The 119709-nt window shown below is 39.0% G+C and overlaps 4 protein-coding genes and 1 long non-coding RNA gene across 11 annotated transcripts; 3 read left to right on the top strand and 2 right to left on the bottom strand.

The window, feature by feature from the left end:
- Window positions 1-11528: 11528 nt before the first annotated feature.
- LOC103702231 (putative LRR receptor-like serine/threonine-protein kinase At1g56130) lies at window positions 11529-26292 on the top strand. The gene is made up of 24 exons (XM_088717261.1): window positions 11529-11789; window positions 12352-12535; window positions 14582-14653; window positions 15140-15211; window positions 15313-15384; window positions 15802-15873; window positions 15974-16045; window positions 16125-16190; window positions 16654-16725; window positions 16953-17024; window positions 17119-17190; window positions 17330-17401; window positions 17543-17608; window positions 17882-17947; window positions 19667-19711; window positions 19808-19872; window positions 19953-20332; window positions 21513-21714; window positions 21797-21955; window positions 22050-22168; window positions 24410-24620; window positions 24765-24996; window positions 25165-25315; window positions 25823-26292. The coding sequence occupies exons 1-24, from the start codon at window positions 11669-11671 to the stop codon at window positions 26138-26140; spliced, it is 3033 nt and encodes a 1010-aa protein (XP_088573387.1). The 5' UTR covers window positions 11529-11668; the 3' UTR covers window positions 26141-26292.
- An 11197-nt stretch (window positions 26293-37489) lies between these two features.
- On the bottom strand, window positions 37490-41479 carry LOC148715002 (uncharacterized). 2 transcript variants are annotated; one of them, XR_016399674.1, is made up of 3 exons: window positions 41202-41479; window positions 40580-40833; window positions 37490-37772 (listed from the first exon to the last, which is right to left on the bottom strand). It is a non-coding gene; the product is annotated as an uncharacterized LOC148715002 (long non-coding RNA). The 2 variants fall into 2 exon arrangements; XR_016399672.1 differs by lacking the exons at window positions 40580-40833; window positions 41202-41479 and adding an exon at window positions 37875-38084.
- Window positions 41480-44733: 3254 nt separating this feature from the next.
- On the top strand, window positions 44734-58028 carry LOC103722528 (putative LRR receptor-like serine/threonine-protein kinase At1g56130). 2 transcript variants are annotated; one of them, XM_039114475.2, is made up of 24 exons: window positions 44734-45066; window positions 45602-45785; window positions 47697-47768; window positions 48254-48325; window positions 48423-48494; window positions 48935-49006; window positions 49107-49178; window positions 49258-49323; window positions 49953-50024; window positions 50252-50323; window positions 50418-50489; window positions 50629-50700; window positions 50842-50907; window positions 51188-51253; window positions 52384-52428; window positions 52521-52585; window positions 52660-53039; window positions 53697-53898; window positions 53981-54148; window positions 54243-54361; window positions 56118-56328; window positions 56471-56702; window positions 56871-57021; window positions 57394-58028. In XM_039114475.2, exons 1-24 carry the CDS (start codon window positions 44943-44945, stop codon window positions 57790-57792), a joined length of 3126 nt encoding a protein of 1041 aa, XP_038970403.2. In that variant the 5' UTR covers window positions 44734-44942; the 3' UTR covers window positions 57793-58028. The 2 variants fall into 2 exon arrangements, with proteins under 2 accessions (XP_038970403.2, XP_088573386.1); XM_088717260.1 differs by lacking the exon at window positions 48935-49006 and having other exon boundaries at window positions 44824-45066.
- Window positions 58029-61943: 3915 nt separating this feature from the next.
- LOC148715001 (uncharacterized) lies at window positions 61944-65131 on the top strand. The gene is made up of 2 exons (XM_088717259.2): window positions 61944-63817; window positions 64194-65131. Exons 1-2 carry the CDS (start codon window positions 63581-63583, stop codon window positions 64710-64712), a joined length of 756 nt encoding a protein of 251 aa, XP_088573385.1. The 5' UTR covers window positions 61944-63580; the 3' UTR covers window positions 64713-65131.
- Window positions 65132-73513: 8382 nt separating this feature from the next.
- Window positions 73514-116128, bottom strand: LOC103702229 (anaphase-promoting complex subunit). Of its 5 annotated transcripts, XR_015975962.1 has the most exons (22): window positions 115795-116121; window positions 114491-114650; window positions 114259-114380; window positions 110682-110928; window positions 106998-107169; window positions 106840-106918; window positions 106610-106695; window positions 99556-99688; window positions 99405-99437; window positions 95865-96119; window positions 94687-94764; window positions 94305-94579; window positions 90599-90658; window positions 90412-90479; window positions 84872-84977; window positions 84618-84759; window positions 82055-82142; window positions 81527-81625; window positions 81184-81448; window positions 74836-74903; window positions 73959-74622; window positions 73514-73850 (listed from the first exon to the last, which is right to left on the bottom strand). XR_015975962.1 is itself a non-coding variant. In XM_088717257.1 (20 exons), the coding sequence occupies exons 1-20, from the start codon at window positions 115984-115986 to the stop codon at window positions 74461-74463; spliced, it is 2802 nt and encodes a 933-aa protein (XP_088573383.1). In that variant the 5' UTR covers window positions 115987-116128; the 3' UTR covers window positions 73514-74460. The 5 variants fall into 5 exon arrangements, 1 of the variants encoding a protein (XP_088573383.1); XR_015975956.1 differs by lacking the exon at window positions 82055-82142 and having other exon boundaries at window positions 115795-116128; XR_015975958.1 differs by lacking the exon at window positions 82055-82142 and having other exon boundaries at window positions 74101-74622; window positions 115795-116128.
- Between the last annotated feature and the right edge of the window lie 3581 nt (window positions 116129-119709).

The raw sequence follows: 119709 nt of genomic DNA, 5'->3' as shown, positions 1-119709 counted from the left end.
AAAATAAAAGAAATATCTTAGAAAAACCGCACATCACGCAGGTGTCATATAATTTTTTATATTTAGTCCCATGCCATTCACACTTACGCATTATTGTGTGGAAAATAGATATATATAAACGTTGCCAACTATTCAATGGATGAACATTCGGTAAGACACCAAGACTAGACATAAAATGCTAGTTATGTAACGTTTATATATATCTATTTTCCATAGGGGTGGGGGGCGTGTTGGGGGGTAAAAGTTCACAACTTGTGAAACTCCGACGCACATTATCGGAACCATATGAACAAGATCATTACCCCACAGATTTATTCAGTAGCACGAGAAGTTAGTTGATAGCCTATTCTATATGCTAAACAAGGATAACAACTAGAGGAAAACTACTAGAGAATGTCCATCAAATCACCATTCAAATCACCGCTCTTATATTTGGGACAGTAATTGGTGGAGCGATACATGGAATTAACTGGCACAACATATCCCACATACTACACAATCCTAGAACGCCACATGAGGGCAAGTATACTAACATATATATGACAAGTGATCCAATATGATACTAAGCGATGCAACGGGCATGTTCGGATTAGGAATCATCCATGGCTTGGATCCATCCAAATTTATTTTAAGTCACAATGTTAAACCATGATTCAATCCATCAACCAATTGGATAGTGTTGGAAAAGTTATGAGTGTCAGGATTCAATCTGAATAGAGTGGGGAAGAGTGTCATAAGAGGTATCTCACAAAGTCAATTGTCCTTCCAAAACATATTTCATATCCGTTCTAATTTCACAATGAGTCCTGTTCCAAAAGGGATGGAGGGAATCGATCACATCACGCTAGAATTTTGAACATCTTCTCCCAGGATTCTACCATGGAGATAGCATGATTTACTTGTAATAATCCCTATGCACTTCTTTTCTCCATGGATAGGGTCACTCTTGAGGTATCTTCATCCCCATTTGGTTAGAAGGGATTGGATTATAAGAGATAAATCTTTGCCCGAGACCTCCTTCTTTTTCAATAGAGTTGGGCAACGGGCCGTGCCGGGCCGGCCCGGCCCAGGCCCACCGGGCTTAAGGACTAAACGGGCCGTGCCTGGCACGGCCCGTCCAGCACGGAACACCAGCCCGGCCTGGCCCCAGGCCCCTCTATTGGTGGGCCGGGCCGGGCACGGCACGCCACGGGCCGTGCCAGGCACGGCCCGTAATGGGCGATAACGGGCCGTGCCAGGCACGGCCCGCAACGGCTTCAAACGGGCCGTGCCTGGCACGGCCCGTCTGGAGAGGGGGAGGAAAATAGCCGTTTTCAACGGCTATTTTCGTGAAAATGACCCTTTTACCCCTCCCAACAGTCCAATAACGGCTGAATTGAGGGGTATTTTGGGAAAAAAAATTTTTGGGCTTCTATAAATAGCCCATTCCTCCCTCATTCTCACCACACCAAACCTCTCATTCTTTCCTTCTCTACTGCTATTATTTCTCTCTTCTAAAGTGCTCTTCTAGCAATTTAATTTTTAGTTTGTTCAAGTGCTACACAAGAGGAGGTTCCTGTTGAGAAGAGAAGGTCGCTTCTGTTGAGAGCACAAGAGGAAGCTCGGAATCTCGGCTCTGCCTCTGCCCTCCGACCCTCTACTCAATTCCTCCTTGCGGTTAGTTTTTATTTTTTGAATTAATCATAGATATGTCATCTTTTGAGGAAAGTCAGTTTGGCATTCCTCCTGTTTCTGAGGGAGAAGAAACTAATCCCCAACCCTATGTTCCTAGTTCCTCTAGAACTGGTGAACCGAGTGAAGGTCAAACCTCTTCTCGTAAGAGGACTAGTGCTGTATGGAATGAATTTGATAGAGTTATGGTTGAGGAAGTCTGGAAAGCTAAATGTAAAAAATGTGCCAAACTTTATAGTTGTAGTAGTAGTGGGGGAACAGGGCATTTAAAAAGACATCAAGAGAGTCATAGGATGCATGATTCTCATGCTCAAACTCAAAGTACCCTTATTATACAAGGGGGATTACTTGTAGGTAATTTTGCATATAATCATGAAAATCAAAGAAAAGCACTTGTAAAATGGATAGTTAAGGATGAATTACCTTTTAGTTTATGTGAATCTTTTAATTTTGAAGAATATGTTCAATTAAACCTACAACCTGCTTACAAAAGAACTAGTAGGCGTACATTTAGAAGAGTAGCTATAACCAACTTTTTAGCAATGAAACAAAATTTAATTGAAACACTTTCTACTTTAAATGTAAAAATTTCATTAACTTCTGATATTTGGTCGGCATCTGTAGGTAGTAATTGTTTTATTGCCATTACTGCTCATTATATTGATAATGATTGGCAATTAAATAAACGTATTCTTGCTTTTCGTGCTTTTGATTTTCCACATTCTGGGCAACAAATTTCAAATATAATTTATCAAACTGCATGTTCATATAATATTAATGATAAAATTATGTCTATTACTTTTGATAATGCATCTAATAATAATTCTGCTGTTGCATTATTAAAAGACTCATTGCATCCCATATTAGATGAAAATTTACTGCATATTAGATGTGCATGTCATATCTTAAATCTTTCTGTTCAAGCTGGCATGGGCATGATTCAAGATGTGATTTCAAAAATTAGAAATGCAGTTTCTTTTATTCATGCTTCAAGATCAAGACTTCAAGAATTTAAGGAATTATGCGTAAATCATGGTAAACGTTTTAAAAAATTTAAACTTGATGTAATTACTCGTTGGAACTCCACATATAGCATGATACATGATGCATACCCATATAAGAACTTATTAAGTGCATATATTAATGATCGTGGATTAGGCTTTACATTGTCTGAAACTGATTGGAATAAAGGAAAAATTTTGGAAGATTTTTTGCTTAGTTTTTATAATGCTACCAATGTTCTTTCTGGTATTTATTACCCTACTTCATGTTCATTTTTACAACAAGCATATATAATTAGTCAAAAATTTGCAGAACATAGATATGATGATGTTTTAATGCCTATTATTGACCTAATGGAATCTAAATGGAATGAGTATTGGGACAAGATATGTCCTATGCATAACTTAGCTGCTGTATTTGATCCTAGAGTTAAATTAAATGGCGTGCTAATTTTACTTGATGCATACTCTGAAAATATGAATCAAGATTCTGAATCTGCTAAAAATGAGGTAAAACAACTTCTTTATGATATTTATGCTATATATGATGAAAAAATTCGTGGATCTAGAACACAAATACAAACCTCTATTTCTCCTTCTAGTAGTTCTCGTTCGTCATCTATTTTTTCATTTATTGCACAGAGAAGACACACACATGCTTCAAGTTCCTCTTCATCTTCTTCATCTTTAAGTAGTGAACTAGAATTTTATTTACGAAATGATCTTCAGTCTGCATATGATGAAAATCAAATAGAGAATCTAGATGTATTATCTTGGTGGAAGAGTGTTAGAAATCAATATCCTGTTATGTCTGCAATTGCACGTGATATTTTAGCTGTGCCGATGTCCACGGTAGCATCGGAATCCGCTTTTAGTGCAGGTCGGCGTGTTCTTGACGAAAAGAGAAGTAGGATGACGGGCGAAACGCTGGAGATGCTTCTCTGCTTCAAGGATTGGCTGGATGCTGAGGCAAGACTTCAAGATAAAGGTGGACATAATACAACATCCTCTGATGATGATGATACAAACACTACTGAAGACTGAAGACTGAAGAGTGAAGACTGAAGAGTGAATACTGATTCACTGAATCACTGATGATTAGTAAGATTTCTTAATTTTTTATAATTGTACATTTTTATTGTATTCTGGAGGTCAGACCAAGGTCCAAACCTCGGCCCTTTCTTATTGTATTCTGGAGGTCAGACCAAGGTCCAAACCTCCCTTCATGTACCATTTTGATTTAAATTAATAAACTGGTAGGGGTCTATGCCAAACCCCCCACCATTAAGGTGGCTTTATATTCATAAATCCTTAGTGTTCAATATTTATTAATTTATTAAAAAAATTTATGAAGCATTAATTTTTATCGGGCCAAGCCGGGCCCAGGCCCGGACCGTGCCAGGCCCGCGTGCCAGCCCGGCCCAGGCCCTTATGGGCCGTGCCGTGCTTGGCCCGCGGGCCTAGACCGGGCCGTGCCGGCCCAGGCCCGAAGCGGGCCGTGCCAGGCACGGCCCACGGGCCAGTACCCTGTGACCCAGCACGGCCCTATCAAATGGGCCGTGCCAGGCACGGCACGGCACGGCACTGTAGCTGGCGGGCCGTGCCAGGCACGGCCCGCTTCGTGCCGTGCCGTGCCGGGCCGTGGGCGGCCCGGCCCAGTGCCCATCTCTATTTTTCAAGACAAACAATACTCCAATTAAACTTGGATGGAAAGACATCTTCAATCGAGATGGTGAAGAGGACGGGATTTAGTAGTAGTGGTGGTAATTTCTTGGGCAATCTAGTTGGAGAGAAACAAGAGATTAAAAAGGAAAGCTTATTCCAACTATCAGGTTATAACTAATGGAAATTGGAGCTTCTTATTGACTAGTTGGACTAAGGGTGCTAGTGAAATGAAGGTGCAATGTATTGGTCTAGCATTCGCTAAAGTTTTGTAACGCTGTTTCAAAGCCTGCCTTGGTAGGCTCATTGTTTGTTAGTGTATTCGTTTTCTGAATGAATTTGATTGGATGGACTTCAATCTTTTACTCTAAAAGAAAGTTAACACAAAATGTCTTATTTGATAAATTTCAATTTGTTTTTCTACTCCCACACTCGTACCACTTTTCTTTCTCTCTCTAATTACTCAGACGACTTCTTTATTATTTAGTATTCAAATTTTTATCAACAGGGAAACAAAAATTTTTTATAACTACATTTTTAGAATGGTGGTTATTTGTAATAGTGGCTGCAATGAGGGATGCTAACATCCTAACCTATATAACAAAAAATCAGTTCCTTCAATTTCTCTTGACAAGAATACTTTGCCCATGTGCTTTTCATATGTCAATGTTGATTTGACCAGTCTATTGTTTTGGCATGGATTTCCCATCAAATTCTAAAACTAGTCTTTTCACGTGCTTTTCATATGTTGTTGATGCCAACTTCTCATATTATCTTTTGGCCTAAAAGAAAGTTAATACAAAATGTATTATCTGGTAAATTTCAAATAAGTTTACTACTCCTACACTAATGCTACCTCTCTCTCTCTCTAATTACTTAGACAACTTCTTTATTGATCAGTATACAAATTTTCATCAGAGGGGAAACAAAAATTTCTTGTAACTACGTTATTAGAATGGTGGTCATCTATAATATTGGTAGCAATTAAGGATGCTAACATCCTAACCTATGCGACAAAAAATCAATTCCTTCAAATTTCTCTTGGCAAGAATATTCCCTTCATATTGATTGGTTTGTTCATGTGCTTTTCATATGTCACTGTTGGCTTCATCGGTCTATTCTTTTGGTAGGGATGTTCTCTTCGTATTTTAATGCTAAGCATTTTATGTGTTTTCATATGTCGTTATTGATTGGCATACTTTCTCATGAGTTTGCTAAAAAAATAATAATAATTTGTCATGACTAATATATACTTAACAACAAGAATAAATAAGCCGTGGATGCATCAAGGTCTAGTACCCAAAAAGAAAAAGAAAAAAGATTGGCATCAGCTGGAAAATGTAACACTCTTCTCAGAAAAAGGTGGAAATTATACTTAGCACACTAATAGGAACGTTTGAATTGATTTAGATAATAAAGATAATTCAATGATTTATTCCGTAATGCCCACGTTTGGTTGGGGGCGATGCACTAATCTTTTAAGAAGGGAAGGCATTACCTTCCTACCTCTAGTACTTTTCTAGATGGATGTCCGACTACTTGTTCCTTTTGGAAGTTGGAATATTTATTTTAAAGCTTTGGCTGAAGAAAAAACGTTACCTGATATGACATGTCCACCCTCTATTTGGCCCGCGTCCCCCGCACTAAATAATAATGAGTTGAAAAAAATTATCACATGAATAGTAATGAAAAGGGAAAATTTATCAGCCAAATAACCTTCCACATGATATATTTTCATAAATTATTTAATCACATCAAAACATATCTCACAAGTCAGTCACTACCTCTAGTTCCACATGCGAATAATCCGAAAAAATCCATCACCAAAAAAATTGTTGGAAAAACCATGCGCCAAGCAAAAATAGATATATGCCGCACAACTAATAAATTTTAGTTCGGATAATACACCTAGTTGTCACTTAGGACAAGAGATAGGTCCTGCTTCTAGAGTTTTCTCATGACTCATCGGCATCAAAAGCTGCAACTATCTTCGATGCCATAAATCCCTTAGCCAATGCCGCTTAATCTTTCATCAAGCCACTTGAAAATGAAGTATCCTCAAAAACACGGCTTGAGATCATTATCGGAGAAAAGTATAGGAAAAACAAAGGCATATGATAAGGCATTTCAAAGTGGTGATATTTATTTAGATAATTAAATTTCTTAAAAATTGTACATTGATATTGAGAGGATTAACTAATAAAGTAGCAAAGTTGGAAATAGTTTATGAAATTTTTGAAAATAAGATATATGTCATTTGGCATTTTCTCAGGGTGATGAAAAGATTATCAAGATATATATTCTAGAATGAACACATTCAGGAATGCCCACGTAGCATGTCGATAATGGCAACTTTGGGATTATTCCGTTGTAACTTCATCTGCCTGAAAATTTGTGCACAAATTCTACTTGTGATCCATATTTGTAATAGTCAGCAAGGAAAAATGGGAGAGCTAAATTGGCGGGCCATGCACACTCCTTTTCCCTATAATTGATGAATTGTTCCAAAATGGTTGGAGGGAATTTCACAATGAGTCCTGTTCCAAAAGGGATGAAGGGAATCGATTACATCACGCCAGAGTTTTGAACATCTTCTCCCATGGTTCTACCATGGAGATAGCATAATTTACTTGTAATAATTCCTATGCACTTCTTTTCTCCATGGACAGGGTCGCTCTTGAGGTATCTCCATCCCCATTTGGTTAGAAGGGATTGGATTATAAGAGATAAATCTTTGCCCGAGACCGCCTTCTTTTCCAAGACAAACAATACTCCAATTAAACTTGGATGGAAAGAAATCTTCCATCAAGATGGTGAAGAGGACGGGATTTAGTAGTAGTGGTGGTAATTTCTTGGACAATCTAGCTGGAGAGAAACAAAAGATTAAAAAGGAAAAGCTTGTTCCAACTATCAGGTTATAGCTAATGGAAATTGGAGCTTCTTATTGACTAGTTGGGCTAAGGGTGCTAGTGAAATGAAGGTGCAATGTATTGGTCTGGCATTCGCTAAAGTTTTGTAATGTTGTTTCAAAGCCTACCTTGGTAGGCTCATTGTTTGTTGGTGTATTCGTTTTTTGATTGAATTTGATTGGACGGACTTCAATTTTGTACTCTAAAAGAAAGTTAATACAAAATGTCTTATTTGATAAATTTCAATTTGTTTTTCTACTCCTACACTCGTACCACTTTTTTCTCTCTCTCTAATTACTCTGACGACTTCTTTATTGTTTAGTATTCAAATTTTTATCAAAAGGGAAACAAAAATTTTTTATAACTACATTTTTAGAATGGTGGTTATTTGTAATAGTGGCTGCAATTAGGGATGCTAACATCCTAACCTATATAACAAAAAATCAGTTCCTTCAATTTCTCTTGACAAGAATACTTTGTTCATGTGCTTTTCATATGTCAATGTTGATTTGACCAGTCTATTGTTTTGGCATGGATTTTCCCATCAAATTCTAAAACTAGTCTTTTCACGTGCTTTTCATATGTCACTGTTGATTCCAACTTCTCATGCTTATGGAGCTTGACTAATTCAAAGTGATGATATTTACTTACAAAATTAAATTTTATAAAAATTGTACATTGATATTGAGAGGAATAACTATAAAAAAGCAAAGTTGAAAATAATTTATGAAATTTTTAAAAATGAGATATATGTAATTAGGCATTTTTTTGGGGTGATAAAAAAATTATCAGGATATATATTCTAGAATCAACATATTCAGGAATGTCCCTCTAAGCAAGTGTATGAAGGCAACTTTGGAATTATTCCATTGCAACTTCACCTGCCTGAAAATCTGTGCACTAACTCTACTTATGATCCATGTTTGAAATAGTCACCAAGGGAAAATGGGAGAGCTAAATTGGTGGGCCATTGGCCCTCCTTTTCCCTCAAAAAAAAAAAAAAAGAAAATAGGCAAAGTTTCACAATATTATAGATATTTTTGAGATTGGATTGGTTGTTCATATATAATTGCAGGAAGAGTTGCATATATATTGTAATCCACTTTATCTTTTGGGATAACAATCATTCGGAGATTTGAGCCAAATTTTACAACTCCATGCTCGTAGCTCTTATCAGCCTTGGAACTATTTGCATCAGCATGCAAGCTCTCACCATGCAATGGGAAAGTAGTTTCTGTCTCTCATGGCCATGCAGTACATCTGGAGCCCAAACAAGATCATACCTCCTTAGATTTTATTCTGTAGCATGAGAAGTTAGTTGATAGTCCATTTAGTATGCCGAACAAGGATAACAAGTAGACAAAAAAATACTAGAGATTGTCCGCCAAACACCGTTCAGATAACTGCTCTTGTATTTAGGATAGCAATTGGTAGAGTGATACATGGAGTTAACTGGCATAACATATACCACATGCTACACAATCCTAGAACGCCAGATGAGGGCAAGTATCCTAACCTATATATGACAGGCGAACTCATATGATACTAGGTGATGACAATGGGCATGTTTAGATTAGGAATCATCCATGGCTTGGATCCATTCAAATTTATTTTCAGTCACAATGTTAGACCATGAGCCAGTCCATCAACCAATTGGACAGTGTTGGGAATGTTACAACTATTAGGATTCAATCTGAGTAGAGTAGGGAAGAGTGTCTTAAGAGGTATCTCACAAAGTCAATTGTCCTTCCAAATCCATGTTTGTTCCCAATCTCATAATGAATCTTGTTCCAAAAGGGTTGGACGGAATTGATCACATCGCGCCAGAGTTTTGAACATCTTCTTTTAGGCTTCTAGCATGGAGATAGCATGATTTACTTGTAATAATTCCTATACACTTCTTTTCTCCATGGACAAGGTCATTCTTGAGGTATCTCCATCCCCATTTGGCTAGAAGGGTTTGGTTTATTAGAGATAAATCTTTGACTCTGAGACCTCCTTCTTTTCCAAGACAAACAGTACTCCAATTAACCTTGGAGGGAAAGCAATCTTCAACCGAGATGGTGAAGAGGACGGAATTTAGCAGTAATGGTAATTTCTTGGATAGTCTGGTTGGAGAGAAACAAGAGATTAGTTAAAGGAAAAGCTTATTCCAACTATCAGGTGATAGCTAATGGAAATTGGAACTTCTTATTGAGTAGTTGGACTAAGGATGTTAGTGAAATGAAGGTGTAATGTATTGGTCTGGTATTCGCTAAAGTTTTGTATTGCTGTTTCAGAGCCTATCTTGATGGGCTCATTGTTTGTTGGTGTATTCATTTCCAAAATAAATTTGAATGGACGAACTTCAATCTTTTGGTTTAAAAGAAAGTTAATACAAAATGTATTATCTGGTAAATTTCAAATAATTTTACTACTCCTAGACTAATGCTACCTCTCTCTCTCTCTAATTACTTAGACAACTTCTTTATTGACCAGTATACAAATTTTCATCAGAGGAGAAAAAAAAAATTTCTTGTAACTACATTATTAGAATGGTGGTCATCTATAATATTGGCAGCAATTAAAAAAAAACTAACCTATGCGACAAAAAATCAATTCCTTCAAATTTCTCTTGGCAAGAATACTCCCTTCATATTGATTGGTTTGTTCATGTGCTTTTCATATGTCATTGTTGACTTCATCGGTCTATTCTTTTGGTAGGGATGTTCTCTTCGTATTTTAATGCTAGGCATTTCATGTGTTTTCATATGACGTTATTGATTGGCATACTTTCTCATGAGTTTGCTCAAAAAAAAAATCATAATTTGTCATGACCAATATATACTTAACAACTAGAATAAATAAGCCGTGGATGCATCAAGGTCTAGTACCCAAAAAGAAAAAGAAAAAAGATTGGCATCAGCTGGAAAATGTAACACTCTTCTCAGAAAAAGGTGGAAATTATACTTAGCACACTAATAGGAATGTTTGAATTGATTTAGATAATAAAGATAATTCAATGATTTATTCCGTAATGCCCACGTTTGGTTGGGGGCGATGCACTAATCTTTTAAGAAGGGAAGGCATTACCTTCCTACCTCTAGTACTTTTCTAGATGGATGTCCGACTACTTGTTCATTTTGGAAGTTGGAATATTTATTTTAAAGCTTTGGCCGAAGAAAAAACGTTACCTGACATGACATGTCCACCCTCTATTTGGCCCGCATCCCCAACACTAAATAATAATGAGTTGAAAAAAATTATCACATGAATAGTAATGAAAAGGAAAAATTTATCAGCCAAATAACCTTCCACATGATATATTTTCATAAATTATTTAATCACATCAAAACATATCTCACAAGTCAGTCACTACCTCAAGTTGCACACGCGAATAATCCGAAAAATCCATCACCAAAAAAATTGTTGGAAAAACCATGCGTCAAGCAAAAATAGAAATATGCCGCACAACTAATAAATTTTAGTCCGGATAATACACCTAGTTGTCACTTAGGACAAGAGATAGGTCCTGCTTCTTGAGTTTTCTCATGACTCATCGGTATCAGAAGCTGCAGCTATCTTCGATGCTATAAATCTCTCAGTCAATACTACTTAATCTTTCATCAAGCCACTTGAAAATGAAGTATCCTCAAAAACACGGCTTGAGATCATTATCGGAGAAAAGTATAGGGAAAACAAAGGCATATGATAAGGCATTTCAAAGTATCTCATGAAGAGTGTCCTAAGAAGTATCTCACGAAGTCAATTATGCTTCCAAAACATGTTTCATGTCTGTTCCTATTTCATGATGAATCCTGTTCCAAAATGGTTGGAGGGAATTGATCACCTCGTGCCAGAGTTTTGAACATCTTCTCTTAGGCTTCTACCATGCAGATAGCATGATTTTCTTGTAATAATTCCTATGCACTTTTTTTCTCCTTGGACCGGGTCGTTCTTGAGATATCCTCATCCCCATTTGGTTAGAACGGATTGGTTTATAAGCATTTGGTTCGAAGGGATTGGTTTCTAAGATATAAAATCTTTGACTCCGAGTCTAGTAGATTGAGATGGCAGCCAAGTTGGTTGATTGATAAGCACTTGTCCATTGACTCACATATCTGCTGAGAATCTTGCCCGTAGCACAAGGGAACTCAGATGTAACTGAAGAAGGGAACTAAAAAGAAAGGGACGTCGTTACACAAATGCGAACATCAAGACTTTATCTTGCCCGTAGCAAACTCCACGTAAATTGAAGCAGACGCTGCGATGATGTAAGCAAGCAATAACCCCCTCTTCTCTCCCCACCGCTTCTCCCCCCTCTCTCTCTCGCTCTCTCAACCTTTATAAATTGAAGAGGATGCTACCAAGACAAATTAAGGAGCCAAGAATCCTCCAAGCATTTTAATTTTGCCACTCCTCTGGGAAACCCCGAGAGAGAGAGAGATGGTAATGGTGCCAAAGAAAGCTTCAGTCTTTTATTTACCAGCTTTTGTTCTTAGCATTCTTTATCTCTTCCTCCTTGTTGAGAGATCCAGAGCTAAAGCTACAACCGTCCCATCCGAAGGTATGCATGCCAACTCAAAGAAATTAAACTGCAAGAACCATCGAACACTTCTCTTTTTTTTTAGATCAAAAACGATCTAACACTTCTCAAGTAGAAAAAAAGGATTTCTTGTCTTTATTCTCCATTGTTAGTAGAGAAAAAAATTCTTTGAGTAGAGAAAAAAATTCTTTGAGTAGAGAAAAAAAAACGCTTGAGATTGCAAGAGAATTTCTTATTATTCTTTTTTTTGGTACACGAATATCTTGTTATTCTTTGGTAGATAATTTCATATTCTTATTTATATATATTGTTCCGTGTCAAGATTTTCATTGGTAAAATATTTGCCTTTCTAAACCGACGTGGCGTTTCGCGAATCTCCGACCGCAGTGAACTTAACCAATTACTTTGTGCCAAATTCGATCGTTAAAAAAACGCGTGCAAAGGGAAATCTAAAGTAGAGAAGCAAATAGTTTTGCTCGACCTATTTCGCTGGTTCATGGGAAAAACGGTGTTCCGAAGATCAGATGGTGTACGTGCGTCGTTGCTGATGTGGATTTTGTTTTTTTTTTTTGTGGCGTTGCAGTCGAGGCGTTGAACACGATACTGGGAAGGTGGGGGCAGAAGGCGTCGGGGAAATGGAACATCAGCGGTGAGCCATGCAGCGGCGCTGCCATCGACTCCACCGATTTGTACGCCTCTGACTTCAAACCGGCGGTCAAATGTAACTGCAGCTACAACAATAAGACCACCTGCCACATCACCAAGCTGTATGCCCAAACATCTCTCTCTTTAGGAACCTAAGTTAGTTCAGCAAATTTGTCTAAACAAGTGTGTTGGATGTGTGTGTGTGTGTATATATATATATAATGTATTATGTTTTAGACTTTTATCAAATGTGTGCCCTATTTACTTATTTAGTGTATCATCCAAGACTAAAATTTTCTGGATATCCTAAAATATGTGTCATTTTTAAGGAAATTAATCTGGTTTTTTTCTTGCAAAATCAATAATTAGGATTTTTATACAAAATATCCTTGAAGAATTTTCTTTTGAATAAGATAAAATAGTCCTTGCAATTATTCTGTGGTTGCTTATGCTGTCTTCATAATTTCAATGAGTGGTCTATTCCATGCATTCGAAAGAAAAAAAAAACTACCAGCTTTTGGAAGAATTTGGAACAAAATCAAGAATATTCCTTACTCTCTTCTTATTGTTTGATTTTTATTGGGGTGCTTATTATTTATCCTTTATCTTTTTCTAACTGATCTTGTTCTCTATTCCAAGATGTAAATTCTTTTATCTTTATTAATAAAAGCTGGGTGGCTTCTTCTAGCCTCCCTTTATCATCAAAAAAAAGGTTCTTTATAAAAAAAAAAACTCATTCTCATAAATAAAGATAATAATACAGCAATATGCTTTAGGATTATAACTTAAGCTATGATCAGCCCAAGATATTTGAATAAAAGAATTCATGATATTAGTTGAGAGTTGGATGAGAGGGACTATTCTAGGACTTCTATCCCATTAGTAACAAATAAGATTCTATTTTACTTTTTTATTAGAAAAAATGAATTATGTTGGAAAGATCAAAATGCCTCGGGTCATCTTCATCGGCAACATGATGAGTGGGGTTTGAGTTGGGTTATATTGGAGTAAAGTGTGGGCAAGTGTATACTAGTGTTGGTTAAAGTCAAGCTGAATTGAGAGCACTTCTGATCCTTCAAGCCTGACACTTCATACATAAGGGCTTGCTGTTTGCTAGGTAAATATTCTCATCTTTTTTTTAGGTGGGTAAGTTATTTTTCATTGACCAATTAACCTATATTCTCATCTTTTTTTTAGGTGGGTAAGTTATTTTTTCATAGGTCGTAATTGCTCAATGAAATAGGAGGACAGTCTTAACCACTTAGGAGGTGAGTCAATCATTTTTCCATTAGCCGGTAAAATAATTTTTTTGTTTTATTCCTAAAATACCCCAAACCCTATAATATATTATAAATAATATATATAATATAATATAATATTATTGAATATAATAATATTTATATAATAAAGAATATTACGAAAAATATGGATAGATCTTAGCAACTTATCTAGAAAAGTAGTAACGCAAAAAAATATGAGTAACAGACTTTGAATCTACTTTCCAATGCATAAAATAATATAGGTAAATTATTTTCTTATCTAAATGTTGCCTGAGAAATGCTTATCCAGAAAAATATAGATTTCTAAGTTCAGTCTTTTACCCTTTAAAGAAGAATGGGCCTGAAATGTTACTGTTTGTCAACCAATATTCAACAATGGACCTCTTCTATGTAGAGGAGGATATGAAGGTTTGGACAAAAGAGTGTAGTGTGGTATGCCATACCGTACCAAACTGAACGGTTCGTGGCATATAGTATAGTACCGGTATACGTTACAGGAGGTGTACTGATACTTGGAAGTTGGTACACTAAACCGGCTTCCATACTAAGCATACCGACACAGTGATAGAGTGGCACCGGTATGGGGCCTGGTACCGAGATGACGTACCTTGGTATGACTATTGAACTATTGCCCAATTAACATCTTATCTTCTTCCCATAAAGATAGCTGATAGTGAATCAATAAGTAATCTAATTGACTTCTGTAGAGCTGCTACATTTAACTAGTTTGCCTAAAAAAATCTGGAAAATTAGCATCTAGATTTGTCAAGGACTCTTGTTTAAGATGTACTAGGGAGCAAAACTGCTTCATTCTCCAAATTAACAGTTTGCTTTGTTTTTGCTATAACACTCTTTTATGCTTATTTTTGTTAACATGTTTGTATGCAGGCAAGTAGATACCATCGATGTGGTAGGCACAATCCCGGAGGAGCTGCAAAACTTGACGTACCTTAACTATTTGTATGGCCACTCACTATCTCAAACTTCCAATCAAATTAAAGGGATGATTTTTTTAAGAAATGCTAGATCCACAAGTTGGTGTGGGTAAAAGTTGTAACATGAACATCTAATTATTTCTCGAATAGCATGTACATTAGTTGTGCTAGTTACATTCAGAAGGTCTATGACATCATCAATTTGGTGGGGACCTTACAGAAAAATCAGGGACATGCTAGGTGTGCATCTTATGTATATGACTTGACTTGCGTCTATGAAAGTGTTTAGATCTGGCATTCCTCAAGTGCCCTTACATGTTAAATGAATCTGACACTATATGCTAGTGTCAAATCAAATTTTAAGTGAGAAAATGTTAAGACTCTATTCAGATGATCTACTGCTACACCACAGTGAGAACAAGAAAATGAAATACCTGAGGAACCATAAGAAAATATTTAGTTGGCATTTGTGTCATTTCTAGCGATTTTGATAAGATGACAATTTTTGCAGGAATTTGTATCGGAACTACTTGACTGGTACGTTACCAGCATTTATTGGGAATTTGACCGAGTTGCAATACTTGTACGATCAGTGACAAGCTCATTTGAAGTAGTGATTTCTTAAAGCATCTATGCTTTCTATGTTGTCCTCACCATACCTAGTTTCCATTTCTTCACCACCAGGATTGTCGATACAAATGCATTATCAGGGACTATTCCAAAGGAGCTTGGAAAGCTTCAAAAGCTCATCCATTTGTAAGAAACAAGCAACAAATTATTCATGCTTTTATCGTTCAATTTATACCGGTCAGATATATAGCAAGTTACTAATATAACACTCAGTCTTAATAATTTTGTTCCATGTAGATCTTTTCTTTGTTGGTTGAGATGTCTGAACATTGTGTTTCCAGCTACTCCTAGACGATGAGATAGAACAACATGTTTCATGTAATATCTGTAAGAAGAATATCAATAGGCAAAACAGGTTATGGACAATTTTTGAAGAGATATTCTTCTTCTTCTTGAGAAATATGGTACTGCAGTAAACCATATTTCATGATATGAAAAGCAGGGAAGCCAATGGTGTACTGCAGTGTTTCATGATATTAAATTGTTTTGGCATGAAAATGATGACAAAGAACAAGGCATTTGATTTTGCGTAAACTTCTGCAGGGCCATAGGTACCAACAACTTCAGTGGTTCGGTCCCCTCTGAGCTCGGGAACTTGAACAATCTCCAGGGATTGTTAGCTTCTGATTACCTTTAAGCACCATGTTTTATGTTTGTAAATGGAAAACTATTAACATGGGCCTTATGATTTATGGCTTTATGCTTTCTTGAACAGGTTCATAGAGAGTTGTGGACTAGGTGGTGAGTTCCCATCGACTGTATCAAGTCTCAAGAACTTGCAGACTTTGTAAGTCCCATATACTATGTGTGCAAAAATTGGCTATACAAATTCAAATTGGCCTCCGCTAATTTTGTTGCAATTTCAGGTGGGCATCGGACAATAATTTCACAGGCAAAATACCGGACTTCAGCAAGACAAGCTTAACCACTTTGTAAGATTAAGAAATGATATTTCGTTGGATGCCCTTGGAATCTGATATCAATTTGTTTCATTTGATGTCTATATCATATTTCTTGTGATGTTGCCTATGACAGTATCGATAAATTCATCAATATATATGTACTTCAACTAGGTTATTGTTGAGAGCAAGGTTCACCTATGCTTGTATGCAAAGGTGAGCCGAAAATGAGCTGAAAGATTCTATTAAATAACAAATGGCATATTACATATTTAGATGTATTGTTAAATTGCAAAAGGGGTCATGTGAAAGACTTCTTATGATTCATTGGTGAAAAAAAGCAACAAAATATTGTCACATATTACACTTCGCATTTGTAGTTAAGTTTTTGATTTTTTGGAAGCTGCAGGAAGTAACATTGCCTATGAAACATATCATTATCTGGATATGCAATGAATTTTCCTTTTAGCCACTAATTCTTGAATCTTCATTATAGGAGGATGCAAGGCAACTCTTTTGACGGCCCGATCCCTTCAAGTTTTTCTAGTCTCACGAATTTGACAGACTTGTAAGTTTTTTCATCTATTTCTAGTTCTGTTTGCTCTCAGCAATATATTAGATTAATTTGCGAGCCATAGTATAAGCTGATGTGATGTCTTAGTAGCATCACTGTGAAAATGCTTTCGAATGATGCCAACAACATATAGTCATTAGACATTGACCGACTTGATATGCATCCACACCTTTGTTGAAACATGCTCACTTCATTCATGATCTATATATGTGGCAATGCAGACGGCTAGGTGACATATCAAATGGAAGCTCAACTTTAGCATTTATCAGTAATTTAACATCCTTAACCACCTTGTAAGTTCATGCATCTCAACTGCACAATTTGCTATCATGTTTCATTTCGTTCTACGCCATTCTGTCAGTTAACATCATCATATAATGTTTACAGAGTCTTGAGGAATAGCAGGATATCTGATTCTATTTCACTGGACTTTTCCCGCTACACTAGTCTAGAGAAATTGTAAGTCAGCTACAGTCACTTGTTATTCATATTGATGACTCGTGTTAAATTGACGGTATCTTCTATATATGAGTTCATATAATTCAGTCTGTGTGCTAATAACAAATCTATTTGTTCTTTTCTAAATTTACTTCTATAGGGATCTGAGCTTTAACAATTTAACAGGCCAACTTCCTCAATCTCTCTTCAATTTGAGTTCGCTCAGCTACTTGTAAGAAAAATAGATGTCTTCATTTAAAAATTATATACATACACTTTTTCCTTTAAAAATGCCTACCCTATGGAGTTTTTTCCTTGTTCATTACTTAACAAAAAAAGTGCTGTTTTATTCTTTTAATGTCTTCTCTTGCAGATTTCTTGGGAACAATAGCCTCTCTGGTAGCTTGCCTGCCAGCAAAAGCACCTCACTTCTTAATGTGTATGTTCATCTAATTCTTCTTAATTTACATACAAATCTGCTTATAACAAAATCTTTCAATCCTTCTTGTCCTATTTCAGATCCTTTTCTTCCATTTAAATTGTTTATGATATTATGTACACAAGAATGTTCATCTAATTGAATTCTTTAAGCATATTATTTTATGATTCCTTCAATAATTTGGACTAATGTCACTTGATGACTTTACAATAAGCTTTCTTTTCTTTTTGCTGTTTGCATGCTGTTGATGACAAATTGTGTCTTTCCTTGCAGAGACCTATCATATAATCAACTATCAGGAAGCTTTCCTTCTTGGGTTATCGAAGCAAGTTTGAAACTGTATGTTGGAAAAGCAGAAAACCTCTCTATTTTACTATCTAGTCATAATACAACGTTTAGAAGTATCAATTACAGCTTAATCCTTCTTGAAGGACCAGGATACTTTCTATTTCTATACATGGTATCTGATATGGCTAAATGGCAGAGTAATACTTTATGTATTTGCTTGCAAAATAAACTTAGAACTATATTTATGAAAGATGGATGATTTGTTCATGCATGATTTGTTTTATGACCTATTTTAATATGCTATACTATGAAATGCTTTATTTTATAATATCTGTTATTTTCTAAAATGATGTATTGATATGGAAAAACTTATGGCTGATTTGTTAAGGTAATGTAAGCTTTACTTGCTGAGCCATGTCGCTCATAAATCTCTATTTTTATTTTTTTCTCTCCAGATGAATAGGATCAGTAGGGACAAAGGATGGTCCAGGCTTAGAGTTCGCGCTAGCAAGCTTGACAATTTTGTAGAAGAATTTTAGTATTTTAAATTGACTATAAATTTGTAGTTAATGATTTTCTAAATATTGAGGATTATGGATTTGGTATTTATGTTTGGAATTAGAAGCATTGAACCAGTATTGGTTGCATTTAATGGATAATAAAATTAGATTCCTATTTATTCTATTATATTTGAGATAGAATTGAAAGCTAAATATAGTGTTGGCTTCGTGTTATCATGGGCTATAACTCTCGGTAGCATGTCATGCTCCGGATCTGGGGCGTGATAAAGTGTAGATCTAAATTTAGCTCCATATGGGTGACCTCACAATAAACAATTCAATTGTAGAACGATAACTTCAGATCATCAAGATCATTCTTCTATAATTAGAAACAGCTTTATTCTAATCTAGACCACATAGGATGCCAAAATACCCCATCTAGGTGATACCTACCACACTGGTGCGAGTTGTAGTTTGGAGAGGCAATAGAAAGGAGAAGTTGGAGGGTAAGGATGTCTGTCAACCCCCTAAATTCTTCTAAATTTGGAACATCCAAATCCATTTAAAATAGTGATTTCTGTTGGTCCAAAAATCTCGCAATTGTGAGCACCATGATCTCAAAAAATTCCTTCAATATTTCTTTCTTGGTTCAAACTATACATACATAGCTAGACTTAGCTATACTCAAGTGGATCTCCACTAAGATCCAATCATGTCTAATTTGACATCAATGATCAGAGCCATTGAATGTGATCACAACCATATTACATAATTTTTGGATTTAAAGTAGTTTCGAGGTAGTAGGTCACAACCAACTGTTCAGATTATCAATGTTGAATCCCCATATTCAATATGGACCTGCCCAAATCTGAATGGAGATCTATTCAAGTAAAACCAAGTTCAGCTGAAAATATACACGTACATATATATATACATACGTATATATGCACACATAGATACACATGTATGTATGTATGTATGTATATGCATATGTGTGTGTATGTATCTGTGAGTGCGCGTGTGCGCGCGCGCACATGTCTGGGTGTGTGTGCATGTGTACATACATACATACTCTTGCTTCAGCAGCGGGGACAAGGCATTTAACTAAAATTATTTCATGATCACTTAGGTAGTAGCGGAGACATGATTTCATTTTTAGAAATCATACTCTTGCGTGTGTGCACTACCTCCTTTCCTGTTTTTTAGAATATGATTTCTTCCACATGTCGTAGTACCACTGATTGTGAACTCCCTTTGTTGTATCGTACAGGAACTTGGTGGCCAACAACTTTGTGGTTGATAGTTCTAATAGCAGGTACCTACCACTGATAAAATAACCATGCATTAGAACTTCTGCAGCACTATATCTTTTGTCTTCTGAAGTGTTGCCATTGCATTGTTATGTCTACAGTGTTTTGCCTTCAGGATTGAATTGTCTTCAGCGAGATATACCTTGCAATCGTGGATCACCAATTTGTAAGTTGCTCTTATTATATTGCTATTTTATCATTAGTTGCTTCCTAAAAATAATTATTTTTTCATCCACTGGTTTGCAGATTCTTCCTTTGCTATAACGTGTGGTGGTTATAATACCATAACATCCTCTGATGGAACTGTGTATGAAAGAGACAGAAACCCTCTCACAGCGGCATCTTATTACGTAACAGACTCAAACAAATGGGCAGTTAGCAGTGTTGGAGCTTTTATGGACGCCTCAAATGATAATGATATACTGGACGGTGCATTTCAGTTCTCAAGCACTCTAGAACCAGAGCTGTACCAGACTGCTAGGCTATCTCCATCATCATTAAGATACTATGGTCTTGGGCTTGAGAATGGAAATTACACTATAAAGTTGAATTTTGCCGAGACTCAAATCCTCAATCCACCTACTTGGAAAAGTGTTGGGAAGAGAGTTTTTGATATCTATATACAGGTAAGTGTGCTCAAATCTTTTGTGTTTCAAATATACACTAATAAAGAGATCATATCAGCATGATTTAAATAATGAAAGAAACAATAATAATAGACTTCTTAGGCGCAACTGTTTAACATTGTAGTATGGTGTCCTGGAACTCATCAAAACTTAGGAATAGTGATCTTTCTAAACATTTGTCTTCATAGATGGATGATTCATCTGTTCAGCAACCCCAGGGTAAAAAACAGAAGTAATGTATGTGTCATTAATTTAGGAAGCATGGGTATTTCTACAAATATCATTTCAATATATTAGATTAAACTTTTTGATTGTTAAATTACTTACCTTTTATTAGTTGTAATCAAGGTCCACCGTAGCAGTACCGGTAGAAGTAATGGTCGCCTACCGGACCGGTACGGTTCCGGTTCGTACCAAAATCGGGCGGTACGAACTGGCCAGCTCTTCCCCATTGGAGCCGGAAAAGAAGAAGAGAACGAGAGAGAGCATGGGGAAGAGAGGGAGGGAGGAAACCTGTGGCCACCATCGGAGAGCCGCGGACGGGTGAAGGAGGCTGGGTGGGGCGGCGGAGCCCGCGGAGGGGGGACCTGCAGGGGCGCGTCAGAGGCCGAGGCCGCGTCCCCTGAAACGCGGCCTCGGCGGAGGCTGAGGCCATCCCTCCGCAGGTCCCCCCACCCCCCGGCCTCCGCCGTCCCTCCGCGGCTCTCCTGATGGTGGCCACAGGTCTTCTTTCTCCCTCTCTTCCCCGTGCTCTGATCTCTCCTTCTCTTCGTCTTCTTCATCTCCGGCATGGAACCGGCCCAGACCGGTTTCCACGGCGCTGCCGTACCGGTAGCTGACCGGACCGGTTCGTACTGGCCGGTTTGGCATACCATGGCTATAATGGTTTGCTTGAGATCAAACAAAGGCTCCTTGAAGCATGGCTTATAAGTCAAATTCAAGTACATGAATGATCGAAAAAAGTATTAGCTAAACTGGTAGATTGGTTAAGCAAAGTTGGAGTTTTCTCCATCATCAGTGCAGCATTTTATAGCATTACTTAGTTCCCAGTGACCTACGAAGTAGACATACTTAAACTATCATAAAAATCAATGTTTATCATCTCGATATTTGCCTTCTCTGTCTTGCGAATGGTTACCGGAATTAATATCTGAGTTTGTGAAATTTTCTTTTATTTCAGGGTATTCTAAAAGAGAAGGACTTTGATATTAGAAAGGAAGCTGGGGAGAGATCCCTTAGAGCCGTCGTGAAAGAGTTCACCGCACCAGTGACAAATAACTTTCTAGAAATCCATTTCTTTTGGTCCGGAAAGGGTACATGCTGTGTGCCAACTCAAGGCTACTATGGCTCATCCATATCGGCTATTAGCGTATATCCTTTCGGTATTACAAACACTCAAATTTAACAATTAATTATTAGTAAAAATGTGCATGTCAGCTTCTTAATTCTGAATTTACTGTCCAGACTTCACCCCTACTGTTAGTAATAAACCACCATCTACAAATAAGAGGACAGGTCTGGTCGTTGGCATTGCAGCTGGTGCTATGGCTTTAGTCCTATTTACTCTTCTTGCCATGCTAATATATAGACACAGCAGAACATTAGGCATGGATGATGATGAAGGTGCAACTTCTTTTAATAGTCTTCAGAGATATATTGACTAATACTAGAAGTGAACTGAAGATGGTTATAACTTGTTTTTGCCTTTATAATGCAGATCTGCTAGAAATTATTGCCAGACCAGACACTTTCACCTATATGGAACTGAAAACTGCTACAGAAAATTTCAGTCCCACTAGTAAGCTAGGAGAGGGAGGATTTGGTCCTGTGTTTATGGTGAGTAATATTTCATGACATCTTTCTGTTTTCATCTTTTTTTCCTTTTTTTTTCCTTTTAAAGAATATTGATGATAGTGCCACAACTCATATCAAAAAAATAATGCAAGAATTACCTATCAGACACTAAGAGACACTTTCTGATGTTTGAACAAAAGAAGGGTACAACCTATAACGAACCAGGACATTATCCAAGTGGACATTGAAAAAAGCTAGCCGGAAGTTATTATTTGAGATTTTTTGTCCTACTTATGTACCCAAGATCTCACTAAGACACGACTAATACAGAACTAAATTCAAGCCAACATGGAACCTCATATACTCTTCCTATTTAAACCTTGATATTTAAGACTTGATATCTTCACCAAGGGAGGGCCCAAGGTGTTAGCAATCCAGACCTAAGACAAGAACGGGATAATTAAATAAATGATTACCACGGAGGATATTCGAACTCGTGACCTCTAACCAACCTGAGCTTTGATATCATGTTGAGTTAACTAATTGACCCTAAATGCTTACTCTGATGGTAGGATGGGCTCATGTGTATTTAGGGCCACCTAAAGTCATTTGCCTACCCAATGTTGGACTATCCCATTCTCCAACATTTGGGCCTGCAATGCAATAACCTCTAGTCGCTCAGGGGCCACAGGCTTAGTCGGCTTTGATACCATTTGTAAAGACCGACGATTTCACCCAAAAAAACTAACTAGGAATTGTCAATTAAAATCTTTGGCCCTATTTAAGTATCCTAAATCTTCCCAATATATAAAGGATGTAGGACTAAACACTTTACAAACCAATATGTGTCCATGACTCCATGTCAATGTACATATAATGCATGTCAAATAGCATTTTTTGTTTTGCCTGGTAGAAATATGTGTAGTGATAGGGTCATGGCCGTCCACTTTCAAACTCAAAGAGATGATATCTAGTTATCTACATAATCAACTATCCATGTATCCAAGGTATTCCGAACCACTACAAAATCAACTATCCACTATCCAAGGTATTTCGAACTAGTACCGGTAGGTGTACCGGTGGCCTACCGGACCGGTTCATCATTCTCGGTACCGTTTCAGTACCGGGCCCGTACCGAGAGCCCCAGTCGATGCCGGAGAAGACGAGATGAAAGAGAGAGGGAGCGGGGGAGGAAGGGAGAAGGAGAGGCCTCCGCCGGTGGGACGGCGGAGCTTGCGGGGTGGGGGGTGGCGTAGGCCGTGGCTGCATCCCCTGTTTCTCGCCCGCAACGTCCGCCGCCCCCCTGCAGGCTCCACTGGCCCCCTGAGGCCCTCCGCGCGCGGCGGAGGCCTCTCTTTCTCCCTCCCTCTCCTGCTCGCTCTCTCCTTCTCTTCTTCTTCTCCGACTCCGGCTGGGTTCTCTCGGTACAGGCCCTATACTGCTTTTCACTGTGGAACCGGACCGATCCGGTATGGGTTGAACTGGCCGGTACGGGCCAATTCAGCATACCATACATGTATCCATAATTTGGAATATGATGAGTAAAAATCCATAAACTAGAAAATAAGTCTGGAAAAAAGGTCTAGTGCCAAGTTGCCAATAGCTGTAATCTCGGCTGGTAGGCATGCCAACTTTCCATAGGGGAAGTACCATATTCAATCTTCGATGGTGGCAGACAACCACCAAATTGCTCAATATTTATATACTAAGCCTAACATAAGTATGCATGTAAATGAGCATCAGAATTTTACATGTATACCTTGGCAAGATCCATGTCTCCTAATCAATAGATTATCATGCGAAGCACCTAGCATCAATGAGATTTTTAAGTTAGTAACTTCATGAATCCTTCTATATTGAAGCAGATATCATTCCTTAATGAAATGAACTTATCAAGCTTATTCCTTATTGGAATGAACTTATTAGGCTTTTTGTATCTTTTAGTTTCCAAAAAGCTTCTCAAAATTGTATTGCTGCACCTTTGAAGTAATAAATGGGTTTGTTTGAGACCTCTTGTTTCTAAAACAGTGATGTCATTGACCGGTACATTAATACTAAATTGACGAAACATTACCATGACCATTGAGCAGAGATAAGTTAGTTGAAGCACAATACAGTTGCAACATTATACCTTATATTTTTCGTCAAAAAATTATCATGGCCTGAAACTGGGCGGCATGAAGGAAAAGAATTCATATAGCCGACCACAACTAGTGGGAGGTTAAGGCTTAGTTGAGTTGAGTGGAGGAATTTTTCCTCAAAAAATTATATAATATTTTGCAGGGTAAACTTTCCGATGGAAGAATTGTGGCGGTGAAGCAATTATTGGTAGCATCTCACCACGGAAAGCGCCAATTCATGACGGAAATTGCAACTATATCTGTAGTGCAGCACCGAAACCTTGTGAAGTTGTATGGTTGCTGCATCGAGAGAGGCAAGCGGCTCCTGGTCTATGAATACTTAGAAAACAAGAGCCTGGATCAGGCACTCTTTGGTACAATTTAGTAGACACACTCAAAATTCGTCTATCTTTCAGATATAGAGTTCTTAAACTATTCAGGCAATAAGGTGCACAATCTTTATTAACAAGGCACTGCAGACCCATTAAGTCAAGCATTTGATTGTTGATGCATTACAGGTGACAACAACTTGCACCTTGATTGGCCCACTCGCTTCGAAGTATGTTTGGGTACAGCAAGAGGTCTAGCATATCTTCATGAGGAGTCAAGCGTTCGAATTGTACATAGAGATGTCAAAGCCAGCAATATTCTGCTTGATGCCGATCTCAACCCAAAAATATCAGATTTTGGTCTCGCAAAGCTTTATGATGATAAGATGACTCATATTAGCACAAGAGTTGCTGGTACAATGTAAGGATGCCCGCGTCAGTAATGCTTAAATTGCTGGATTTCATCCGCATTCACTTGCTATCTATTGATCGCTATCTACTTAAATTAAGTCTACTGACAGAACATTCTATTTCGATATCATTTGTAACATGATTCGTTACTAAGGAGACTATTTTTACTCTTTTTAAGTGGTTATCTTGCACCGGAGTATGCAATGAGAGGGCATCTCACAGAAAAAGCCGATGTCTTTGGATTTGGAGTCGTAGCTTTGGAGGTTCTCGCTGGAAGGCCTAATTCAGATCAGAGTCTTGAAGCAGAGAAAGTTTATCTCCTTGAATGGGTAGGTTGACAATTTTAAGTTACTTGCAAATCATATCAACTGCAGTCATGTTACTTTCAGGGTGATCTGTAGGTCTGTTCTTCTACCCTGTAGTTCCCATATCACTCCAATGATCATATATAGTCAGGTTGCAGTCTAAATTAAATAATTCTCAGTTACTTGCAAATCATATCAACTGCAGTCATGTTACTTTCAGGGTGATCTGTAGGTCTGTTCTTCTACCCTGTCATTCCCATATCGCTCCATCAATGATCATATATAGTTAGTTTGCAATCTAAATTAAATAATTCTCAGTTTGCTTAGCACTAATGACTTGGTATTGCTCCATGTAATTCTTGACATCAATCTGTTTTTAGCCGAAGTACCATTACAATCTAAATTTTTACTTGGTATTGTTTAACTTTGTGCATGGTGATAAATCATTCTCATCTGTACATGTAAAAGATCAAATGACACCATGCATGAATCGATATCGTCATATAATTCTTATCAATCTCTTTTCCATAGGCTTGGAATTTACGGTCGAACAGGCGCGAGCTGGAGATGGTGGATCCATGGTTATCATCATTCAATGAAGAAGAGGCCATCCGCATGATCAATGTAGCTCTTCTGTGCACTCAAGCATCGCCGATGCTACGCCCGCCCATGTCAAGGGTGGTGGCCATGCTGGCAGGTGATATTGAGGTCTGTGAAGTCACAACAAGGCCTGGTTATTTGACAGACTGGCAGTTCGACGATATCCGCAACAATTTTGCAAGCAGTGGCTTTTCAAGGCACTCAAACATAACAATTTTGTCGGATGAGATCATAAGTGAAGGAAGGTAGCAGCCGTTTGGAAATAAATTCCACTAGCCCACTTTTCATACTGCAATCATACATTACTATTATATCTTGTAAATACAGAAATCTAAAATACCACTGAATCCCTGTAGTTGAGGTTTTCTGATCTCTATTGCATTATTTCTTTCCTTTTTTTCCTTTTCTTTTTCTGTTTGCATTATAAGAGAGATATTTTTGTGAATTATTCTCATCCTGATATATGATGATCTTGTTGGGCCTGGTCCACTTGACCGGCCTGGTCTCTTGGCCCAAATAAAATGCAAAAGAAATAAATAAAGAGACTGGCACATGCCGCGCATGTGCCTGGAGAGGAAGAGGACTCTCCATGAGAGTCTTCTCCCTTCCGATCTCGCCAGATGGAATCCGACTCCCAGTTAGATTTTTATCGCGGCCGAGTCTATTTAGAGGCATCTCTCTCACCCTATTGGAGTTGCAGCCATGATCGGAGCTCACCATCGGCAAGATCCATTCTGGTTGTTTTGATTTTCCATTGAGATCTCTAGGTGAGTTGCCGTCAATTTCCTCACTGGAGTTGAGGTAACTTCTTCATTTCTTTTCCGACCCCATGACCACCATTGACAACCCAATGAGAGCCTTCGGCCACCGGATTTAGCCATGAGAGGTTCCTCTGTTTTGATTTTTTCTTGCCATGTTTCAGTGTTCTTTTGTCGTGATTCCGCCTCCGCTGGCCACTGGTATGGCCAGGGTTGTGGCCGCCGTTGAGTGGGGGCCGGGCCACCATGGCTTCCACCCCTTCGACCTGTGAGGGAGAAGGGAGAAGAAGATGGTGGATCGTGAAGAGAGGAGAGTTTCTCTCTCTTCTTCCCTCTTCTCTCTTTCTCTCTCCTCTCTCTAATTCTCTCTAGTTTCTCTCTCTTCCTTCTTCTTCTTCTTCTTTTTCTTGGTGTCTCTCTCTAGTTGACTCGGATAGGTGGTAGAAGGGACTCGGGAGACCTAGTGATGGACCCCTGATAGACGCCGGTTGGCGGTCTAGGTTACTAGTACACTATTTTATTTTCTTTTGATAATTGAGTTTGATTCTCTAGAGTGAGAGTGATCTTCATAAGAAGGTTCTAATTGGGATACTCTAGACCTAGCAGGAGAGTCCCAAATGTTTTCACTGTAGACCTGGGTTGACCCTAGTAGAAGGTTCTGGACTAGTGTTGCTGCAATCACCTATCACGCTAGTCTTATCCCGACCATTGTCGAGTATCATTAGACCCTATCGTCATAAATCTCTATTGTATTATCTGAACCATGGTATGATTCTCGTTTCATGATTTGACTGGCTTGGTTGGCTAGAGCGGATCGACCTGAATCATCGGATACTGCTACCTAGTCGATCCTATCCTTTTCGCACTCCGATTGTTGTCAGCTATTATTGGACCCATAGCGGATAATTTCTAATCAATTACTTTTTTCTTGATTAGATATATATTTCTTGATCAGATGAATTAAGTTATACTGCACTGACTGTTTCAAACAATTGGGTGTTGTCATCTAGCTAACGTCGTATGTCTTCTATATGAATCTATTTTCATGGCCAGCCCTAATTTTGTGTAGGGCTATAATCATCTGGGCAGGAAGAAGTCCAACGAGATCTTATACTCTTGTTTCTCTCTTTTTTATTTTTTTCTCTTGGTATTTTCTCTCTCTATCTTGATCCGAGAAAATTTTGGTTAAAGGGACTCAGAGGGTAGTCCTAGATTACTGCATGATGGTGGACCCTTTAGTAGACCAATAGAGGATTTTGGGTTGTCGGATACCTCGAATAATTTTGATGTTAATTTGGTTCTATAGAAGAACAATCTTTTGGGCAAGAGGATGTTAGGCCGAGTTCTACGCACCCCAGTCCATAGATCGCGATGTGGGTAGATGATTAGTCTATCTTGGATGTCAGCAAAAATGTAAGAATCCTTATACACCGACCTGCGTGATATAGATATTTTTGTACCTATATATGTATGATATGCTAATGATCAAAATAAGTAAGAAACAAGAATAGTTGTATTATGGTTTCAGTATTAAATCATATTTTGATCATGTATGCTTGTGATTGATAGTATGATAGATGCATATATGAGCATAACTTATACTTGCATAATCAGACTAATGGATGTGGTGCTGTGGACTAACCATGTTATATTGGTTGCTCCGTCACGAGCGAAAAACGTGACCGTGGTTAGTCTAAAGCTGATAATAAAAAGGAATTGATGTGTGAATGTGAACTTGATTGAATGAACAAGGACTTTGGGCTTATTTCATTATCATTAGTTGTCCCATCATAGACTGGAAATGTGATTCTATAGCAGGCTCGTCATAGGTTAGAAATGTGATACCTTGGTAGGCCCGTCATAGGTTGGAAATGTGATACCTTGGTAGGTCCCATCACAAGCTGGAAATGTGATACCTTGGCAGGTCCCGTCACATGCTGGAAATGTGATACCTTGGCAAGTCCCGTCACAGGCTGGAAATGTAATACCTTGGCAGATCCCGTCACAGGCTGGAAATGTGATACCTTAGCAGGTCTCGTCACATGCTAGAAATGTGATACCTTGGCAAGTCCTGTCATAGGCTGGAAATGTGAAACTATTGGTTGCCCCATTACGGGCTAGAAACGTGACCGAAATTTGGCCCAAAATCGAAAAAATAATTGATCCAGATCAAGTTAAAAAGGAATGGAATGAAAAGCATTGAAAATACTATTGAAGATTTATGAGATATCGTATGATATATCACTCTTAAGTAGCTAAATTTCTATTGATATTTAATGTATATATTTATACTGATTATTCAAATATTTTTGATAGTCGGTTTGTGATTTTATGATGTGTGCAACGATTTCTTGCGGTTTTCAAACTTATATTATTATTGTGTTTGCATGAATTGTAGAGATTCTTATTGGGTTATAAAGCTCACACCACCTCATCTTTTTTCAAAGTCGCAGGATGCATAGTTTCGGATGGGTTGGGCACGAAATTCGGGTATCAGAGTTATCAGTTAGTTTATTTTTCTTTGATACCGATGAACATTTGAAAATCTTGTAGCTGAACCAGTTTGATTATTTGGATATGATGGATTCATTTATTTAGATTAATTGATTAATTGTGGAGTTATTAGATTTTTGTTCATCTTAGGCCTTGCATGATCTTTAGGGCATTGCTCTAGGGCTCATACAGTCGTGTCACGTAATCGACTCAAATGATGGGTTTGGGGCGCGACACTTGTTTTGTCAGTACATACATTAGCCTAGCTTTTCCTTTTACTAGGGTGGATCCTATTTAGTGGATTTCAATACGATTTTGAGAAAAGAAGTTATATGGCGAATTCTTGTGATTAAACATGCTCATAAAAAAGTGAAAAACCTTCAGATGGATTTGTTAACAAAGGTGAAATTTTAGGCCTCTTGGCTGCCTGGTTTGTTCACCAGGTGCTACATGGACCAATGCTCGTACGCACTGCGAACGTGGCACGTAGCATGAGGTGGGAGTCCAGGAGGATTATATGATTTATGTTTTGAGAAAAGGGAGGACTAAGCCCACCCAGATGATTTCATTTGTTGCAAGAAATCCAGAACAAGTGCAGTGGAGGCAAGAAAAAGAAAAGAAAAATAAAAGTACTAGAGGCATGCATGATCTAGGAAAATTGCAGCTTGGCTAAGATGGTGATACTGTGCTTGCCTGTTTGTCAGTAAGCACACCACTCCAGTTACTGAAGAGTGCAATGGTTCTGTTGATAGTGCTGAAAGTATTTTTGCAAGAGTGATCGAAAGATTCGTTCGTTATGCACCTTTTGTAATATTCACAATGCTGTGAATGCTAGTGATGTCAATTTCAAAGCTAGGTTGGGTTAGTCGCATTAGAATAATATTAGAATAATGGATAGATGGATCACTAATAATTTAGATGTAACAATATCGCACAATAAGAATTTTTTTCTTATTAGAATATTTTTTTTAGAAAACTGATGCCTAGATATATAATACCTAAGAAAGTAGTATTTGCATGTTTGGTTAACCATGAAAAAATGGCATATTCTAGAGTGGCTTATGTTTAGTTGTGCATCTATTTTTCTAAAAAAATTATATAAAATACCAGTTATAGCCTTGATAAAGGAAAAAATCTTATCTCACTCTATCTAAGAGCATTTTTGAAAAAAAAATACCTCAATTCTCGGTCGGTGCTATTGGATTTTTTCATATGCTCTTAGATATAATATAAGAATCTTATTTCTATAAAAAAATTATTTTTAAAAAAAATCTAATCAAATATAAGATATTTCTCCCTGCACTTTTCCCTCTTCCCTAAGAGAGGAGTCCTAAGTACTGGCTTAGGACTAATTAATATCAAGTGGAGAAAGGTGATGACCATATATATCGGCTGCACCTAGGCATTCTCACTAATACATTCGAACGTTGGGTAACGGTCATCTGGAAAGCAGAAAGCAGAGGATCCCTTGTCTATTTCTTCGGCTTAAAGGGTCATATTGTGGATGGCTTGGAGGGAAACAAGGATTAAGGATGCCCCAAGGATGTTAGATCCTCTGGGATCAATTAGGTTCTTATTGCACTTGATGTTCTTATTTTCTTTTTTTTCTTTGTATTCTTCTCTTTTAGCTACCAAGAGCTCTGCTTTCCTTCTTAGAAGGTCCCTGAAATGACATGTTGGGGACTAAGTCAATGTGATTATAGTTATTTCTGCTGCCTTTGACAATGGCTCACCCTTGAATTTTTCAAGAGATTTCTGAAAGTAGGAAGATAGACACCAAAATAAAATTTTAATCAATATTCCTAATAGAAGTTGCATATGATGCTAATTCTAATTTCATGCATTTTAACAAAAAAAAGAAGTTGATCCGATGATCTTAGCCTTGAACCATCTAGTATATCCTGGAGGTATAACCTTCAAAATATTCTTCTGATTTGCTACTCATACATTATAAAATAAAATAAAATAAAAAAGTGTGGATGTAGATCTCGAATGATATTATTGAGAAAGGCTATTGTATGTTGTCAAACATGTACCTCTTTTTTTTTTCTTACCTTTTTGAGATGTATAGATGGGACCTCAGTTAAAAAGTTTGAGTGTTTTTTTTTTTTTTGAATTCTATTAATTCCATCTTGAAGGTAAACTAGGGTTAGGTAACCCTTAATAAAGATAGAGGTCCCTTGTTGGTAAAAACCATCCTAGGTTTATTATAGCAATGAACAACCAATGCTTAATTAATTCTATTTTTCTCCTAATAATTTTTAATTATTCCCTTTACGTGGACTGTAAGGTTGTTCATGAGAAAGAACATAGCGGCATTTTCTCTAATATCCAATTTTGTTGAAATGGGTAATCTTGGAAGTACAATCCCAGCTTTTGGGTAGTTGCTTGTGGTCTTGTCTTTTAATTATTTATTTTTCATTTGTAAATTTTTAGATGATAACAGTAGAATTAGCTCTTTCAAGGAAATATAATGTAATACTAGTGATATTCTTTAGAAATGGTTCAACAAGAAGGCTGTTTAGCCTTAAATTTTCTTTTTCTTTTACTTGTGTTTTGTTTTTGCTTTCTTAGGGAATCAAATTGGTGGGAATCCACAATCTTCAATGCAATTCAATATGATGAGTGAGTTAGCTGCCTATTAAAATGGTTGCTAATGACATCACCACCCTTCATCACAAAAATCTACCGGTTTAAGTACTTAGTCTCTATTGTCGGAGACCCCACCATCTTCGCTTGCATGGCTACCATAACAATCCAACCAACCTTAGCTCAACTGGCTGGCATCCCCCTTCACTTCGGAGAGGTATATGGTTCAAGTCAAGGTGGTGGCATCCATCTTTATTTCTCCCAATATATATACATATATATATATATATATATATATATGAGAGAAATAAAGATTTAGTTAGTTTTATTGGTTAAATTAATAAAATAGGTTAGGAGGATTACATGTTCCTTATATACAAAAATAAAGATTGATATACTTGCAGCTATGGGTGAAGAAGAAATGACCCACTAGTGAATGTCAAACCAAGCTCCTCATCTTATTAGGCAAACAATGCTACTCTGGCTAGCAAACAAGGTATATCCCAGTTTCTCATGGGCTCCATGTGGGGGACACGGGCTCCCCTATCAGATATTGTCCGGTTCCGGAGCTTCACGCAAGCGTCCTTCATCCCTCTCCGGTTTTGTTTTCCACCCAAAACGCGTCTGCAGGATTTGGAGACACCCGCCTTATATGCCCAGGCTTTGGAACGAGTCTTTCCGATGTGGGACTATTGAGCCTCACACCCTTTCCACCATCGGACAAGAGCCGTCCTCGGCTCTGTTAAGCTAACAGTAGTAAGCCAAATTATTAGATTTTTGACAGAAAACACAGTAATCAAAACTAAAACTCCAGAACAACTCGCAGAAACTATGTCTATGTAGTAGTTTCTGCCGAAAAACTCAGTAATCAAGGTATATGGTAGTGTAGTAGTTCATGTGTCAGCTGTGTTACGATCATCTGTTACAAAATTGAAGGGTTATGAGGGCATTGAGCTAAAGAGCTTGCATAAAATGACCTGGATTGGCTTGATTGAATTTTTATTAATTCAATCTAAGAAGGCGAATCAAAAACTAGAATTCTTCCAGTATTCGACGTTCTGGCTTGAGGTTATCCTCAGCACAAAGGGGGGCATGAGCAGCGAACATGGTGAGTTACAACTGTTCTTGCAGAACATCATTTATTTTTTTTTTTTTTTTTTGAGAAACATCATTTAGTTAGGTTCTTATATAAAACAATGGTTATTTTCAAGTGAACTTAATTTAATATTTAAAAATAACGTGAGGTATAACTATTTAATATTTGTGCTGTTAACCTAAATAAAATCATGATCTTCTAGCCAGTTATTCCGTCTAAAGACCAAAAAAGAGGGCGAGGAATTGCTTGTGCTCTGTCCATGGAGAGGGATGGAATTGCCATTCCGCCAGTTTTGGGGGTGGTTCTATATACACCCCCCCTATTGCTCAGGACACCCCCCAAAAATTAAAAAAAAATTAAATACTCTCTACACCCCCCCATTTGCTAAGGACACCCCTAAAAAATTAAAAATTCCTAAATTACCCCCCACCCTCCCCACCCCCTCATCTAAATTGCTCTCTACACCCCCCAAACCCCCCCCCCACCCCGCTCTTCCCCTCCAAAACACCCGCCGGCTTCTCCCTTCCGCCCAAAAAACCTCGCCTCAAGCACCTCGCCGGCGGCCAAACCCCCTCCGTCTCCCTTTGAACTGTTCCGCCCAAAGCACCTCGGCAACGCCCAAAACCCCCCCGTTCCCCCTTCTCCCTCTCGTCGCCGGCATTCTCCCGATCTCCGACCACCTCGCCGGCTTCTCCCGGAACCACCTCGCCGGCTTCTCCCGGAACCACCTCCCCGGCCATCTCCCGAGCAACGAGCACCTCGCCGGCGCCTCCACGACCACCTCGAGGTAGCTCCCCCCCCCCCCCCCCCCCCCCCCGCCGGCATTTTTTTTTTTTTTCACGGTTCGTGCTCCGTTCGGCACTGGATCGCCGAACAAAAGGCTTCTGTTCGGCTGAACAGTGCCGAACAGAAGCCTTCTGTCCGGCACTGTGCAGCCGAACAGAAGGGTTCTGTCCGGCTCTGTGCAGCCGAACAGAAGCCTTCTGTTCGGCACTATGCAGCCGAACAGAAGGCTTCTGGTGCCAAATCGCGTGCCGTGCTGAATTTTGTGCCGAACAGATCCTCTCATTTATGTATGCAATTGAATTATTTTCTTTGATATAGCCTAACATTGAATTTCTATATTTTCAGACATGGATTCCGGTCCCTTCAGAGTTAGACCTACGGCGTCAGCTAGGAGACGTCGTGCTAGGATTGCTTCTCCCGAGCCTGCTCATATGCCATCGCCCTCTCCTGAGTCAGAGCATGATGATATGCCCGCTAGGGGCGAAGACGATGAGTCCGTTGGACCATGTCCAGGAGGTCCAGAGGATGAGTCCGTCCTGATCAGTTTCAGGACGCATATAGCAGCTTCCATCTGGAGGCAACAGGTATTATTTATTTGTTATAGCATTATATTTTGTTTATTGATGTTTTATAAAGTAGTAGTAATTATACATTTATATTACAGGAACGGGCTCCACTAAAGTGCATGAACCATACTGCCAAGGTTGGTGAATGGAAGTGGTGGTCTTCAAACCAACCAAATACCAGGTTCAAAGCACTATTGAGGCAGTCGGGCCTCATAGAGTTAGTACAGTGCTCTTATCGATTCACCGATAAGATTCTGATTTCGGGCTTCGTAGAGAGATGGCAGCCCGAGACGAACACCTTCCATATACCATTTGGCGAGATCACTATCACGTTGGATGATGTATCCGCCATTTTAGGGATTCCTGTCGCAGGTGCCTCAGTAGCAGTTGCTCCTGAGAGGATGAGTGATCGGGATGCTGAGGAGCTACTTGTGGAGTTGTTGGGGGTGTCAGCTGGAGACGCGTGTCAGGAGGTACTGTCATCGCACGGTCAGTCTGTGAGGATGGAGTGGCTGAGGACTCAGTTTCACTCTGTATCTGATAGAGACGGCCAGCAGAGGATAGAGTGTGCAGCACGAGCCTATTTGTTATTTTTGTTAGGCTGCACACTCTTTGCTGATAAGAGTGGGACCAGGGTGCCTATAGCGTATCTGTGTTTACTGCGGGATCTGGATAGGGTGAGCACATATGCCTGGGGTACAGCTGCCTTAGCATATTTGTATCGGCAGTTGGGGATTGCGTCGAGGTCATCAGTGAGACAGATCAATGGTTATATGACGCTTCTGCAGGCATGGATTTATGAGCATTTTCCAGCACTCAGTCCTCACCCGTCGCTTGAGTATACTGATGGCAGTCCCCGCGTGCACCGCTGGATGCCCGGTACTCCATCCCGTACCACGATGGACCATTTAGTGGTTCTACGTGAGTCATTGGACCTTTTGAGCATCGATGAGGTACGTATCATATTACCATTTGCTTGTGTTTGTCAGTACTTTTAATATGCGATATAGTATAAAACTGAAATGGACCTTTTGTTTTGCAGGTTATTTGGGATCCCCATCATCGGCTTCGGGGAGATCGCCCATATGTTGATATCGCATTTTTTAGTGGCTCCATCAAGTGCCTTGATATCGTAGAACCCTATCATCCAGAAAGGGTTCTTAGACAATTTGGTCGTATTCAGACCATCCCTCGAGCGCCACTAGCCCCTACGCGAGCCAACAGAGGTTCCACAGCAGGCTCGTACCGGATACATTACTCCTATATGGATCAGCTTTGGGAGCGGTGGGAGGACCACGTGCTGAGCCAGGCGAGCAGGAGCCACCCAGTTACCCGGCCATCAGACAGCTGTTGACCCCCTAATGGATTTTGATGAATACAAAACACTAGAGTATAATTCCATTTATCTTAACAATTTAATTGAGAAATTCATGTGTTTTATTAAGAATATTGTTAAGAAATGTCTAGGCAAGTTCCCATAATTTTTATGAATTTATTGAAGAATTTTTTTTTGAGATGAAAGAAAAAGTTCAGGGACAGCCGAGACGTCTCCTGATAGTCTCAGAGACGTCTCTGGCACAAACAAGAAGAACTGGCACACTTGGAGACGTCCCCGGCACCTGCCGAGTCGTCCCCACGACAGCGGAGTCGACTCTCTCAGTGGCGGCAGAAAGGCAGTTTTCAAGAGATATGCGCGAGACGTCCCCACAGCAAGCAGAGTCGTCCCCACAAATAAAAAGGAGACTTCCCGAGTCGTCCCCAAGATAGCGGAGACGGCTCTCTCAGGGTTTTCCAGAGAATGATTTTTTCGGTGATAAGGCAGCGGAGACGTCCCCTGAAAGAGCGGAGTCGGCTCTCTCAGGGAATTCCAGAGGACATGTTTTTCGGAGATAAAGAAGCGGAGTCGACCCCGAGACAGCGGAGTCGTCCCCATTCAAAAAGTGCAAACAAGCAGAGTCATCCCCGTAAAGTGCCGAGTCGACCCCAGACAACGTAAAAAGTAAAATCTTGTAGCCGAGACGTCTCTCGTTGAAGCGGAGACGTCCCCGGAACGCCTGGGACGCGACTGACAACTTTTACAGGTTTGGTTTGAATTTCAAATCTCTTTTACTTTATCTCTAACGGCTATATTTGCTTTTTGGGCTATAAAAGGGAGCTCTTAAGTGCTTCAAAACAACTTTTCACCAACCCAAAAGCTAGATCATTTAAGAGAGAAGCAAGAGAGAGAAGTTCAAGGGAGTGAGTGCATTCAAGTGAAGAAATCAAGTGCTTTCAAGCTTCCCAAGTGATTTCAAGCTCAACCACTCTCTTCCGCTCGTGCATTCAAAGCTCACACTCAAATCTACGCGATCCACATCGGAAGAATCACCATTTCCCACGCTTCCAACGGCAAAAGGATTCTTCCGGGTTCTATTGTTCATCATTGCCATATTTGCTTTTCTAGAGCTTTTCTTTTCTGTGTAAACTCTTTCATTGTGGTGCTTGTTCCAGTCAAGGGACGTGGAACAAGGGAAAGGCGTCCCAAGCCTAAGTGAAATTGGGGGTGTTAGGGTTTGTTGTGAGCCCGGTGTAAAACAACGAGTTAGGTAGTGAACTCGCAAAACTACCGTACTGTAATCTTGGATTATAGTGAAAATTCCCAAAGGTGATTTGGGGAGTGGATGTAGGAGCAGTGGAAGCTCCGAACCACTATAAAACCTTGTGTTTGCGATTGACCTTTCTCATTCCTCCTTCTTTACTTTAGTGCATATATTTGTGTGTTTTATTTTTAATTAGGCGAAAAGTTTTAAAACACCCAATTCACCCCCTTCTTGGGTGACCATCTCTGGGCAACAACAGCGTACCGGGATACATGGAGTGGTATCTCCGTATCACGCACGTTGCAGTTCAGCCTCCTCATCTGCGCTCGAGTACTCATTCTGGAGATAGGGGAGGTCATGATGATGCTGACATGCACCGGCGGCGTATTGCAGATGCACTCGGTATCAGTACCGACATTGTACGGATGGGTCCCTCAGAGGCTACGTCACTAGGTGCCGGGCACCTATTTCATGCTATTTGTCAGATGCATCAGTTACTTCTGGGTGATGAGCCTAGCCCGAGTACAGCACCCTCTCATTCGGATCCAGCACCCTCTCATTCGGACGTACAGCAGTACACGCGTCGACGACGGCGTCATAGGGATTGATGATGGAGCCTTTATTTTGATATTAATGAAAAATATATATTTTTGGTACATTTACGTGTAATCTTTGTAAAGCCTGGCCCGTTCTATTTTACACAAATATAATAGTGCACATAACAATCAATCTAACAATGCGAAGACAGATATTTTTTGATTTATATTGATGATGGAGTTTCACAGTACATGACTCTAAGAGCCCAAAAAAATTTACAACTTTCAAAAATTGTACATATATAAACAATCAATCTAACTCTACTGTCTCGCTAATTATAACATTAGGTGAGATGCTCTCTTTGAACTGTTGAATCCGGGCTTCATATGAATTTTCCCATCCGGTAGCACAAGGAAGATGATATTTTCGCCAGTTGGTCGCTACTGGCGGAACGGGATGTCCCGGCAACAAGAACACCTTCAAAATTAGAAATAAGAAAATATTAATAGCTACAAAATTATAAATAAGCAAAATTAAATAAGCAAAATTAAATATTCGCAAGTGTTGTGAACGTAGTACCTCAACAAAATGATTTCCATTTACGAATCCGATAGCGATATCTTTGCGGGATAGAAGAGGTACTGGCACAGAACGGAGAGGTAGGAAGGTCAGACATTGTTGCAACGAGAGATGGTATAGGACAACATTATAGCAGGATGCTATAAGATGACCCATGTCCGGCATAGTCATCCATCTGTCATATGGTGGACAATCATCATAATATGATAATGCATGAGTGATCTCAGCAATCGTCCCTTCCACACCATAAAATGTGCGATAGTGGTCCGAATGACATTGCAACTCTTGCAATAAATCCTTCCTAACACGCACCCAGTCATCTTCTCCAAATCCCAGTAAGTCAGCTATTGCCCTAAATCCGCAATTCCCATCAGCTTTTACATCCTTGATATGCTGGATGTATGGTCTCAAGGCAGAAGGAATAGCATCAATATAGATAATGGGCGTATGTGACTGGGCTCTAGTACGAAAAACCTGCAAATAATATCAAATGATAGAAAATATGTAACAATGGCAGAAATATCCAAATAGTTATCCGTCTCAGCACATTCCGTACCGGCACGGCACGGCACGTCCCGACATGTCCCGTATCGGCACATCTCGGCACGGCACGTACCGACATGTCCCGTATCGGCACATCTCGGCACGGCACATCCCGTATCGGCACATCTCGGCACGGCACGTCCCGAAATGTCCCGTATCGGCACATCTCGGCACGGCACGTCCCGACATGTCCCATATCGGCACATCACATACCGGCATGGCACGGACCGTCCCGTAGACGTTGTGATACCTATTGTAAGGAAATAAATATTTGGTACTTACCTTTTGCTTGGGCCGCCTCTTTTGAATCTGAGTAGATGGATTGCGGATGGTAACTTTCTCAACACCAGGTGAATAACTATCCTGTCCAGATAGAACCAACTCAAACGCAGACGGGTCACGTCGAGTAGACGTATCAACCTTCATTGAAGCGCGCCCACGTGAACCGGTCTTCCGTTTTGCAGGCTCTAAAAGAGGTGTACTATCTGGACTTGCAATCTCTCGTAACTTCTTGATCATCTGCAATTGAGAAGCCCCATCTAACTTCTTGAATCGTAGCGCAATCAAATCTAACTCTGCATCACAACTCAACTGAATTGGCTGCACGGGGGGGGTAGGCAGAATATCAAGTTTCCTCCAATGAGGATCTATGCAGTCGAGAGGAATGGGCCGACCTTCCACCCTGTACCGCGCAATCTGGTGAGCACATGGTATACCATGTGTGCGTTGAATAGCGCACCCACAATTTGAATCATCAAACCCAACTGAATTGGCTCGTTTCGATTGGGCGAGGACATGATTTAACGCACTTATAGATATGAAACCTCGCAACTCTTTGAATTCAGCTGGCTTGAAGTTGTGCTGCACTACCAATAAACTCTTCTCCAATGAGGCTTTAACGGAGCTGTGCTGCAACTCAATCAATCCATGTATTCTAGTCCAAGATGACTCGAAACTTCCTTGGCTTGATCCAAGCTGCTTTTTGAGCTTTGCATGTGCACTCTCGACCCTAGTAAACAAATGAAAGTTAGATATAACAATTGAGGCAAATTAAAATTAAATGAGTCTTTATTTGTGATACCTATTTGTCGTCACATTTCCGTAGTGCCTGCATGTATCCGTCCACGCCGCAACAAATCTTTCCTTATATTTGCTCAGCCAAGTATCTGACACATACTGTAGTGCATCTGGATAGGTACCGAACTCTCTCTGCAGTGCACTCCAGCGATCATTATACTCGTCTTCCGTGGAGGACAGCACTAGTACATTCCAACTCATAATTAAATTATCCCATTTCTCCTTCAATTCGAAAAATTTTTTGCACTTGGCCAAAACATTCCTACTAATATGCCATCTACATAATAAATGTCTAGCAGTAGGAAATACTCTATGAATTGCATTCATCAAAGCCAAGTCTCTATCTGTAACAATCAACTCAGGCAAAACATCATCAGCTATGACACTGCGCAATCTCTCTAATGCCCAAGTATAGCTTTCTTCCCGCTCAGAATTTAAGTATACAAAAGCAATTGAAAATGTCATGTCAGTAGATGTCACCCCCACAATGTCTAAGAGCGGAAGACGATACCTATTCGTCTTGTACGTGCAATCCATTATCAACACACGGGAAAATGCACGGAACAAATCAATGCTGCCAGGGTGTGCCCAAAATAAGTCATGCACAACATCCGTATTAGTACAATTCCTATGCCACTCAATATATTTAGCCTCTGATAATTTACCTAATAGATGTTGCATTTCAGACCTCCCGGCTTTCTCTACAACCTTAAACCGTTGACGTACATTGTAGATAGTCTTGATAGTCGTAACATTGAGGGCATCTCTTTCCTTCAATGTGGATAATATGTCCTTTGGACGAACCAAACTCTTCGATATATCCACTAACAATTCCGTCTCCTGCTCAGATAATCTCCCTGCATATGAGTGTCCCTCCAGATTCTCTGCAGCGGGATGATTGTGCACTCCACATACGACCAGTAATATCCAATCATCCGCAGTATCCAATTTCTTTCCTCTTAATGCAAAAGGGCATCCACACTTCTTTGTCCCACAGGCAGTCTTTATTCGCTTTTCTTTTTTGGTTCGGTACGTCCCACCCCTCTCACAACCTAACGTAATTCTGGGTTTCTTAGAAATTGTACCTGCATCGGATGATTTGATTACAACAACAAAACCATTTCGCCTCCCAGCTTCACGACACCAATTACACAAGTCCTCTCTACTCTTGAAGATCTATACATTAAACAATTTATGTAAGTACACAGTTGTAAAAATAGCTCGCTAAACTAATACAAAATTGCACAATACATTATAATACCTCATAAGTTGTAAATTCGCTTGTGTAATCCAGTACAAATTCTGATCCAATTATACTCGATTCGGTTGTAGCATAGCCCTACATATAAAATAATTTATCACCAAGAATTAATGAATCAGAGGATCTGTTCGGCACAAAATTCAGCACGGCACGCGATTTGGCACCAGAAGCCTTCTGTTCGGCTGCACAGTGCCGAACAGAAGGCTTCTGTTCGGCTGCACAGAGCCGGACAGAAGCCTTCTGTTCGGCTGCACAGTGCCGGACAGAAGCCTTCTGTTCGGCACTGTGCAGCCGAACAGAAGGCTTCTGTTCGGTTGAGGGTTGCCGAACAGAAGGCTTCTGTTCGGCACTGTTCAGCCGAACAGAAGCCTTTTGTTCGGCGATCCAGTGCCGAACGGAGCACGAACCGTGAAAAAAAAAATTTCGAAACAAGGTGGAACACGTACCTTTGCGGCCGATTCTTCGTCCCAAATCACTAGTTGCTTGTCCATGCTTCGAATGGGGCTTAAATCTCCTTCAAAGATCGCCTAAACGATGTAAATGGATCGAGGGGTTTAAGGGGGGGTTTGAGGGGTGTTTTTTTTTTTCTTTTCAAAACGAAACGGAGGAGGAGGAAGGGGGGTGTACTAAGAAAATTTCAAGGGCAATATGGTAATTACACTAAAGGTTAGTTTGGGTTTTTTTTTTTTGGTTTTTGGGGGGTGTCCTTAGCAATAGGGGGGGTGTATATAGAACCACCCCAGTTTTGGGCCTCCATAGCCTTCCTAGTTACCATTTTGCCCCTAACTCTCCTTCAATCCCACTCTCCTTATTTTTTTTTAAAATATTTAAATAATAAATAAAGAATATATAAGTAATAAATATTATTATTATTTAATATTATAAGTTAATAATATTGATGTTGTTAATTATTGATAAAATTAAATTACCAATATTATTTCTTATAATTTAATAAAATAATATTACTAATGCAATATTATTTTATATTAATATAAAATATTTAAAATATTTATATATTTAAATGTTAATATTATAATAATATTAATAATTACTAAAAATTGTCAAGGTGCAATTTTTTACAAATGGTGGAAATGTAGTTTTATCTAGATAAAAATAAACACTACTTATCTCCTCAATTTATTTTCCCAAACTTGTCTATCCAACCAAACACAAAAAAATTTATTCCATAAAATAGTCTTATTCCTCAGGTAACTTTTCCTTATTCCTCCAAAATTTATTCTAAAACCAAATGCAGCCCTAGATTTATACCTTTTCCTAGTTCTTTACTAGGTGATCACTGGTTTGATAAGTAATTCAGTCAGAGCCTTCAATATTTAATTGCAAATATTTATTTAGTCTAGGTTGGCACCCATCTGGCTTGACTTTTTGCCAATCATGGAGTGGGGCCGCACCTGCATTAGGAAAAGGAGGCCTTCTCAGGTCGCTAAAATTAAAGGCCTAGGGGCTCCATAGAAGTTAATGGGCGAAAGTAGCTTGAAAAATTCATTCCTCATGGCTCCATATTGATAGACAACTTGGGTGGTTGCTTTGGGGGCCTAGGTCTCCTACTGTACGTGGGTTTAAAGTTGCATTTGTCTTGATATTTCTATGGTTAGCAAAGCCTCCGCTATTTTATCAAATAAGAGGAATTTCTAAAGTTTGGTTACATGCATTGATTGGCACATCACACTAGGGGCTTATTGCCTTTCAACTGATCAAGGCTTCAAATATTGAATACTTCTTTAGAAAAAAGGAGTTATATGATGGATTTTGGTAAGTCAACACAATTAGGATCATATTATCCTTCAATTTAGGAGAATCACAAATGTGCTCAACACTATTATGAAGCAAAATCTAAACTATTGTTATTTGGAAATAAGGATATCAATCTAGTTTAACCTTTCTCTTATTTTTTTTGTTGGTAGTCTACTTGGTTTCTAATATAAAAATTATATGTGATTCACTTCTTTCAAGACAACCGAATGATTGATGATGCCGTATGTAAGAAAAGTCTCCATATTTTATGTTTTGAAAATCTTTAAAGGTTATATATCTCATTCTCATTTTATGCTTGATTTCTAATGATTGAAAATTTTATATCCATCCCTATTTTTTAATGACCTTTTCTTCTTTGTTGAACAGAGATTTTGATGACCATCTATCTATCTATTAAACAGAAATGGAAGAGAAAACTTGACCCCTTTTTAAAATTCAAAAAAAATAAAAAAAAATCTTAGAAAAACTGCACATCATGCAGGTATCATACTTGTTTTATATTTAGTCTCATGCCATGTACACTTACGCATTATTGTGTGGAAAATAGATATATATATATAAACATTACCGACTATTCAATGGTTGAACATTCGGTAAGACACCAAGACTAGACATAAAATGCTAATTATGTAAAAGTTGAATGTGAAATAATAGTCAAATAGAGAACAAGATGTTTAAGCTTCATTCAAAGGCTACATGGTCTGTACATATCTTTTAGTGGACATAAATTCAGTGTGATAGGGGTGGGATCCCAATGATAGTTGGAGCCAATTTAGATCTCAACTAGTTGAAGATATCATCAATGAACGAACTGATCTTATGAACCTACATCCTTCTAAATGGTGTGGGAGCCGGCCACAAGGGTGTAGGTTCCTAGATTGCCCGCCAAATCACCATTCAAACCACTGCTCCTGCATTTAGGATGGTAATTGGTGGAGAGATACATGGAGTTAACTGGCACAACATATCCTACATACTACACAATCTTAGAACGCCACATGAGGGCAAGTAGCCTAATACATATATGACAGGTGATCTAATATGATACTAGGCGATGCAATGGGCATGTTCGGATTGGGAATTATGCATGGCTCGGATCCGTTCAAATTTATTTTAAGTCACAGTGTTAGACCATGATCAAGTCCATCAACCAATTGGACAGTGTTGGGAAAGATATTAGTGAGAGGATTCTATCTGAATAGAGTGGGGAAGAGTGTCCTAAGAGGTATCTCACAAAGTCCATTGAGCTTCCAAAACTTGTTTCATGTATATTCCCAATTTCATGATGAATCCTGTTCCAAAATGGTTGGAGGGAATTTATCTCCTTGTGCCAGAGTTTTGAACATCTTCTCTTAAGCTTCTATCAGGTTAATAGCATGATTTTTTTGTAATAATTCCTATGCACTTTTTTTCTCCTTGGGCCGGGTCATTCTTGAGGGACCCTCATCCCCATTTGGTTAGAAGGGATTAGTTTATAAACATTTGGTTAGAAGGGATTCGTTTATAAGCATTTGGTTAGAAGGGATTGGTTTATAAGAGATAAATCCTTGACTCCGAGTCTAGTAGATTGAGATGGCAGACAAGGTGGTTGATTGATAAGGACTTGTCCATTGACACACCTATCAGCTGAGAATCTTCGCAGGGATTTTTCAAAAGACGTCATTTCACAAATGAGAACATCGAGACTTATCCTGCCCATAATGCACCACCACCCCAAGTCTTTGCCTTCATGATCATTGACTGCTGAGAATTGAACTTGCAACAATAAAAAGAAAGTTCTTCCATTTAGGTTTATTGGGTCAGGATAATCTTATCCGTACCCTATTCAATTTCTAAACTAGCTAACCTTAATGCAATGCAATAATTTTGTCCGTAACACAAGGGAACTCGAGCAAACTCCACGTAATCTAATATCGAATTCGATCGAGTTAGCTTGACCTACATCAACTTGCTTCAAGTGAGGGCTAGGTTGAGTTGAGAAAAATGCCGGTCAAATATCAATCATATGATGTCATGAGGAAAACAAGCCAAAATTGAAATAGGTAGCTTGATATTTTGAAACTAAATCCAACGACCCCCAAGGCAACATCAAGGGTTCGGCTGCGTTGGTTTTCCTTTACTCGGTCCAAGTTTCATTGCTCCGTATCACGACCGTACCATAAGGTAACGTAATCATGAGAGAGAGAGAGAGAGGGGAGTACAGGGTAGAGTTTTAAAAGCTGACGCTACGAGGATGTAAGCAACCAACAACCCACTCTTCTCTCCCCACCGCTTCTCCCCCCTCTCTCTCTCGCTCTCTCAACCTTTATAAATTGAAGAGGATGCTACCAAGACAAATTAAGGGGCCAAGAATCCTCCAAGCATTTTAATTTTGCCACTCCTCTGGGAAACTCCGAGAGAGAGAGAGAGAGATGGTGATGGTGCCAAAGAAAGCTTCAGACGTCTTTTCTTTACCAGCTTTTCTTCTTAGCATTCTTTATCTCTTCCTCCTTGTTGAGAGATCCAGAGCTAAAGCTACAACCGTCCCATCCGAAGGTATGCATGCCAACTCAAAGAAATAAAACTGCAAGAACCATCGAATACTTCTCTTTTTTTTAGATCAAAAACGATCTAACACCTCTCAAGTAGAAAAAAAGGATTTCTTGTCTATTTATTCTCCATTGTTAGTAGAGAAAAAATTTCTGTGAGGAGAGAAAAAAACACTTGAGATTGCAAGAGAATTTCTTATTATTCTTTTTTTTGGTACATGAATATCTTATTATTCTTGGGTAGATATTGTTTCGTGTCAAGATTTTCATTGGTAAAATGTTTGCCTTTCTAAACCGACGTGGCGCTTCGCGAATCTCCGACCGCAGTGAACTTAACCAATTACTTTGTGCCAAATTCGACCGGTGAATTGTTTAGGCCGTGTGAAAAAAACGCGTGCAAAAGGAAATCTAAAGTAGATAAACAAATAGTTTTGCTCGACCTACCACGCTGGTTCATGGGAAAAACGTGTTCCGAAGATCAGATAGTGTACGTGCGTTGTTGCTGATGTGGATTTTGTCTCTTTTTTTTTGTGGCGTTGCAGTCGAGGCGTTGAACGCGATACTGGGAAGGTGGGGGCTGAAGGAGTCGGCGAAATGGAACATCAGCGGCGAGCCATGCAGCGGCGCCGCCATCGACTCCACCGATTTTGACGGCTCCGACTTCAACCCGGCGGTCAAATGTGACTGCAGCTACAACAATAAGACCACCTGCCACATCACCAAGCTGTATGCCCAAACATCTCTCTCTTTAGGAACCTAAGTTAGTTCAGCAAATTTGTCTAAACAAGTGTGTTGGAGTAAAAATTTTTGGATATCCTAAAATATGGGTAATTTTTAAGGAAATTAATCTGATTTTTTTTTGCAAAATCAATAATCAAATGGATTTTTATACAAAATATCCTTGAAGATTTTTTTTTGGAATAAGATAAAATAGTCCCTGCAATTATTCTGTGGTTGCTTATGCTGGTCTTCATAATTTCAATGAGTGGTCTATTCCATGCATTCAAAAAAAAAAAAAACTACCAGCTTTTGGAAGAATTTGGAACAAAATCAAGAATATTCCTTACTCTCTTCTTATTGTTTGATTTTTATTGAGGTTCTTATTATTTATCCTTTATCTTTTTTTAACTGAACTTGTTCTCTTTTCCAAGATGTAAATTCTTTTATCTTTATTAATAAAAGCTGGGTGGCTTCTTTTAGCCTCCCATTATCATCAAAAAAAAAAAACTTGTTCTCATAAATAAAGATAAGAATACAGCAATATGCTTTAGGATTATAACTTAAGCTATGATCAGCCCAAGATATTTGAATAAAAGAATTCATGATATTAGTTGATAGTTGGATGAGAGGGACTATTCTAGGACTTCTATCCCATTAGAAACAAGTAAGATTCTATTTTACTTTTTTATAAGAAAAAATGAATTATGTTGGAAAGATCAAAATGCCTCGGGTCATCTTCATCGACAAAGAACATGATGAGTGGGGAAGTTATATTGGAGTTAAGCGTGGGCAAGTGTATACTAGTGTTGGTTAAAGTCAGGCTGAACTGAGAGCACTTCTGATTCTTCAAGCCTGACACTCCATACATGAGGGCTTGTTGTTTGCTAGGTAAATATCATAGAAAAGTTGGTCAACTTTTCATTGACCAATTTACCCATGTTCTCATCTTTTTTTAGGTGGGTAAGTTATTTTTTCATAGGTAGCATTTGCTCATAAAATAGGAGGACAGTCTTAACCACTTAGGAGGTGAGCCAATCATTTCTCCATCAGCCGGTAAAATATATTTTTTTAATTTTATTCCTAGAATACCCTAAACCCTATAATATATTATAAATAATATATATAATATAATATAATATTATTGAATATAATAATATTTATATAATAAATGATATTATGAAAAAAATGGATAGATCTTAGCAACTTATCTAGGAAAGTAGTAACGCAAAGAAATATGAGTAACAGACTTTGAATCTACTTTCCAATGCATAAAATAATATAGGTAAATTATTTTCTTATCTAAATGTTGCTTGAGAAATACTTATCCAGAAAAATATAGATTTCTAAGTTTAGTTTTTTACCCTTTAAAGAAGAACGGGCCCGAAATGTTACTGTTTGTCAACCAACATTCAACAATGGACCTCTTCCATTTAGAGGAAGATATGAGGGTTTGGACAAAAGAGTGTAGTGTGGTATGCCATACCGTACCAAACTGAACAGTTCGGGGCATATAGTATAGTACCAGTACGTGGTACATGAGGCGTACTGATACTTGGTACACCAAATCGGCTTCCATACTAAGCGTACCAACACAGTGACAAAGTGGCACCGGTATGGGGCCTGATATCGAGACGACATACCTTGGTGTGACTACTGAACTATTGCCCAATTAACAACTTATCTTCTTCCCATAAAGATAGCTGATAGCGAATCAAGTAATCTAATTGATTTATGTAGAGCTACTACATTTAACTAGTTTGCATAAAAAAATCTGGAAAATTAGCATCTAGATTTGTCGAGGACTCTTGTTTAAGATGTATTAGGGAGCAAACTGCTTCATTCTCCAAATTAACAGTTTGCTTTGTTTTTGCTATAACACTCTTTTATGCTTATTTTTGTTAACATGTTTGTATGCAGGAAAGTATATGCCATCGATGTGGTAGGCACAATCCCGGAGGAGCTGCAAAACTTGACGTACCTTAACAATTTGTATGGCCACTCACTATCTCAAACTTCCAATTAAATTAAAGGGATGATTTTTTTAAGAAATGCTAGATCCACAAGTTGGTGTGGGTAAAAGTTGTAACATGAACATCTAATATTTCTCGAATAGCATGTGCATTAGTTGTGCTAGTTACATTCAGAAGGTCTATGACATCATCAATTTGGTGTGGACCTTACAGAAAAATCAGGGACATGCTAGGTGTGCATCGTATGTATATGACTTGACTTGCATCTAAGAAAGTGTTTAGATCTGGCATTCCTCAAGTGCCCTTACATGTTAAATGAATCTGACACTATATGCTAGTGTTAAATCAAATTTTAAGTGAGAAAATGTTAATACTCTATTCAGATGATCTACTGCTACACCACAGTGAGAATAAGAAAATGAAATACCTAAGGAACCATAAGAAAGTATTTAGCTGGCATTTGTGTCATTTCTAGCGATTTTGATAGGATGACAATTTTTGCAGGATTTTGTCTCAGAACTACTTGACTGGTACGTTACCAGCATTTATTGGGAATTTGACCGAGTTGCAATACTTGTAAGATCAGTGACAAGCTTATTTGAAGTAGTGATTTCTTAAAGCATCTATGCTTTCCCTGTTGTCCTCACCATAGTTTCCATTTCTTCATCACCAGGACTGTTGGTACAAATGCATTATCAGGGACTATTCCAAAGGAGCTTGGAAAGCTTCAAAAGCTCATCTCATTGTAAGAAACAAGCAACAAATTATTAATGCTTTTATTGTTCAATTTATACTGGTCAGATAGCAAGTTACTAATATAACACTTAGTCTTAATAATTTTGTTGCATGTAGATCTTTTCTTTGTTGGTTGAGATGTCTGAACTTTGTGTTTCTAACTACTCCTAGACGATGACATAGAACAACATGTTTCATGTAATATCTGTAAGAAGAATATCAATAAGCAAAACAGGTTATGGACAAATTTTGAAGAGATATTCTCTTCTTCTTGTTGAGAAATATGGTACCACCTCCAGGGTTCAAACCCTGGAGCTCTCCAAGTAGAGAGGGGTGCCATGACAAGGAGGGAAGCCAATGGTATACTGCACTGTTTCATGATATTAAATTGTTTTGGCATGAAAATGGTGACAAAGAATAAGGCATTTGATTTTGCGTAAACTTCTGCAGGAGCATAGGTACCAATAACTTCAGTGGTTCGCTCCCCTCTGAGCTCGGGAACTTGACCAATCTCCAGCAATTGTTAGCTTCTGATTACCTTTAAGCACCATGTTTTATGTTTGTAAATGGAAAACTATTAACATGGGCCTTATGATTTATGGCTTTATGCTTTCTTGAACAGGTACATAAATAGTTGTGGACTAGGTGGTGAGTTCCCATCGACTGTATCAAGTCTCAAGAACTTGCAGACTTTGTAAGTCTCATATACTATGTGTGCAAAAATTGGCTATACAAATTCAAATTGGCCTCCGCTAATTTTGTTGTAATTTCAGGTGGGCATCAGACAATAATTTCACGGGCAAAATACCAGACTTCAGCGAGACAAACTTAACCACTTTGTAAGATTAAGAAATGATATTTCATTGGATGCCCTTGAAATCTGATATCAATTTGTTTCATTTGATGTCTATATCATATTTCTTGTGATGTTGCAAGTCCATGTTTTCTTTTTCTTCTTTTTTTTGTTTTCTCTGCCTCACAAGAGAGAGGGGGGGCAATGAGAGGAAGGGAGGGCGGAACCTACCCAAATTTTTTGAAAAAAAACAAGAAAAAGTAATAGCAAGCCTCAAGGAGGCAAAAGGAAGACTCATTTTATATTTATTGTGCTATACCAGTATCTATAAATTCATCAACATATATGTTCTTCAACTAGGTTGTTGTTGAGAGCAAGGTTCACCTATACTTATGTGCAAAGGGGAGCCGAAAATGAGCTGAAAGATTTCATCAAATGACATATTACATATTTAGATGTATTGTTAAATTGCAAACGGGGTCATGTGAAAGACTTCTTATGCTTCATTGGTGAAAAAAAGCAACAAAAAATTGTCACATATTACATTTCGCATTTGTAGTTAATTTTTTGATTTTTTGGAAGCCGCAGGAAGTAACATTGCCTATGAAACATATTGTTGTCCTGATATACAATAAATTTTCCTTTTAGCCACTAATTCTTGAATCTTCATTATAGGAGGATGCAAGGCAACTCTTTTGAAGGCCCGATCCCTTCAAGTTTTTCTAGTCTCACGAGTTTGACAGATTTGTAAGTTATTTCATCTACTTCTAGTTCTGTTAGCTCTCAGCAATATATTAGATTAATTTGTGATCCATAGTATAAGCTGATGTGATGTCTTAGTAGCATCACTGTGAAAATGCTTTCAAATGATGCCAACAACATATAGTCATTATACATTGATCGACTTGATATGCATCCACACCTTTGTTGAAACATGCTTACTTCATTCATGATCTATATATGTGGCAATGCAGACGGCTAGGTGACATATCAAATGGAAGCTCAACTTTAGCATTTATCAGTAATTTAACATCCTTAACCAACTTGTAAGTTCATGCATCTCAACTGCACAATTTGCTATCATGTTTCATTTCGTTCTATGCCATTCTGTCGGTAAACATCATTATATAATGTTTACAGAGTCTTGAGGAATAGCAGGATATCTGATTCTATTCCATCGGACTTTTCCCGCTACACTAGTTTGCTAATATTGTAAGTCGGCTACAATCATGTGTTATTCATATTGATGACTTGTGTTAAATTGACGATATCTTCTATATATGAGTTCATATAATTCAGTCTGTGTACTAATAACAAATCTATTTGTTCTTTTCTAAATTTACTTCAATAGGGATCTGAGCTTTAACAATTTGACAGGCCAACTTCCTCAAGCTCTCTTCAATTTGAGTTTGCTCAGCTACTTGTAAGGAAAATAGATGTCTTCATTTAAAAATTATATACATACACTTGTTCCTAAAAAAATGCCTACCCTATGGAGTTTTTTTCCTTGTTCATTTCTTAACAAAAAAGTCCTGTTTTATTCTTTTAATGTCTTCTCTTGCAGATTTCTTGGGAACAATAGCCTCTCTGGTAGCTTGCCTGCCAGCAAAAGCACCTCACTTCTTAATGTGTATGTTCATCTAATTCTTCTTAATTTACATACAAATCTGATTATAACAAAATCTTTCAATCCTTCTTATCCTATTTCAGATCCTTATCTTCCATTTAAATTGTTTAGTGTTTACGATATTATGCACAGAAGAATGTTCATCTGATTGAATTCTTTAAGCATATTATTTTATGATTCCTTCAATAATTTAGACTAATGTTACTTGATGACTTTACAATACGCTTTCTTTTCTTTTTGCTGTTTTCATGCTGTTGATGACAAATTGTGTCTTTCCTTGCAGAGACCTATCATATAATCAACTGTCAGGAAGCTTTCCTTCTTGGGTTAGCCAACAAAATTTGAATCTGTATGTTGGAAAAGCAGAAAACTTCTCTCTTTTACTATATAGTCATAATACAATGTTTAAAAGTATCAATTGCAGCTTAATCATTCTTGAAGGACCAGGATACTTTCTCTTTCTGTACATGGTATCGGATATTCTCGAGTATATTGTGAAGAAGCAGGACTGAGATGATATGAACAATCTGACCAAACATCGAGAGTAGAGTCTAGATCTAAATTTGGCTCCATATGCGTGACCTCACAATAAACAATTCAATCGTAGAACGATAACTTCATATCATCAAGATCGTTCTTCTATAATTAGAAACAGCTTTATTCTAATCTAGACCACTTAGGATGCCAAAATACCCCATCTAGGTGATACCTGCCACACTGATGTGAGTTGTAGTTTGGAGAGGCAACAGAAAGGAGAAGTTGGAGGGTAAGGATGCCTGTCAACCCCCTCAATCCTTCTGAATTTGGAACAGCCAAATCCATTTAAAATAGTGATTTCTGTTAGTCCAAAAATCTTGCAATTGTGAGCACCATGATCTCAAAAAGTTCCTTCAATATTTCTTTCTTGGTTCAAACTATACATACATACACACATGCACACACACACACACATATATATATAGCTAGACTTAGCTATACTCACTCAGATCTAATCATATGTCTAGTTTGACATCAATGATCCAAGCCATTGAATGTGATCACAACCAAATTACATAATTTTTGGATTTTAAGTAGTTTCGAGGTAGTTGATCACAACCAACTATTCGAATCATCAATGTTGAATCCTCGTATCCAATGCGGACCTTACCAAATCTGAATGGAGATCTATTCAAGTAAAACCAAGTTCAGCTGAAAATATACACATACATATATATGCACACATAGATACACATGTATGTATGTATGTATGTATATACGTATGTGTGTGCATATATCTGTGTGTGTGCACGCACGCACATGTGTGTGCATGTGTATATACAGACATACTCTTGCCTCAGCAGCGGGGACAAGGCATTTAACTAATATTATTTGTGATCACTTAGGTAGTAGTTGCGACACTACCTCCTTGTTTTTAGAATATGATTTCTTCCACATGTCGTAGTACCACTGATTGTGAACTCCCTTTGTTGTATCATACAGGAACTTGGTGGCCAACAACTTTGTGGTTGATAGTTCTAATAGCAGGTACCTACCACTGATAAAATAACCATTAGAACTTCTGCAGCACTAAATCTTTTGTCTTCTGAAGTGTTGCCATTGCATTGTTATGTCTACAGTGTTTTACCTTCAGGATTGAATTGTCTTCAGCAAGATATACCTTGCAATCGTGGATCACCAATTTGTAAGTTGCTCTTATTGCTTTTTTATCATTAGTTGCTGCCTAAAAATAATTATTTTTCATCCACTGGTTTGCAGATTCTTCCTTTGCTATAACGTGTGGTGGTAATAAAACCATAACATCCTCTGATGGAACTGTGTATGAAATAGACCGCAAATCTCTCACATCGGCATCTTATTACGTAACTGACGCAAATAATTGGGCAGTTAGCAATGTTGGAACTTTTATGGACGCCTCGACTGCTGATTATATACTGGACAGTGCATCTCAGTTCTCAAACACTCTAGAATCAGAGCTGTACCAGTCTGCAAGGCTATCTCCATCATCATTAAGATACTATGGTCTTGGGCTTGAGAATGGAAATTACACTATAAAGTTGAATTTTGCCGAGACACAAATCCTCAATCCACCTACTTGGAAAAGTGTTGGGAGGAGAGTTTTTGATATCTATATACAGGTAAGTGTGCTCAAATCTTTTGTGTTTCAAATATTGTTTCAAATATACACTAATAATGAGATCATATCAGCATGATTTAAATAATGAAAGCAACAATAATAATAGACTTCTTATGCGCAACTGCTTAACATTGTAGTATGGTGTCCTGGAACTCATGAAAACTTTATAGGAATAGTTATCTTTCTAATGATGTCTTCATAGATGGATGATTCAGCTGTTCAGTAGCTCCAGGGTAAAAAACAAAAGTAATGTATGTGTCACTAATTTAGGAAGCATGGGTCTTTCTACAAATATCACTTTAATATATTAGATTAAACTTTTGATTATGAAATTACCTACTTTTTATCAGCTGTATATTCTCCTTGAAGCATGGCTCATATTATGGCTGTTAGTCAATTCTAGCACATGAATGATCGAAAAATGTATTAGCTAAACTGATAGATTGGATAAGCAAAGATGGAGTTTTCTCAATCATCAGTGCAGCATTTTATAGCATTACTTAGTTCCCACTAACCTACCAAGTAGACATACTTAAAGTATCATAAAAATCAATGCTTATCAACATAAGCGATTACAAATCTCGATATATGCCATCTCTGTCTTGTGAATGGTTACACGAATTAATATCTGAGTGTGTGAATTTTTCTTTTATTTCAGGGTAATCTAAAAGAGAAGGACTTTGATATTAGAAAGGAAGCTGGGGAGAGATCCGTTAAAGCCGTCGTGAAAGAGTTCACTGCACCAGTGACAAATAACTTTCTAGAAATCCATTTCTTTTGGTCTGGAAAGGGTACATGCTGTGTGCCAACTCAAGGCTACTATGGCTCATCCATATCAGCTATTAGCGTATCTCCTTCCGGTAATTACAAACACTCAAATTTAATAATTAATTATTAGTAAAATGTCCATATCAGCTTCTTATTTCTGAATTTACTGTCCAGACTTCACCCCTACTGTTAGTAATAAACCACCATCTACTCATTCAACAAATAAGAGGACAGGTCTGATCGTTGGCATTGCAGCTGGTGCTGTGGCTTTAGTCCTATTTACTCTTCTTGTCATGTTTATATATAGACAGAGGAGAAGATTAGGCATGGATGATGATGAAGGTGCAACTTCTTTCAATAGTCTTCAGAGATATATTGACTAATACTAGAAGTGAACTGAAGATGGTTATAACTTGTTTCTTCCTTTATAATGCAGATCTGCTAGAAATTAGTGCCAGACCAGACACTTTCACCTATATGGAACTGAAAACTGCTACAGAAAATTTCAGTCCTGCTAATAAGCTAGGAGAGGGAGGATTTGGTCCTGTGTTTAAGGTGAGTAACAGTCCACGACATCTTTCTTTTTTCTTTTTTTTCCCTTTTTCTTTCCTTTTAAAGAACATTGATGATAGTGCCACAACTCATATCAAAGAAATAATGCAAGAATTACCTATCAGAGACACTAGGAGACACTTTCTGATATTTGAACATGGAACCTCCTCCAAACAAAAGAAGGGTGCGCAACCTATAACGAACCAGGAAATCATCCAGGTGGACATTGAAAAATGTTAGCCGGAAGTTATTATTTGGGATTCTTTGTCCTACTTACATACCCAAGATTTCACTAGGACACGACTAATACGGAACTAAATTCAAGCCAACATGGAACCTCACATGCTCTCCCTGTTTAAGTCTTGATGTTTAAGACTTGATATCTTCACCAAGGGAGGGCCCAAGGTGTTAGCAATCCAGCCCTAAGACAAGAACGGGATAATTAAATAAATGATTACCACTGAGGAGATTCGAACTCGTGACCTCAAGCAAACCTGAGCTTTGATACCATGTTAACTAATTGACCCTAAAAGCTTACTCTGATAGTAGGATGGGCCCATGTGTATTTAGGGCCACCTAAAGTCATTTGCCTACCTGATGTTGGACTATCCCATTCTCCAACATATGGGCCTGTATTGCAATGTCCTCTAGTCGTGCATGGGCCACAGGCTTAGTCAGCTTTGATACCATTTGTAAAGACTCAGGATTTCACCCAAAAAAAACTAGCTAGGAATTGTCAATTGGGATCTTTGGCCTATTTAAGTACCCTAAATCTTCCCAATATATTAAGGATGTAGGACTAAACACTTTATAAACCAATTTGTGTCTATAAACCAATTTATTTCCATGACTCCATGTCAGTGTACATATAATGCATGTCAAATAGCATTTTTTGTTTTGCACAGCAGAAATATGTATAGTGATATGGTCATGGCCAACAACTTTCAAACTCAGAGAGATGATATCTAGTTATGTACAAAATCAACTATCCATGTATCCATAATTTGGAATATGATGATTAAAGATCCATAAACTAGAAAATAAGTCTGTGAAAAAGGTCTAGTGCCAAGTTGCCAATAGTTGTAATCTCAGCTGGTAGGCATGCCAACTTTCCATTGGAGAAGTACCAGATTCAATCTTGGATGGTGGCTGACAACCACCGAATTGCTCAATATTTATATACGGAGCCTAACATAAGCATGCATGTAAACGAGCATCAGAATTTAACATGCATACCTTGGCAAGATCCATGTCTCCTGATCAATAGATTATCATGGGAAGCACTTAGCATCCATGAGATTTTTAATTTAGTAACTTCATGAATCCTTCTATATTAAAGAAGATATCATTCCTTAATGGAATGTACATATCAGGCTTATTCTTATTGGAATGAACTTATCAGACTTTTTGTATCTTTTAATTTCCAAAAAGCTTCTCGAAATTTTATTGCTGCACCTTTGCAGGAATATATGGGTTTGTTTGAAACCTCTTGTTTCTAAAATAGTGACGTCATTGACTGATACATTAATACTAAATTGACGGAACATTACCATGACCATTGAGCAGGGATAAGTTAGTTCAAGCACAATACAGTTGCAACATTATACCTTATATTTTTCATCAAAAAATTATCATGGCCCGAAACTGGGCGGCATGGAGGAAAAGGATTCATGTAGCCGGCCCCTACTAGTGTGGGGTTAAGGCTTAGTTGAATTGAGTTGAGGAATTTTTCCTCAAAAAATTATATAATATTTTGCAGGGTATACTTTCTGATGGAAGAATTGTTGCGGTGAAGCAATTATCGGTAGCATCTCGCCAAGGAAAGCGCCAATTCATGACAGAAATTGCAACTATATCTGCAGTGCAGCACCGAAACCTTGTGAAGTTGTATGGTTGCTGTATCGAGGGAGGCAAGCGGCTCCTGGTCTATGAATACTTAGAAAACAGGAGCCTGGATCAGGCACTCTTTGGTACAATTTAGTAGACACTCAAAATTCGTCTATTTTTCAGATGTAGAGTTCTTACACTATTCAGGAAATAAGGTGCACAATCTTTATTAACAAGGCACTGCAGACCCATTAAGTCATGCATTTGATTGTTGCTGCATTACAGGTGACAACAACTTGCACCTTGATTGGACCACTCGCTTCGAAATATGTTTGGGTGCAGCAAGAGGTCTAGCATATCTTCATGAGGAGTCAAGCGTGCGAATTGTACATAGAGATGTCAAAGCCAGCAATATTCTGCTTGATTCTGATCTCAACCCAAAAATATCAGATTTTGGTCTCGCAAAGCTTTATGATGATAAGATGACTCATATTAGCACAAGAGTTGCTGGTACAATGTAAGGATGCCTGCATCAGTACTGCTTAAATTGCTGGATTTCATCCGCATTCACTTGCTATCTATTGATCGCTATCTACTTAAATTAAGTGCACCGACAGAACATTCTGTTTCGATATCATTTCTAACATGAGTTATTACTATGGCGACTATTTTTTCTCTTTTTTAGTGGTTATCTTGCACCGGAGTATGCAATGAGAGGGCATCTCACAGAAAAAGCCGATGTCTTTGGATTTGGAGTCGTAGTTTTGGAGGTTCTCTCTGGAAGGCCTAATTCAGATCAGAGTCTTGAAGCAGAGAAAGTTTATCTCCTTGAATGGGTAGGTTGACAATTTTAAGCTACTTGCAAATCATATCAACTGCTGTCATGTTACTTTCAGGGTGACCTGTAGGTCTGTTTTTCTACCCTGTAGTTCCCATGTTGCTCCATCAATGATCATATATAGTCAGTTTGCAATCTAAATTAAATAATTCTCAGTTTGGTTAGCATTAATGACTTGGTATTGCTCCATGTAATTCTTTACATCAATCTGTTTTAGCCGAATTACCATTACAATCTAACTTTTTACTTGGTATTGTTTAACTTTGTGCATGGTGATAAATCATTTCCCAATCTGTGCATGTAAAAGATCAAAGGACACCATGCATGCATAGATATCGTCATATAATTCTTATCAATCTCTTTTCCATAGGCTTGGAATTTACGGGAGAACAGGCGCGAGCTGGAGATGGTGGACCCATGGTTATCATCATTCAATGAAGAAGAGGCCATCCGCATTATCAATGTAGCTCTTCTGTGCACTCAAGCATCGCCGATGCTACGCCCACCCATGTCAAGGGTGGTGGCCATGCTGGCAGGTGATGTTGAGGTCTGTGAAGTCACAACAAGGCCTGGTTATTTGACAGACTGGCAGTTCGATGATATCAGTAAAAATTTTGCAAGCAGGGGCTTTTCAAAGCACTCGATAATAAAATCTGAAAATATCCAGACCAACATACATTCAAACATAACCATGGTATCTGATACAGAGCACTTGCCTTCACCCTCGGACCCCCCTTTGTTGGATGAGATCATAAGCGAAGGAAGGTAGCAGCCGTTTGCAAGTAAATTCCACTACGCCACTTTTCATACTGCAATTATACATTACAATTATATCTTGTAAATACAGAAATCTAAAATGCCACTGAACCTCTGTGGACGAGGTTTTCTGATCTCTATTGCATTATGTCTTTCCTTTTTTTCCTTTCCTTTTTCTTTTTGCACTATAAGACAGATATTTTGTGAATTATTCTCATCCTGATATATGATGATCTTGTTTTGTCGATACATACATTAGGCTGGCTTTTCCTTTTACTAGGGTGGATCCTATTTAGTGGATTTCAATACGTTTTTGAGAAAAGAAGTTATATGGTGAATTCTTGTGATTAAACATGCTCATACAAAAGTGAAAATCCTTCAGATGAATTTATTAACAAAGGTGAAATTTTAGGCCTCTCAGCTGCCTGGCTTGTTCACCAGGTGATGCTGCATGGACCGATGCTGCCACGTAGCCTGAGGTCGGAGTCCAGGAGGATTATATGATTTATGTTTTGACAAAGGAGGGGGGGGGGGGGGGGGGGGGGGGGGGGCAGCCCACCCAGATGATCTCACTTGTTACATGAAATCCAGAACGAGTACAGTGGAGGGAAGAAAAAGAAAAGAAAAATAAGAGTACTAGAGGCACGCATGATCTCGGAGAATTGCAGCTTGGCTAAGATGGTGATACTGTGCTTGCCTGTTTGTCAGTAAGCACGCTACTCCAGTTACTGGAGTGCAATGGTTCTGTTTGATGGTGCTGAAAGTATTTTTGCAAGAGTGATCGAAGGATTTGGTTGTTATGCTCCTTCTGTATATCCACAATGTTGTGAATGCCAGTGATGTCTATTTCAAAGCTAGGTTGGGTTGGTCGCATTCGAATATTGGATAGGTGGATCCAGTAATAATCACTAATAATTTAGATACAAAAATATTTCACAGAAAGTTTTTTTTATTAGAATATTTTTTTTTGAAAAGTTGATGCTTAGATATACAATATCTAGAAAAGTAGGTTTTGCATATTTGGTTAACCATAGAAATTGATATATTCTAGAGTAACTTATATTTTGTTGTGCATCTACTTTCTTGATTAAATTATGTAAAATACCAATTACGTCCTTAATAAAGGAAAAGATCTTAGTTCATTTTATCTAAAGATATTTTTAAAATAAAAAATATCTCAATGCTCAGTCGGTGCAATAGAAATTTACTAATATCCTCTATATAGATTTTTTTCTTAAAATATAAAAAATCTTATTTTAATAGCTATTTTTAAAAAAAAATCAAATCAAATATAAAACATTTTCTGTACATTTTTCCCTCTTCCCCTAAGAGAGGAGTCCTAAGTTCTGGTTTGAAACTATTTAATAGTTAATATCAAGTGGAGAAAGGTGACGACCATATATATCGGCTGCACCTAGGCATTCTCACTAATACTGCCAAACTACAATCACATTCGAACGTTGGGTAACGGTCACATGGTAGCGTTGTGCTGCCGTCCGGCCATGAGAGATGCCACTTCTCTATCCATGCATCTGGAAAGCAGAAAGCAGAGGCTCCCTTGTCTATTTATTCAGCTTTTAGCTTTGGAAGCAGCGCTTCACACCCCAACCTTGTCTGGATCCTCTCTCTCCTTCCTGCTGTGTCTAGAGAGACTCATCAACACCTTTTCTGGTTCCATCGTCTCTCTACCAGCTTCCTCACTTCCATCAAGCCTTAATCCCTTTATATAGCCTCTCTACCTTGAACTCTTGAGTCCCATTGGAAGAAGGAGCAGAGATGGGCTTTGTTATAGTCATCTCCCTCCCTCTTATTATCTTCGCCATCTTGCTCGGGTTCGGCTGCTTCTTTCTTGGGAAGGCGAAGGCGAGGAAGGAAGCGCGCGCCGGCGTGGACGCGCAAGTTTACGGCATTCCCCAGCCCCCTCCGGGCGCCGTCGAGTCTTCATCTCCTGCCCATGAGAAGAAAAAAGGGCCAGATAATGTCTGAGAGCTTGCAAAGAAGAGGGAGGGCTGCGTCTCTGCTTAACCACCGTTACATCGTCGTCACCATGTTGGTTTCCCATGGTTTTGTGTTCTCATTTCTGTGTAAACCTAGTTGAGCCATTTCCTTCTTTATTCTTGTTTAAATTCGTTGGTTAGTGTGGACGATGTATTTAATCAGAGGAAATAATAAAAGGTTATATGATTTTATTGTATGCCTTCTCATTTATTTTGAACCAAAGCTGACTCCTTTGGACATTTCGGAAGTAATCCATTGCAGATGCTTGCTTAGCTTGCAATTTACTCTTTATTTGGAAGGGAGGGGGAGGTCCCTTTGATGATTTAGAAAGAGCTGCAATCCTCCTTCTAAGAAAAGGATGCTATTGACTCTTGGACTCCTTTAACAAGCCAGAGGAGTTGAACAATCTCTACAAGCAACTAGATCCTTGTGATTGTAGAAAGAACCAAAAGCATGAAATTGTGCTCTCCAAAATTAGAAAGAATTAGCTTTATCCTCCCAAATTAGGCACTTGTTTCAACCCCATATCAAGGTAAATCTGGTTTCAAATTAGTACTGCAGGGTTAAAGAATCATTGAAGTGGTCCAAAACTAAAGAATAAAAACTAGTCATCTTAATTATTGATTGGGGACCGCTTGTTATATTGTAATCCAGCCATCATAAAAGTCCCTAGAACTCTTGAATTGTACTGTTCAGATGCATCTACACCATCTTATGTCGACTTAGAAAGAAATTGCAAAACGGACACAAGAAAATGGTTCAAGAAGAAAATATAATTCGAAAGAAATTGCTGTGCAATGATTGTTGTTACATAATTCCCTCAACCGATTTGAAAACATTAACCAAAGTAGCAGAACAGAGCATTCTGCGTCTCTTCCATTCACATTACGCTATAGACTACAAAAAAAAACAGAAGAAAGAAGACCAATTCATTTCAGAATAAAGATTCTCAACCACCAAAGACCACCACAATAGCCCAAGAATTCAAAAGGTTTGACTGGGGGGAGGGAGTGAGGGACTTTAAGAAGAGAAAAAAACAAGTAATGGGGAGGATTTTGGGGAAGGGGAGATGCCAATGGTGAAATTTCTTTTTGGAATTATTTTTAACGGTCGAATATTGGGAAACTTAAAAGATATTTGAAAGATGGCCCCTGGATTTGTAGAAATACACGATGATGCCACTGAGGCCGTAACGGTCATTTCTGCGGGCTGGAGATTTGCGTTCTTTCTCGACGGGGTGGTTCTATATACACCCCCCTATTGCTAAGGACACCCCCCAAAAACCAAAAAGAAAATACCCAAACTAACCTTTAGTGTAATTACCATATTGCCCTTGAAATTTTCTCAGTACACCCCCCCTCCTCCTCCTCCGTTTCGTTTTGAAAAGAAAAAAAACCTTGCCCCCCTCAAACCCCCCTTAAACCCCTCGATCCATTTACATCGTTTAGGCGATCTTTGAAGGAGATTTAAGCCCCATTCGAAGCATGGACAAGCAACTAGTGATTTGGGACGAAGATTCGGCCGCAAAGGTACGTGTTCCACCTTGTTTCGAAATTTTTTTTTTTTCACGGTTCGTGCTCCGTTCGGCACTGGATCGCCGAACAAAAGGCTTCTGTTCGGCTGCACAGTGCCGAACAGAAGCCTTCTGTTCGGCAACCCTCAACCGAACAGAAGCCTTCTGTTCGGCTGCACAGTGCCGAACAGAAGGCTTCTGTCCGGCACTGTGCAGCCGAACAGAAGGGTTCTGTCCGGCTCTGTGCAGCCGAACAGAAGCCTTCTGTTCGGCACTGTGCAGCCGAACAGAAGCCTTCTGGTGCCAAATCACGTGCCGTGCTGAATTTTGTGCCGAACAGATCCTCTGATTCATTAATTCTTGGTGATAAATTATTTTATATGTAGGGCTATGCTACAACCGAATCGAGTATAATTGGATCAGAATTTGTACTGGATTACACAAGCGAATTTACAACTTACCAGGTATTATAATGTATTGTGCAATTTTGTATTAGTTTAGCGAGCTATTTTTACAACTGTGTACTTACATAAATTGTTTAATGTATAGATCTTCAAGAGTAGAGAGGACTTGTGTAATTGGTGTCGTGAAGCTGAGAGGCGAAATGGTTTTGTTGTTGTAATCAAATCATCCGATGCAGGTACCATTTCTAAGAAACCCAGAATTACGTTAGGTTGTGAGAGGGGTGGGACGTACTGAACCAAAAAAGAAAAGCGAATAAAGACTGCCTGTGGGACAAAGAAGTGTGGATGCCCTTTTGCATTAAGAGGAAAGAAATTGGATACTGCGGATGATTGGATATTACTGGTCGTATGTGGAGTGCACAATCATCCCGCTGCAGAGAATCTGGAGGGGCACTCATATGCAGGGAGATTATCTGAGCAGGAGACGGAATTGTTAGTGGATATGTCGAAGAGTTTGGTTCGTCCAAAGGACATATTATCCACATTGAAGGAAAGAGATGCCCTCAATGTTACGACTATCAAGACTATCTACAATGTACGTCAACGGTTTAAGGTTGCAGAGAAAGCCGGGAGGTCTGAAATGCAACATCTATTAGGTAAATTATCAGAGGCTAAATATATTGAGTGGCATAGGAATTGTACTAATACGGATGTTGTGCATGACTTATTTTGGGCACACCCTGGCAGCATTGATTTGTTCCGTGCATTTCCCCGTGTGTTGATAATGGATTGCACGTACAAGACGAATAGGTATCGTCTTCCGCTCTTAGAGATTGTGGGGGTGACATCTACTGACATGACATTTTCAATTGCTTTTGTATACTTAAATTCTGAGTGGGAAGAAAGCTATACTTGGGCATTAGAGAGATTGCGCAGTGTCATAGCTGATGATGTTTTGCCTGAGTTGATTGTTACAGATAGAGACTTGGCTTTGATGAATGCAATTCATAGAGTATTTCCTACTGCTAGACATTTATTATGTAGATGGCATATTAGTAGGAATGTTTTGGCCAAGTGCAAAAAATTATTCGAATTGAAGGAGAAATGGGATAAATTTATTATGAGTTGGAATGTACTAGTGCTGTCCTCCACGGAAGACGAGTATAATGATCACTGGAGTGCACTGCAGAGAGAGTTCGGTACCTATCCAGATGCACTACAGTATGTGTCAGATACTTGGCTGAGCAAATACAAGGAAAGATTTGTTGCGGCGTGGACGGATACATGCAGGCACTACGGAAATGTGACGACAAATAGGTATCACAAATAAAGACTCATTTAATTTTAATTTGCCTCAATTGTTATATCTAACTTTCATTTGTTTACTAGGGTCGAGAGTGCACATGCAAAGCTCAAAAAGCAGCTTGGATCAAGCCAAGGAAGTTTCGAGTCATCTTGGACTAGAATACATGGATTGATTGAGTTGCAGCACAGCTCCGTTAAAGCCTCATTGGAGAAGAGTTTATTGGTAGTGCAGCACAACTTCAAGCCAGCTGAATTCAAAGAGTTGCGAGGTTTCATATCTATAAGTGCGTTAAATCATGTCCTCGCCCAATCGAAACGAGCCAATTCAGTTGGGTTTGATGATTCAAATTGTGGGTGCGCTATTCGACGCACACATGGTATACCATGTGCTCACCAGATTGCGCGGTACAGGGTGGAAGGTCGGCCCATTCCTCTCGACTGCATAGATCCTCATTGGAGGAAACTTGATATTCTGCCTACCCCCCCCCCCCCCCGTGCAGCCAATTCAGTTGAGTTGTGATGCAGAGTTAGATTTGATTGCGCTACGATTCAAGAAGTTAGATGGGGCTTCTCAATTGCAGATGATCAAGAAGTTACGAGAGATTGCAAGTCCAGATAGTACACCTCTTTTAGAGCCTGCAAAACGGAAGACCGGTTCACGTGGGCGCGCTTCAATGAAGGTTGATACGTCTACTCGACGTGACCCGTCTGCGTTTGAGTTGGTTCTATCTGGACAGGATAGTTATTCACCTGGTGTTGAGAAAGTTACCATCCGCAATCCATCTACTCAGATTCAAAAGAGGCGGCCCAAGCAAAAGGTAAGTACCAAATATTTATTTCCTTACAATAGGTATCACAACGTCTACGGGACGGTCCGTGCCGTGCCGGTATGTGATGTGCCGATACGGGACATGTCGGGACGTGCCGTGCCGAGATGTGCCGATACGGGACATGTCGGGACGTGCCGTGCCGAGATGTGCCGATACGGGACATGTCGGGACGTGCCGTGCCGAGATGTGCCGATACGGGATGTGCCGTGCCGAGATGTGCCGATACGGGACATGTCGGTACGTGCCGTGCCGATACGGGATATGTCGGGACGTGCCGTGCCGGTACGGGATGTGCTGAGACGGATAACTATTTGGATATTTCTGCCATTGTTACATATTTTCTATCATTTGATATTATTTGCAGGTTTTTCGTACTAGAGCCCAGTCACATACGCCCATTATCTATATTGATGCTATTCCTTCTGCCTTGAGACCATACATCCAGCATATCAAGGATGTAAAAGCTGATGGGAATTGCGGATTTAGGGCAATAGCTGACTTACTGGGATTTGGAGAAGATGACTGGGTGCGTGTTAGGAAGGATTTATTGCAAGAGTTGCAATGTCATTCGGACCACTATCGCACATTATATGGTGTGGAAGGGACGTTTGCTGAGATCACTCATGCATTATCATATTATGATGATTGTCCACCATATGACAGATGGATGACTATGCCGGACATGGGTCATCTTATAGCATCCTGCTATAATGTTGTCCTATACCATCTCTCGTTGCAACAATGTCTGACCTTCCTACCTCTCCGTTCTGTGCCAGTACCTCTTCTATCCCGCAAAGATATCGCTATCGGATTCGTAAATGGAAATCATTTTGTTGAGGTACTACGTTCACAACACTTGCGAATATTTAATTTTGCTTATTAAATTTTGCTTATTTATAATTTTGTAGCTATTAATATTTTCTTATTTCTAATTTTGAAGGTGTTCTTGTTGCCGGGACATCCCGTTCAGCCAGTAGCGACCAACTGGCGAAAATATCATCTTCCTTGTGCTACCGGATGGGAAAATTCATATGAAGCCCGGATTCAACAGTTCAAAGAGAGCATCTCACCTAATGTTATAATTAGCGAGACAGTAGAGTTAGATTGATTGTTTATATATGTATAATTTTTGAAAGTTGTAAACAGATGTAAACATATGAAGACTGTTGTTTCCGTTGAGATTTCAGATGTAAACAGAAACATACTTAAGAGCTGGTGGGAGCAAACAAATCAAACAGGGGAACTAATAGACCTTTCTGATGTACAAGAACTTAACGGTGACAAGCTTGAGCAGATGATTAACACATTTGGTGGGTTTGATCTGGTTATTGGTGGAAGTCCATGTAATAATCTTTCAGGTAGCAACCGCTATAGTCGTGATGGACTGGAGGGTAAACATTCATCTCTTTTTTATGATTATTTTCGCATCTTAGACCTTGTGAAGTGTATCATGGGGAAGAACTTCTGATTGCACCATCTCACTTTCTTGTTTTTGAGCAGGCATTATCATTTCTTTTGTTGGAAAAGAGGGCTCTGTGATGTTCTTGGTCAGGTGAGCGAAGCGCAAATAGGCTGCGCGCTTTATTTGGGGGAGTGAGAAATTAAGGGGGTGGTAGAGCATCTTTTAAATGTTTGCCTTTGATGATTGAGGCGGATTTTCTGATAAGCAACAGTTATGTTAGCTATGTATTTAAAATGTTGAAAGATCATGAGGATGTTCTCTTTGAACCTTAACTTGCATTGCAGAGTTAGATTGATTGTTTATATATGTACAATTTTTGAAAGTTGTAAATTTTTTTGGGCTCTTAGAGTCATGTACTGTGAAACTCCATCATCAATATAAATCAAAAAATATCTGTCTTCGCATTGTTAGATTGATTGTTATGTGCACTGTTATATTTGTGTAAAATAGAACGAGCCAGGCTTTACAAATATTACACGTAAATGTACCAAAAATATATATTTTTCATTAATATCAAAGGCTTTACAAAGATTACAAAGGCTCCATCATCAATCCCTATGACGCCGTCGTCGACGCGTGTACTGCTGTACGTCCGAATGAGAGGGTGCTGGATCCGAATGAGAGGGTGCTGTACTCGGGCCAGGCTCATCACCCAGAAGTAACTGATGCATCTGACAAATAGCATGAAATAGGTGCCCGGCACCTAGTGACGTAGCCTCTGAGGGACCCATCCGTACAATGTCGGTACTGATACCGAGTGCATCTGCATTACGCCGCCGGTGCATGTCAGCATCATCATGACCTCCCCTAGCTCCAGAATGAGTACTCGAGCGCAGATGAGGAGGCTGAACTGCAACGTGCGTGATACGGAGATACCACTCCATGTATCCCGGTACGCTGTCTGATAGCCGGGTAACTGGGTGGCTCCTGCTCGCCTGGCTCAGCACGTGGTCCTCCCACCGCTCCCAAAGCTGATCCATATAGGAGTAATGTATCCGGTACGAGCCTGCTGTGGAACCTCTGTTGGCTCGCGTAGGGGCTAGTGGCGCTCGAGGGATGGTCTGAATACGACCAAACTGTCTAAGAACCCTTTCTGGATGATAGGGTTCTATGATATCAAGGCACTTGATGGAGCCACTAAAAAATGCGATATCAATATATGGGCGATCTCCCCGAAGCCGATGATGGGGATCCCAAATAACCTGCAAAACAAAAGGTCCATTTCAGTTTTATACTATATCGCATATTAAAAGTACTGACAAACACAAGCAAATGGTAATATGATACGTACCTCATCGATGCTCAAAAGGTCCAATGACTCACGTAGAACCACTAAATGGTCCATCGTGGTACGGGATGGAGTACCGGGCATCCAGCGGTGCACGCGGGGACTGGCATCAGTATACTCGAGCGACGGGTGAGGACTGAGTGCTGGAAAATGCTCATAAATCCATGCCTGCAGAAGCGTCATATAACCACTGATCTGTCTCACTGATGACCTCGACGCAATCCCCAACTGCCGATACAAATATGCTAAGGCAGCTGTACCCCAAGCATATGTGCTCACCCTATCCAGATCCCGCAGTAAACACAGATACGCTATAGGCACCCTGGTCCCACTCTTATCAGCAAAGAGTGTGCAGCCTAACAAAAATAACAAATAGGCTCGTGCTGCACACTCTATCCTCTGCTGGCTGTCTCTATCAGATACAGAGTGAAACTGAGTCCTCAGCCACTCCATCCTCACAGACTGACCGCGCGATGACAGTACCTCCTGACGCGCGTCTCCAGCTGACACCCCCAACAACTCCACAAGTAGCTCCTCAGCATCCCGATCACTCATCCTCTCAGGAGAAACTGCTACTGAGGCACCTGCGACAGGAATCCCTAAAATGGCGGATACATCATCCAACGTGATAGTGATCTCGCCAAATGGTATATGGAAGGTGTTCGTCTCGGGCTGCCATCTCTCTACGAAGCCCGAAATCAGAATCTTATCGATGAATCGATAAGAGCACTGTACTAACTCTATGAGGCCCGACTGCCTCAATAGTGCTTTGAACCTGGTATTTGGTTGGTTTGAAGACCACCACTTCCATTCACCAACCTTAGCAGTATGGTTCATGCACTTTAGTGGAGCCCGTTCCTGTAATATAAATGTATAATTACTACTACTTTATAAAACATCAATAAACAAAATATAATGCTATAACAAATAAACAATACCTGTTGCCTCCAGATGGAAGCTGCTATATGCGTCCTGAAACTGATCAGGACGGACTCATCCTCTGGACCTCCTGGACATGGTCCAACGGACTCATCGTCTTCGCCCCTAGCGGGCATATCATCATGCTCTGACTCAGGAGAGGGCGATGGCATATGAGCAGGCTCGGGAGAAGCAATCCTAGCACGACGTCTCCTAGCTGACGCCGTAGGTCTAACTCTGGCGGGACCGGGATCCATGTCTGAAAATATAGAAATTCAATGTTAGGCTATATCAAAGAAAATAATTCAGCACGGCACGCGATTTGGCACCAGAAGCCTTCTGTTCGGCTGCACAGTGCCGAACAGAAGGCTTCTGTTCGGCTGCACAGAGCCGGACAGAACCCTTCTGTTCAGCTGCACAGTGCCGGACAGAAGCCTTCTGTTCGGCACTGTGCAGCCGAACAGAAGGCTTCTGTTCGGCACTGTTCAGCCGAACAGAAGCCTTTTGTTCGGCGATCCAGTGCCGAACAAAAGGGGAGGCGGGGGGGGGAGCTACCTCGAGGTGGTCGTGGAGGCGCCGGCGAGGTGCTCGTTGCTCGGGAGATGGCCGGGGAGGTGGTTCCGGAAGAAGCCGGCGAGGTGGTCGGAGATCGGGAGAATGCCGGCGACGAGAGGGAGAAGGGGGAACGGGGGGGTTTTTGGCGTTGGCGAGGTGCACTGCACCGACCGGCGACGAGAGGGAGAAGGGGGAGACGGAGGGGGTTTGGCCGCCGGCGAGGTGCTTGAGGCGAGGTTTTTTGGGCGGAAGGGAGAAGCCGGCGGGTGTTTTGGAGGGGAAGAGCGGGGTGGGGGGGGTTTGGGGGGTGTAGAGAGCAATTTAGGTGAGGGGGTGGAGAGGGTGGGGGGTAATTTAGGAATTTTTAATTTTTTAGGGGTGTCCTTAGCAAATGGGGGGGTGTAGAGAGTATTTAATTTTTTTTTAATTTTTGGGGGGTGTCCTGAGCAATAGGGGGGGTGTATATAGAACCACCCTTCTCGACGCCAGCATTCTCATGGCTATAAATTTTTTACATTTTATGAAAAAAAATTCGTTGGGATATGGAAAAGAACAATTCTCGCTCGCTGAAAATTGGGGTATTTTTTTTTCAAAAGTGTGCTTAAGCTTTTAGATAGAAAGGGATGAGATTTTTCTCTTTATTAAGGGCATAACAAGGGTCACGCCCCCGCCTGCGCGGAGCACGTGAGGCACCCAGTGCCCACATGGGGGCCACATGAGGGGGGAATACGGGGCTCCCCTGCCAAATATTATCCGATTCTGAGGCTTCACGCAAGCGTCCTTCATCCCTCGCCGGTTTTGTTTTCCACCTAAAACGCGTCTGCAGGATTAGAAGACACCCGCCTCATATGCCCAGGCTCTAGAACGAGTCTTTCCGATGTGGAACTATTGGGCCTCACACCCTTCCCACCATCGGATAAGAGTCGTCCTCGGTTCTGATACCAAATGTCACGCCCCCGCCTGCGCGGAACACGTGAGGCACCCAGTGCCCACGTGGGGGCCACATGAGGGGGGAATACGGGGCTCCCCTACCAGATATTGTCCGGTTCTGGGGCTTCACGCAAGTGTCCTTCATCCTTCCCCGGTTTTGTTTTCTACCCAAAACGCGTCTACAGGATTAGGAGACACCCGCCTTATATGCCCAGGCTCTAGAACGAGTCTTTCCGATGTAGGACTATTGGGCCTCATACCTTTAAAGTTATTGAAATAAGTCAGTCTAGATGTACTAGTTGTGGCCACGTCAATTGTGCCCAAGGGTGGGTTTTAAACTATGTCAATACAGGCCCAAGTCCTCTCAACCACAGATCAAGTAATGGTAACAGTTGCATGTTGCATTACAATTACAAGCAGTCCATACCGATATACCCATAACAGGTGATCCGAATAGTAACAATTAGACAGCAAATACTGTTAAATTTTTAATAATTAATTTAATACTTATAAAATAATGATGAACCATCCAAATTGAAGGTTCAAATAGTTGAGTGTGATCTGAACTAGAAAGGGTACCTAGAAATCAAAAATTATGTGTATTTGTGGTCTTTAATTGGATGCAAATATGGACGACTTTAATAATATAATAGTATATTTTGCTATAACCTAATCATTCATATTTCATGAAATTTAAATTTATTCTTATTTAAGGATGTGTAAATCATGATCAATAAAATAGGTTTTCAATTAACATGTTGACTTATATATTTTGACAAACTAGTATGATTGATATTGTTCATTTTTGTATCCATTTAATATATAAGTTGAAGATCTCTAAAATATATTTTTATTTTCAGTTGTTTCATAGAGTGTAGATCAAACTCAGTGACGGTAGATCTTCAATTTGAATGGCATATCATTGTTTTAGTATTATTAGATCTTGTAACAAAGATTTTGCATTTAGAGTATAAATAACTCTAATTATTATTCTTATAAGCATGCTAAATATACCTCTGCATATAAATGACCCATGGACTGCTCTTAATATATGGAAAAATAAGGCTAAGTAGGTGCAATGCAACACTGCAGCATCAGCCATAAATCATATTACAATGCATGAGATTTGCAGCGCATGCATCAATGCCTTTGCCTCTGTGACATGCATGTGACCAGACACGTCAATGCCAAAGAGTTGTTGATGATGTATTGGACCAACTAGGATCATATAATAGACCCTACTCCCAGTTGTAAACTGAGATTATTTCCATCAATGCCTTTGCTTATGTGACATGTACATGGCCGTACATGTCAATGCCAATGAGTTGATGATGTACTCGACCACTTAGGAGCATGTAATAGATCCTACTCCCAGTTGTAAGCTGAAATCATTTCCATCTTCAGGAACATGTATTAAGCCTCCCTCTCATCGCATGCTAACTGTCCCGCCCCCGCCTCTGCGAGGCACGTGAGGCACCTAGTGCCCACGTGGGGGCCACATGAGGGGGGACGGCGGGGCTCCCCTGCCAGATATTGTCCAGTTCTGGGGCTTCACGCAAGCGTCCTTCACCCCTCCCCGATTTTGTTTTCCACCCAAAACGCGTCTGCAGGATTAGGAGACACCCGCCTCATATGCCCAGGCTCTGGAACGAGTCTTTCCGATGTGGGACTATTGGGCCTCACACCCTTCCCACCATCGAACAAGAGCCGTCCTCGGCTCTGATACCAAATGTCACGCCCCCGCCTCTACGAGGCACGTGAGGCACCTAGTGCCCACGTGGGGGCCACATGAGGGGGGAATACGGAGCTCCCCTGCCAGATATTGTCCGGTTCTGGAGCTTCACGCAAGCGTCCTTCACCCCTCCTCGGTTTTGTTTTCCACCCAAAACACGTTTGCAGGATTAAAAGACACCCGCCTCATATGCCCAGGCTCTAGAACGAGTCTTTCCGATGTGGGACTATTGGGCCTCACACCCTTCCCACCATCGGACAAGAGCCGTCCTCGGCTCTGATACCAAATGTCACGCCTCCGCCTCTGCGAGGCACGTGAGGCACCTAGTGCCCACGTGGGGGCCACATGAGGGGGGAACACGAGGCTCCCCTGCCAGATATTGTCCGGTTCTGAAGCTTCACGCAAGCGTCCTTCTCCCCTCCCCGGTTTTGTTTTCCACCCAAAACGCGTCTGCAGGATTAGGAGACATCCGCCTCATATGCCCAAGCTCTGGAACGAGTCTTTCCGATGTGGGACTATTGGACCTCATACTAACCATGTTTATTCTTTACTTTTAATTAAGATAATAAAAAGTTAACAAGAATTATAAGAGTTGGAATACATACTTTACTACGTTAACAATTTGGAAGAAGATTTGACGATTCAACACGGGTGATGGACCATCCAAATTTTGAACTTCAAACAGTCGAAGATAATCTATACTATAAAAGATGTCTAGAAACAAAAAAAAAAAAAAAAAATCATGTATTTTAATAGTTTCTAACCCAATGATTAAATGGATGTAAAAATGAACTACAAACATAGCTTATTAAAGAGTTTCCACGAAGCACTGTCTATGATGTCGACAGATATGAAGATCCATGTTTATTACATATCAATTTAGCATGGACCAGAGCAAATTTGCCTGCATCACATACAAGCATAGAAATCAGAGTCTTGTTTGCAATGTTAGTCTGCCTAAATGGAGATTATCTCTACTAGGCAATAGATTCTTGGAAACATCCAGAGTAATTTATGCTAATTGTCAAATTACTACTGGAAAAAAAACATCACTTTTTGATTAAAAAATAATAGCATTTATAACAAATAAAACCTCATAGAAATTCAACAAAGTCCTACTTGATGTTTCTTTTGTACAGTTTAGATCAACCATGCAATTTGAAGTAATAAGTTAAAAGTAGAAACTAACAAGCTGAAGGCTCTGTTGTTGGAACAAACCTGGATGAGTACTACGGGCAGGGCATATTGGAAGGGCTTGTAGGTGACCTGAATCCGGAACTGAAATAAAAGAATTAGGGATGTGCTCGACCATGGCATATTATTATAGGATAGGAGACATGACCAGAATCTCACAAATATAACGAGGGCACACTTGGTTCGCGACCGGAACCAAATCGGAATAAATTACAATGAAAATCAGAATAATCATACTCTCCAAGATGATTGATTCGTGACTTGAATTAAAATTAGAACCAGAAAATCAATTGAACAGAAATATTTTTTTAGAAAATCAATTAAATAGAGAGATATTTTTGCAGAATTAATTTTTGAAGTAACCTTACCAGAATGAGATTTAAATACTGAATGAGCTGAAATTGAATTTGGAGGATTGTAGCATATTTCTATTTATCCCTGAAGTGGAAGCTAGTTATTCTGATGTCCATTCGAGAGTCAGACTTTTACAAACCAAACATGTCCTAGAATGAGGGCATCGAAGGGGTTTTGGTTGGGAGAGGGATTTGATAGTTCGGAAGTTTTCCACCCACTCAATAGAAGCCATGGAGATGCGAGGGCCCGGATATTCATATGCTGCATCTTGGGAAGATGGATTAGGTGATAGACCAGTTTTGATCCAATTTAACAGACAAACTACCCAGTCCTAACCAAAACCAACCCAACAATGAACATAAGCACTCATATCTAACCTAGTCAAGACAGTTTGGGTTGTGCCGGTTCGGAACGGGTCAAGTCAGGTTGTTTTCATCAGAATTTTCAATTCTTAATCCACACTATTATTGGAGCCAAACATAGGTTTAGTTTGTTGAGTTTTAATTTAGAAAAACAAGCTAGGTTAGGCTTCAAGAACCCTATTACAGAACTCAGGGCCGAGTTGGCCTGACTGCCTTATGAACTCTTTAATCTGATCAGACTAGAAAATTGGTTATTTTTTCGCCAAGACCAACCCACAGATACATAATGGTCCAAACTGGCCATGATTATTGGTTAGATTTCACTCAGATCAAGTTAATCCAATCCATATTGCAACTCTAAATACAGGTCGACCCTGGCTTCTAGGATTCTGGTCATCTTTCTCGGTTCGCAAACTGATATGAAGTTATGTAAGTTACACAAATAAAAATTCAAAAGCAATAATTTAATTTTCACTTTAGTTTTATAAATGGGTACAGCAGGACTCATCCATGATTTAGGGTTTAGGTTTTCAGAATCTCCAGTGTTTATCATGAATATCTAAACTTTCACAATTAATTAGCTTTCTGGTGGAATAAACACCACTTGAGTTTCGAACCTATCAGAAGAATACATACAAGTTAGCTTAAAAGAAGCATCACAAACTTGCATTGTTTTGGCAGACAAATTGGCAAAATGGCAATACATAAAATTCATAAGGATCATTCAACAGAAGCTAGAGGTCTGCAGCATCTGTTACAATATAGAAAGTACACAAGGGAACCATAAAATTAGGTTAAGCCCAACAAATATACGCAGGTTCTCATGTTGGATACATTTCCCGCAAGCATCAACCAAATACAGAGTCATATCAAGTCTAAGAAATCTATGCAGAATCTTTAGAAATCAAGGGATAGGCAATAAAGGTGAAAATTAGAGTAGCAGTGTGATATGGAAGATCTGCCATTACAATAGAGACACTTAAACAGACATCAGTAAGAATGATTGGAGCCCCAGGCCAACCATGGTATCAAACAATATGAGCATCAGACGGTGCAGATAATCAATGTAGCTACATGATCGCAGGCATACCAGTAAGCCAGTCTAGCAAGTTATGTGTCCCACAACTCTATTACAATTTTGGATCTATAAAACATTTCCATTCCGACCATTAAACTCTCATCAGTTAGGATGTTTCTGTAACCGGATGAACGGAATAGCCTACATGCTACAGTTGGAAAAAAAAGGAAGTTACAGCCTGTCACATATAATTATAGGATGACAAATACATTAGTACAAAATATAAGTACAGAGGCAAATATACGGTGCTATATACCATCAGTATCTCATGAAATACCATAATCAAGGAGTTGCAATACAAATAGCGAATATTGCAGTCCATGGAAAATAATGTGTGGCCGAGTAATATGCATATAGCTGCAAGGAAAATCTGCAAAATCCATGTGCAAAGAACTTACTCCAGCTAACAACAGCATGACAGAAGTGCTGCCTACTGGTGGTGCTTGCTGCAGCAAAAACATAAGCATAACAAGCATCCATTTAGATGCAACAAAAAGAGTTTGTCAGTTGTGGAAATAAAAAAAAAAAAAACCTGAATTGTTTATCTTTACACACAAAACTATCATCAGAAGTTTTGGCAAAGGATGCTTCTAGTATTTTGAATTTGATGGAAATTAAGATAACTCTGTCATCATTCATTCAAAAATAAAGCCACCAGTCAATGTTGGACCATTTCCTCCATGTAACTCTATATGCTTGGAGCCACAAGATCTCATAGGATTACTGATATCCATGAACCATAACATATGGGTTGTTTCTTAAATCCCATGAGCAAGTGGATACCCTTCATCTTGTGGGTTTTCAAGAGCGATAACATGTTTTCTGAAAGAAGCTGCTGCCGCTTCCCTTTCTTCCAGCTTTCCTATAGTGTTATATACAATTGCCATCAAGTAGAACGCTTCTGCAGCAAATTCATGATACTGCACAACAACATAATTGGTTAGTAATTGATTTTAATCAACATCAACAATTAAGTGTTCACTAATTTTAATTTCAAGAAACAAAGATGATTGGCTGTGCATTTTTTGATGGTCAACTAATATAAACATAATATCGATGTTTACCATATGAAGGAACTCAAAATGCAGAGTATAAAATAGCAACAGAATTATAACTGATCCTTGTAAACTCACCTCTAAAATTTCAAGCTCTTCAGCAGCTTGAGTAAGGGGATCCAACACAACAGAAGGATCTCGAGAAACTGGAATGAGAAAATGACAATCAAAAAACAAGAAAAGGAGAAATGAAAGTTGATGCAGCTAATCACAGAATTAGATTTCTATCGGAAAATGAGGTAAATAAGATAAATCCGACAAGTAGTGAACTAAGAGTCATGTGTAACAATGCTAGTAGTTCGGATACTTTAAATATTCACTGCTATCTTAACAAGCTTCAGAAACTATTAAAGAATATTATTTTCTTTTAAAATATTGGCAGCATGCAGAATGGATGGTGTGAATAAATGATGAAGAAAAGCACGAGATTGGCAATTACTTTCTTACATTTCATATATCAGAAGTGGGTAAGAAGCAGGGCATGAGGAACCAACAATGTCTATGTGTCAAAGGTTGCTTACCACAAGCATGCTCCCATATTAATTATCAAAATCTTGTTTACCATTCCAAGCATCAATTTGGAAACTTGTTACAGATTAATGGTTAAATTTGTTGGCAGAAGCATGGTTGACTGAAATTGTATAGCATTGTTAACAAATCAATTGACTGCAAAAAAGATTAAGCTGATGGGAGTAGGCCAAAATGTATATTAGGCTTAAGAAATCCCGCCTACCCAACCTCACATGTGGCCCAGACCACACGTGGAGGGATAACTAACTCAAGAAGACTAGAATAAATTGGAATGAGGATAGCAGACAACTGGAGATGACAGATCAGAGTGCACTAGAATCAGGATAACAAATATTTGGGGATAAATAAGGGGATTCAAATTTATAATCTTCAGCAAACCTACCAATTTTACCCCAAAAGCTTAAGCTGATAGGAGATGGTCCAAAAATGTATCTAAGACTTAACAAGGACATCAAAGTTGGTTGTTTGAAATTTTAGATATACCATGGATCTTAAGAAAGATTTTTTTTTTAACAAGGAGGGGTCCAAGATATCTCCTACGTTAGTAAAACAATTAATGCTAATTAAAAAATAGCATCTAAATTTTTGATTGTAAGGAATATGAATAATTAATGTAACGATCCAGGACCTCATCCAAGAAAAGCTAGCCAAAAGTTATAATTAGGCGTCCTTGGCTTTGCTTAAGCACCCAAGATCTCTCTACACAAATAATGTGAGACTAAAAACACATCCATATGAGTCCTTACACACTCCCCCCATCTAAGCCCCGGCATCCTCACAATGGAAGGGTACAATCAGAAACAGAAATACCATGACCAACTAGTTGTCAACTCTAGAAGGGCCCATGTTGTAGTGTCCCCTAGCTACACATGCATCACAAGCTAGGTTGGCTCTGATACTAATTGTAATGACCCATGATCTCACCCAAAAAGAACTACTTAGAAAATATTATTTGGGGTCCTTGGCCTTGCTAAAGTACCCAAGATCTCTCAACCCACAACCAATGTAGGAATAAAAACATGCCTGCATGCATGAATAGACTCCCATAAGGACTTTGGAAAGAGATGAGACCATAAAAAAGGGTATAGACATCTAATGGTAAAAAGTACAAACTTAGCATAAACTACTGCATTTCACATAATTATTTTGATCCATTAAGTGATGCAATCATTGTTCCACCAGATCTCATGATGCCAAATAGCAACGTCAAAGGGATTATTACATTGACTTCAATTCAAAGCTTGTTAAATTGGGAAAATTTTCTAATCATCAAAATTGGGAAAATTTTCTAATCATCAATATAGAATATCTTGTGAGTGCAACTATACTGATGCACCTTATGAACAAAGCATTAGGTGTTTTGAAATTAATTTAAAGCTCAAAAGAATTGTTTATCACCAAAAACTCAACTAACTCATAAGAAATTAAGTAAATGGAGCATGTATAATTCCTCAAGAAAAAAGAGCATGCATGCATGTGCACAGACACTTGATTTTAGAGAAACCTTCAAGACACCCAAACAATTGACTTACAAGAAGTTTGGGCTCCATATATCTCAAGTAAAGATGTTGCATTGCATTCTTGGAGCTAAACCGTGATATCCCAAAATCCAAAATACTAAGGCAAGAGGAGTAGAGCAAAGATAAAACATGCACCTCTTTTTTCCAGTACCCTTAAAAATATGACACTTCTTTTTTCCTTTGGAAGGGACATGACAAGCATGGACATACAAAAAACAAAAAGGAAGGGTATTTGTAGAGATTATGGTATGCCATACCATACAGAACCGAGCGGTACAGGGTCTATCGAACCGTACCAGTTCGATACTGGTACACAGTGGGGGGCATACTGACACTAGATACGCCAAACCATCTTCCGTGCTGGACATTCCACAGTGATAGGGTGATCCAATCGGGGAGAAGGTGAATTTTTTCAACCCGCTCAACTCGAATCTCTCAAAAGAAAACTTAAAGAAGATGAAGAAATCTCGAAAGTAGGGCTTTATGTCTTCTTTCCTTTCATTAATGATTAAAAAAAATAAGTACATAGACTCTATTTATAATGTGAGATCCGCCCTAACACGATTTAGGTCGGATTCCTCTTCCTAATCCTAAGACTCTTTTTTCTTAAATAAACATCTCTAGTAAAAAAAGCTAAAAATTTTGAGGTAGTTCTCGACTTCTACATCAACTATGCCTTATGTGGCTCCGCTGAATTCTTATCGGATAGAGAGCTACGCTCGGTCAAAGTTTTATCCGAAAAGAAAATTTTTGCTTTGATAAACCTGTTTCGGAGCCTAAAGGATAGAATTTCGGTCTGATTCAACCTCTCAGGAGGTTGGCTTAAAGTTGTAGATCTCGAAAAAATATCCAATTTTAAAAAAAAGATCATCTCAATCGGACATCGAATGACTAAATTATAGTCTTCTTAAGTTTGGCTTGCTACTCGGATTCTCGATGTGGCGGATCTCGCTCCTGAACCCTGTCCAGCCCTGCTCGTAGTGGCTAAAGTGGTCCACATTGAGTCTAGTGATCCTTCTAGATCAAGACTCTCCCTATTTAGGAGATTTAACTTCCGCTAAATCAAAATTGGAGGTGGAAAAACACTTGCTTCCCCACCTCACGATTGAACCACCTGGCTTCGCTTGGAGATGGTTTCTGGCTGGGTTCTTCACTCTTGAGTCTCGGCGAACCATTGGCTATGCTCCTGCATCTGGACTTTGTGGTAGCGACGCTCCTTGCTATCCTTTCTCATCGATGACAACTACGGCGACTTCTCGATCTTGATCTCAGTAGATCGATCAATGAAACCAAAGAACGAAAGCTTGGCCTCTTATAAGTAGTATCAAATTTTCCTACCATCATTGCAAACTTGTTGCAGGCATTAACAAGTCGCTTGGACAGCAATTGCAAGGTCTACATTTTCTTGTGTTTTGGAGGCATTGATCATAAACTCCATCTCGTCCTTCACGAACCGATACTTCTTCATACGTCGGTAGAAGATTGCATCTCGATCCCAAAGGTATGGGCTCCCGAGGATAACATGGCAAACATCCAAAAGAATAACTTCACAAGTTACCTCGTCGATATACCTCTCAATTATAGCAAATTTGAAGGTACACTGCTTCGTGATCTTCAATTCGACGTCCTTTTGGATCCAACCAAGAGGGTAAGGATGTAGATGAGGCTTGGTTTGCAACCCCAGCTTCTGAACCAGATTTTCAGAGATGAGGTTCTTCTGGCTTCCAAGATCTACAATAGCCTCAATGATGCTCTGCTTCAATTGAATCTTCAGGCGGAAGAGTTTCTCTCGCATCTCTAAATCTGCTTCAATCAAGGTTCGCCGTCTCTATACCAGACCCCATATCGGTGCCACACTAGCACAGTGTCGATACGATACAAAATTTTTTTGGCGTACCAAATGTCAGTATGCCACCCGTATCGAATATCGATATCGAACCAGTATGGTACGCCCCGCACCGCCTAATTCGGGCCAGTACGGCATACCATAGATTCAATAGTTGTCTCAGGTTTTCTCGCCATCAAGCTCAATTTAGAGTCTGCTTGCTCAAGCTCAGGCAGCTCCTCAACTTCTACAGTATTGAGAACTGTCTTTTCCTTCTTAGAATCCTCTTCTTTCTGCATCTTCTTTTTCAGTCGCAGCTCAGGGTAAACTTTCCAACACTTCTCCTTGGTGTATCCACGGAGGTCATGATCGCAGTAATTTTTTTGAGTCGTGTTGGCTTGCTTCTTGCCCTGCTCCCCCTTTTGGCTTGATTTTTTGCTGTCATTTCTTAAACTTGTCACCCTTTTTACCTTTCTCAGGTCGATTCTTCTCCTCAATCCCAATGGCCTTCACGCTGGCTTCGCTAATATCTTCAACTTTGAAGAGTTTCAGCTCCTTTCGGATGCTCTTATGAAGACCTCCGATGTATTTCATAAAAATGGTATGATCGTCGATGGAGATTGCTTGTTTGTGGAACTCGATGGTGTAGTCCTGGACAGACTGATCATATTTCAGCCATAGATACTGCCACTTGATCCATCAATCCTCTTCGTGGCCGATTGGGTAGAATTGCTTCTTGATTAGGCTCTTGAATTTATTCCATGTTAGATTCGAAACATCATTGTTCCTCATGTACGAATGCCACCAAGTAAGGGCATGGCTAGAAAGTTTGAGACGGACGAAAGCTACCATTCGAAGACTGGAGTATCCATAGATAGTAAAACGTCCTTAACTAGTCTAACCACTTATCTAGCTTTTCCACATCAACAACCCCATCATATACAGAGATCTTGATTCAAGCCTCAACCTTAAATGATTGAAGAGAGATTTTTCATACCCGTAGGTCGCTCATCCTTATCCTCCTCGCTAGATGATGTTCTTCACCTCGAGCCGTAAGAGAGCTTTGCAATAGGAGTTGCTGGTGCTTGTGTTGAAGGTATCGCCAATCTTGAGACGATGTTGGTGAGTTGGGCAATCTTCTTTTCTAGTTGTATGAGACGTCCTTTCGTCTCATCATCACCCATTGAGAAAAAACTAACAGCCATACTCGTCTTTGTCCTTCGATATATTTGAAGCATGGATAGCCCTTCTCCTAATTGCTTGTATGCTCACGTGTCTAGACCATGAACAAAGAATCCTACAGATATAGAGGAGCGGAGCTTTGATACCAACTTAATCCGATCTGGAAAAAGAAAGATTTTCTTCAACTCGCTCAACTCAAATCTCTCAAGCGAAAACAAGAAGATGGAGAAATTTCAAAAGTAAGGCTTTAAGTCTCTTTTTTTCATTGATGGATAAAAAAATAAGGTACATAGCCTCTATTTATAATGTGAGGTCCATCCTAATACAATTTGGGACGGATTCCTCTTTCTAATTCTAGTAGAACTCCTTTTTCTTAAATAAACATTTCTAATAGAAAAATGCTAAAAATATCGAGGAGATAGATCTCGACTTCTACACCAACTCTACCTTCTGTCGCTCCGCAGAATTTTTATCGGATAGAGAGTTACGCTCGATCAAAGTCTTATCTGAAAAAAAAATCTTTCAGTTTGACCAACCCGCTAAACGATAGAATTTCGGCTCGATTCAACCTCCTAGGAAGTTGGCCCAAAGTTATAAATCTCAAAAAGATAATCAATTTAAAAAAAAAAATCATCTCAATCGGGCATCGTATGACCAAATTATGGCCTTCTAGAGTTTGGCCTGTGACTTGACTCTCCGATGTGGCGGATCTCGCTCCTGAACCCTGCTCGTAATAGCCAAAGTGGTCCGTAATGAGTATGATGATCCTTCCAGATCATAGGGTGGCACTGGTACAAAGCCCAGTACCAAGACGGCACACCTTGGTAGAGATTATTGCTTTTTCTCTCTTTACTGGTTGGTTGAGGTTCGAAAGAGGCTGAGAGGTTGAGGGTGAGAAAGGTTGGGGATTCCACTAGATAATGCTAATGGCTTAAATCTCCGTATCTTATAAGTTGCCGCAACCACATGCTCATCCGACTCCACCCTCCCCACCCCACCCCGCACCCTTACCCCCCCCCCCCCCCCCCACCCCACCAAAAATTCCGGGGGAAAAAAAACCAAATGTGCTTGTCCAGTCTGTTTTCCAAGGAACCTAGATCCCACCTTACAACTTGAGATAACCACGATCAGGTTCCCGACATGCTCCCTCCTTGTTTAACATTCTTTGATCACAAAATCTTTTGGTCAGGGACCATGCTAATTATAATCCAATTAAGGATGCCACTGTTCTCAGCTTCGCCCCTGATGAGAAGCATTACTTGCCAAAATGGCAAACATAACATGGTCAAAGACTAACTATTTTACTTTAAAACTAACATAAATGCACTGCTACCAACTATATATGACAAAAGATGCAGAGTAATTTACTTGAAAAGCTTGTATCTGACAAATAACATTTTGTAACCGCAATATTTGCTCGTGCACGTAGCTCTAAGCCTCCATGACCCAGAATAATTGGAAGAGCCCTATGTACAAGGGTTGATGCTCTCTTCGCATGGCTTGATCCAAGAGATAGCCACAGTTCAGCAAGTGTCAGGGTAGCAGATGCTTCAAGAAGATCTAGGTTAAATGATTGACAAAATGACAGACTTGCTAGGGCATAAGAGAGCCCCAGAACAGCATTGCCTGATTTCTGACAAGAAAAATGGAAAAAACAAGATTTTACTCTCATTTATCACAACAAAGCACAAAGAAACAAATTATCCTTTACCTTGTGTATCTCAGCAAGTAGCAGAAGAACAGAAGCATTTTCAACCTGCAGATTGAATTTGTAGCAAGTGCAGAAAAGAGAATGTGCCACAGCTGCTGCCTGAAAATAGTTTCATTCACAACAATAGTGCCAACTTGGTTGGTTATATAATATAAGCAAATTAAACAGCAAGAAGGGCACAAAATATAGTGAAATATCATTTACATAATTAAATTATCTTTATGAGCTCTTTTTATCAAATCAAACACCTTACAAATGCTCTAGAACATGAGGAATAACTATACAGAAAATTACATAATGTAAGTTAGAAAGCATACATTATGGGATGTCTACATGTGTACCCCAAAAAAAAAGAAAATTTTTAGCTTGATTTTTCCTAGTGTCCATTAAAGCAGACCTTCCAAAAGAGACCAAACAAGATGCATGTCAGAAAAAAAATAGCTGAAAATGAAATACAACAAAGAGCACCAGCTATTGATAGTCTTTGAACATGAGTTAGTGAATGTTTCAATTTAAGAAATCAATTACCATAGCATGGATTTAAATGCCACCGAAACAGACCAGCGCCATCAGTACCGTACTCTTCTGGTGCAAAAAGGGCAAAAAAGATGGGTGCCTAGCATCAATATAGGCAAAATTAGGATGTAGCAGCATGTACCAGCCATCCCAGTTGGTATCGACTAGTATGCAGCCTATGAACATTGGGATGGTAATTTCGTATTTTTATTAAAGCATGAGAATGGGATGAATCGACCTTTGTAGTTGGTTCCAACAGATACGAGCCAGTACCAAGGCTAGATCAGCCAATTCTAAGCTGTCCCGGTAGGGATGGAAAATTCTTTTTTCAGAAAATAAGGTGAAGGGTCATGTCAGCAGACCCAGAGTGAAGTATGAAAGACAATTTGATAGAGATTTTAACCCCATAGAAATAGAATTATCTGATTCAATAATGAAGAAAAAGATGCCAAAATTATTAAACCACAGAAATATGAAATTCCCGTGAAAGCTAATGCTGAATTTGGACTCGGCATCCATCTGTCTAAATAGTTATAGGTTTTGATCATGAATGATAAGGACTATGGAACAAAATTTATTCCTTGTGCTAGAGAAAATTCATTACGATAGTTAATTGTGCTACAAGACAACAAATGCCAAGTAAACAGACAAATGTCGATTTAATCCGCATCCATGTTGCACATTAGAAAAAAAAACAAGATTGACTTAATATACATATCACATATCAAAACATAAAAAAGATTGGAAACCAAGAAGAAAAAAACATACAAACCTCGAATTTACATGCCAGTACTAATACACATCACTGTCCCAATAGCCAGTACAAAACAGGTTTGTACCCTAGCATTCCTGGAAAAAACTAGTACCATCCTCGGTACCTGTATATTGATCCTTGGAAGGTAGATAAAATATCACGAATTTGCCTGTCAGCTGGGCATTAACCTGCAGCCTTGTCTTGCTAGACTACATCATTAAATCAAATTGATCTAAGAGCAAAGATGTATTGACGATTTTTATTTGGCGACAAATGCTTTCTGTGCAAAGAATGGTAATCCTTTGAAGTGAAAATCCATTTGTGTAAATCTTGATCTAAAATATCTAATTTTCCTAGAAACTAAAATCATAATTTTTTGGAGGTGTCTTACGCATAAATGGCCATGAGATGGACCTGTTCACTTCAATGACAGGCCCTCTCTCCTTAATTTCCTGACTAACAAACAACACAGTGGAGAGCTAATATGCTTCCACTAATATGTGGTGTGGCTACTATAGGACTTTGAGAACAATAGTCTTTGAATCCTCCACATGGTCAGCATCGAAATTAGTCTGTCATGAAAGCTATCCACAGAATTCTTATCCACTACATCTTCTTCTACCTATGCCTTACCTTCATGGGACTGGGATACTAGTGGTTCTCTGAGTCACCTTCCAGTGCCCCCTCTCCACGATATGACTAAGGTCAACTTTGATGGATCAATCCATGGCAACAGAGCTGGTTCCAGATTTATTATCTGAGACTTAATGGGTTAGACTCTGCATGTGGCTTCCCAAGTACTTCACCTGTGCCAAAGACGGAGAGTAGGGTGGCATGGGAGGGCCTAATGACAAAAGTTTCCAAGTTAAATGCTCCAAAAATCTAGATCGAGGGAGATTCATCTGCAGTTGTTTGATGGTTGAACAGCAAACACACAGTAGACATGCCTACCCCTACTTCAAGATATTTGGGAACACAAACCATCTTTGTAGCTCTTCATGGCCACTGATCTCCACCATGAAGCCAATCAGGCAGCTGATTGATTGTCTGGCCCCCAGAATCAGCTTGATCTTCATGCCCAAGCTTCCCTCTATTTTGTCTATTCTTGTAACTGCTGATATTAGTGGTGTTATGTTTTCTCGTTATTGAGGGCTGTTGCCCTTCCACATCACCAAAATTAAAGGGAAAAATTATGTAAGATGAGGGAAACTGTATCAAGAAAAAAGAAAGAAGTAAAGAGAAAAGACTAGAAAAAGAGGAGGAAGTGCACTACTCGTTATGTAGCTTCCTACATCCCCAAGTCTCATAAATGATTAAGATGCTCTTAACTGGTAATGATTAGTGATTAATATGCCCTTAGCGAGGAAGTTGGTCATTATAGACTGTGTAGGACTTAAGTGGGCTAGACCAACTAGGTCCATACATGGTTTTGGGGCCGTATATTACATCCATGAAATTATAAAAGTCAAAACATAATAAAATTCCCCTTCAGACTATGATGAATAACCATAATTATGCATGAAATACAGCTCAATGTACATGTAGTTTATAGGCATCGGTCACATCAATTATGCCCTGAAAGCACTCATTTAAAAGCTCCAACTTTAGATAATTGAGATAGTTCCTATATTGTAGTACCAATTTGACAGTATGCTTTCTTGTCAACTAACTTAGAACTATGTATGATACAGCCGTATGCCCAAAAGTGGGATGGTATAGAAATTTCCATGTGACATGCATTCATCTTAAGATTGCAATGTAATCAACTATGATACTGCATGAAAGAAGGTGAAAGTTACTAAAAACAAGCAAATGCAAAACCTGGCTAAACTGGTTGGCTGCCAGTAGTGTACGGGCATGTCGAAGGCTAGCCTCAGTTTTAAGCTCCATATCCACTCCATTGACAGATGAGGCTAGCACCCCAAACTCATAACATACTTGTTGAGCAACTTTCAGATGTCCTCTGCACCAATGTCAACTTGTTTTAAATAAATGTAGAGATATTCTAACAAGTGATATTTCGAGTTTTCCCATATGCAATCGAGAAGCCAAACAGAAAGCTTCACAGTGCTTACCGATGTAAAGCACGCTCATGAAGCAACTGCAGCTTAAGCAGCTGGATCCGTGATTTTGATACAGATAGGAACTTCTCTTCTGCAAGCTTCAGGGCAGCAAACGCTTCTGCAGGGGAACGTGTACCACATAATATATATTTTAAGTGCAAAGAAGTATCTAAGACATAATACCGGTAATGAAATTTATTTGTTGGAAAGCATAGTCCTGCACAATGCTAGTTCAATAATATACATCCCATTCTTCTTGTATGCCAATTCTGGAATGAGATGACATGAGCAGGAAACAGAACAAATTGACACTAAGAATGAACATTCTAGTGCAAATGATGGCAAAAGCTCCCTCCACATAATTGTTAAGATCTTCATACAGATCATCATCATCATCATCCAAGCCTTTTCCCAACAAAATGGAATTGGCTACAAAGTAGTACTCCAGGTCAACTGGTCAAGATCATTAAAAGATTGAGCTGATTTTTCACGACTGGCTCTCAACTTGACATCATCCTGTCGGGTTACCCCCGCACGTGGTGCAACGATCGCAGCGGAAAGACGCGCGGGGTCGTTCATCTCATGAACGTCCTAGGAAACGTAGATTTCAAAAGAATTCTGAGTTCTTTAACTCAGAAAATTATGAAATCTTAAGGAAAGATTAAAATTAAAGACTAGATTAATTTCAGATCTACTACAATTTAAAATTGTAAAGGATTGTAAAGATCATATCTTTACCTTTGAGCGGGTAGATCTTCACCGCTATCTGATGATCGATGATTTGGTTCGCTTGAAGCCGCACAAGCGTCCGGCCTTTACAGGTATCCACACGAGGTAGATCGCTCCAAGAACCTTGATCTCACTGCGGTGCTAGCTCCCTTGCAGAGATCTTCTCTTGATGGCTGATTTCCTCTCTATTTCAATCAAATCCTTGATTGCTTTGAAAGGAAGGAGGAAGAAGAAGGACGAAGAGGAGAAGAGCCTGTGCCCTCTTTTCTTCTTTTCTTTTCACACGCCTGGAAGAGGAAGAGGGTGGGCGGCTGAATCAAGGCACATCCAATACTTCTAAGCCCACACGCCACCCCTCCTTTTATAGGCATCTCATGCCTATCTAAACAAGGAATAATTTCAATGAAAAATCACTCCTTGATTCATCCCTCCAAATTTTACCACACCCCTTACTTAATTCTTGCACACCCCTTACTTAATTCTTCCACACCCCTTACTTAAAAGGGATTGGAGAGAATCAAGGGCTCTCCTTGCGCCGTGTAGCAATCTAGTGGAAAGAGGAGAAAGAGGAGGGGCGGATGCCCCTCCCTTGCAGTGTGTGGAGTCAAACAAGGAAAGGAGGGGCGGATGCCCCTCCTTTCTTTGGTGCAGATGAAAGAGGGGCGCACACCCCTCCCTTATTTTCCTTTCACATGCATGAAGGAACCCCTCCTTCCATGCTATGATTTCCTAATCTAATTAGAAAACATGTGATCCATCTTGTTTGATTTAATCCTAATCCAATTAAGACCCAATGTGTCCTCCAATTTGATTCATGTGAATCCTAATCCAATTAGGATCCAAATTGGACTTCATGAATTAAGTTTCTTATCTAATAAGAAGTTCTAATTGATTAAGCCCAATTAAATCAATCAAAATTGCAATCCAATTGCAAATCCTTCTTCTTGAACTCACTAACTCTTAGTGGGTTAAACCAATTGTCAATCAAATTGACAATCATGATCGATTGCGATTCTAAATCGCAATCCAACCATCGGAACGATCAAAATCTCTAATGTGTGTGACCCTATAGGTTCTATTCTGTCTGGTAGTGAGATATATTGTGATCTTTATCACAATATCATTGAAACTCCTTTCAATGGGTTGAAACAATTTCAACTCTTCTCTTCAGGATTCACTGATTATCAAGTGAATGCCTTTGAGTCCCACAATCCATTAGTGATACCTAGCAGCATATAGTGGCAACCCAGCAAAACGGAATAGATGAACCTCTAGGTGCAGTTTGCGTATGATACAGTATCTCTATCGTGGATTCCGACAAGACGGAGGTTATGGATAAATCGTCAAACCCCATCGTTTGTCATATGTCAAGATTTATTTGACTCAAGTTCAAAATTTGGAAAACTCCTTTTTCAAATTGCCCTGGCCAAGGTTTTTCGAACTTAGTCCCATAAATCACATAGGATCACTCCTATCTATCAAGGTCGATAGGTCCCATCTAGATGCAACCTTAATCCGACAGTGAACCTACTGCAGCCAATCTGCACCACAAGAACCCATATGGATAGTGCTCATATTTATATGCTCGTTAAACTACAGCAGCCTTACTGTGATTAACTGAGGCATTGCAGGTCTAAATACCAGTCATACAACTGCAGCATCAAGTAAGTCACTGATGAGTGGATAAACATCTAGGTGACTTCTTGCTTTGGTCAAGCTCAGTACCCTTGTTCTCTAACAAGCACTTGCACAATCACTCCAGTGTCCCCACACTGTGGACTCAAGACTCGTCCATCAAAGAAAATGATTTGTGCACTAATCTCATCGGATTGATCACCGTCCTTCGTGATGATCCATCGATCAGGAGTAATTCAGAAATTAATTACCTAATGATACATGTCTTAAATTCTCAACTCTTGAGAATATGTGTTATCAGCTTATTAATTCCTAGGACAATTCATAGACACATAATAATATGAATGAAAAGAATGCCCAATTTTATTAATTAATAAAAAGATCAAGTATAAATTTATGTTCCAAAACAACTACAATACATCTGCCAAATTGGCTTCTGGGCATACTTCTAACAGATAATTAGATGTTAAATATCCAAATATGGTTCGCATGACACATACATGAATCCATGTCTCAAAAGGAAACAAGTGAAATAACTGCATCTCCAAAGCTAACCCGCTATGTTTATCTGGTCCAACATGAGCCAATGGGCCCTTTAAGACGCACGAGCAACACGCACCACTTGCACTAAATTCTAAGACACCCAGCTGGATCCACGGCGTGTCAAGAAATTACTATCATGACTCCTTAGTAGCATGCACTCCTCAAGGGGCCCATTTCAGCCTAACCACTCATAGATATTTATGACTAAATCACATTAATGCCCACATTTTCTCACCCTCCCCTCCGAGCCTTATCTAGCAGAAAACTCCTAAGCAAGGTTAAAAGAACTACTACTAAGCCCCATACCAATTCTATCTCGAGTCAAGAAGTGGGACACCAATTTTTCTTTTTTTTTTCTTTTTTTGTTTATTCAATTTTATCTCTTTTGTCCTAAATGAGTTTTTGATGGATACATACATACATACATATATATATGTGTGTGTGTGTGTGTGTGTGTTTTTGAGTCAATGATTAATGGATGTATCGTGTAGTGATGCCCACCCGACAATGCCCATTTCAAATTCATGTCAAATGTTAAAAATTTTGGCATGATTCTTCTATTTTTCTCGTTTTTTGACCAAATTCGTACTGAAAAAAAGAAGGAAACAATCTTACTAGATGAATGACATTTTTGGCATCGAGGCCAAACAATTGACGAGAGGCCATATCTGCCCTACTTCACCTATCATTTTTCATCTCCTTTTCCTCTCCCCCTCTCTTTCTCAATCTCCACTAGCAACACACCTTGTTACTAAACAAAGAGAGAGAGCATGGGCCCCAAGGATTGTCTTTTCGATTGGGACGGGTGGCACATCCCAATCCAGTAAAGGATTGTCTTATTTATTAGAGAAATCAACCATGGCAGCCTCTTCTCCCTCATCTTCCTATAGTACTTCCTAATTCCTCGCCTCCAAAATAGAACGAGGAAAGGGTGAGTGTAAGAAGAAAGAAGGGGGGATGGAGATAGTTAAGGAGGAATACAACATTCCATGGTGGAGTTAAGGAAGCAGACAATTATGCTAGCACATAGGTTCAAGACAAACCAATCGATGTGGAAGCATTCATTTGACTCCGCAGATGTCACAATGGCTTGAAAAAGCATAAAGGTATTCTGCTTTTTATTTTGATCCTAATATATAAAGAAGATAGAAGGGCTAAGTAAGAACGGAAATATGAAAATAGAAAATGATTTGTTAGAAAACTATGCTTATCCTTTCTTTCTACAATCAGGTACCAAATTGAGATGTTAGACTTGCTATTCACTACATAGATTAAAAAATTTAAGTAAATGATTAATACTTTTATATTTTTCCTATCATTTTTCAAATAGTTCCTTTAGTAGTCTTTCTTAATTTTTATATGAATTAAAAATTATTTTTGGCCATTTGTATGCAGAAGATTGGATCACAAAATGAAGGATATTGACAAAATGGCGCCATGCATTGAGTACAAACCATAACCTTTAGTAGTCAATATTAGGCCCTTCAAGTAGCCAAAGTTCGGTCAAAGAGACCACGGGCGGAAGAGAAAGATATTAGCTAATAGTTATACAGAAGAGAGGAGATTGGGCTGATAAAATGGTGGATCGAAGGAGGCAAGTCTTCACTAAGAATCTTTTGCATAAAGGGGACTTATGAAAAAAAAATGTACTTGGTTTTGAAGGGACTTAGTCAAGTAGTTGAACATTAGGAATGATACAAATATCTAAAGGAGTCATCTTATTCAAGGAGCACAAATAGGTGAGCTCAGCTTGAAAAGGAGAACATCCTAATAACTTTGTTGACACATGGAGGGTAAACTGTGTTTGGAAGGGGGAGCGTTAAGCAAACTGGGGATTTCAAAGATCAACTAATATCTGTCAAACTGTGCTTGTTACATATAACTTAAATGTTTTCAGCCTTCACTGAAATGTTATAGGGAAGGATTTTTTCTAAAGGAGTTTGGAGTGCAATAGAACCAATGGTCTTGAAGAAAGAAAGAATGAAAGAGGATTTATAGTGAATTAGTTTGAATATTGCAAGACCAAAGTAGAATTATACTTCATGTCTTCATCCCAACTTGAAAATAACACGATGGCTAGTTGCACTAAATTGACTTGCTAAAGTCCTTCCATACAATAATTCCTTCATTAGGTATAGCTAAAATATATTAAGCTTACAATAAAATCCTACTGAACATTTATCAAGAACCACTAGAACATATTATAGTCAGCAGAAACTAGCAATCTTATATTATATATATTGAGCACACTTTACTAGCTACAACTAAAATACCTTAACATCACATGTAAAAGCTCAGTTCATATCTACAAATCAAGGGATTCAATATATAAATGCAATTAAATATTGAGGCAAAATTACTACCCCACTAGACAATTGAGTTCGATATTTTGCCACAAGATTTATATTTCTAGACCATTATGCCATGTCTCGATATAAAATATGTGAAAGTTGTATGCTTAATCAGTATAAATACTTTTTCCACGTACATCATTCCTTGTATACCTCTCAGAAGTCTATTCCAATTCCAGTTGTAGTTTCAAATTAAGAATCTACTTTAGAATAAGGAGAAACAGGATAACTTGAAGAAAGTGAAAACAAAAACAATTTTTGAGAGTTTAAGACAAAGGTATTCTATTAACTGACCTGTGTATCCTTTGAATACAGCTAAATGTTGGATAAGCTTGGCATATGCTAGTGATAACTCTGACAAACTGCATCACTAACATAAATGTCATAGTTGTGCGGAATGTCTGAAGCCTTCAGCTGACTACCAATTTGTACAATGAAAAGAAAAACCCCAGTACCATAGAATTTGCCAAACACTAATTACCTTGCAGCATCAGCAAAACAGGTTGCATAAACCAAGGCATTTGTTCGAACTAGTGGGGCACTGAAAAAGTGAATAAAATATTAACAATTATTGAGATAAAGAATATGACACGGTTTGCAGTCTTTGTAATTTAAATAATAGAAATTAAAAATTATTTAGATAATTGAAATAGCTATTGAGATTATACAATTATTGAATGGTAAAGAACAAATGATAAAAACTTGATCCCTTAAGTGAAAAGAAATGCCTGTTCCTTCTGAATAAGGACACTCTGTCATATATGCCTTAAACAGATTGTACGTATTACAATAATGCTTGTTCCTTCCGAAAAGCATTATTGAGACTTCCGCCTCCGCTTTCTCAATATTACACATTGTACTGGGAATTACATGATTCATACAACACAAATAAAAACATATATTTAGGTATGCATTTACAGGCATAATAATTATCTGGCATCATCAGCCAAGAAAAAAACACAAAAACCACGGGCAATCTGAGAAGAAGATTAAATGCTGAAAACCAATGCAAAAAAAAAAAAGATTAATCCACAATGTCGTTATCCATAAAATGCGAATAACCAAGAAACTTCCTTGCAGTTTGTATATGAAGCGAGATCAATTATGACTTCTAGAAGATGCTCTTTCTATGAGGGCATAGTTCATCTCTTATATTGCCTATGGTATAAAACCCTTTAAAATAGGACAATGTATGACCCGAGCTATGCCGAGGGAGATTTGTTGTCGCGTCCCAAATCCGGAGCTTATTTTGTTGCGCCCTAGATCCGGAGCATGACATGGTCGTGCTACCGAGGAGCACCGCCCACGATAACATGAAGCCAACATTACATTTAGCTTTCAAATCCATCTCAAACACGATAGAATAAATAGGGATCCAATTTCATTATTCATTAAATAATAACCAATATTAGTTCAGAGCGTCTAAATTCAAACTTAAGTACCAAACCTATAATTCTTACTATTCAGAAAAATCTCTAATTACACATTCATAATCAACTAAAGAACTAAAGTTCTGCTTTGCTATATAGATCGCCAAGCTTTCTAGCGCGAACTGCAAGTTTGGACCATCCTTTGTTCCTATCGATCCTATTTGTTTGGAGGGAGAGAGAAAGAAAAATAGAGTTATATGAGCGACACAGCTCAGTAAGTAAACGTTCCACTACCTTACCGGATCAAGCATAAGTTTTTCCATGATAAATTGGTAATGCATCATTTAAAGAAAATAATAGATATTATAAAATAGAGCATTTCATAGTACAGTATATTAAAACAAGTTATAAAGCCAATCATGCATGCATAAATCAGTCATAAAACATAGTTCCCGGTGTATAGCATAAAATCATAAATCATTTATCATTGATCAAATTACTGCTCTCAGATTAAATGCTTAGCTCACTATTATACCTGTGACACGACCGTAATCAACAAACACCAACTACTACTATCCGTTGGTAGGGTCGTATGCCAACTACTATTACCCGTTGGCAAGGTCATATGCTAACTACTATTATCCGCTCGCATGGTCATATGCCAACTACTATTATCTACTAGCAGGGTTGTATGCCAACTACTATTACATGCTGGCAGGGTCGTAAAAACTGAATGACGATTTATCCCGCTTTGAGAGGCCATACATATCTATCTGAGAGCCTTTTTGTCAATAGTCATTAAGACCGTGTTCTTAAATCATATTTCTTAAAACATATTTTCTTAACTCATACATGAATAAAACATTAAATGGCTTTATTGAGTTCATAGCCCATAAGCATTTAACAGTAGAATAATCATGAAATTATTCCTTTCATATCAAAAATACAATTTTATAAATATGGTGTTCATAATTCACAAATAGTGCTTAACGGTAAAACAATCATGAATCTATTAATTCGCTTTAAATCATGAGTTTCATAATATCGTATGCTTGATCCTTGATTTTAAGAAAATATAATATCATCAATATTTAACATTATTTTTATATTTTTATAATACCAAAAAAATAAATAAAAATTTGGAAACTAGCAAGGAGTATAAGATTCACTTACCTCTGTTCGCCCAAAGATCCCTAGATTCAGTTGAGCAACTGCACTGCATCTATCAAAATCGTTTTAAAATAAATTACTTGTTATTGACCATTTAAAATCTAATTAAAATCTCTAAGCAACCCGAAATGGACTTGAGCAGACTTCAGGTCCCGACTGGATAATTCAGCCCTGGATCTACAAATCTAATAGAGAGAGAATGGTTGCATGAAGGGTGGAAAGTCTCTCTATTTTTACTTATTTATTTATTTATTTATTTATTTTCTCAATTTTTCTTTTTCTTTCTTGTTTTTCTTCTCTTCTTTTCTTCTTCTTTTCTTTTTCTTGTTTTTCTTCTTCTTCTTTTCTTTTTCTTTTTTTTTTCTTCTTCATAGCCCTCCCCTCTTTCTTCTCGTGAAACAGAAAGGGAGAGGGCGAGAGCCCCCCATCGGAGCATAGGGGAGGAGAAGGGGCCGAGGGCCGGCAACACGACCGAGGACCGGCGGCGGCGCGGCCGACACATGCAACGACCGCGGCCGAAGACCACGGCTAGGTGCAGGTATGTTTTTCCCTTTTTCTTGTTTTTCCCTTTTTCTTCTTCCACTTCTTCTTTTCCCTCATCTCAGTGGCCCTTGGCCGGATCCCGGTCATTGCCGGTCGATCGGAAGGAGGGGAAGGCAGGGGAGGAGATGGAGAGGCCTTACCTCGCTCCGGTGGTGTCTGACGGCCCGATTTCCGGCGGGCACAAGTTCGGGCAGCCGTGAGCTTAACCGGGAGACGAGAGAGAAGAGACAAGAAAGGAAGGATAGGAGGAAGAAAGATGGAGGAGGATGGAAGGGGGAAGGGCCGTGGGAGATTGAAGCTGGGGGGGGTTTATGAGCCCCCCTCCGGAGTGGATAAGGACGGCCGTAATGGCCATACCGGCCGACCATTAGGCAATTGCAACCATCTCTAACGGCTGCAACTCCCCCGGCCGGCTTCCATGGCGGTCGTTCGGCCGCTCGGACAGGGGACCGTGCCCCTGTTCTTCCGCTCTTCTTCTTCCTTTTTTTTATCTTCTGAATCAAAAGCCGGCTGGGCCTGCCGACTTTGGTCTAGATCAGGCCCATCAGGCCTAGTTCTTACATTTGTATTGTTGGAAGTCCATTTAGTCATATCAAGGAGGCATTCAAGCTTAGCTTGTAAACCACTTAAACAAGCAAATTCTCAGGTCAGCTTGTTTATCACAAGCAGAATACTATTCAAGCTTGGCTCAACTATTACCCAAGCCCCAAAAACAAAGGCAGCAATCAGCTTGTGTGCTAATTGAACAACCTTAAACGAGCCACTCATAAAGCCAAGCCTGAACTGTTCATGACTGACTCAGTAACTTGAAGCACTACTCAAAAGGTGCCTTGTGAGTGATTAAGACTTCATATCGATATTACATAAGAAATATCCAACTAAGTCAACCTGAGAACTCTAGCAGAATGTGAAATTGAACCCCTTGGTCTCCAAAAAGAAAAAGGGGGTAAAAAAGTGTCGTCTCCAGCTCCACTAATGCAGCAGAAGACAAGATTAATAACAATTGAAGGATCCCCTCCCCGTAGAAGATCTAATGCAGTGAATACATAAGTCATCCCTGCTGAGCATGAAGAAAATTTAGTAGAAGAAAGCAGGCGGTCTTACCTGCCATAATGCTCCCAGGAAGTAGCTCTGAGCAAATATGATGCACCAGCTAATTGCAAAATAGATCCAGGTATCGGACTTGGCTGCGCATCAAAGTGAAATATATCATAATCATTTGATGATGAGCTCTTTGACTTGCTTAAGTTCTTGAGCCATGGATTAGTTGCAACTCTAATGTTCTTAAGCCATGAGGTGCTAAAAGCACCATTTTCAGTCTGCAGTGATAAGCCATCTGATCCAAAGTCACTCAACACATGGGAACTTAACCTCAGTTCCTGCAATAAACCCATTAGCAAGAAAGAGAAAATTATTGCAAGGATTTCCAAGGTCTATCTGCTTTGATGTTGGGATATAAGCAAGCACTAGATATTAATCTATTTACCTTGCAAACGTTAGTAGGGCATGTTCTAAGCATTGTAGAAGCTTTGGGACCAAAAGATAGCAACGGTCTTTTTACATGCTGAACAATTGAGGCAATTTTAAGGGGAAAAGGATCAATATCCAGTGCATCATAAATGCAAGAAAAATATATCTATTAGAATTTAGAAGCATACTTACCCAAAATCATGTTATATTCTGCCTACAGAAAGCCCATTCAGACTTTAATTTTTATCAATAACAAACTATTTAAGAAGTATTTCCAAAAACTGTGATGCCTATGCTGAATTCCTGATGCAGCAGTCAGTAAAGTGGAGAAGCAAATCTGAAGACATATACCATTGCGCATATCTTTATAAGTTCTCACGTATCTAGTTAATTACCATCTTAAAATTTAACTTCCACAAAAAGAAGGGAGCAAGTCAGATCAAGACCTCACCTCATCCTTTAATGGTCATGTTTTAACAATATAGGGAGAGTTGGCTTCCAGAAAGATATGTTATTATTATTGGATCGATTCAGCAACTCTTAATTACATTGTGTAGGTCGGTGGGCACAGGGGGTCGAGGAGAAGGGGCACAAAACAGCCAGTGGGACAGTACATGTGAAAAAATTTCTAGAATGCAGCCCCATTGTGCCACATCACATGCATAAATACGTGCATGTGTTCCTAGAAGAGATCAAGATGATTATAACCAACTCGAAAACAGTAAAACTAAATAAAATTTATAGTTACAAGACATCATATTCCTACATCAAGCATGAGAAACTAGAATTGTTTATCCAGGCTAATTGATCTCTTTATCCTTGAGTCAAACTTAGTGCCACAGAAGACTGGGCGTAAGACAAGACATCTCGACTCTCAATGAGGTGAAGGTAGAGGAGTAAGCCTCAACGCATAAAATGTAAAGTTGTAAATTTCATCAAAAAACATCACCAGGAAATATCAGCAAGATAATTTGACTGATAAGATAGCTTCTCTCTCAGTATACATGTTACACAGATGTATCTACACGCAATTTTTGCCAACTTTAATAATTATTTAATTCTCTAGCATCTATATTTTGCATGTTAAAAATAATATTTTGTGCAAAAAAGAAACAGATTGTAAAATGCAATGCCATAATTGCTAAAAAACTAAAAAGTCAGCAAAATTTACAATAAAAAGTTATAGAAAATTACCTTAAGATCAAATTTTGCCAATGCAAGACGATCGAAAGCCAACAAACTTATGAGCTTCAAATTTTCAGCTCTTTTAAGGGACCTTTTCAGAAGAACAAGTAACTGCTGCCTGGTGGATAATGGAGTACCTAGACCAGTACTAGTTCCAAGTGAATATGGAGAACCAATAATTCCAGTGGTGCTTGAAATGCCTATGTCAGACAACAGGTTGCAAATGGCTGCTAACGTGTAACCAAGGCATGGATCATCATTGTTCTGCAAACAGCTTGTAATCAGAAAAACTTGATTTAAAACAAAAAATGATAGCCACATAATGGAACCAGTTGTGACTTGATGTACAAGCATGTAATATATGGACTTCCTCTCTAAATGATTAAAAACATTCTATAAAAAGAAAAGCGAAAATTCTCAAACATAAGAATGTTAATCCCAGTCAAGGGCTGTCTGGTCAGAGCAACTCATATTAAGTTTGAAAATCAGCTCGATATAGCTTACTCACATGGCCAATGAGCTGATCTTCAGATAATGTTTCGAGCTTGGAACATAAATGAGCCAAACATAAGAAATGCATAGATTGCTCATGATCAGCATGAATAAGCTCAGTATAAATTCAATTATAAATGTATTATTAATAATTATTAAATTAAAGAACATACTTATGAATTTATTGGTATTTTACAGAACATATTATTAATAAGGTCTACCATACCGACCTATGCCGCTCTATACCGGGCATACCACATTGTAACAGTAAGATATCAGTACATTACCAAGATTTGATTCGGTATACTAGCAGAACTGGTCCAAACCGATCCAAATCAAGCTGAACCACACTGTACTGCCCTATTTCATGTTACACGTACCACCCAGTTTCAAGAAATACTATGGTCAGACGAGAGAAAATGTTGTATCAGTATAGTGTGCATATCGTACTATACCAACTACACAAGGTACTAGTTCAGTAGTCAATACCCATAGAGCGAACCTTGATATTGTATTTATTAAACAGACAAATTATCCCCTATGTTTTCTTTCTTTTATGAGACATTTTTTTTCTTTTTCTGAGAGGATTTATTGAGCATTTGTCAACCAGTAAATCTCATTACATCTAATGGCTCGGATAGTTGGAGTCAGAAAGAGTTACAGTCAGCCCTAACGCTCAATGTTATCCCACTGTCCTCCATCTTTTTTCCTACCCCCAACCAACCTCCTCTCTCTCTTTCACTCTCTAGGCCTGTAATGCCTAATAAGCTCAAGCCACAAGCTTCCAACAACAAATTGGATGCCCTGGCAATTCAAGTTGTCCTAGGCTTTCTCCGTCTCCAATGTTGTCAAACACCTCCTCTGTCTCAACTCCCAAGTATCTCCTATCACTCCAACTTCCCCTCTCATGTCAAACTCATTAGTCCTCCAACCTGCTTCCTCCATCAGCCTCCTCTTTGACCACCCCATCTCTCCTAGCTCAATACCTCGCCAGTACCTCACTTGCAAGATTTTTGCACTTCATCAAGCCAATAGATAGATTATGCCAAGCTCAAGCTAGCTCAAGGATACCAGCCAAGCTTGAGCATGGCCAACCAACTTGTGGTCTAGCTCGCTCAAGTTCAGCTCATTGACACCCCTACCCAAACACCACATTATAAATTAATGTCCCATTTTGAAGTAGGATGCACAATCCTATTTTGAGTAGGACTTGTGTGCAAGGGTCCTGCTTTAGACATAAGTTTAGTTGCACAAATTATAAAATCATTAGGATTTGATTTTTGACTACTTTTAGGTGTCTTTCTATATACGGGTTTATAGAGTTTCAACTAAGATTTCAAATACTGAAACCGGACCTTGGATCAATTTTTTGCTGGAATACAGCAGTACTAGGTACTGACACATGATACAGGACTGCATCCCATTCTCATAGTGTGTACTGGTACCAGAAGCCTGCCGGAACAATATAACACCGTTTGTACTTTGTACCATCCTGTTCCAACAGTCTTTGAAACCTTGGTTCCGATTTTTGCATTCTAGGAAAGTTTTTGGAGATAGGTTACTTGGTCATAGCCCTACTTTGCTTGTAAAACAAGTCATGGAAATTAAAAGGACTCTATGGCTATCCATTAGAAAGCATTTTATGTAAACATTCAAATGAATCAAAGGTTCCATTGGCCTGGCTAGGCCCCTTCTATCCCTCTTTCCATTCTCTATTTCTTCCAAATTCTTATCTATTATATTGTCTCTTCCTCTTCTGATCTAATATTGTTTCTTTCTTTGGTTTTCTTCTTTAACCATCCCATATCATCTATTTTCAGTTAAAAAAATTCTGCATCTACTGTTTGCTAAAATTCACTTATATGTCGATTACAAATTCTCTCATCTGTACTGAAAACCATTAGAATATTGCTCCACTATCCTTCCCAATCACCAAAACTCCAGAACAAGCTTATTTTGAATTACTATTTTAACCATTACAGCTGAAGATCCCCTCTTCTGCCATGTTTCTGAAAAAGGGACAGCAAGCGAAGTCCTTGATCTTAAACCTAGATAATACTTCCAAAAGGGACCTCCATGCACATGTAGGACATCACTAATTGCTACTATATCAACACTCCACATAGTAGATTAGTCTACATTTTTTATATATCACATCATCATTAAGACTATTATGACATCAATTCTGTTACATATGTATTGGGCAAAAGCCAACCATTTATGCCTATAACCATATGATCCCAACAAAAGCACCAATTTGCCCAAAACAAACAAATTTGGATCCTGAACAGGCAAGACCCACTCAACACATAATATTTAGACCCATGAGTGAGATTTTTGCTTGTCTATTGATATTCCAATACTTCCTCTTCCAATCAACCTGTAAGGATCTTTAGAAAAATCATAGTGATTTATAATATCAATTTTAAATGTGGAGGAATGCTGGTTCAAATTACATGATAGCTAGTATATGTATATCATACCCTCAGCATCTTCACTTTCTCAAAGTAATCCTCGATTTGCAGTGCCAAAGTGTTATAGTTTTCTATCCTAAGCACTAACATAATTCAAACGTGAATGAGTAGCACCATAAAATTGGTAAATTGAGCTCAAAATTGTGTTCTATTATCATCCGAGATTAAATTTATGGAGATATAAATGGTCAGGCTTTGCTATAGATACCTAATGTACTTCATTCAAACCAAATATGTCCATAAAGTTGATTGTCAATACTCATATCAAGCAGAATTCATGGCTGTAGCATTAGATCAACTGGCTTCTAAATACCGATATTATGTTTGACCGGCAATAGAAATAACTTGATTATAGATGAATTGAACAAATGTAATCATGACCAAAAAAAGTGATGCAATGGCTAAATGAGTTGGATAGGTGCTATAACTTTCTGGATGAAGAGAATATTTCCACTTAGAATCAGTGTCATGCTGGCTGAGTTCTCAATAACCAACTGATAATTTTTACTTTGCATGGACTCAAAAGAATAAGAAGTCAAATATATTGATCCGAAACCAAGTTAACAAACATTCGTCGTGTCACCTGTTGAGAGACCCGCACTGCCTCAGTAAGGGCCTGAAAATAGAAAAGTTGAACGGTTAAGCAATATATACGTATCCGGATTTATATTACAACGTACTCCATATAGGCACAAGCATGCAGATATGCACGAGAGACTCTCCCAGCTTATTACCTCAATAGCTTTCTTGGAGTGCCCAAAATGACAGTGCATGGTGCCTAGGCACAATAAAGCAGTCTCATATCTTCCCATCTGAATATCAGAAGGTGGAGAAGATGAACGGCTGAAAAGTCCTTCCATCCCTGCACTATAGAAATTCGAGTAACAATCAGAATCCTTCCATAAATGGAAAAAGATGCAAATTAAGGTTTAGTTTTGGACTTCTATTACATAAAAGCTGGTGAACATTTTAAATTTTTGAACAAGAAAAGAAAATTGAAAGTTTTTAAATTAAGTTGAATTATCAATGCATGTGTGTATAAAGAGAGAGTAGATAGATACAGAGAGGGAGATGGACTTTGCTCCTCTAGAGAGCAGAGAGCATCTCCTTCTCACAACTCCAAAATAATGTTGATCATGATCTATACCATAAAAAGTACCTAGAAATTTAAAATATATTTTTTTTGGTGGTCCCTAACCTATGCATCATTTGGAACAAAAATGAAAGGTTAAAATGATATGAGACTAAATTTTGTCATAAGTTCAATCTATATATATATATATATATATATATATATATATATATATATATATATATATATATATATATATATATATATATATATATATATATATATATATATTAACATGCGTAGATCATGATCAATGAGGTGGATTCTCAATTTTAATGCTTTATCATATATTTTCACACACTAGCATAATGGAAAACAACCATTTGTCCACATGACACATAGGTTAGAGAGCATCAAATACACGACTTTTTTAATTCTAGGTAGTTTTAGTCATATAGAATATATGATCAACGATGTGGATATTTGATTTGGATGCACTATTATTAATTTTAAAGTCAAGAGGAGTACACACCTCCTCCTCTTGGGAGGATTATATAACACAACAAACAGACACACAAATAGCCACCACATACATACCCTGTAATAAGGTTCGCTATACTGCCCCAAACCGCCCTGTGCGAGGGCATACAAAATCGTACCAAGGACGAATCGGAATGATTCCACCCATCGATTTGAAAAGTGATGCGAATCGCTCCGAACCAAGCAGTTTGGAGTGCTACAGGTGCAGGCCACCAAGTTCGCACCAGTTCGAGGTCAGATCAAGCTCCATGCTCCCCCCCCCCCTCCCCTCCCTTCAATAATAGAGAGGGAAGCAGGAAGCACCGAGAAGATCCCCCATGCCTCTTCAGCCCCACTCCCTTTTTTTAAAATCTTGAAAATCCGAAAAAAAACAAACAATGGATTTCACTGATTTCAAGCCAAATCCAAGCTCAAATCAGCTAATATGCCTCTCCCCCCTCCTCATTCATGTTTTTATGTTTAGAAGCCGAAAATCAGCAATAAAAAGACAAAATAGAAGGACGTCATGCCAAATATTTTTGATTTTGGCATGATGTCATGATATGTTGTAAATCTATGGATGATCTAGATAATACGACTACAATGATAATATTTTTTAAATTAAAAAATATTTTTCAGATTAAAAGTAAAAATAAAATAATTATCAAAAAATAATGTAAAATTAGTAGCATGATTAAATGTATGCATACTCCTCTCTATCAAAATTTCGTGTCAATTTATTTAAATTTGGGCATGATCATGCACGCCATGACATAGACCCAAATTTGAATAAATTTGAAAAATAAGTGGCATTTTGTGCATGCACAAGGGCTGAGAAAAATATATATAGCATCCTTAGTAGGATGCTACACCGATCCAAAGTCATTAATTTTCTGAATATTTTATATTTAAAAATTATTTTAAATAAAAACTAAAATGATAAATAATAAATAATTATGAAAAAAATAGTATTATAAAATGATAATTTAGAAGTAGAAAACTAAATTTTTACATTATAGTGAAAATTTACTAGTTTTTAAAAATTTAATTAAATAACATTCTCTGAGATAAAAATATATGTAGCATCCCTATTAAAATTCTGCATTATTCTGAATTAAAATAAATTTTCTAGATATTTTCTAATTTAATATTAATTTAGTAAAATTTAATTAGAAATTATTTAATTAAGTGTAGAAATTATAAAAAAAACGTATTACATGTAGATAATGTCTAATTATTTTATGGGCTAATTTGGAATGTGCTTGATAAACTTGCAGAAATGGATCCACACATGAAGAAGAAGAAATCCCAAAGTGCAATATTAGTTGGGAGCATGGGTAAATGTTCTTAGGTCGATGTCACTCAAAGTACAGATGGTGTGGCATAGAGTTCAAGAAAGAGGGTTAACTAAGTTGAAGCAGCATCTAGCCGATGGTTACCCTAACGTATACCAGTGCTAGAAATACTCGCAGGAGGTTTGGCAACTCATAAAGAAGCACTTCACCGATTTCAAGACAACGAAGCAAAGTTGCAAAGGAGATAGGGTTAGAATGCTAGGCTACATAGCCACCATCATATCACTCCAGAAATCCAGAAGGCACTAACGAGTCTGTGCCCGATGATGAGATGGCGCAAATTCAAGCTACGATCCAAGCGAGCCTGAAAGACAAATGGCAATGGGATAAGATTAACAAGTATAGGGCTCGGTTTCAGTCTTGGCCTTTCGGTACAAGTCAGGCTTTGGTTCCTGAGCAACCAAGACAGATTCGGAGTTCGGGAGGACCTTCTCGGCTAAGGAGACTGTCGGCAAAGGTGGCAGCCAATTAGCATACATGTTTGGGGCCTTTGATAGCAAGAAAGGAAGTCCAAAGAGATTTTGCCAAGGGCCACTATTCATGATCCAAATCCACATGCCTTCCCAAGCAGAGATTCAAAGCAGTAGAGATAAACCATACTAGTTAAAGACAAGAAGGACATGTGGAGAGACATTATGTCATGGTTTCACTTTCGCCATATCCCAACTAATGTGGCAGATTGCACGTACTATCGATCTGCCATCGCCTCCATCTACAGCGCCAAACCGTGTGTGAATCCGCAAGGGCCAAAGGATATCTATAGTAATCTTTTGAACAGCAAAAAGAGTTGCAGAATTGGATATCCTATTACCAGAGTAAGTGGGACACGTATGAGTTGACTATGATATGTAATGGTTGGGCATCATCAACTTTCTGACCTACTGTGACATGAAAATTTTCTTCTACAAGTCGATTGATGCTTCCAATCAAGTGCACGACCCTCAGTACATCCTCAGATTGATGGACGAGGTGATTGATCAAGTAAGAGAGCTCAATGTCATGTTGGTGGTCATTGATAATGGGCAATATTACAAGAATCTAAGAAGGCTAGCAATCTAAATCATCTCAGAGACGGTCTCCCTAGTGGCTGTGAGCCAACTAGTCTACTTTTGCTCTCATCCACAACAAGTAAAGGAACCGTCTCATGCAAAAGCGGTTGAATGATCTTGTGTATATCTACTACAATCTACGCCTATGTCTGAGGTGCATTGAACAAGAAGTCAAGCTTAAATACAATGATCCACTTCACAAGGACTTCATGCATGATGAAGAGGATCCAATGATTGTGTGGCTTAAGGGCCGGCTGCAGGAGCCAGAGCTAGATGAGCCAAGATTGCATCCTCGACCTACCAGTTTCATATCTAAGGAGGCTAGGGTGGATGTGAAGCAATGGGCAAAATGACAAATTCCATACTTCCAACCGATCAACCACAAGAGTCAGGGAAGGGAGCTGATCGCCGCACGGCTCCATGTCGAAGACTTCCTCCCAGCAAATTGATCAAGAGATGCTGAGGAGAGGCCACAATGGTACCCAACCTAGTCAGGGTGGAGGGCCCAACCGATCCTCCCAAAAAAAGTCAAGGCATGAAAGCAACTGTTTAGGCCAGCAAGAAAGGCAAAGAAAAGGCAGTTGAATCTTCTTTGGAGAAACTAGAGGAATCCCTTCACTCTTCTTTGGAGACTAGCGAGCATCTGATTACCAATGATGACAGCTTATACCGTGATGCATCTGATGGCCAAGAAGGTAGCAGGGCACTAGACACCATAGTTTATGCCATATAGGATAGAGACCATGATGCACGACCTAGTAGACCCCGTAAGGACATCATTGCATATAAGAGACGGGCTCCTCGTAGTCATTTAAAAGGTGATGCTACTACAGTAGATGGCATTGCACATGAAGTAGGGTCCCCGGACATACCTGGTTCTGAGTCGCATATCGAAACCTATTCCACATCAGTAGCCTATGACACATGCAAATGGATCGTCTGAGATGTCGTACTCGAGTAGCTACTATCCTTCATAGCCTCAGCCATCTTTTGGGTTGAATCTTGCTATCAACATCTTCGGATGGCCAGCTCAGTCTCAAAGTCGGATGACTAACTCTTCCCAAATTAGCTATCCAATAGACTACGAAAGGATCATGAAGGCCTATTGCGGTATAGACCGATTGGAGAGTTGGTGTGAAGCTCCTCTCGACTACTATTATCATCTCAATATCTACAAGTCACATCGGCATTCCACCAAATCTTAGACATCAGTATGCATTTTATACTTTAACTACATTAAAATAGATTCAATTTATTGTATTGTATGTGTTTTTACTTATAAATGCAATGCTTGCTCTACTCCAATTCCATTTCATGATAAGAAGACATTAAAACAAGATTAAAACCACAACTTGGACAATAATCCCAATAAATTTTTTAAGTACAAATCCTAAAAAAATTAAGAAAGGAAGAAAAATTAAAAAATACACAAAATGGTGCATAGGTCAACTGACCGGTACGACAGGGTGTACCGAATGTTGGTATGGTACTAAATCAATACCACCGCACCGATGGCCGACCGATACAGTTTTCGATACCGATTCGATGGACCTTACGCACATATGTACATGTGCGTGTATCTATATTCAACTTTCTTTAAAAAAAAAAGATCCTTCATATGCTACTCTCTTCACCAAAACTGCTAGACTCCAGATGGATTATAAACTTTCCTTGACAGCTCAACTAGAGTCTTTTTCTTCTTTGGCAAATATAGACTAGAGACTAGAGTCAATTGGAAATGCTTTCATAATCCAATGCACTTCATAGTTCCAACCGCCTTGACTTTGGTATGATTGACTCTTGAAATACACCATGATGTAAATGAATCTTAGAATCTAGAGAGTCTAAAATCATGATGGTTCTACATGTGCATAATCACATCCCTTGCACTCCCATTTACAAATATCAACTATTGTCATCTCTTATCTACCTGTACATATCAGCCCACATTATCATAATCGAAGTCATTTTGTTGCACATCATGGTTCCGATGTTGCTAAATTTGCTATGGATATAACTTTCATTAGTCAAGCTCCAAACCATCATGATTGTCATTTAATTCCTATTAACTTTTGACTTAATACTACAATATAATGACCCTTGCTAAACCAGTAGAATCGATATGAGCTAGCATGCTCAATATCAAGTAGCATGCCTAACACCTAGTTCTAACCTAGTGTCTAGCACCATATATGGCAACCAAGTACATCGACACTTAAAAACCAAGATTCAAAACCGAGCCATTTGGGAATTACCAAACCAAACTGGTCAGGAACTAGAACGATTCATCCATCCAAAATGGAACAAGGCATAATCAGTTAGAACGAGTCCAAATCAAGCCAAACCGATCGATTCCACCCAATTTTCGAAGATTCTGATCCAATTCGCCTAGACTGACCTAGGTCCTTATATAAAACCCCAACCACCCTGGTGTTTGATCGATCTCTCTCTTTTCTCTCCACTTCAAAACCATAGCCATCACCCTCTCCACTCTCTCCCTCGATCTCTCCGCCTCACCTCCTCCTAATCCCTCCTCATCTTCAAGCAACAATGCCATGGGGGAACTTGCCAATGGTTGTAGACCTAATCGACGACTTCTAGACTCGATTGACGATCTCCAACCTCTAATCGAGGCTAGAAGTCATCGATCGAAAACCTCCAACCCCAAATCAACAATCTCTGACCCTAATCGACAATCTTTGGCCCCCAATCCGCCTCCTCTTCTCGGTAGGTCCTTCTTGCCCTGCTCTCTCTCCTCCTTCCTTTCTCTATCTCACTCATTCGCTATCACCAACACCTGATCAGCACCAACTTGTGTATCATGTGTCGGTCGGTATAGTATAATACCGTAACAACATGGTACCTGACCAGTACAACTCATAGTTCCGACTTTTTGAACGTTGCTTAAAACCATGTTGTTATCAACCTAATCACTTAAGCATCCTCTACATCAATCACAACTATTTTTGGATATGCATGACCTATATCTATTTTTCAGCACCTTGTCTGAGTATTCTCCATGAATCCACAACTTTCTTAAGTGCTACTTATATTCTTTTATGCAAATAATTTGATATAATTATGTAAAACACTGTGGTTCCTCTCCCATATCTCCATTAGGATATAAGCATACAATTTTCCCTCTTTTAAGCTTCCCTTGTAGCGAGATTCCCCAAGTGTTGCAAATTTTTGCCTTACTATCGTCTTTTGCTCCTTCAAAGGAATATTGTGATTTACAGATTCAAGATAACTTATAATGAAAGAAAGAAGAGAAAAGACATGCCCGCAACTACTATATTGCAGTTTTCAGATTTAACACATACAAACTTATCATTTATCTCGCAACTATCATATGCATAGAGTTAGAAAACTTATAACAGCATATTCATTTAATTTGATAAATCTTTCTTGTGAAAATTACTAGCATATTCATTTAATTTGATCAGCAAAAACACGGATTGATTGAGAAGTCTGTAAGCCTAGATATCAAGTAAAAAATCAAGTTCTTTCAATTTTAAAAAGGATAAACTAAACATAGTCAATTATTGTTTTCTAGTTATTGAAGCATAGTAATCATATTTATTCCACTTTGAAGAGGGACATGTATAAAAAAACATGCAGCCATGTGCAAATAACAGCCGACAGTATTAACAATACATTATTGCAGCTAGAACTACCTCAAATATTCAGCAACAGCAGTAACTAGAACAATCTGATATACAACCAATAAGTGCTCGATCGAGGCTGCATGCCAAGATCAAAAAAGCGATACAAAATTAATATTAGTAGTCACCTGTAATCAAAATAGCAGTGAAGATTGTCCAAGGCAGCAATATAATCATCATGGCATACAGCATTCACATATTGCAAGTGTTGGACCTGAGGAACAACCCAAATTAAAAGAAACAAGTACAAATGAAATGAGCAACAAATTGTTCCATATTTTTATCATTATGAGGTAGCATCGGTTCCCAAGATTTGAAATGAAAAGGAATCCTCCTATATGCAAGCTTTACAACTTACACGATGGAGCTCCGGAGCTAGCTTTTGAAGCTGCTTTAGATAAGTATTTAATGAATTAAAGGGAAATGAGCTTGCATCCCTGCTAAAAAGAATGGATGTCATCATCTGGCCTTGGATGTAACCTCAACAACCAAGCTGAGATAAATTAAGTTACTTACTTTTCAAGGAAATCAGCTTGCATATTCAGGTATCCCTCTATTTGCCACCTTGAGCGTAGGATTCCTAGATTATCATCACTTCTGAAATTATTGTTCAGCAATGAAACAACCTCACTACTTCGAGCACCATCATCGTCATGCTTGAACTTGGGTTCAACTGAAACTTGGACATCTGGGCATTTATGTCGAGACAACTTTACCATGACAGTATTTTTGTTTAAGATGCTATAACAATAAGTGCACCTTGTCTGGACAGCATGAATAAGATTCATAAATCAAATTAAAAAGATAAGATACTTCTTGTATTGCCTGAGATACTTCCTCAATACCACTACGGTCTACGGATAAGGAGAAGGCCCTGTTCACCTTTTAATGATGAATGCTTTACTTTGGAGTTTGCTATGTTGAAGATACTGACGAAGTACAGGTTATGATCTACTGATTTGAATGATAATTAAATGATGGGGCTTCAAGATGTTAATGCTATTGTATAAAGTATGGAGTACGCAAATTTGTAAGTGTACATATTTTGATCACCCACTGTACTTTATTTTTTTTTTGCAAATGTGTAAATGCACATATTATATACTTGTTGTATCTTCTCCATATCATAACCCTTTTAAAGATTTGTTAGATCAGTGTATAATGTATTGTCATATCTATCTCATATACACATCCATGATCCATGCTTTATAGCTTGAGTGCTGCCCTCTCAGAAAATATAACAAACTGAGCTCTCTACAAATGCAACACCTCTTCATGAACAAGGATAACCTCCTTAAAACATATTCCTCAAATATCCACATGTCATTTGGAAAAGTAATATGTGGCACGTAAGAAGAACTGGACCAAAAGAAACCAAAAGGCCTTGGAGGGGCCAAATCCTTGCTGAAAGTTTGTTAGCTGTACATGATGCAACTCCAAGAGATTTTAGATGAAAACACATGGACACATGCAAATAATGTATAAACACATAAATTGTATAAACTTACGCACAAACTTGTACCTAATTTATGTACAAATTCATATGTGAGGGTGCACTTTGTATGTACAGTATGTGCATGTATTACACAAGTTTGTGTAACCAAAACAAATTGAAATATGATCAATACTACGCATTTCCTACAAGTGAAACAGAACATCAATTGCAAACAATATCCATATGCACGTAAATATGTACATGCACAAGCATGTATTTACATACATATCGTACATGGATATATATGTATATGTATATGTGAACGCATTCACAATTGCACAGAAAAATGTATATGTATATTGTACAGGGGGTGTATAAAGGGCAGGTTTTGCACTGTACAATATTACTTAAGCATGTGGAAGACCATTGGCACTGTCTCATTGAGCATAAGAATCATATTTGCAAAAGATACCAAACTGTATCATTCACAATATTTCAGAAAATTTGGTGAAGTTCAAAGTTCATATTGCAAAGCATGTTATTGTATTTAAAATTATAAAAACATATTTAATAAATATTGGATGCAGTTTCTGACGCAATATCACAATTGCATGGAATTTCCGCACCATGAAATATTACATATAGCTATCTTCGGATGACATTCCATTCAACCAATGGTATTGCAGTGCAAGGACATAGATGCAAGAGTTAGATTTGGATGCATGTCAAAGCACCTAGATCAGCAAGGAAATTGTGTGCCTACCACCATGCACTGATTTCACAGCTAACAGCTTCCAAATTTCTCTCTCTCCCTCTCTGCTTCCAAGTTTCTCTCTCTCTCCCCCCCCCCCCTCTCTCTCTCATACAGTCCTTTGCCATGAAAGATTGACAATACAGACAACTGTGGGCCTGTCATAAAAGCATTTCAGATGTACCCAAGATGTGCTTCGACATGGGGAAAATTGCCAACATAACCTCTCTTTCTCTATCATTGGATGGAGGGGGGCTGTAAATTATTCAGAAGTTTGAACAATTGAAACATATTCTGCATAACATATTACATAACCTAAGCAGTCTAACAAACTAGTACTTACATAATCTTGACCTCTTTTGAACCATGAAAATATTGCATTCAGCACACAATAACCCAATGCATCTTGTACCAATTCTATAAAATACTTGATAGATACCCAAGGTTGTGTCATGATGCATTCAAATGGAAGCAAGATTTAGGGATTTCCAAATAGATATTATTTTAGTTGACAATTTAGTGTATTTTATTTTATTTCTCGTTATTTTAGTTTTTAATTGGTTAGTTTGGATCAAGTATCAAGATTAAAAGATCTTAGAACTTATTTGACAACTTTGGCATATTTACTATAGTGGTACTGTTCGTATAACACTGTTCATGCTACGGTAACCCTAAACGATAACCACACTTCATGAGGGTTAGATTTGGAATTGAGGAAAAAATGTTAGTGTTTCTGTTAGTTATCAATAGGGGTTTTAGGGTTTTATTTAATAGATAGATTCAGATAATTGATTAATGAAGAAAGGAGTGCAGCATTTGGCTTTTTCTCTTGTAGGTGATTCCGCAACAGAGGCATGACACGTCGAACCCTAGGTATAATTCCTCGGTCCAAGAGAGAGTCCAACATTTCCTTCCACTTCCCTTTACCCTTTTTCTTCATTTTTTTACCTAGTTATAACCTGGCTTTCATCTAATTGTTCTTAAATCAAAAACATACTTTTATTTCCCATAGATATTTCATGTCACATATAACTCAAATTTTTCATAGGAAAATCCAGCAAATTCTTGATTACAATTGTTCCACTGACAAATGCTTAACCCGAATTAAGCCCTAAAATCTTAAAACTTAGGTTAGATAATAATCATCTATTACCTATTCTCTTCAAGAAGATAACCTTTCTAGTTTGCTTTTACTCAAAAGTCAGGTCTAAACATAAAAGTCTAGCAAATCCTTGCAAAAACTTTATCAACTTTAATTTTGTGTTCCCCTCGACAGTCTTACATCATTTCTCAAAATATTTATAGGGTAAAGAAATCCTTCATTAAAATTATAATCTAAAAGTTATAAATTTCTGAATAATAGACTTGAGTACAAAGAGAATGACATCCATTTTTTTGTCATATTTTTGTTCTTTCCATTCTTTTAAAAAGAGAGATAATTTGCCCCCGCAGTTGGAAATGATGAAAAGTATAATGATATTTCTGCAGCTCAAGGTTTCAAATACCATTACCTGACCTAGTACCATTTTTCGCCAGATTGGGATATAGTAGCGGGTACCGACGCATGGTAGAGAGTGCACCCCATACTGATACATGGTGTACGGTTACGGTGTTGAAAATCTGCCGGAATGGGGCTGTCAAACGGTATGGTACCATTCATATCATCCCATTCTGGCAATATTTGAAACCTTGCTGCCACTGACAGCTCAGGTATACATATCCCTACATTCACTTCAACAACAACAATTAACCCACCTGCTCAAAGACTAATAGCCAGAACGCATGAGCAGCACAAAGAAATCCGGTAAAGCATACCAGAAGTCAGATATGCTCATTCAGAGCTTTTTGCGTCATAAAGTAATAATAATAGTTCACATGTTTCTTTCAGAGCTTTGCCTCGTAAAGTAATAATAATAGTTCACATGTTTCTGCCAGCATTTTCACATTGAATAGTTATAATTTTGCTAGAACATAAAAAGGCTTGCATTCCCCATTAAGATTAAATATATTATACCTTCAACGAGACTGTAAAGAGACCTAGGTGCATGAAGATGGAGCGAAGAACATTCTCCAGAGCGTGTCTCAGCTTCAAAATTATGCTCATACTTATGAAATTCAACAGTTCCAAGGTCTAGGTCTGCATCCTCCAGCAATTCATGCAATTCTGATCCATTATTAAAATCATCATCTTCAGGTAACTCATATGCAGCATCACTTGCATTACAATATGCCCCTATAGTAGTCAAAAGATGGCAGACACCCTACATGTTTTCCCAAGAACAAAATGTAAGGTCTTTGATATTTTGTGTATAAAAGACTATGCTGTGAAACATGGAAGCTTTCAATAGACACATAAGTTTAACTACAAAATCTTATAGGGAATATATAAAATTCAAAAGAGAGATTAAAAAAAGTAAAAAAAATATATCAAGTGAAAATAAACAAGTAAATATGCATCAGATTAAATGGAATATTAGCTGACTGACCTAATATTGAACTTGCGACTTAAAATTCTCTCCTGGGCTTATATTTACTGACTGACGTAGCCATTCATTTCTTGATTATAGGACAAATAACGAGTGTCATATGATACTCTAAAGTTCAGCACACCCTGAATGATTGTGGTACAGTTCTCAACCAACAAAGGGAATGCCTCACTAAAACTTCACAGACAGAGACACTGCCTCACCAATGCACCAGCAGTGAACAGTTATAATTTGTTTCTCAATTAACATTGCCCATTATTACAAATCAACCAATTCCAACAATGTTTAGACATGAAAAAAGCGAACTTTCCAATAGTAATTGGCTTATACAAGAAAGTGAACTCCATTCAGTATTTATGCAATTCAAACAATCAAATCCAATACAAAAGCTACAATATCATCAAAGCTTATAAATCTTAACAGGATGGGGAAAAGAAATACATTGAAAATTTATAGCATCATGAGTCAGTCTTGGATAGACATGAATACAAGTTCATACACACTCCAGGATAACAATAAATTTGGTAAGCAAAAAATAAATGATTAAATAAAGTTCACATTTGTCCAATAAAGGCATGAGATAATAATTTGTAGCTGATGGATATATACCACAAATACAAAGGCTAATTTTACCCACCATTGCCATCTTTACCACCAGCCAGCCATTACAACCACCATCATTGTTACCATCACCGTTAATTTTTCATATTGTTACTTCAAGCAAAGATATTGTTCTCACCGCCATTTTTGCCACAAATGCCACCAAACCCTGCTACAACTATTACTGTAGCACAAAACTAACACCACTTCCCACTTAACTTAAGAGGCTACTTTGCTTAGTGCTTCTTCAAGTTTTCTCAAAGCAACCAATCATCAGATATTCACATTTTTATTTTCTTTTGTTCTCATTTACTCACATTTTTTCATCATTTCTCGGCAATGGAGCATAATAATCCATCTCCTCTATCCCAAATATTTTAATTAACAATGTAACATTCACAGTCCTTTCTCATTGTATCTCGTCAACACATAACAAAAAGTAGATGAAGGACTAGTAGTAGTCTAACTGTTTTCTTTCTTTGTGCCTGAATTCTGAGAAATCTTCTCTTATAAATAATCTATTATTTGAATTTCACTAATGTACTTGTGAAGACCACATGGAGGGGATTGAACCAGTTTTTTGAGGGAAATAAGAGGGGCATCACCAACTAGTTCTATGGTATAATATTAGCAAGAGGGACAAAAGCCTCAACTTACACCTAAAGAGACACAGACAAATTCACCACATATGCAGTAAATAACACATACTTTATACTCCATTCAATGTCTTCTCTCATTGGTATGTAACCTAAATAGTCGTAGCAAACCACTAGTATTTCGGTGCAGGCTTCACCATACTGGGCATACCACACAATACCAGTACCAAAACAAATAATCAGGTTTTTTTTGGGAGAGGGGGGGGGGGGGGGTAACTATCGATATTCCGAACCAATCCATATTGACATTGTACCGACATGTTACCAGTACATGTACCAAAACCAATATTGACAAATCTTGTTGTAGTCATTTCTTTCTTTGTATTTGAACTCCTAAATCTCCTCCCTGATTATTTATGCTTTATAAGAATCATGAATATGCTTCTAAACACCACATGAACAAAAGACTAAAACATTTATTTTTTGAGTGACTCTAAGCAACATTACTTTTTCTTTTGCCTGATACTTAAAGAACTGATAAATACAATACCCTTTTGTATAGACATATTTCCCTTGTCTATTCACTCTAAATAATGTTTAGAAAGAGACAGAAAGAGAGTGCACCTTCAACAAAAAAAATCTACAAATAACAAATAATTCTAATTATATATAAAGGAACATATCTAACCATCCGCAGCATTCATGCATTCAAGAATATGGCATGGGAAATATCACAACCTAATGGATTACCAAACTCGACACAATTAAAATTAGGTCGATGGGAGTCGATTGGTACTCAACCGACCAATTTAAAACCCTTAGTAGGGTCAGGTTCAGCTTAAACAGGTCATACAAAAATTGGCCATACTTACTTCGAGGGTGGTTCTAATTGCTTTAGTGGATTCACCTAGGATTCTGTCAACGACTCCTCCAAGACCTTTGCCACTTTGAAGAAGATCTCATAATTGCTCTAATCATAGTTATGGTTGCATAAGGATCAGCCTTTATTGAACGATCATAAAGGATGCCATTCGTGATGGGTAGCCATCAAAAGGAGATATACATGTAAAAAAGTCATTCTCGCCTTCTCTCTATTGAACAATGTTGCCTTTGCTTACAAGCTATAAGCCCAAGAATGATCCTCATGACCCTCATGCTTGGTTAAAAAATTACGACATATCCTCAATGTTTACTTCAAGATTATGCTCTCTTCATGATGCACTCTATTAGTGGCATCAAAATCCTCATACTATATGTTCATCATAGTTAATGATAGTACTCTTGAGAATTGTTGCCTACAATGTGCACGCTAAAAAAGATCAGTTATGCTCCTCATTCTTGCTTTGAGAATTTATGACAATATGGCATATACTGTCCTTAATGTTGACTTTGAGATCATACTTTCTTCATGATGCACTTAATATGCAGCATCGCATCCCTCTATAATATGCCGACAATATGATCACTATTGACTACAGAGACTCTAATGTCATTTGAACTTCGAGCCAGTGAAAGACAGCAAGTGAAGTACAGGGAAAAGAGAAATGTTAAAAAGAAGTAAACAAAATTACCCACTCTCATGAGTTCACAAATTCCCATAGACCTCTACAAGAAAAACAAGTAAGAATCAGTACGGCATTCCAGTAATTGTCTAGATCTAATTTGGCAAGTCTGACACCAAGAAAAGAACAGAAATTTGGAGGAAGAAAGTCCAGGACATGATACATCCAGGGACATGCAATCAGTAGAAATTATTAGCAACCAGACAATGTAAAAAGGTGCAATGCTTGACACTTACTAGCAACAAAAGTTAAACACTATATTTATAATTAATTGAAACATCACCATTCAAGTATATCAAGATAGTTCGACATAAATAGTTCAAGAGAAACAGTAAAATGGCTAAAACCTCAAAGGATAATAGATTGAAAGCCAATATACAACAACGCAAATATACTCCAAGTTGACTGTTAGGATCCAGCAAGATTTGATCATCTTCCAAATTTGCACCTTCAGGGGCTGCAAGGACACCTGATCAACATCTTATGATTAGTTGTCCGGCAGTAAAACTAATAAAGCAATTTGATATGCCTACATACACGCATACACCATGTGTACATGTACATGTATTTATGTTTTACCTCGCAGCTTTTCAAAAAAGTTAAACAAATCATCTGGAGAAGATAGTGCTGAGAGGCTGTTCATCAAATGTTCACTTAGCCAATCACTGACTAAACCGCCAACTGCCTTTAGCTGATTTATAAGTTCTTCTAAAGGAGGTTCCACGAAATCATCACAAGACTACAAAAGAAAGGGAAACAGAACACAGCTTATTTGACAAGAAGTTTAAAATATTGGCGACAAAATATATGGATGGCAAAGCAAGAATGACAGAATCGCATATGCACTGAAAAATTAAGTCAATACATGGAATAATATTATGGGATGGAAAGAAGGGAAGTTATTTATAATAATACATTAACAAACATATAGAAGTGTAGCTGAACAAATATAATTGCTGTGCTCCAGAAATAGTGGATACATATATGATATATAACTAGTCCGCACATCTTAAATTGGTTTACTTCAGAAATGTTGCTTGAATTGATGAGAATAAAATCAGAAGAATAATTCAAAAAACCCTAGCATTTTCTTCTGAAAACCCAGCTTTAAAGATTGAGACTGTAAAGTTATAGCTATCAAAAGGATTTCAACGTTCTTTTTCCCTTTTTTTGTGCACATGTGTTGCGTACTTGCGTTGTGGAAATTGTTGCAGAGGCCGAGCACTCCAAGGCAAAAACTCCTCAAAGCTATGAGATGAAACCTTGCAAAAGCAAGGGTCTTATAATACACGTATAAAAGAAAGAAATACTTCAATCACAAGCTATGAACCGTCAAAATAAAACAATGCAAAAAGGATAAAACATATGATGAAAAGTGAAGATGATCAGGGTTTTGAGTAGGCTTAGAGCTCCTATTCTACGAAGCCCAAAATCCTCTAGTTTTGACAAACTACCAACCCGTGAAATTAGAGCAAAATCATGCTTGCATAAACAACAAAAAGATGTCAAAGTTCACAATACCAAGACTTTGTTCCCCTATAATTAAAGAAACTGTTGATGGTGCCCCAAAACATCAGTGGCAGCGAGATTTCACTTCTTGATCAAGCCAAGAACTGATGCAACCCCAACATCGAAACCAAACTCCAGATGAAATCACTCGATTCATCCCTCTCCCCCCCTCTCTCTTGCCTAACTTTTCCTAATTATAAGTAATCGCTTGATGCCCGTGGAAAGAAGAAGCGAATTCATTCCCGAAACAAACAAGATGAGAACCCTACCGCAATGACCGTAACCGGAAAGAGGAAGCAAGATCAACTCACGGCAAGAAACTGTAATTAAAAAAAAGAAGGGAAAGAGAAGGGAAGGATGGAAAGGGAGCGAACCCGGATGAGGGAGAAGAGAAAGAGGCCGAGGCGGTTGTGGTGGGCGACGGAGTGGAAGGGGAAGGGCACGGCCTGCTGGGCGGGCGGGGCGAAGAGCTGGATGAGATGGCACACAGCGATCTTGTGCGGGGTCAGGTCGAACAACCCACCTCCGCCCTCCTTCGTGCTCCCCCCGCCCATCAACCGGCTCATCTCTCTCCCTCTATCGCGGATTGGGAGGGAGATGGGGTGTTTTGAATCTAGGAATAGAGCGGGCGGAGAGGGCCCTCGCCGGGGGAAGAGAAGGGTTTTATTTCGTTTATTCGGCAGCGCTCGGACCCAAACCCAAGCCCTGACCCAAAAGTACATTGTTGTTCAAAATAAATATACGCCGTAAGATTTAATCAAGTATATCGCAGCTGTCACATATTGAAAAGGTGCCAAAAAATAAAATCGCCAGTTACAAATCTCCATCCTTCTCCTTTTCTATAATTATTTGCTACTTAGGATCATATCTTTGCTTTATAGAGATAACCCTATTAACTATATTCAACTGAGCTTCCCCATAACTAAACAACCAATTGGTCAGAAGTGAATTTCAATTCCCTAGGCTTGTTTGTGTGCACTTTTTTTATTGCAAAGAATCCCTGATCTTGGATACGAGTACTTTTCTTTTTTAGCCGCTAATAATATTGATAGTATGGTAGTAGCATCTAAATATGTAAATATCGTGGCAGGAGCAGAGACGATCTAATCATCTGTATGTTTATAAACTATTTGGATCGTCTCATCCTATATCAGATCTCATTCGTTTCTTCTTTTCTTAACTCAAATCCACTTGATAAAAATCAACCTCACGATGAAAGTCATTCATAGCCAATTGAGTTAGATGAGATTGATTTGTTTAGGTGGCATCCTAGTAGCTTGGCAAGAGCATTTCAAGTGCTTTTATTTGGAATTGAATATTATTTTTGTTTTTTATGTACTTAACATGTTTTGTAATTTTCTTTTAACAAATTTCTGAATAGGACTCAAAGGCTAAACCAAATAAAAAAAACAATGTAGTCAACTTTTATTATTCAAAAGTAAGATTTATTAATATCATTCAATAATCTTAAATAAAGTAGCATTTTTTAAATTACTATAGAAAAAATCTATTATGCCTCTCATCATATTTCAATTGTCCCTTGATGAACAAAATACAAACAGTGGGTCATGATTATGTGTCCGAATTTTCTATATCCAGGGCTTTAGAAAATTTTTGTAATTTAGATAATAAAAAGTTGAGATGAGATATATTATTTTTTATATTGTTCTTTATTAAATTTAGTCTAATTGGTGTCATTTTTTAGAATGCAAACTTTACCTGTATGTGCAAGTATTCATGAAGCACATATTGTTCTATTTTATACCTTTCATCTCAATGTGCATGCATATCCTAACTATTAACATGAAGAAGGGAAAATCCAACGATTTCATCCAATCTGTTGTCCTTCCCATTGATCCCATGCCCCAACTGCCCATCCCATCCTCTTTTGCCTACTTTGACTTGGCTCTTTTAGGTAAAATAGATGTGGGACATAGATAGGCAACGGGCATTAGGTCATGATCTCCTTCCCCTCACCTCTTTTCCTTCTATCCACATACCATCTCACTCATGGCTATTAACATTACAAATTGAAGCTTTAAATTTTATGAATTTAACACACCAGTCAGCTTATTAATTCTACTTGACATCTAAGAGGCTACATGACTATGGATATTTTCTATACAAAAAGGTGGTAAGGCCATCACACATTTCATTGTTGGAATAATATGAGGATTAGAGAATCTCAAAGTCTCTATGCAGAAACAAAATGATAAATTTGCCATACATGTCTCCACAAAAGCACTGCATCGAAATATCTAATACTGCTCCCAGCACACCAAACATAAGCAAAGCCCTTACACATAGCAACTAAGCTCAGCATACTTGTTAAGTAGTACCTTTTCATCCCATGTCAAGAATTCCCATTAAGCAAAGCATAATTGAGTAAAACAGAGAAAGGGAACACATGACCATGGGCCTTGCAGTATATGAACTATTTCTCCAATGAACATGTTGGGGGAATAAGATTTTTCCCCAAGTGACACGAATGCCCCCAAGAAGCCGCACAATCGCCGACCCTGAACAGCCGAAGTCGGCGTCCGACCTCGGAAGGCCCGACCCCAAGACATCCGACCTCGAGACTTCCGACCTAGGAAAATCTTGATGCTCAAGGTCTACCCTTGTCAGCCACCTACTACGGCCGTACTCCTCCGAGGTCCAACTGAGGACCATACCCTGCCACTGCTTCAGCATTTATTGCGCATGGCCACTGTAAACCTCCAGTTCACTCAACAATTAATGCGGATCTCCGGCTTACTCCACATTTAATGCGTATGGCTCCTGTCATCTACGGACTCTCAACTCTCCACGGCAAGATTAGCCCAGCAGAGTCTGGTCAATCCTGATAAGTCTCTGATCTCGGCCGTACCTCCGACACTAATGCAATAATTCGCCTGGTAGCGTACCGGTTCGGGTCGTACGACGCCCTCACCGCCGACATCAGCACAATGATTCGCCTGACCGTGCGCCGACCTGAGCCACATGCCGAGCCGTGCTATGGCCTCGCCCTGTTACATCACAGGTAAACCGACCCCCACCTATAAAAGGGAGCCTTAGCTTCTCAGGTGGGGGGGTGGGGAAATTCCGTGCCCTACAAACACTGTTCATCTCCTCCTTACACTATTTGCCCCCTCCCTGACTTGAGCGTCGGAGGGCCGGCGCCGGAAAACCCGGCCACCGGTTTGTCTGCAGGCACCCAGACGGAGGACGCCGCCTGCTGACGGATCGCTGCCCCGCCGTGAGGACCTCCTGCTCCCTCTCCCCGGCCACCCCAAACGGAGGACGCCGCCCGCCGACTGGTCGCCGCCCCGCCGTGGTGACTCGCCGCTCCCTCTCCTCGACCGAAGATTGCCCCCGGGTCCAATTTCCAGCAACAGTTGGCGCTAGAGGAAGGGCCCGAGTAGCAGTCATGAAGTTGAGAAGTAAGGGAGCCTCCAACGTCTCCCGGCGTCCCCCGCAAAGTCCTGGATGCTCCGTCCAGAATTCTCCAACTCCGGCTGACCCAGTTCCTCAAGTCCAGCCGGAACAGTTCAATGCCTTAGTACAGCAAGTCCAGGCCCTGGCCGCCGCCGTTCAGGGCCTGCGACGCGAGGAAGCTTTACCAACGCTTCCCCCGCGGGCCCAGGTCCCGCCGGAATTTCTTCCCAACGGCCCGGTTTTCCCCGGCCAGAATCTACATGGCTCCTCCAGAGCCAATACCGAAGAACGGACTTCCCCCCAGAGAGAGCTACCGGGGGAAGATCTCAACAGAAGACTCCAGCCTTCTGAGGCTGAGTCAGCCCCGGACCGCCATGAGCCGGTGCAAACCACGGCAACAATTCCGCGGGCGGGGGAGCTCGACCGAAAAGTTGAGCATCTGGAGCGCCAGATTGCGGCGCTCCACAGCAAGAAGGCGAGGCAAGAGGGAGACTTTGAGTTCACTACCAAGTCCCCCTTTTCCTGCCAAATCGAGAATGAGCCGGTTCCCGCGAGGTTCAAAATGCCTCAGGTGGAGCCCTACAGCGGAATCACCGACCCTCTCGACCACTTGGAGAGCTATCGGGCCCTCATGGCCCTACAGAGGTCCTCGGAGGCCATACTTTGCAAGGCCTTCCCAGCAACCCTCCGAGGGACCGCTCGGCTTTGGTTTTCTGGACTGAAGCCGAACACGGTGTCCTCTTTTGAGCAACTCGGCAGGCAGTTCGCCACCAACTTTGCTGCCAGCCGGCGCCAGCGACGGACGTCAGACTCCCTCCTCGACATCAAACAGAAAGAGGGGGAGTCCCTCAAGGAGTACCTGGACCGCTTCA

This window comes from Phoenix dactylifera, chromosome 1, assembly GCF_051530095.1.
Source record: "Phoenix dactylifera cultivar Ajwa chromosome 1, Ajwa_hap1_PhDact_Kaust_v1.1, whole genome shotgun sequence".
In the NCBI taxonomy this organism is placed as follows: Eukaryota; Viridiplantae; Streptophyta; class Magnoliopsida; order Arecales; family Arecaceae; genus Phoenix; species Phoenix dactylifera.
Note: the sequence above shows the minus strand (reverse complement) of the source record. Positions and strands in the feature narration are given on the sequence as shown.

Coding starts and splice junctions, on each gene's coding strand:
- LOC103702229 (XM_088717257.1), bottom strand. CDS start 115,986: ATGAGCCGGTTGATGGGCGGGGGGAGCACGAAGGAGGGCGGAGGTGGG. Junction 99,689..106,609: donor CACTGCTATTTTGATTACAG/GTGACTACTAAT, acceptor GAATTTCTATAG/TGCAGGGATGGAAGGACTTT. Junction 81,449..81,526: donor TACTTGCTGAGATACACAAG/GTAAAGGATAAT, acceptor TTTTCTTGTCAG/AAATCAGGCAATGCTGTTCT.
- LOC103702231 (XM_088717261.1), top strand. CDS start 11,669: ATGGTAATGGTGCCAAAGAAAGCTTCAGTCTTTTATTTACCAGCTTTT. Junction 19,873..19,952: donor CAATCGTGGATCACCAATTT/GTAAGTTGCTCT, acceptor ACTGGTTTGCAG/ATTCTTCCTTTGCTATAACG. Junction 21,715..21,796: donor TATTAGCGTATATCCTTTCG/GTATTACAAACA, acceptor TTTACTGTCCAG/ACTTCACCCCTACTGTTAGT.
- LOC148715001 (XM_088717259.2), top strand. CDS start 63,581: ATGATCAAGAAGTTACGAGAGATTGCAAGTCCAGATAGTACACCTCTT. Junction 63,818..64,193: donor AGAGGCGGCCCAAGCAAAAG/GTAAGTACCAAA, acceptor TATTATTTGCAG/GTTTTTCGTACTAGAGCCCA.
- LOC103722528 (XM_039114475.2), top strand. CDS start 44,943: ATGGTGATGGTGCCAAAGAAAGCTTCAGACGTCTTTTCTTTACCAGCT. Junction 48,326..48,422: donor TTGACCGAGTTGCAATACTT/GTAAGATCAGTG, acceptor CTTCATCACCAG/GACTGTTGGTACAAATGCAT. Junction 52,586..52,659: donor CAATCGTGGATCACCAATTT/GTAAGTTGCTCT, acceptor ACTGGTTTGCAG/ATTCTTCCTTTGCTATAACG.